At 41.4% G+C, this 144179-nt stretch overlaps 1 protein-coding gene across 1 annotated transcript; it reads left to right on the forward strand.

Moving 5' to 3' along the window:
* Positions 1-40957: 40957 nt before the first annotated feature.
* LOC115192350 (BMP/retinoic acid-inducible neural-specific protein 3) lies at positions 40958-120283 on the forward strand. Its single transcript, XM_029750746.1, has 9 exons — positions 40958-41509; positions 88946-89288; positions 97275-97465; positions 100816-101006; positions 113872-113977; positions 114343-114579; positions 116654-116876; positions 117796-118138; positions 118949-120283. The coding sequence occupies exons 2-9, from the start codon at positions 89077-89079 to the stop codon at positions 119735-119737; spliced, it is 2292 nt and encodes a 763-aa protein (XP_029606606.1). The 5' UTR covers positions 40958-41509; positions 88946-89076; the 3' UTR covers positions 119738-120283.
* The last annotated feature ends 23896 nt before the right edge of the window (positions 120284-144179 follow it).

Below are 144179 nucleotides of genomic sequence, written 5' to 3' on the forward strand. Positions count from 1 at the left end.
AGAAGGTTTTAACAAATTTACATGGCACAGTTGGTGTGCTTTTCTCCATTCTGGAGTGGCAACAAGATAGTTTTGTTCAGTGCACTGGCACACAACCGCATATGAACCTTGAAACTTGTCTTGAAAAGAGGAACCAACAATTGGCAGCAGAGCCAATAAAGGTGAAATAAATAAATAAAAGAGCAAGAACCTGGTCCCCTGGACTAAAGTGACGAGGCTCAGTTCGCCGATCAAATATGCCCATTCATCGTCTCCTGTGAAGATGACAGCTTCTCTTTAGCCATTTCACCAGCGGCATACTCACACACATAAGATAACAGAAACTGAGGGGGCTCGGGAGACTTCCAGTCATCCTGGAGAACAGATAGAAGTCCACGCACTTTATGTCCAAACAAGGTCATTTGGACTGAAACCGGTGCTCTCCTGTGAAACCTCCCTAGCGGCTAACAGTAACCAAGGCAACCCCTCCTCCATCTCCGTACAATAAGCGCTCAACAAAAACGTACGTGTTTGATGGAAACGTTCCACCGCTCCTTGACTTTGCAAGGGATAGGCCCTAGACAAATTGTGTTTAATATGGAGCTGTCGGAGAACCTGACCAAACCGATTAGAGGTGAAATTAGATCCTTGAGCACTCTGAATGACCTTAGTTTCTCTCACTGTTTGGAATCCCTGAGTCAACGCTTTTAGCACAGACTTAGTCGTGATAGACCGGAGAGGATAGGTAGCAGGAATCCTAATGGTCTGACATCACAGTGAACAGGTAACTACTACCCTTTTTTAGAACGAGGCAGAGGATCAACACAGTCAATAATCAGATACTCAAAAGGTTTGCAGAGAACAGGAATAGGAAACAGTGGTACCGGTTTAATAGCTTGATTAGGTTTACCAGTTAATTGACAGGTGTGACAAGTTGATGAACTCAGAAACATCCCCCTTTAACCTAGGCCAAAATAAATGTCTTAATATGCGATGGTAGGTTTTCCTCACACCAATATGCTCAGCAACGTCATTGTGGGAAGTTGTCAACACCAACTCACAAAGCTTAACTGGTACAACAACCTGACTAATTGCCTCCCCCGGAAAACAACTACCATGAGACCCACTTTCTCATCAGGACATCGTCTTGGAGAAAATAGCCACATCTACCAACTGTTCCACAGGCACAATTTGGTCACGCAACTCTTCTAATGTGGGGTCAGCCCGTTGCGCCTTGATTAGATCGGAGCGGCGTACAGATAACGGGACAACAGTGACAGATTTCTTTGTGGCATTCGTTAGCCAGTGCAGTGACCAGGTCACCACGGGTCATAGAACGCGTCACTGCACACGCAGAGAACAACTCTGGGAAACTCTGCGCACTCATCAGGAATCCCTACAAATGACGACTTAGCGGAAACCACTGGAGATGGAAACACGACAGGCCATACACGCTCACCAGCCAAGTTATTCCCAAGGATAACGTTGATACCCTGCATAGGCAACGATGGACGCACCCCCACCTTTCATCAGTCCACAATCCAACATCAGTTTATGCAATGGAACTGACAGAGTGGTCAAACCTATTACTCTGATTAGAACACTATTCCCTGAATCAGTCTCAGCAGAGAAGAGTAACAGACTCCAACACAAACGATTCAGAGGCACCTGTGTCTCTCAGGATCTTCACTGGCACTAGGTCCTTACTTCCTAACAGACACAAAACCCTCCGTAATGAAAGGTAAATAGTCTGGGTCAATATGGACTTTCACATGCCCCTGGGCATGAGACAATGTGTCAGGAGTGAACTGATGTGAAACAGGCGCAGCTAACGCCATAGGCTTAGATTTAATGTAAGCACACGTACTGAATTTACCCCTATCCCTGAGAACCGAACATTTGTTTTTCCAATGACCAGAACCTTGACAGTTGTGACACTCGTGACCAAAGTCAGTTTTACCACGGGAGTCAGGCTCAACCCTAGTTGAATGAAACTGCCTGTGAACCAGAGTATCTTGATGTACTATTGTAAAGGGGTTGTTCCACTGGATATAATAAGTTGAATGCACCAATTTGTAAGTCGCTCTGGATAAGAGCGTCTGCTAAATGACGTAAATGTAAATTATGGCCTACCCCGGCCAAACCCTAACCTGGACGACGCTGGGCCAATTATGCACCGCCCTATGGGACTCCCAATCACGGCGTGTGGTGATACAGCCTGGAATCGAACCAGGGTCTGTAGTGACGCCTTTAGCACTGAGATGCAATGCCTTAGATCGCTGCGACACTAGGCATATGTCGTGGGTGACTACTTCACAGGAGAGCTGTCTGTCTATTTGAGGTGGTCCGTATGTCTAGGTAATCCTGTCTAATGCTGCTTTTTTATGTATCATGTATTAAAACTACATAAATGTTTCTCTCCACTTTTTGGAGGACTGAGTTTTGAAATCAGTGAAATTCGAGTATGATTGCTAAGCAGATGGAGAAAACACCTGTCTCCAGATAACATCTTCAAACTAAGGGCAACGATGCCATCCGACAGGAGACGCATCCAACCATGAATGATGTATATGTGTAAGATAGTCTAGCTAGCTACATTTTCAAATATTACACATTCCTAATTTTGACAGAGAGCCATTTGCTTGGCTAGCTATAGCCTAATGTTAGTTCCTTTCCTGAGGATGGCTCACCCCTCACAATTTTGGGTGACTCCGCTAGCGGAACACCTGCTCCAATATCCAATGATGGGCTTTACAGCGAAAGCGAAACATTAGATTATGTCAGCAGAGTACCCAGCCAGAAATAATCAGAAACCCATTTTTCAAGCTAGCATATAATGTCACAAAAAACAAAACCACAGCTAAATGCAGCACTAACCTTTGATGATCTTCATCAGATGACACTCCTAGGACATTATGTTATACAACACATGCATGTTTTGTTCAATCAAGTTCATATTTATATGAAAAACCTTTTTTACATTAGCGTTCAGAACTAGCATACCCACCGCAAACTTCCTGTGAATTTACTAAATTACTCATGATAAATGTTCACAAAAAACAGCACTCCTTTATGCAATCGCTATGTCCGATTTTAAAATAGCTTTTCGGTGAAAGCACATTTTGCAATATTCTGAGTAGATAGCCCGGCCATCATGGCTAGCTATTTTGACACCCACCAAGTTTGGTACTCACCAAACTCAGAATTACTATAAGAAAAATTGGATTACCTTTGCTGTTCTTTGTCAGAAAGCACTCCCAGGACTTCTACTTCATCACCCAATGTTGTTTTGGTTCCAAATAATCCATAGTTATATCCAAATAGAGGCCTTTTGTTCGTGCGTTCAAGACACTATCCGAAGGGTAACGAAGGGTGACGCCCCCGGCGCGTATCGTGACAAAAAATTTCAAATATTCCATTACCGTACTTCGAAGCATGTCAAACGCTGTTTAAAATCAATTTTTATGCAATTTTTCTCGTAAAAAAGCGATAATATTCCGACCGGGAGTCGTTGTTTTCGTTCAAAGACTGAAAATGTAAACATGGAGTCGTCTCGTGCACGCGCGCACCAGTCTCATTGTTCTCAGATCGACCACTTACCAAATGCGCTACTGTTTTTCAGCCATGGGCTGCAAAGTCATCATTCAACGTTCTGGCGCCCTCTGAGAGCCTATGGGAGCCGTAGGAAGTGTCACGTTACAGCAGAGATCGTCAGTTTTGGATAGAGATGGCAAAGAAGGCCAAGAAATGGTCAGACAGGGTACTTCCTGTACAGAATCTTCTCAGGTTTTTGCCTGCCATTTGAGTTATGTTATACTCACAGACACCATTCAAAAAGTTTTAGAAACTTTGGAGTGTTTTCTATCCAAAGCTAATAATTATATGCATATTCTAGTTTCTGGGCAGGAGTAATAACCAAATTAAATCGGGTACGTTTTTTATCCGGCTGTGAAAATACTGCCCCCTATCCATAACAAGTTAACCTCCCTACGTCTACCTTTGACTCATTTCTCTCTGCCTCCTTCTTTCCACTCATCTCCTCTTTTAACCTCACCCTCTCACCGTCCCCCCCTACTCACAAGGCAGGCAATACGCTTGACCTCATCTTTACTAGATGCTTTTCTTCTACTGATCTCACTGCAACTCCCCTCCAAGTCTCCGACCACTGTATCCTTTTCCCTCTCGCTCTCTTCCAACACTATTCACTCTGCCCCTACTCAGATGGTATTGCGCCATCGTAACCTTTGCTCTCTCTCTCCTGCTACTCTCTCCTCTTCCATCCTATCATCTCTTCCCTCTGCTCAATCCTTCTCCAACCAATCTCCTGATTCTACCACCTCAACCCTCCTCTCCTCAATTTCTGCATCCTTTGACTCTCTATGTCCCCTATCCTCCCGGCCGGCTCGGTCCTCCCCTCCTGCTCCGTGGCTTGACGACTCATTGCGAGCTTACAGAACAGGGCTCCGGGCAGCCGAGCGGAAATGGAAGAAAACTAGCCTCCCTGCGGACCTGGCATCTTTTCACTCCCTCCTCTCCACATTTTCTTCCTCTGTTTCTGCTGCTAAAGCCACTTTCTACCACTCTAAATTCCAAGCATCTGCCTCTAACCCTAGGAAGCTCGTTGCCACCTTCTCCCTCCTGAATCCTCCTCCCCCTCCCCCCCTCCTCCCTCTCTGCGGATGACTTTGTCAACCATTTTGAAAAGAAGGTTGACGACATCCGATCCTCGTTTGTTAAGTCAAACAACACCGCTGGTCCTGCTCACATTGCCCTACCCTATGCTTTGACCTCCCCTTCTCCCCTCTCTCTCCAGATGAAATCTTACGATTTGTGACGGCTGGCCGCGCAACAACCTGCCCGCTTGACCCTATCCCCTTCTCTCTTCTCCAGACCATTTCCAGAGACCTTCTCCCTTACCTCACCTCGCTCATCGACTCATCCTTGACCGCTGGCTACGTCCCTTCCGTCTTCAAGAGAGCGAGAGTTGCACCCCTTCTCAAAAAACCTACACTTAATCCTCCGATGTCAACAACTACAGACCAGTATCCCTTCTTTCTTTTCTCTCCAAAACTCTTGAGCGTGCCGTCCTTGGCCAGCTCTCTTGCTATCTCTCTCAGAACGACCTTCTTGATCCAAATCAGTCAGGTTTCAAGACTGGTCATTCAACTGAGACTGCTCTTCTCTGTGTCACGGAGGCTCTCCGCACTGCTAAAGCTAACTCTCTCTCCTCTGCTCTCATCCTTCTAGACCTATCTGCTGCCTTTGATACTGTGAACCATCAGATCCTCCTCTCCACCATCTCCGAGTTGGGCATCTCAGACGTGGCTCACTCTTGGATTGCGTCCTACCTGACAGGTCGCTCCTACCAGGTGGCGTGGCGAGAATCCGTCTCCGCACCACGTGCTCTCACCACTGGTGTCCCCCAGGGCTCAGTTCTAGGCCCTCTCCTATTCTCGCTATACACCAAGTCACTTGGCTCTGTCATATCCTCACATGGTCTCTCCTGTCATTGCTACGCAGACGACACACAATAATCTTCTCCTTTCCCCCTTCTGATAACCAGGTGGCGAATCACATCTCTGGCAGACATATCAGTGTGGATTACGGATCACCACTTCAAGCTGAACCTCGGCAAGACGGAGCTGCTCTTACTCCCGGGGAAGGACTGCCCGTTCCATGATCTCGCCATCACGGTTGACAACTCCATTGTGTCCTCCGCCCAGGGTGCTAAGAGCCTTGGCGTGACCCTGGACAACACCCTGTCATTCTCCGCTAACATCAAGGCGGTGACCCGATCCTGTAGGTTCATGCTCTACAACATTCGCAGAGTATGACCCTGCCTCACACAGGAAGCGGTGCAGGTCCAAATCCAGGCAATTGTCTTCTCCCGTCTGGATTACTGCAACTCGCTGTTGGCGGGGCTCCCTGCCTGTGCCATTAAACCCCTACAACTCATCCAGAACGCCGCAGCCCGTCTGGTGTTCAACCTTCTCAAGTTCTCTCACGTCACCCCGCTCCTCCGCACACTCCACTGGCTTCCAGTTGAAGCTCGCATCCGCTACAAGACCATGGTGCTTGCCTACGGAGCTGTGAGGGGAACGGCACCTCCGTACCTTCAGGCTCTGATCAGTCCCTACACCCAAAGAAGGGTACTGCGTTTATCCACCTCTGGCCTGCTCGCCTCCCTACCTCTGCGGAAGCACAGTTCCCGCTCAGACCAGTCAAAACTGTTCACTGCTCTGGCACCCCAATGGTGGAACAAGCTCCCTCACTACGCCAGGACAGCGGAGTCAATCACCACCTTCCGGAGACACCTGAAACCCCACCTCTTTAAGGAATACCTGGGATAGGATTAAGTAATCCTTCTAACCTCCCCCCTACCCTTACCCCCCAAAAAATATATAGATGTACTATTGTAAAGTGGTTGTTCCACTGGATATCATAAGGTGAATGCACCAATTTGTAAGTCGCTCTGGATAAGAGCGTCTGCTAAATGACATAAATGTAATGTAATGTAAATGTTAGCTAGCTATCATTGAACCTGGTTGGTTAGCTACCTGCAGATGCATGCAGGGTAGTAATGTCATGAGTTGTGATTATGGTTCATTGTTTACCTAGCTAGCTTTTGTTAGCTGGCTGGCTCAATAGCTAACTTTACATGTGTGACCTTATTATTCATATCTCAGCCATTTGCTTAGCTACCAGTAGCCTAATATTAGCTAGCTAACATTGAACCTGGTTGGTTAGCTGCCTGCGGATTCATGCAGGGTAGTAACATCATGAGTTGGGTTTATTGTTTAGCTACTTGTCTTAACAAAAGACTCCACTATGCAAGTAACCATTTTGGGTGAATTCGTAAATTCATTCATTCTATTCCGTTTTCAGAGCACTCTCGTTTTAGTGTGCCAGACAGCGCAGAATAGTTGATGGATTTACGAATCCTCAACACCTGTTGAATATGGCCATTGAATATGGTTGCTGTTAGTAAACGTCAGTAAACTCATCGGCCAAAGCGTCTGGTGTGCGCTCTGAACACAAAATGCACTGAAGTTACGAACTGACAATCTGACAGCACAGTTGCAGTCAGCAACGCTCGGGATAACATAACAGCCTGACCAGCTCTGCTAGGGAGAGTAATGTTCAGTGAGCTGTTCTCTCTCTCTCTCTCACTTAGATGTCTGGAAGTAGCTAGCAAGTTAGCTTGGGTGCTTGACTGCTGTTTTTAGTACATTCAGATCAACCCTTAAATAGATGGGTGGGCTAAAGCTTAGGAGGGTGTGATTATGCTGAATGGGTGTAGAAAAAGAAGGGCTCTCCAATAATAGTACCAAAACATTCAAAGACTATTTTCTCAAAAGTGAGTTTACAAGTTTATCAACTTTCAAATAAAAATTACTTTTCCATTGTTCCTCAACTGTACAGTCGTGGCCAAAAGTTTTGAGAATGACACACATATTAATTTCCACAAAGTTTGCTGCTTCAGTGTCTTTAGATATTTTTGTCAGATGTTACTATGAAATACTGAAGTATAATTACAAGCATTTCATAAGTATCAAAGGCTTTTATTTACAATTACATGAGGTTGATGCAAAGAGTCAATATTTGCAGTGTTGACCCTTCTTTTTCAAGACCTCTGTAATCCGCCCTGGCATGCTGTCAAGTAATTTCTTGGTCACTTCATAACTGATGGCAGCCCATTCTTGCATAATCAATGCTTGGGGTTTGTCCAAATTTGTGTGTTTTTGTTTGTCCACCCGCCTCTTGGGGATTGACCACAAGTTCTTAATGGGATTAAGGTCTGGGGAGTGTCCTGGCCATGGACCCAAAATATCAATGTTTTGTTCCCCAAGCCACTTAGTAGTTGTCACGTCCTGACCAGTAAAGGGGTTATTTGTTATTGTAGTTTGGTCAGGACGTCGCAGGGGGTGTTTGTTTTATGTGGTTCGGGGTTTGTTGGTATATGTGTTTATGTAGAGGGGTGTTTGTTTAGAGTATTCTGGGGTTTTTGGTTATGTTCTATGTTTGTATTTTTATGCTCTATCTATGTTGTGTATTTCTTTGTGTTGGCCTGGTATGGCTCTCAATCAGGAACAGTTGTACATCGTTGTTGCTGATTGGGAGTCATACTTAGGTATCCCTGTTTTCACCTGTCCTTTGTGGGAAGTTGTTTTTGCACTGCTGTGTGTGTGTAACCTGCATTACCGTTTGTTTTCTTGTTTTGTTATTAAGTGTTCTCAATAAAAGTAAAAATGGGCACTCAACCCGCTGCACCTTGGTCCACTATATACGACGACCATTACAGTTGTCACTTTTTCCTTATGGCAAGGTGTTCCATCATGCTGGAAAAGGCATTGTTCGTCACCAAACTGTTCCTGGATGGTTGGGAGAAGTTGCTCTCAGAGGATGTGTTGGTACCATTCTTTATTCATGGCTGTGTTCTTAGGGAAAATTGTGAGTGAGCCCATTCCCTTGGCTGAGAAGCAACCCCACACATGAATGGTCTCAGGATGCTTTACTGTTGGCATAACACAGGATGGTAGTGCTCACCTTGTATTCTTCGGACAAGCTTTTTTCCCGATGCCCCAAACAATTGGAAAGGGGATTCATCAGGAAAATGACTTTACGCCAGTCCTCATCCAATCCCTGTACCTTTTGCAGAATATCACTCTGTCTCTGATGTTTTTCCTGGAGAGAAGTGGCTTCTTTGCTGCCCTTCTTGACACCAGGCCATCCTCCAAAAGTATTTGCCTCACTGTGCGTGCAGATGCACTCACACCTGCCTGATGCCATTCCTGAGCAAGCTCTGTACTGGTGGTGATTCGATCCCGCAGCTGAATCAACTTTAGGAGATGGTCCTGGTGCTTTCTGGACTTTCTTGGGCGCCCTGAAGCGTTCTTCACAACAATTGAACCGCTCTCCTTGAAGTTCTTGATGATCCAATAAATGGTTGATTTAGGTGCAATCTTACTGGCAGCAATATCCTTGCCTGTGAAGCCCTTTTTGTGCAAAGCAATGATGACGGCACGTGTTTCCTTGCAGGTAACCATGGTTGACAGAGGAAGAACAATGATTACAAGCACCACCCTCCTTTTGAAGTTTACAGTCTGTTATTCAAATGCAATCAGCATGACAGAGTTATCTCCAGCCTTGTCCTCATCAACACTCAGACCTGTGTTAACGAGAGAATCACTGACATTATGTCAGCTGGTCATTTTGTGGCAGGGCTGAAATGCAGTGGAAATGTTTTTGGGGGATTCAGTTCATTTGCATGGCAAAGAGGGACTTTGCAATTCATCGCAATTCATCTGATCACTCTTCATACCATTCTGGAGTATATGCAAATTGCCATCATACAAACTGAGGCAGCAGACTTTGTGAAAATTAATATTTGTGTCATTCTCAAAACTTTTGGCCATGACTGTAGTGTATGATATGCCATTTTGTAGCTCTGAGTCTCTACTTGTATCCAATGTAGAAAACACTATTTAAAATGTTGCTATATAAGACCGATTTGAGCCGGTCGGTCACCTATGTGCATTAAAGTTGTAAAAAGTTAAGTATTTGGTCCTAGCACGCAATGACAACAGGCTTATGGCTGTACACACAATATTTTGTGCCCAATAGAAATGAATGGTAAATAATGTATTGTGTCATTTTGGAGTTACTTTTATTGTAAATAAGAATATCATATGTTTCTAAACACTGTTACATTTATGTGGATGCTACCATGATTATGAATTGTGAATAATGATGAGTGAGAAAGTTACAGACACAGAAATATCATACCCCAAGACATGCTAACATATGGATTTTTTTAAAGATGGTCATACCAAGGATCATTTAGCTATTTGATTTAGAATTTTAGGTATTATTTTAATTATTGATGCAATATTGTATTTGGCCTTACTGCTATTAGCCCAAATAAATGCATGGAATAACAGATTCAGACATGGAAAAACCGATTAGTATATTGCCCAAGTTGTTCGGATGCTACAGACAGAAGTTAATAAACAACGTTTGCAAAAATAGATAAGATTCTGCAACCATGCAGGGGTAAATACTTGTCTATTTATGGAAAAATCACACTGATTAACTCTTTGGTGCTATCACAGTTTACTTACTTACTAATGGCGCTGCCTACTCCAGAAAACTCGTTAAATCACATGAGCAAAGAATATTTCATTTTATTGGAATGCTAAGCCAGACAAAATTTTACGTGCCAATTTATATAATGAATATGAGTCTGGGGGGCTGCAACTATTAAATATGAAAACCTTAAATCTCTCACTAAAAGCTTCACTCATACATAAGTTATACTTAAACCCAAAATGGTTCTCAAGTAGATTATTAAGAAAGGCTCATCCCTTGTTCAAAAATGGCCTTTTTGCCTTTATACAGATTACAACTTCTCATTTCCGACTAATTGAAAATTATATTTTGTTTAAGTATCACTCTTTCTTAAACAAGCCATACAAAGCTGGTTACAATATCAATTTTATCCTCCAGAAATATAGAACAAATATTACAACAAAAATTATGGTTAAACTCAAATATACTGATTAATAATAAAAAAAAATCTTTATGTATGTTTTTCTTTTTCTTGTATATTTATTCATGACACTATGAATAGAAACAGTGGAGTTATAGGACATATGCAGCTATGGAAAATATTTGGGAATATCTGCTCAATCCACATTTATAACCAACTGATTGCAGCATTACCACAAAAATGGAGGAGGCAAGTGGAAGAGGGAAACGTAGGGTTGTTTGTCTGCCATATATTGAAGTAACAAATTGGCTGAAAAGAATTGGTAAAAATAGAAAAATATACCAGTTTCATTTGAAAACAAAAATGTTGATAGCCACGCCATAAAGGTTGCAAAATAAATGGGAAGAGATGTTCAATGTACCGATTCCATGGAACATGGTTTATGAACTGATACAAAAAACAACACTTGATTCAACACTGAGTTTTTCTATTTAAATTACCACAAACAGAATGGTATATATATGGGGGATACAACAATCTCAGCTCCGTAGATGTTGCTGCAAAGAGACAGAATCACTGGATAATTTTTTCTGGTATTGCCCCTATGTAGCTTGCTTCTGGTCACAGGTTCAGAAATGGTTAAAAAAATCACAATATTGATTTAAAATTAACCTTACAAATAGCAGTGTTGGGTGATTTGGAAAGTCATGGTCAGTCAATAAATATATATTTTTTAAATATATCTAAAAAAACAACGCTGTACCTTGGATTGGGACGCAGCTCATTAAAAAAACTCATATCTTTATCTTAAAAGACAGAAGGGGGATTTTATTATGCTAATTAGATTTCCATGGGGTGCGGACATCAACTCTAGGGGGTTAACAACATTATAGACCGCTGCCAGCATGGATGTGCCTGCTGCCTGCAGACTCATACCTCACACTTACCGGAGACTGGAGAGAGGAGAGGAGAGATTGAGAAACAGAGAGAATGAAACAGAGAGAGAGAAAGAGAGAGAAGGACAGACAAATATGTCATATCAATAAAATATTTTGAATTTAATTTAAATTGGGGTAGGGGGGACAAGAGAGAAGATGAAATATAGAAAGGGAGAGAAAAAAGACCATAGATTTCTGTCCCTTCTTCTCCTCTCATCGCACTGCCCATTGGCTGAATGATGGCTCTCAATAAGTTATGTGATGCTAGAGTTATCACAGTGATTGATAGTGCCCCTGAGGAATCAATAGCATGCATACCTCAGAGAGGAGAATGCTTCATATCTCAGTGACAATAAATCAAATCAAAGTTTATTGGTCACATACACAGTTTAGTAGGTGTTATAGCAGTACATGCACAATGCTGATGTTTTTAGCTCCTAACAATGCAGTCAAATGTCAAGCAATTAAAATGTAAAGACAAAACAAAAGACAAGAAATCAAGAATGGTGGGAGGAATCCAATTAGCAACCCAAATAGCATTGTAACAGTATCAAAATGCAATGTATACATATGTACACAGAGGGAATTTACAGCAAATCAAATCAAATTTATTTATATAGCCCTTCTTACATTAGCTGATATCTCAAAGTGCTGTACAGAAACCAGCCTAAAACCCCAAACAGCAAGCAATGCAGGTGTAGAAGCACGGTGGCTAGGAAAAACTCCCTAGAAAGGCCAAAACCTAGGAAGAAACCTAGAGAGGAACCAGGCTATGAGGGGTGGCCAGTCCTCTTCTGGCTGTGCCGGGTGGAGATTATAACAGAACATGGCCAAGATGTTCAAATGTTCATAAATTACCAGCATGGTCAAATAATAATAATCACCGTAGTTGTGATTGTACCTTGTAAAATGATTCATCCCCCTTGGCGTTTTTCCTATTTTGTTGCATACAAACTGTAATTTAAATAGATTTTTATTTGGATTTCATGTAATGGACATACACAACATAGTTTAAATTGGTGAAGTGAAACGTAAAAAATACTTTGTTTCAAAGAATAAAAAACGGAAAAGCGGTGCGTGCATATATATTCACCCCCTTTGCTATGAAGTCCCTAAATAAGATCTGGTGCAACCAATTACCTTCAGAAGTCACATAATTAGTTAGATTGCACACAGGTGGACTTTATTTAAGTGTCACATGATCTGTCACATTATCTCAGTATATATATATATACCTGTTCTGAAAGGCCCCAGAGTCTGCAACACCACTAAGCAAGGGGCACTGCCAAGCAAACGGCACCATGAAGACTAAGGAGCTCTCCAAACAGTTCAGGGACAAAGTTGTGGAGAAGTACAGATCAGGGTTGAGTTCTAAAAAAATATCAGAAACTTTAAACATCCCACCGAGTACCATTAAATCCATTATTAAAAAATTGAAAAATATGGCACCACAACAAACCTGCCAAGAGAGGGAGTGGGAGACTCCCCAAATATATGGAAGAAGGTACTCTGGTCAGATAAGACTAAAATGTAGCTTTTTGTCCATCAAGGAAAACGTTATGTCTGGGGAAAACTCAACACCTCTCATCACCCAGAGACACCATCGACAGGAACTGGGAAACTGGTCAGAATTGAAGGAATGATGGATGGAGCTAAATACAGGAAAATTCATGAGGGAAAACCTGTTTCAGTCTTCCAGAGATTTGAGAATGGGACGGAGGTTCACCTTCCAGCAGGACAATGAAGCTAAGCATACTGCTAAAGCAACACTCGAGTGGTTTAAGGGGAAATATTTAAATGTCTTGGAATGGCCTACTCAAAGCACAAACCTCAATCCAATTGAGAATATGTGGTATGACTTAACTTCTCTAGGGTAGGGGGCAGTATTTTGATGTCCGGATGAAAGGTGTGCCCATAGTAAACTGCCTGCTACTCAGGCTCAGTAACTAGAATATGCATATAATTAGTAGATTTGGATAGAAAACACTCTGAAGTTTCTAAAACTGTTTGAGTGATGTCTGTGAGTATAACAGAACTCATATGGCAGGCAAAAACCTGAGAAAAATCCAACCAGGAAGTGTGGAAATCTGAGGTTGTAGTTTTTCAAGTGATTGCCTATACAGTATACAGTGACTTAGGATTCCTTTTGCACTTCCTAAACCTTCCACTAGATGTCAACAGTCTTTAGAAGCTTGTTTAATGTTTCTACTTTTACTGGGGCGAGAATAAGAGCTGACTCAACAAGTGGACTGCCTGAGGCCAATGAGTTGTTTACTGCACAGTTATGCAGGCGCTCCGTTCCTTCTTTTTCCTCTGTAATGAATACGCTATTGTCCGGTTGGAATATCTTTAGAATATTTATGATAAAAAGACTTTAAGGATTGATTGTAAACATCGTTTGACATGTTTCTACGAACGGTAATGAAACTTTTTGATTAGGGTTTTGCGCTCGCGCATTGTTCCTTTGGAATAGTGATCTGAACGTGCAAACAAAACTGAGGTATTTGGACATAAATATGGAGTTTATCGAACAAAATGAAAATTTCTTGTGGAAGTGGGAGTCCTGGGAGTGCATTCCGACGAAGATCAGCAAAGGTAAGTGAAGATTTATAATACTATTTCTGAGTTTTGTTGACTCCAGAACTTGGCGGGTAACTGTATAGCTTGCTTTGATGGCTGAGCTCTGTACTCAGAATATTGAACAATGTGCTTTCGCCGTAAAGCTATTTTGAAATCTGACACAGCAGTTGCATTAAGGAGAAGTGTATCTATAATTCTTTCAATAACTGTTGTAAATTTTATCAACGTTTATGATGAGTATTTTTGTAAATTGATGTGCTCATTCACCGGCGGTTTGGAGGCAAAACATTTTCTGAAAATCATGCGCCAATGTAAAATGGGATTTTTGGATATAAATATGAACTTTTTCGAACAAAACATTCATGTATTGTGTAACATTGAGTCCTGGGAGTGTCATCTGATGAAGATCGTCAAAGGTTAGGGATTCATTTTAGCTGTATTTCTGGTTTTTGTGACGCCTCTCCTTGCTTGGAAAATGGCTGTGTGGTTTTTCTTGTCTCAGCGCTGTCATAACATAATCTAATGTTATGCTACGCTAGCGTCCCACATACCCCAGAGAGGTTAAAGATTGCTGTACACCAGCGGAACCCATCCAACTTGAAGGAGCTGGAACAGTTTTGCCTTGAAGAATGGGCAAAAATCCCAGTGGCTAGATGTGCTAAGCTTATAGAGACATACCACAAGAGACTTGCAGCTGTAATTGCTGCATAAATAGTTATGCACACTCAGGTTTTCATTTTTTTAGTCTTATTTCTTGTTTGTTTAACTATAAAAAATATTTTGCATGTTGATAAAGGAATTTTATATCCTAATGCTATAAATTAACAATCAATAAGCCTTGACTAATCCCCAGGGTTTGTAAGACACTAGGTTCATAATTAGGCAAGGACTCAGCTTTCTGCAAAATGTCTGTTCAGTTTATTCAGAGAACGTTCTGAGGTCAAAATGACAAAGATGTTCATTTTAGCCTCTCTCTCCGCTACTTACACACATCCACACCCAAAAGTTGATAACCTATGCACACACATACGCACAGACAGTAGGTGAACAGTATCTCTTCCTTGACCTGCTACCACTGTTCCAGCACTGCCTGTTCCTTTCCCCATAGATCAGGAGAACCTTGAAGGCTCGTCCCGGTATCTCTAAATACACCCTCTCCCTTTCCAGCCTCTACTAGACCTTTATGAGACTAACATTCAGTACATGAACTATTAATTATCCATGCTCCATAACTACTAATTAATGATGGATTATTGATTAATTTACCCTCATTAGATAATTCTCTTATCACATCTTCAAAGTGGTCAGCATGTTGTGTACATCAAATGATACAAACCCCCCAAAAAATCTATTTCAATTCTAGGTTGTAAGGCAACAAAATAGGAAAAGTGCCAAGGGGGTGAATACTTTCACAAGCCGTTGAACACAAGATAAACTAAGATTGTACAGCAGTAGATATAATGTAGATATAATATAGAATAAGCTATGTCGGGGATACAGTATTTAAATACACAGTGACCAGTGTTTCAATGTCTCTATAACAAGGGACAGCAGCATAGGCTGTGAGTGCATGTGTGAGTGTGTGTCTATGATGCACCTGTACTGTCTCTGTCTGTCGGACGGTAGCCAAGTGAACAGTCCGTGGCTTGGGTGATTGAGGTCATTTATGATCTTCTTGATCATCCTTTGACACCGCGGCACTGGTGCATAGCCCTGGATTTCTAGCCCTACTATATTATTGTTGGATTGGATTTTAATAGCTAACATTTCAATGGACATGATGAATAGGTATGCCGATAGTGGACAGCCTTGTTTTATTCTTCTACGATGTAGCCATTATTTATTATATTTCTATACATAACTTTAATGGCCCATTCTATAAGAGATTCTCGTAAATGTAAATAGTTCACACATTTATATATAATTTCTAGTCATACTTTATCAAAAGCCTTTTCAACATCTGCTATGAATACCAGATCTGGTGTCTTAGATTTTTCAAAGTGTTCTATTGTTTCAAGTACTTATATTATCTCCAATATATCTTCCATGTAAATAATCTGTCTGATCAGGATGAATAATATCGTTAACTAGTTATGGATAGGGGGCAGTATTTTCACGGCCGGATAAAAAACGTACCCGATTTAATCTGGTTATTACTCCTGCCCAGAAACTAGAATATGCATATAATTATTAGCTTTGGATAGAAAACACTCCAAAGTTTCTAAAACTATTTGAATGGTGTCTGTGAGTATAACAGAACTCAAATGGCATGCAAAAACCTGAGAAGATTATGTACAGGAAGTACCCTGTCTGACCATTTCTTGGCCTTCTTTGTCATCTCTATCCAAAACAGAGGATCTCTGCTGTAACGTGACACTTTCTAAGGCTCCCATAGGCTCTCAGAAGGTGCCAGAACAATGAATGATGACTCTGCAGTCTCTGGCTGAAAAACAGTAGCGCATTTGGATAGTGGTCGATCTGAGAACAATGAGACGGGCGCGCGGTGCACGTGAAGAGGCCATTTTACATTTTCAGTCTTTGAACGAAAACAACGACTCGCGGTCGAAATATTCTCGCTATTTTACGAGAAAAATCGCATAAAAATTGATTTTAAACAGCGTTTGACATGCTTTGAAGTACGGTAATGGAATATTTTGAATTTCTTTGTCATGATACACGTCCGCTCGTCACCCTTCGTTACCCTTCGGATAGTGTCTTGAACGCACGAATAAAACGCCGCTATTTGGATATAACTATGGATTATTTGGAACCAAACCAACATTTGTTGTTGAAGTAGAAGTCCTGGGAGTCCATTCTGACAAAGAACAGCAAAGGTAATCCAATTTGTTTTAAAGTAAATCTGAGTTTGGTGAGAACCAAACTTGGTGGGTGTCAAAATAGCTAGCCCGTGATGGCCGGGCTATCTACTCAGAATATTGCAAAATGTGCTTTCACCGAAAAGCTATTTTAACCTCTCTAGGGTATGTGGGACGAAATCGTCCCACCTACTCAACAGCCAGTGGAATCCCGTGGCGCGTTGTTCAAATACCTTAGAAATGCTATTACTTCAATTTCTCAAACATATGACTATTTTACACCATTTTAAAGACAAGACTCTCGTTAATCTAACCACACTGTCCGATTTCAAAAAGGCTTTACAACGAAAGCAAAACATTAGATTATATCAGCAGAGTACCCAGCCAGAAATAATCAGACACCCATTTTTCAAGCTAGCATATAATGTCACATAAACCCAAACCACAGCTAAATGCAGCACTAACCTTTGATGATCTTCATCAGATGACACCCCAGGACATTATGTTAAACAATACATGCATGTTTTGTTCAATCAAGTTCATATTTATATCAAAAAACAGCTTTTTACATTAGCATGTGACGTTCAGAACTAGCATACCCCCCGCAAACTTCCGGCGAATTTACTAACAATTTACTAAATTACTCACGATAAACGTTCACAAAAAGCATAACAATTATTTTAAGAATTATAGATACATTACTCCTCTATGCACTCGATATGTCCGATTTTAAAATAGCTTTTCGGTGAAAGCACATTTTGCAATATTCTAAGTAGATAGCCCGGCATCACAGGGCTAGCTATTTAGACACCCACCAAATATATTTGGATTTGTTTAACACTTTTTGGTTACATGATTCCATAGGTGTTATTTCATAGCTTTTTTGTCTTCACTATTATTCTACAATGTAGAAAATAGTAAAAATAAAGAAAAACCCTTGAATGAGTAGGTATGTCCAAACTTTTGACTGCTACTGTACCCCAGCTGATGTGCCATCCAGCCCTGGAGTTTTCCCTGGCCTAATTGCTTTAATTTCATCAATAAGTGCTGTTAATTTTACACTATTATTAGGAAAACAATTCTTAGAGTTAACTTCAGTTAGTGGAAATGGAGGAGACTGAAAAGAGAACATATGCTTAAAGTATTTTTCTTCCACATATAATATGGTAAACCAAGGTACTGAGCTTAGTGATGAGCTTGGAGGGCACTATGGTGTTAAAAGCTAAGCTGTAGTCGATGAACAGCAGTCTCACATATGTGTTCCTCTTGTCCAGGTGGGATAGGGCGGTATTCAGTGCAACGGCGATTGCGTCGTCCATGGATTTGTTTGGGTGATATGCAAATTGTAGTGGATTGAGGGTGTTGGTATGGTGGAGGTGAACTACCCACAGTCTTTGACGTCCAACAAGCCATACAGGGTGATGCTTCTCAAACTGCACTGCTTCGTCTGATCAAGAGAGTCATATGAAAAATCAATCAGTCAAAGGGTTCAAAATACAGTACTTGGACGCATATAAAGTATTGAAGAGTTATGGAAAGGTGGTACAAATTGTCTGCCACGCAGAATCCATGTGAGAGATATGGGATCAGGGAGCCACTGCATGTCAATTTGTTTTAATAGAGGTTGAAGGAGATTTGTTATCCATGGCTGGCTGTAAGATTTTCACTATCGTTTGAATCATTTGCAGACTGTTAGTGTTTACAGGTCTGATTGAATGATTGATGACCTTGCCTGCCCACCCTGGTCCCTGCCTGAGAAGATCTCTCTTTCCTCTGTAATTGGTGAGATATGTCATGCAAAGCAAAGTCAATTAAATGATTGGGTGACAGGGTGGGTAATCTGCCAGCCAGCAAAAGCACATCCGGCCCACTAACTTGGTCACTCATTTGACCTTTTAATTATCTTTACTTCAAAACTTGCAGAGATAAACAAATATTTAACACACTGCTATCTTTCCTTTCAATTATCCACATATTGCATGATGCAGGTTCTCATCGTGCTAACTGATGATGATGATTAATGCCCCCTGAATTAAATAATTACCCTTCCAGCTCCCTGCCATTTGTTATTGTGTTTATTTTACCCTTTTTTAACCAGGGACTGAATATCACAGTGGTTCTCTAGTCTGTACATTTCCATGTGACGAGAAAGAAAGGGTAGAATGGATGGTAGAATAATACTCAAGGGGGAAATTCGTAATACCAGGAGAGTGCTAGCCTGAGGTTACTTTAATGATAGCAGTCCTTTTGCCTTTAAGTATCACAGTCCAATGAATAATTTTGTTCAAGAACGGATAACATTTGATGTTTTCTGAGCAATCAGTTGGAGAGTCTCCAAAGTAAAATGTAGCTGGTATTCAATGTCTCAGAAAAGGTTTTGAAAATGACTTGATTTTCTTCATACCAACAATGGAGGAACCCCTCATAAAGAATGTAATAAAGTAACTAGGTCAACATTTGGTTGGACATTTTATGAGCAAAATGACAGCTTTTCTTATACTTCAAGCTAACTAATTAGATTCAGCCAGACAAAAGTCTTATTTGCTCACAATGCTTCTGAAAACCACCCACCTGCTAGCCGCCACAGACTTTCATAGACAGCCAACAGCAAACGGTGGCAGTGTCAAAAGCCATGATGCCCATATTAATCATACCATTTTTGGAAGGCTGCGTAAACAAAATTAACCAAGCAGCTGAGCTGAGAGGGCCTAGCAAATGTCCGTCCCACTGACATCAAGGCATTAGCATGAAAATAAACAGAACTAGAGGGCAATATTCCCTCTCTGGCGCTCCATGGCTTTCTGAGGGCTGAGCATCTGGGTCTGTGTTAATTAACTTGGCATTAGCAACGTTTGGGTTTTGTTCAGTGCTGAGCTCACGGGGGTGTTTTAGAACTGTTAAATCAGGGCTGAGGAACATGGGAACGCTCGTGTCGGATTCAGGAAGAATTAGAGCCTGTGGAACCTCAGGAGAACCAGCCTATCCTGGAACTTCTCTGTAATTTAGTATGGCTGTCAATCAGAGATTCTAAAGGGCTCCTGAAGATGTCGCCTAGCCTCTATCAGGGAGAAAACAACAATGCCAGGGGTCGAGAGTACCTCTGGTGCAGTGCTTTCGCCTACTCTCTAAAGCTTTAAGAAAACAGGTGTCCAACTCATACAAGCTCCAAGTTCTGACGATTTGCTGATAAAACTGGGAGAGGTAGACAGAATGTTATTCAAAGATTAGCATTTCAGGCTACCAGTTATACAAGTTATTTCATATTCACAAAATAAGCATCGACAAAATAAGCATGCCTTCCTTTGAATAAGCTTTCACAGCCAAATTGCAAGTTGTTGATTTATCTCCAGAGACAATAGAGGATGAAAATACCAAGGAGTGTGATTGCAATTAGAGTTTCATTATTTGTGTCCTATTCACACTGTATTCACTTAAGATAACTGTTTTTAATCAAAACTCTGAATGGGGCATGTCTGTTAACCACAGATTGAAAGCACAGTAGTGAAAAGGGGAAAAAACAATCCCAGTAATCAGACATAAGTGTACATTAGTGCATAGGACAATGGTACCCATTTCTGTTCTCCCTTTTCAGCCTAAATACTAAGGCCTTCAAAGGTCCATCTTTTCACATAAACTGTTAAAAGGCATGTGGCTGGGTTATCAGAACCATCTTGTTTTTAATTCTTTCCATTTCAATGCAGAATCTTTAAACTACAACTTTCCATTGCAATAGTTGATAGGGAAGGTAGAAGCAGGCATTTCACCCAATGGGAAAGTTAACACCCCAAGATAGCTAGTCTTTAAATTAAAGATTGTAGTCACTTTGTCACCCAAGGTAGACTGTAGCGTAGCCGACACTTCTTCATCCAGTTCACTTCTTTGTCCTTCGAAAAAAATTCTGTGGAAGACCCAACACCAAACCCACCATTGCTGAGACAGCTTAAGTAGTGGTAGGTCTAATAAATAGAATGACGGTGCAGAGAAGCTACGTACATTTGTTATGTCTTCCACATGGCCAATCACTGAAGCCTACAGTCACAGATTACTGAGCTAAAGATATGTCTGAAACTGGCTGTAAATAACATTTTAAGGGGGAAATATATTTTGCTGAGTCATGCTGTTTTATCTCCAGTATGCTCCTCCCAACCCTGTCACAGAGCATTCTTTCTAGCCTGCCTGAATTTTCCCTGTCAGCTGGCGGCACATGGAACTGTCAGGCGTGGCCGTGAAAGAAACAAAGTGCCAGGGATAACGTGGGCCAGGTCAATTCACATGCCTTCACATGTCCCCTTCTCTTACTTCTTCAAACCAGAGCTTACTGTTGGTGAATGATATGTCCAAGACATGGTCCATGCATGACTCAAAACGTGTCCCCTTCTTGTCTGCTTCTTCAAACCAATGTGTAGGGAAGGTGAATCGGTGTAATACGGTGCATTCAGAAAGTATTCATACCCATTGACTTTTTCACAAGTTGCTACCTTACAGCCTTATTCTAAAATTGATTTTTCCTCATCAATACCACAAAATACCCCATAATGACAAGCAAAAACAGGTTTGTAGAAATTGTAGCAAATTTACAGAAAATAAAAACAGAAATATCTTATGTACATGAGTATTCAGACCCTTTGCTATGAGACTCGAAATTGACCTCAGGTGCATCATGTTTCCATTGATCATCCGTGAAATGTTTGTACAGCTTGATTGGAGTCCACCTGTGTTAAATTCAATTTATTGGATATTACTTGGAGAGGAACAGAACTGTATATATGGTTCCACAGTTGACAATGCATGTCAAAGCAAAAACCAAGCCATGAGGTCGAAGGGATTGTCCGTAGAGCTCCGAGATAGGATTGTGTCAAGAAACAGATCTGGGGAAGGGTACCAAAAAAGTTCTGCAGCGTTGAAGATCCCCTAGAACACAGTGGCCTATATCATTCATAAATGGAACCACCAAGACTCTTCCTAGAGCTGGCCTCCCGGTCAAACTGAGCAATCAGGGGAGAAGGGCCTTGGTCAGGGAGGTGACTAAGAACCTGATGGTTGTTATGATAGAGCTCTAGAGTTCCTCTGTGGAGATGGGAGAATCTTCCAAAAGGACAACCATCTCTGCAGCACTCCACCAATCAGAAGTTGATGGTAGAGTGGCCAGAGGGAAGCCAGTCCTTGGTACAATTGGTAAAAGGCACATGACAGTCCGCTTGGAGTTTGCCAAAAGGCACCTAAAGTCTCTCAGACCATGAGAAACAAGATTCTCTGGTCTGATGAAACCAAGATTGAACTCTTTGGCCTGAATGCCAAGCATCATGTCTGTAAAAAAAAAGAGTTTTTGCTTTGTCATTTTAGGGTATTGTGTGTAGATTGATGAGGGAAAAAAATATTTCATCCATTTAAGACTAAGGCTGTAACGTAAGAACATTTTGAAAAAGTTAAGGGGTCTGAATACTTTCCGAAATCACTCTATACTCATATGATGTAACCTTGCTGAGACCTGAAGATTAGCTCTCAGCTTAACTTTTACCTCCCAGCTAGCCTTGAGCTAACAGTCTTTAGGTGTGCAGGCAACCCAGAATTGAACCCTGATCAGTCACAAGTGCTTTCTGTTTGTATGGAACATATCCTTGAGATACAAACACCGTTCTGAAGAATGTCAAAACTAGCTTATTGAAGTGTGAAGCATTTTCCTTTGTTGCACTTCAATAACAGTAGTCTGCCTTTTTGGAATAGACTACAACAACATATGTTTGTTAGGTTGTGCCCATAGTTCCAAAAATTGATTTTATGTGCAACCCCGCTAAGACACAAGCTCTAACTGTACTATATGAGTGGTCGGTAGGCAGTCTTCACTTTCATCAGTGTGGTCGGTCAGCCTCAGCCTCCTAGTGCTATAGTAGCTTGTTGCTGCCTTCTACTTTATCTCCTGTATATCACTGATGATGGATTTGTAATGGCGGAGCTGGGCCTCTCTCGCACACAGCACTGCTTACAAATCTCCTGCCTATCTGCTCCGCTAGTATCAATGATGGCCCACCTTCCGAGCAGAAAAAGGTACAAAACATATAATGTTCCATTCCCACCTGGGTCTGTCCTTTAGCAGTGTGCCACACAGTGTTGACAGAAGGGTAGAGCTTGATAATATCTAGAAGATACATCCATTCATCTTCTAGGCTTTTGGCACAAATCCTCTCCACAAAACACATTAACAAGGAAAATATGAGAGAGCAAATACACTGTCAAACCTTCCAAATGCACCTGAAAAGATAACCAAAGTACTTTGAATTGTTCTTAATTTGTTTGAGTTTCTCAAATTAAGTAAATTCTCAACACACAAAAACTTCAATAAGCTTTGATAAGCCTCACAGAGGTGTGCTTATGAAATGCTAAATGAAAAGGGAGGACAATGCCATGAAAAGGAAAAGACATTATCGCTGTGAGATTCTGAATGTGATCTGTGCATACTGAGGGGTAGACAAAGCAGCTTACCTTTCTCATCCGCTCTGCAGTGGCTTATCAATCCTGCAATCCCCCTGAATTAGCAGACATACCGCTAAGCACCGAGTCTCCTCTACCATGAAGATTCCCTCAAACAAAGATCTTGATCACCGTTATTGTAAATAAGAATTTGTTCTTAACTGACTTGCCTAGTTAAATAAAATAAAAAATATTCATAATTAAAAAAAAATCACTTTCACCACCGTTGTTGTTTCAAATCAAACAGACAGTTATTAAGGCAGCAAGAAACTGTTTCTGGATATAAAGTTGATTTCTCTTCCCTGTTGTGGTCGTGATCTGGTTTGATAGATGTCGTAATAGGGAACTAGTTTGATGTTTATGGTCTAATAGTTAATGTAATGACAGTTTTGATGGGGACATTGGGGAACACAACTGCAATTTCACGATGAAGAATTGAAGAAAGGTTGTGTTTATTAGAGGCTAAAAAGTATTTTAACGTTAAATATAAGAATAGCAACAAAAATTAATGAAAATATCCCATGACACCTCAAATCCATAATGGTATACTTAAAGGTATTAAAGGGTACTTCCTGATTTTGGCCTCGTTTGGAAGATTGCTCATTAAGAAATGCTAGTGGCCATGACTGAAGCCAAGTGAAAGTTGTCTTGGGGGTGTGGAAGGTACTGTTCTTTGTCCCTCCTGAGTCACCGTAACAACAACATAGCCACTTCCTCAAATATTCACTTCCTTAGAATAGTCTGAATTGAGCTAAGAAAATCAAGAAATCTGTCATTAATTTAGATGTTTTTGCTGAGGTCTTAGTTGCACAATTTTACATCTAGCTAAGGTGTTTAGTGCAGTATTTCTCAAGTAAAACAATGTGAATGAAGAACTAATCAGTGCACTACAGACTTTCTATTAAGTCGGGAAAGTCTGGCTGCACACTCAGGACTGATTTCTGAGAACAATAACATGTCTACAACTTAATCATCTGCAAGCTGTCAAACTATCTTTAAAAAAGCACAAGATGCACATGGTTTATCAGTGCCCAAAGTCACTTGCTTGCTAGCTAAGTTCCAACTCTTTGTTTGTCAACGAAGTTAGCAAGTAGTAGCTAGATGGCACATTGAGCAGGAAGACCACAATCAGCAATAGTACGCAAGTATAAACACCATGGGACCACGCAGCCGTCATACTGCTCAGGAAGGAGACGCATTCTGTCTCCTAGAGATTAATGTACTTTGGTGCGAAAATCCCAGAACAACAGCAAAGGACCTTGTGAAGATGCTGGAGGAAACAGGTACGAAAGTATCTATATCCACAGTAAAACAAGTTCTATATCGACACAACTTGAAAGGCCGCTCAGCAAGGAAGAAACCACTGCTTCAAAACCACCATAAAAAAGCCAGACTACAGTTTGCAACTGCACATGAAGACAAAGATCGTACTATTTGGAGAAATGTCCTCTGGTCTGATGAAAGAAAAATAGAACTGTTTGGCCATAATGACCATCGTTATGTTTGGAGGAAAAAGGAGGAGGCTTGCAAGCCAAAGAACACCATCCCAACCGTGAAGCACGGGGGTGGCAGCATCATGTTGTGGGAGTGCATTGCTGCAGGAGGGACTGGTGCACTTCACAAAATAGGTGGCATCATGAGGAAGGACAGTTATGTGGATATATTGAAGCAACATCAAGACATCAGTCAGGAAGTTGAAGCTTGGTCACAAATGGGTCTTCCCAATGGACAATGAAAGCATACTTTCAAAGTTGTGGCAAAATGACTTAAGGACAACAAAGTCAAGGAGTGGCCATCTCATATCCTCAATCCTATAGAAAATTTGTGGGCAGAACTGAAAAAGCGTGTGCAGGCAAGGAGGCCTACAAACCTGACTCAGTTAAACCAGCTCTGCCAGGAGGAATGGGCCAAAATTTCCCCATCTTATTGTGGGAAACTTGTGGAAGGCTATGTGAAATGTTTGACCCAAGTTAAACAATTTAAAGGCAATGCTACCAAATGCTAATTGAGTGTATGTAAACTTCTGACCCAATGGAAATGTGATGGAATTGTTAAAAACTGAGTTCAAATGTATTTGGCTAAGGTGTATGTAAACTTCCGACTTCAACTGTATCTGGCAGTGTTTCATAGGGAACAATGTTACAAAACTGTTCGCGGGGGGACACAAGATATTCGCAAATGGGTTTTGAAATATTGATCATGTCTTGTTCAATTCCGTTCCAGGATTCTCTGTGGCTGTCATCTCATCTAGCAATGAGGTAGTGGTAATAATCCTTTGACCCTCTTCATGTTTATAGGAACAACTTGTTGCCTCTCTGGTAAAATCCATGGTGTGAGTTGTAAAATGTCCCAAAAACACAAAACATTTACTGTGGAGCTGCTTCCTCTAAGCACTACTGAAGTTATGTTATTAACTTGTAGAAAAAAAGAAGGAAGGGAGATGCTGCTAAGGTACACAATAGTAGGTTTTGGTAGGCAGAAGGTGCTCTTTGGTGAAAGGGGTAAATTTGTAACGGGGTGAGTGACTGGTTGCCGGGAAGTCAGGCGCCGGAGAGCAGAGATGGGTGATAACAGGAGAACGTTAATATACACCCTGGCCCAAAGGCACAGGCGAGGCAGCACAAAGCACAACCACCGTAACATGAACCGGATTAAACAAAACAAACAAACTTAGGTTTGAAACAAACCTAGCTCAAGCCAGCCTGTAGCGTAACACCCTACACAAAGAACAATTCCACACACAGACATGGGGGAAACAGAGGGTAATATACATTTAGTCTGATGAGGGAATGTGAACCAGGTGTGCGGGAAAACAAGCCAAAACAAAAGGTGGAGCGGCGATGGCTAGAAGACCGGTGACGTCGACCGCCGAACGCCATCCGAACAAGGAGAGAGACCGACTTCGGTGGAAGTCGTGACAAAATTGGTCATCACAAATAGAGGACCAATGCACTCTTCATATAATTAATGAAAAGGTCTTTATTTGTATGGCATGTTCAATGGAAACAAAGATTAAAAACTCTGACGGGTTTCAGCTGCATGGCCTTCGTCATGGAGTACTAAGATATGATAATACAATGTCCTCTTTTGAACAGCTTTTTCCAGTCAACCCTGGTTTGAAGAGGGAGTGGTTACAGAATTCATTGGACAACAACTAGTAAGCAAAACTATACGCATTAAAAAGTGAAATAATGTAGATATGTTATCAAAATGTAAAAATCTGGAAGCATCAGAACCCCTAGAAAGGAAGTTCCTTGAATATGAATATGACTGAGCTGGATACCACCAGTTAGAACTTGCTCCAGAGTCGAGGTATATCACAACTTTCTTAAAATACATGGGACTAAGAAGGTACAAGTATTCATTTTCAGAATCTCATTATCTGCTGAAGTTTTCCAACACATCATTCAGCAGGTGCTCCATGGAATCCTGGTAGTGAAAAACTTCAGTGATTGCATTCTTGTGTTTGGGACCTCAGCCAAAGCTCACAACCGTTCACTGGAAGCTATCTTCCAAAGGCTTCATGAGAACAACCTGACAATCGACAAAGACAAGTGTGAGTATCAAAAAACATCTTTGTAGATCTATGGCTAAAACTTATCTCAAGATGGCATCTCAGCAGACCCCAAGAAGCTTGAGGCAATAACCAACATGTCACTTCCTCAAAACCCGAGTGAAGTTCTCAGCCTCCTGGGAATGGCAAACTACAGTGTCCGCTTCATTCCGGACGTCTCCTCAATCACCCTACCGCTGCATGACCTCACAAAGAAAGACACAGAGTGGGCCTGGAAACAAACACACAACGAAGCACTTAAAATGTTCAAGGAACAAATGCTCAACAACCCAGTCATGAGTTACTTCCATCCAGACAGAGAAACAGACATCATTGGTGCAATCCTAGCACAGGAAAATAAGAAGACGAACACGACACACACTGTTGCGTATGCAAGCAGAGCATCTATCCCAGTCAAACAGATACTCCCAGACTGAACAAGACACACTGACAATAGTCTGGCACTGTGAAACGTGTATCTGTATATCTGTGGTGCTTAGTTCAACATGATCACAGATCAGAAGCCCTTAGAACTCATCTTTAACAACCCCAAGTCGAAGCCACCAGTCAGGATTGAGAGACGGGCTTTCAGGCTCCAACCCTACAAGTTTGAGGTGATTCACAAGTCAGGCAAGTCCAACCCAGCAGACTACATGTCTCGACATCCGCAAAGTCTTTGTTAATCGACCATCACGATGATGTGGACACTGAAATGTATGTGTGCTTCATCGCGAAGAAAGCAGTACCTAAAGCCATGACTCTTCAAGAACTGAAATCCGAGGTAACGAATGACCAGCTTCTGCAGCATCTGATCAGTCATTCACTGGCAACTGGAACAAGATCTACGAGAACTTCACATCTGAGAACAACCTGACAGTCAGTTCCTGAAGAGGGACTGGCAGCGCTCAAAGCATTCTACAATATCAGAGAGGAATTTACCACACTAAAGAAGACGAACTGACAATCAGCCACTGCAGATGTCTGAGCTATCACAAGGCCCATGGCAGAAAGTCTCTGTGGACTTTTGCGGACCTATCCATACCGGTAATTATCTCATAGTCATTCTGGATGAATACTAAAGATTCCCGTTTGCGGATATAACGTCAACCTCTGTAAGCAAAGTTATCCCCATCATGGACAAAGTGTTCTCTAATGTGGGAATACCAAAGGAAGTCAAAAGCGACAATGGTCCTCCCTTTTCAAGTCGAGTTCTCCGACTTCACACGCTACCTAGGTTTCCGCCATCGGAAAATCACACCTTACTGGCCCCAAGCCAACGCTGAAGTTGAAAAGTTCATGAGGACTGTGAGGAAAGCTGTTACAACTGTGACGTTCAAAGGCAAGCTGTGGAAGGAGGAGCTGCACAAAGTACTAAGGAACTACAGAGATACTCCTCACCACTCCACAAACCAGCCCTCAACTGACTTGCTCTATTGACGACCTCTGTCGATCAAACTACCTACCTTTGACTTACCTTCAAATGATGTCGAGCACCTCCGCACGGACCACTTCAAAAAATAAAAGATGAAAACCTAAGACAAAGGATAAATGCATCACAGTCAGAACTCTCTGTAGGAGACGTCGTCCTCATTCGTCAAAAGAAGACAGGTAAACTTGTGACTCCATTCAACCCAAGCCATACAAAGTCACCGCAGTGAAAGGCACAATGATCACTGTCCAGCGACACTGGCACATTGTCAAAAGGAACCAGTCATACTTTAAGCTTCTGAAACACTGCCCGGAAGTCACCTGCAGATGAAGAGGATGATTAAGAGGATGATGAGGAGGAATCTCAAATTGACCCTCAAGTTCATCACCCACCTCCTTGTCGTCCTGAAGACATCCCACTAGCAGCAAGAATATATTATCAAAGACAAAATGGAAGAGCTCCTCACAGGCTTATAGCTGATGTTAAAAATTAAAACCAATTAATTGAACTGCTGAGAAATAACATTTTACTTGAATACAGTAAAAATGTATATTTATGTTTGTTTAAAGTAACAGAAGAAAACAAATACTATAACACATGTTAAGCATTGTTGAATGAAAGTGTATTAATACATGCATAAAGAATGTTTGAAAAAAAACATGTTTATTTTCTAAAAGAAACGGAGGGATGTAATATAACACGACCCCTTTAAGAACGCCACATTCAGTATCCGCGAGTGAAAGTTAGAAACAGCCTTCAGTATTGCTCCCCCCAAAAATGTGCCCAATGACAAACAACATTACTGTTCAGATGAATATATAATAAAAATGTAAAGGAGTTAGATGCATAACCCAGTATTGCAATAGTTCAGAGGTGTGCATTTTCAAAATAGCTGAGAACTTTTTCCTTTTCCCAAAGGTGTGAATCAATGGATAAGCACACACCATAATCGAAAAAGGGGTAACGGAGGTGACTGCTTACATTTGAATACATTTATCTATACCCCACTACTAGATAGAAAAGAAAACATGGTAGGCGATAGAATTAATCTCTATGAGGCTTGGTGTGTTCCTCATATAACCTGTTTTAAATGTAGCAGAGATAACCGCCGGCCTGATAGTATTCTGCACCAGAGAACCAGAGAAATGGAGCTCAAAAGAAGGAGCTCTTAGTCGAAGCACCCCTGGATTCATTTTTCACCGGGCCCCATGGAATGGAGTTATCTGAATCAACAGTCCTCAACTGTTCGTGGAAGGATATTGAAGGAGGCCGAGGTCAAATTACATGGGGATTCAGGTGGCATTAGACTTCAGAGAGAGTTTCCAGACTCTGGGAGAGATGATCTTCAGGGCCTTTAGTACTCAGAAAGAGGCTGAAGAGATTGACAGCTGAGGCAATGGGAAGGATGAGAGAAAAAAATATTGAAAATCATAGGGTACATCATAGTTTGCTGCAGTCATAAAATTGCCAAAAATTGAACAATGTTGTATCTTTTTCCCAGTCCTTAAGGTTTTCTACAGCAAACATTAAGACAGAACAGGGAGCGCTGTTCCTGCAGCTGCACGACACTTGGCTGAGATGACTCTCTGCCGACTCTCTTCTGTCCCGACTATTCTGTTCTGTGATTGAGACTGTGGTTAAGGTGTGAATTAGTCACCCACCCACAGCCTGTGCCAGACCCAGACTGTTGAGTAGGAAACACACTGGGCTGTTCTGCCTCTGCCACCGCCACCCTGGTCCCTCAGAGGAGATCCATTTCAGGAACACCACTCATTAATATGCTAATGGCGCTCATTTCAGCTTGATGCTGAAATTAATGGAATTACAGTATTTAGTGGGTCAGAGATGAGAGAGGATGAGTGTCACATTTAAAATAGAGAGCACTTGATATTTTTGTTATTGTGCAAAGTAATTTTTACTAGGAAAATGCATGATTATGTGATTTTCATCTCTACAGTAACAGCACTGTGCAAGGGTAGACTTTTTCAGATTTCTTCGAATGTATTCTGGAAACGTATTTTCTCTCAAGTACATTGGAGTATATTGTATCCAGATCTAGCATATGGCAAGTAATACAGTCTGCAACAACATTGCACTTGGCTATTCTATCATTAGTTACCAGGTACATGCACAGATAGGGGTCTACCTGTGCTGAGCACAAGCTCATTTGCCCTCCCACTTACCAAGTGTCCTTTTGGGTGGTGGTATATTTTTTGTGTACAGTTTTTGTCGTTGTAGTACTGAAGCCACTGCCTGCAAGTCATCCTGATGTCAATTTCGCCACCCTCCACCACCACCCCGTCCGTTGGTGGCACCTGTTGGTCTGCCCTCTACGGAGATTGCTCACGTTACCCCCGGTATCCAAACATACATGGCTTGAGATGCGGTCGAGTGTGTGTGTGTAGCTAGCTGCCTAGTTTAAATATCAACAGTACTGCCACAGCAGCATAACATTTGATAAACACTTGATTTACATCATCAATATTCAGTCTGGTTGGCTGATACAGACAGCAAAGAGAGAGAGAGAGAGAGAAAGACAGAGAGGAGTGGCTGCATCAATGACCCTCCGACTCAACTCCATCCCTTCTTCAGTCGGGAGTTGCACATGCGTGTCACTGCAGCAGCAACACAGGTAGTCTAGACTCCAGCTAACCACCATATACTAAAATATCCACACAAGCCGCTAGCCTGCTAGCCATATATCATGAGTTAGAAGATTATGAATATTAAATTATGAAGTTATAATTTAAGAATTTAAGAGCATTGAAGATAAATCACAATCATTGGAGAAAGAAAATCTAACTCAAAGATCAGCTGATAGCCCACCCTCTTTTCCCGATGTAAATCATGTCTTTAAGAGGCGCTGTGATAAGGGCTTAGATTCAATCAGATCAACCGGTGATGGCATAGCAGATGTTTTGGCAGTGTCGGAGGTGGAACTGTGCTGGAGCAATCAAATCGGTGAGCAGCTGCTCTTGTCTTGAAGCCACACCCACCCCACTCACTTTAGAAGTACAGAACAAGAAAGTGTAGGCTATATAGAAATAATTAGGCTCAAATAGAAAAATCATTAAATGAAATAATGAGGATTTCTATCATCCTAATGGAGGTGTAGATTACATCTCACATTCCAGCGTTTGAACTTGGAAACAGCCTGCATGGGATTTCTGTTAAAGGGTAAATCCACCACTTTTCAACATAATTTTCATTATCTCCAGCACAATATCAGTGTCAACATGTGAAAAGGGCACATTTCTAAGTTTTGTAGAAAAATAATATGAAGTTAAAAAGTTCTACCCGATGACATCATGAAAAGTTAAAACATTTTAAAAACAGTGATTTTCAAACACTATGAGATTCACGATGATGTGGGGAGCAAGAAAATACACCCCCTTGGCTAGAACCCCGTTGCAGGTTTTGAAAATCACAGTTTTTACTTTTAAACTCCAGCAGTCAGAGAAATTGAGAGACGATTTTAAAACATTGATAAATACACTGCTGGAATCTGGGAAGCAGTGCGTTGTTTCCGGTCCATTTCCATCCCCACGCTACACGGATATGGTTTTTAGTCGTATACGCCAATTACACACCTGGCTTAAGGGATACTGCTGCACGATGGGAATTCCTTTTGTGGATAACTTTGCAGCTTTTACAGACCGACCAGGTCTATTTCTTCGGGACAATTTACATCTTAACAGGTATGGCTCCAGCATCCTCTCCACCAACATGTCTCTTACTCTTGCCTCATGTAGAGCCTTTGATACCTGACGTTGTGTATTTTCGGGGGTTGACTTTTGGGATTGTACGCTCCCCTATCAGACAATGTTTAATGCTCCTCTCCCAGTTTCATTAATTAGTCCCTCAATTGCAAATATGGAACAAACTACAGTTAACCCCTGTGCGACGGGACGGACATCCAGCGAAAAATCCTATCGCCATTAGCATAACAAAATGTAATAATTTTTTTTTTTTAATTTTTTTTCAAATTATATCATTTTATAGATTACACCTCTCCTGAATCGAACCACATTGTCCGATTTCAAAAAGGCTTTACAGCAAAAGCAAAACATTAGATTATGTTAGAGGAGTATATCGTAAAAGTAGCCACATAGCCATTTTCCAACCAACCACATGCATCACAAATAACCAAAAAACAGCTAAATGCAGCACTAACCTTTGACAATCTTCATCAGATGACACACCTAGGACATCATGTTACACAATACATGCATTCTTTTGTTCGATAAAGTTCATATTTATATATAAAAACAGCATTTTATATCGGTGCGTATCGTTGACTAACTATTTTCCCTCAAATGCATCCGATGAAACAGCGCTACAATTTACTAAATTACTATTCGAAAACATTTTTAAAATGTAATATTGTCATTCTAAGATTTATAGATGAATATCTCTTGAAAGCACCTGTAATGCCAGATTTAAAAATAACTTTACTGGGTAATCACACTTTGCGATACTCAGAACAATAGGCTAGCAATACTGGTCAGCGCCATCTTGGAACAATCGCATATCAAATCTAGTCTTGTATACTATTGTCAATAATCCCTTACCTTTGATTATCTTCATCCTTAGGCACTTCCAGGAATCCCAGGTCCACAACAAATGTATTTTCGTTCGAAAAAGTTCATCCTTTATGTTCCATTAGCTTGTTGTTGTTAGCGCGTTCTGAAGGCTGCACCAAAAGTTCTGACGTGCGCGGGGCTACTCTTTCAACAAAATGCATTTTTTTCTTATTTAGGTTCGTTCAAACATGTCAAACGTTGTATAACATAAATCTTTAGGGCGTTTTTCAACTAGAGCTCCAATAAGATTCGAGGGGGACGATTGCATTGTGTTTCAAAACGTTTCGAAAGGGGAGGGTAGCTAGGGGCGCCGGCGTCATAATGGTGATGGCCCTCTCCGTGTGACCACGTTCCACAGCATGTCATTCTATCAGTTTTCACAGTAGAAGGCTCAAATCACTTTGTAAAGACTGGGGACATCTAGTGGAAGCAATAGGAAGTGCTCAATGAACCATAGCTCACGGTGTGATTAATAGGCAACGTGATGAAGTTGAGTCCGCAATTCAGAATTCCACTTCCTGTTTCGATCTGTCTCGGGGTTTTGACTGCCATATGAGTTCTGTTATACTCACAGACACCATTCAAACAGTTGTAGAAACTTTAGGGTGTTTTCTATCCACAAGTATTAATTATATGCATATCCTAGCTTCTGAGTTTGAGTAGTAGGCTGTTTAAAATGGGCACAATTTTTTTTCAAAAATCGCTGTAGCGCCCCCTATCCTAGGGGAACGCCAAGAGGTTAAGCTGTAAAAGAGACCCCTGTAGTATCCTAAAATCAGACTCCAACTGCATTAAAGCTTGGTCCGCTGTTGGAGTAATAGAGTACATCACTGTGTCATCTACATATAAATGGAATTTACAATATCTGACATCATCACCAATGTTGTTTATATAAAGTGAGAACAATAGTGGGCCAATTATTGAACCCTGAGGGACCCCTTTAAGTAACTGTAAGGGGTCAGACTTGACCCCGTCAACCATGACGGCCTGAGTTCTATCTTGAAGATAGTAATACAATCATCGGCAGGCATCAGTGCCCAGTCCTATAGATGCCAGCTTACTTAAAAGGATAGCATGGTCTACAGTGTCAAAAGCTTTTGACAAATCTACAAACAACGCAGCACAGTGCTTTCTATTATCTAAGGCATTTGCAATATCATTTACAACAAGCATAGTGGCTGATGTGGTACTGTGTTTAGATCTAAAACCAGATTGATTGGTGCTAAGAATACTGTTAGCAGAAAGAAAAGATTGTAACTGTTTGTTGACTATAGATTCTAGGATCTTTGCCAGACAAGGGAGCCTAGAGATGGGTCGATAGTTATCCAAATCACTACCGTCACCTCCCTTATGTAATGGCAGAACAAAAGCTGCTTTCCACACCTTAGGGATATTTCCTGTGCTTAATGTTAGATTAAAAATGTGTGTCACTGAACCAGCAATGATAGGTGCAGCACACTTAAGTAAGTACGGGTCTAAATTGTCAGCGCCTAAGGATTTCTTAGTATCAATGGCACACAGGGCAGCTAGAACCTCTGCTTCGGTTATTTTCTGGAAATTAAAAACAGGGTTACCATTTTTTCAGAGTAACGGTTGAAAAGCAAGACGAAAAATCAACTAACTGGCCAGTACCACAATGGCCACTTTTCCTTTCAAACAAAAAACCAGCAGAGATTAAATGCTTATTAAAAGCATCACAAATATCATTTCTTTCACTTAGGATACAGGAGTCTGAGGTAATTTTCTTAGGAAGAGAAAGAGCAGAATTCCCCCGTTTCAGTGAATTAACAGTTTTCCAGAATTTTGCAGGATCTCCTGCAGAATGTCATAGCATTAAGAAAGTAATTTGATTTTGCCTTTTTGACAGCTGCAGTACATTTATTTCTCAATTGCCTAAAAAACAGCCAATCAGCTGGAGTACCTGTTTTCCTCGCCAAGGCCCAGGCCCTATTCTTTTGCAGGAAAAGACATGACAATTCAGGAGAGAACCAAGAACTGGTTTGGTTTCTTACTCTGTGATTCTTAAGCGGTGCATGTTTATCAGACATAGAGGTAACAATAGAAGAGAAAAAAGCAAGGGCTAAAACCGGGTCCAGAAAGCAGCAAGTGGATAAAAACTCAGTGATATAAGTCAAGGATAAAAGCTTGCTGTGAGAAATGTTTATAATTTCTCTTAGAGATTATACAGGGATCAGAGTGTTTCAGCCTGGTATCTCTAATACAAGCAATAGGGCAGTGGTCACTGAAATCATTTGCAAAAACCCCACTGGCTGTGTATTTATGGGGGGTATTTGTTATAATAATGTCTAGTAGAGTAGATTTTACTGGGTTCTTAAAGTTGGGACAGGTTGGTTTAGTTATCAGCTGAGTTAGATTTAGCTCAGTACAAATGTCTTTTAATTTATCGGATACTGGTGAAAGCCAATCCAGGTTAAAATCTCACAAAATCAGTAATTCAGAGTTTGCATAATTAGACAGTATATCAGATAATTTTCATAGAGTACAAGGAGGAGCTGAGGGGGGGGGGGGGGGGGGCGATATACCCCTCCTAGAGTTAAATGAGCATTGTTACCAAGTACCAAATTTAAAAGTAGACATTCATATTGCTTTGGGACAGAGGTTGATATGGACACAGAAACATTTAAGCAGCATTTTACATAAATCGCGATACCACCACCTCTACCCAGTCAAATAAACATCTGAATCAGGCACAGAATCACACAGCCACGATTCAGATACAATCAGTACGTCAACATTTGATTGTGAGACCAAAATTTCAATAAAGTCCAACTTTTGGATCAGGCTTCTAACATTCAAATGAATTATTCCAATGCCATTGCTACGGGAATTCATATCAGATGGAGTATCCAAGGTAGCACCTGAAGCTGCACTGGATGAGCAATAAACCATTTTCGAGCTATTGACAGAGCTCAATTGTATGGGGACGAGATTACTACTAACAATACCTCTCTGCATGTGAGTAGTATTCGCAATACGGTGATTGGACAATAATCTAGGAATTGCAGAAAGGTTGTTAAACTTGTTTTAAACGCTAAGAAAACAAATGTCATGTTTTTTTCTAGGTCTAAACTCTCAGTTAGAAACACTTTTGTAATCACTAGCTTGGATGGTACTCAAATCAAACAGGTCTCTGCATAAACATACTTAGGGGTATGGTTAGATGATAGGCTTTCTTTTAAAAAACATGTTACTGAATTGGGAAAAAAGGTCAAATTCAAGATAGGGTTCCTTTACAGAAACAGGGCTTGTCTGTCCTCCGTAAATAGAAAACAAATTGTGCAGGCTACTTTTATGCCTGTTTTAGATTATGGTGATATTATCTATATGCATGCATCGGCAAACACATTAAAACCACTGGATGCTATTTACCATTGTGCACTCAGGTTTATCATGGGTGATAGTTCAAAACTCATCACTGTATCCTATATCAACATGTGGGTTGGGCCTCTCTATCTGTGAGGCGAGAGCAACATGCTCTCTTGTTTATTTATAAAGCACTACTTTTAAAACTACCTCCATATATATCATCATTCATTTCCACTAATTTTAAAACCAGATCACAGATGTGGATTACATTAGAGACTCCTGCGGTCTCCACAGAGTTGGGTAGGACTGCCTTTAGTTCCTTTGCACCATATTTATGGAACAAACTGCAGATCCAACTTAAGTTAGACACTCTGGTGTCCCTTGCCCATTTTAAAAAATGTTATGGAGGATCAATATGATGTTGTCTGTGACTGTTTCTGTTGAATTGTGTCTTTGTTTTGTATGTTTGAAATGTTCTTGTCTGTATGCCTAAAACTGTACATGTCAACATGTTTACACAGGGCACAGCTGTAAAAGAGATCCAGGTCTCAGTCTGTTTTCCCTGTTAAAATAAAGATTAAAAAAAAATAATAATAATCCTACCCTGTGATATCACAGAGAAGCATTTTTAGGACCTTTCTTATCTTTTTAACCACAGATCATAGAAATGTGCTGTTCTCACATATGTAGGCACTGTTTTGGTGCTGTATATGATGAATATGAAGTTGAAAAGTGGCGGAATTCACTTTAATGCAACTCTGTGCAGCCAATGGCAATTTCCGCTTTAGGTATAATGCTGGAAGCCATTTGGGGATTTGAAAGCTCTAATGCAGTTCCACCTCAGACACCGTCAAAACAACCACTATGCGGAGGTCGGCTAAAGCGTATCTGATTAAATAGAGCCATAGCTTGCCTACAATTTGTGATGAATGTGTTATTGCTGAAATAAATAGGCCTATGCTCAAAAATGTTAACATTTTCACTTCAGAGGCATTTGATATGTTATGAATTTCGAGATATGTATATATTTTTTTAAGCTGGGGAATGGGGGGCTGCATCCTTGAAAGGTCTGGCACGGACCTGTTAGTAACCCTATACAAACCATGTAATAACTAAACAACACCCATGGACCAAGGTATTTTTCTGAGTGGTGTGTAGGCATGGATCTACATTGTGGAAATGGAAATCAAATTTGATTTGTCACATGCGCCCCAAATACAACAGGTGTAGACCTTAACATGAAATGCTTACTTACAAGGCCTTAACCAACAATGCAGTTTAACCTCACTAGGGGATGTGGGACGATAGCGTTCCACCTGGCCAACATCCAGTGAAATTGCAGAGCGCCAAATTCATAAAACAGAAATACTCATTATAAAAATTCATAAAACATACAAGTGTTATATATCGGTTTAAAGATTAACTTCTTGTTAATCCAACCACGGTGTCAGATTTCAAAAAGGCTTTACTGCGAAAGCATACCATGTGATTATCTGAGAACAGCGCCCAGCAGACAAATCATTACAGACAGTTACCAGCCAAGTTGAGGAGTTACACAAGTCAGAAATAGCAATAAAATGAATCACTTACCCTTTATGATCTTTATATGGTTGCTCTCACGAGACTCTAATTTACTCAATAAATGTTTGTTTTGTTCGATAAAGTCCCTCATTATATCCAAAAACCTTAGTTTTGTTCACGTGTTTTGTTCAGTAATCCACAGGCTCAAATGCAGTAACAACAGGCAGATGGAAAATCCAAATAGTATCCGTACAGTTCGTAGAAACATGTCAAACATGTTTATAATCAATCCTCAGGTTGTTTTTAGCCTAAATAATCAATAATATTTCAACCGGACAATAACGTTGTCAATATAAAAGGTAAACAAGAAAGGCGCACTCTCGGTCGTGCGCATGAAAAAGCTCTGGGACACTGCAGTGTCCACTCATTCAGAGAGGTCTTACTCCCTCATTTTTGGGCCTGAGTAGCAGGCAGTTTACTTTGGGCATGCTTTTCATCCGGAGGTGAAAATAGTGCCCCCTACCCTAGTGAAGTTAAGAAATAGAGCTAAGAAAATATTTACTAAATAAACTAAAGTAAAAAATGTAATATAAAGTAACATAATAAAATAACAATAACGAGGTTATATACAGGGGGTTCTGGCTAGGGCCGGTTTTGATTGATGAGTTAATTTCCAGGTGTACAAAAGGAGAACAGATGTTGATCAAATCAGTCAAAATAGAAGCATAGAAAAGTATAATTTGCCTTATCTAAGCAGGCTCTTATATTCTGTAAACACCAGCTGAGAGGCTTGTATGAAGTCGCAAAATCATCTGCTACAGTATCACACAGTGTCACAGAATAAAATAAAATAACAAAGTGTCTCAGTCCTTGGGCATCCTAATAAAATCAAAATCCAGTCTGGAGTCAGTTACTATAACAGATATGAGAACAATCCGTAACATTCAATATTAAGTCTAGTGACCATCAACCCGTAAACAAATGAATGCACTTATTTGTGTGTATCCCAAATAGAACACTGGAAATCATATCCCGACTACAATACCATATTAATAGTGTAAACATTACAATCATCATCATCTGTGGTTACTTCTGTGTATGCCTACAGCATGTGTGTTTCATTGATTTGTATTGTGTTTTCTGGGGGCCCCAGAGAGAGAAACTGTTGCCAAAGTAACAGCTAATGGAGCAAACAGATGAGTGCCAATTATGTCACATCTGCTCCTGCAACGCCCTCTACTGCTCATCCTGTGTCTCCTTGACCTGCCGCCACTCCCCCAGTACTCTCTCCCTCTCCCTCTCTCTGTGTGTGTGTGTGTGATTGTGTGGGCGGGAGTCAGAGCAGATCCCCCACCGACTGCAACCTGTTCCATAATCAAGACCTCTACAAATACTCAGTCCTGCCACTTCCACACTGCCAGATCGTAGTTTCTGCTCCATCAGTCTACGCTTCTAGCCGTTTGTTACTATTAGATCCTGTTGTGCCTGTTTTCCTTGCCTGACGCTGTTTTCCTCTCCGCTACAGTTCCGCCCGCTCTGACTCTGGTCCCTTTCTCCAGTTCCACGTCTCGTCATCCTGCTACTCTGTCCTGGATTCCCCACTCTACTACTCCCTTTGATTCCTCTCCGGACCTGCTTACCCTGTCCCAACCCCTCTCGCTCCAGCCTCAACCTCCGCACATGGTTTCCTGCAACCCACTCAAGCTTCCCCTGGCCTGCACCCCATCTGCCCCCTGTGTTTCAATAAATACCTTGGTTACTTCATCCCAGTCCCCTCGTCTGAGTCTGCTCTTGGGTTCCCCTGTTCCACTCCGCGTAACAAATAATCAGAGTAAAGAGTGCTTTATGTCGGAGTATTCTTGATAAGCAACTGTACCCCTGATGAAGTCTACTACAGAAATCCCTATGGAAATGATCCAAAGTTGAACGGTTATTCATTGAGGTTTTTAAATATGTTTTTCCTCACCGTGGACAGCTCCCACACTGGGGAAACAACACAAATAGAGCCTTATGGAAATTATAGCAAGTTGAAGAGTTATTCATTGAGGTTGATGGAAGTCAAAGATGGAGTCTACAAGTCACTGTAGTCATTGGAGTTACTCATTATTTAGAGGCAGTACAGCACCATGGACAGCTCCCATACCATATAACTGAGGAAACGTCTACGTGTTCCAATACACTACAAGCACACTTTCTTTCTTTATTGAAGACACCACAAAGCTGACCATATTGGGTGGAGATGGAGACCTTTATTATAATAATATAAGCCATTTAGTAGACGCTTTTATCCAAAGCGACTTAGTCATGCTTGCATTCATATTACATTTGGGTGGCCTTGGGAATCGAACCCACAACCCTGGCGGTGCAAGCGCCATGCTCTACCAACTGAGTGTTGGTATGTTAATTATTCCAACAAGGTTCATGTTGATTGTAGTTGGCACACTATTGCACACAAAGGACATAATATATATGGACCAAGGGATAGGATGCAGATGAGTTTAGGTTCTTAAACTCAGGTCTCTAAGCTTAGGTTAGAACCTTAATTTAGAGAGGATGCAGTTGCATATGATCACTGCTAACTGAAATGCTGATGCATGTGTGTTGATGTACTCCTTCATATTCACTGTTAAATGCCAGCATTCATTCATTGTCTGGAGTCTCAGTTGGTGCTGTTAGCTGCCTTTGCAGTGCTGTGATGCATGCCTTATGCACAGACATATGGGGGCTGAAGACAAGGGAGAAGAGAAGCAGGCACTGAACCGTCCTTAGCTCTCATCCCCTGCTCAGACAGACAGAGCTAAGTATGACACTAAGACAGGTATGAAGACTAAACTAATGGCTGTCTCACAGACAGTGTGCTTTAGCCTACAGTTAATTATTTTGGTGAGATACATTCGCTTATTCCTCAAATGTAGCCTATTTTATCTGCCCCTCTTGAAAGAGATTACATCAGTAAAATGAATAATAGATTTAAAACGTCATGAGAAAATAAAGACTTAAATATCCTCAGACAATAAATCTAGAAATCCATAGCTGTAGGCAATTTCACTGTGATAAGGGAGCCGCTGTCTCCAAAGCGCTTGTTACCATTCGCGCCACGTCAACGGTGACGGTCTTAAGTATATCCTCCTTTCGTGGCTATTACAGAGGGCTACTTGTGTTTTAAACATGTGACTGGGTGAGAAAGGGGGTAAAAGAGAGAGAGGAGAGCTAAAAAAGCCCGTGTCTGCTGTTTCACCTATTGAAATTTGGCTCTCCCACTCTCAGACGGCGCTGCGGAGTAGGCGAGTCAAGCAGAGCCCGGTGCTGGCGTGGACTTTATAAAATAATATTTAACCACTGGCCAGAGATACTTAAACATCCGGTGAAGCAATACCCAACTGCATTCCTCCGTAGTTGCCTTCCTGCCAGTCGCCCACTGGTGTTTCTAACCCGAGGCGCGCACGCATTCCCCCACCAAGCGGAATTGCGCCCGCTCTCCGTGGATACTTTAATTTAGTAATTATCCCCGGACAGGTCAAAACTCTGCTTCCAGGAAGGTTAAGGTATTCCCGGATAATCGTACCCCTTTATGAAAAGCTTTTTTCTACGGAACTTCCCCAGTGGGCCGGAGCGATAGGAAGCATTGCTAAGGCGCAGCGCAGTCCGACTTGTCGAATCGTTTTCCTTCTATTACTCATCGGATGTTGTGGAGTTTTGTGGGTCTCGTCCAATACACAACTCATTCACACCGATGAACGTTTTGGCAGTTCTATGGACATATTCGCCGATTCAGCAAGATAATGGGAGACGCTGAGTTGAACTTTGTCTGCTGTTCTGAATCGCGGTGAGTTGAGATATCCTTCTTTTATAAGACCTATTGTTAGTAAGCCTGGAAAGAGCTTAGTTTTTTGTTACGTAATGGTTTGCATTTTCCTAAAATTGCATGAACACTGTCACGCAATGTAGGGACAGATTGGTTAGACCTATAACTGAATGCCAGAGGTAGCCAAACCTTGAAAATAGCATGATGTTCTCTCTCTTACACACACACACACACACACACACACACACACACACACACACACACACACACACACACACACACACACACACACACACACACACACACACACACACACACAGTGCCACCTCTGCCTATAGCCAGACTACGTGCTGCACTTGGGCCCCGGTGGCGATAGTTGGCCACCCGCTAAAACATTCATAAAAAGAAACTTACCGTTGAGAGATAACATAGCAGAATACACAACGTGCCATTTCAAAAGTTTTTATCTTATGTCAGTCACTGACATAACGAGGTGGCTAGAGATGGTTCTACGCACACACGCGGACATACACAACATTGGTATGCACCTTTACATACATGCACACAGATTCCCCCCCTTCTCTTTTTCACTCCCTCCCTCCTTCCTCATTTTCCAATTGCCACCCTGGCACCAAGTCTATATCCCTGAGGGTGTATTGGCTTGCCTGCAGAGCAGAGCAAAGCAGAGCTGGGGATCAGATCTCTAACACTGATGTGGTGTGAGCAAGTCTGCCTAGTGCTAGCCAGTCAGTCCAGCCATCCATAAACAATTTTCCCTCTGATTTCATAATTATACACTTCACCCTCAAGCCTTTCAAAACCTGCCTTGATTCCCATGGCTTTGAAAGCAGGGAAAGAATGTCATGAAAGCCAAGCACCCTCAATCCACAAACACCACTGTAAATGTTGCTCCTAAATCAAAATAGAATAACTTGGCATTGATAAATTGAATGATCCCAGTAAAGCACAATGACATAACGTTATACATTTGTGCTACTCTTGAATGGGGGATATTGTGGTCATTGTGGATTTAGAGTATTTCGATTTATTGAAATGGTTTATATAGTCAATTTGATCCCTTTCAGATAATTATATTAAATACTGCATACCAAATACTTTATACTATTGCATATCTAGCTTGCACAAATCCTGACTTGACGTAACATAAATCAATGTTTGGTAAATATGCCAAAATAATAGACATTCACTCATCTGGCAGTTGTCAAACAGACAATGGTCGGCAAATCTTGTTTCAAAGAAACTAAATGTTGTATCTATGCCCGTGGAGAGACTATGAAAATGATGAGTGAACTTGGTTAATGCATGAGTCATATCTGAAGATATTGTAGAGATAGATCTATATGATGGAGATGTATTGATGTCTCTGGTTAAGGCTCCATTGGGTGAACTTATGTCAGCTTTGGTTTATCACTACAATTGGAGGGAGTCAGTACTGTCATAGTCTATGAGTCTCTCACATTAGCTGTTAGCGCAGAGAGCCCCAGAGTCAAAACATGGGAAGATGTTTAGCACTGAGTGCTAAAGCCTCTATGTACAGTATGTGACCTGCAAGGGAATGGACTCTATGAACCATGCCCCCTCTTTAGGACGTACCACGTTAATGTGTATGTGTGTGAGTGCGTATGAATGTGTTCATATAACTTCTCCATAAAATTGGTGCAGGCCCAGCTTCCTAAAGGTTCAATTTCTTGTTACTTTGTGGAGGCCTTGGGGTAATTTATCTCCAGAGACTGTATAAAGAGGGAGTCCATTGCCACGTCCAGACTTAAGAGCTGAATGCTGCATTCATGTCCTGTGGTGTATAGTGAGAGAGCTTGGTGGCCCAGCTGTACCCCGTCAACATTATATACAGTGCCTTGCAAAAGTATTCATCCCCCTTGGCGTTTTTCCTATTTTGTTGCATTACAACCTGTAATTTAAATGTATTTTTGGGAGGTATTTCATGTAATGGACATACACAAAATAGTCCAAATTGGTGAAGTGAAATTTAAAAAAATAACATGTTTGAAAAAAAAAAATACGGAAAAGTGGTGCGTGCATATGGTGTAACCACGCCAGCCCAGGACCTCAATATCCGGCTTCTTCACCTGGGGGATCGTCTGAGGCAGGGTACTGAGGAGTATTTCTGTCTGTAATAAAGCCCTTTTGTGCGGAAAAGCTCATTATGATTGGCTGGGCCTGACTCCCTAGTGGGTGGGCCTGGCTCCCAAGTGGTTGAGCCTATAACCTCCCAGGCCCACCTATGGCTGCACCCCTGTATAGCCATGTGAAATCCATAGATCAGGGCCTACTGAATTTAATTAAATTGGCTAATTTCCCTATGAACTGTAACTAAGTAAAAAAAAAAAAATTGTTGCATGTTCATGTTGGATATATGTTTTTGTTCAGTATAGCATTTGCAAAATCAACAGCTATTGTTTCAATTCAACCTCTGGTTCTTCTCAAATGTAATGATATTTAGTGATATTGATTTGTGTTTGGTTGTCAACATAACCAAATATCAACATTTGAAGGAGATGTTGCCTGTAATCCATGGCTTCTGGTTGGGATATACAGTTGAAGTCAGAAGTTTACATACACCTTAGCTAAATTCATTTAAACTCAGTTTCTTAATTCTTTACATTTAATCCTACTAAAAATTCCCTGTTTTAGGTCAGTTAGGATCACCACTTTATTTTAAGAATGTGAAATGTCAGAATAATAGTAGAGAGAATGATTTATTTCAGCTTCTATTTCTTTCATCACATTCCCAGTGGGTCAGAAGTTTACATACACTCAATTAGTATTTGGTAGCATTGCCTTTAACTTGGGTCAAATGTTTCAGGTAGCCTTCCACAAGCTTCCAACAATAAGTTGGGTGAATTTTGGCACATTCCTCCTGACAGAGCTGGTGTAACTGAGTCAGGTTTGTAGGCCTCCTTGCTCGCACATGCTTATTAAGTTCTGCCCACACATTTTCTATAGGATTGAGGTCAGGGCTTTGATGGCCACTCCAATACCTTGACTTTGTTGTCCTTAAGCCATTTTGCCACAACTTTGGAAGTATGCTTGGGGTCATTGTCCATTTGGAAGACACACTTGTGACCAAGCTTTAACTAGCTGACTGATGTCTTGAGATGTTGCTTCAAAAATATCCACATTTTCTCTCTTCATGATGCCATCTATTTTTTTGTAGTGCACCAATCCCTCCTGCAGCAAAGCACCCCAGGCAACATGATGCTGCCACTCCCGTGCTTCACAGTTGGGATGGTGTTCTTCGGATTGCAAGCCTCCCCCTTTTTCCTCCAAACATAACGATGGTCATTATAGCCAAACAGTTCTATTTTTGTTTCTTCAGACCAGAAGACATTTCTCCAAAAAGTACAATTTTTGTCCCCATGTGCAGTTGCAAACCGTAGTCTGGCTTTCATCTCTAGGACACAGAACGTGTCTCCTTCCTGAGTGGTATGACAGCTGTGTGGTCCCATGATGTTTATACTTGTGTACTATTGATTGTACAGATTAACGTTGTACCTTCAGGGGTTTGGAAATTGCTCTCAAGGATTAACTTCTTGGGGCTATGTGGGACGTTAGCGTGCCACCCGTGGCGCACCCTATCAACAGCAGGTGCATTTCAAGAGCGGCAAATTTGAAACCAAATAAATGTCAAAATTCAAGTTTTTCAAACATACAACTAACTTACAGCCTTTGAAAGATAAACATCTCCTTAATCTAACCACGTTTTCCGATTTCAAAAAGGTTTTACGGGGAAAGCATAAAGTTAGGTTATGTTAGGAGAGTACATTGACAATAGCTGTGTGTAGTGTATTGTCGATTCAAAGACAGGCGTCACCAAAACCATAAAATCAGCTACAATTATGCACTAACCTTTTACAATCTCCATCAGATGACACTCCTAGGACATTATGTTAGACAATGCATGCATTTTTAGTTCTATCAAGTTCATATTTATATCTAAAAACAGCGTTTTACTATGGCGTTGATGTTCAGGAAATCGTTTCCCTCCAATAACGGCAGTCAAGTCATGACAACAAAATAATTAATTAATATTAGAAAACATTGGTAAAATATTATATTGTCATTCAAAGAATTATAGATTTACATCTTTTGAACGCAATGGACTTGCCAGATTTAAAATTGACCTTACTGGGAAATCACACTTTGCAATAATCTGAGCACTGCGCCAGAAAAATACGCATTGCGATACAGACTAACCGCCATGTTGGAGAGATCTAAAATCGAAAATACTATGTAAATAATCCATTACCTTTGATTCTCTTCATCAGATGTCACTTCCAAAGAATCCCAGGTCCATAACGAATGTAGTTTTGTTCAAAAAAGCTCATCATTTATGTCCAAAAACCTCCGTGTTGTAGCACATGATCTAAGCCAGCCGGACTTCACTTCACATCACGAACGGAAAAAATATATTTACGTTCGTTCAAACATGTCAAACGTTGTATCGCATAAATCATTAGGGCCTTTTTTAACCAGAACATGAATAAAATTCAAGGCGGACCATTGGGTTCTCTTTTAAAACGTTTCGGAATGAGAGTACCCACCATCAACTCGGGCGCCAGGTGTCTAATGGGCCATCGCCGTTCCAAAGCTCTTCTTCAGTCAGATCTCACTGTAGAAGACTCAAAACACTTTGTAAAGGCTGGGGACATCTTGTGGAAGCAATAGGAAGTGCCAAAACATTCCTCACCCCCTTTGTTTTTCAATGGTATAGGCTTAAAGTCAATTCAACACATCAGGTATCCACTTCCTGTCAGAATCTGTCTCAGGGTTTTGCCTGCCAAATGAGTTCTGTTATACTCACAGACACCATTCAAACAGTTTTTGAAACTTTAGGGTGTTTTCTATCCATATATAATAAGTATATGCATATTGTTGTTACTGGGTAGGATTAGTAACCAGATTAAATCGGGTACATTTTTTTATCCAGCCGTGAAAATACTGCCCCCTATACCCTAACAGATTAACCAGACTTGTAGAGGGCTACAATTTTTTTTCTGAGGTCTTGGCTGATTTCTTTTGATTTTCCCATGATGTCAAGCAAAGAGGCACTGGGTGTGCAGGTAGGCCTTGAAATACATCCACATGTACACTTCCAATTGACTCACATGTTGTCAATTAGCCTATCACAAGCTTCTAAAGCCATGACATCATTTTCTGGAATTTTCCAAGCTGTTTAAAAGCACAGTCAACTTAGTGTATGTCAACTTCTGACCCACTGGAATTGTGATACAGTGAATTATAAGTGAAATAATCTGTCTGTAAACAATTGTTGTAAAAATTACCTGTCATGCACACAGTAGATGTCCTAACTGACTTGCTAAAACTTTAGTTTGTTAACAACGAATTTGTAGAGTTGTTGAAAAATGAGTTGTGGAGATGTACAGATCGGGGTACTAAAATCCAGGCTGCATCATATCCGGCTGTGATTGGGAGACCCATAGGGCAGCGCACAATTGGCCCAGCGTCGTCCGGGTTTGGCCGGGGTAGGCCGTCATTGTAAATAAGAATTTGGTCTTAACTGACTTGCCTAGTTAACTTCTTAGGGCTAGGGGGCAGTATTTTCATGGCCGGATAAAAAACATACCCGATTTAAACTGGTTACTACTCTTTTCCAGAAACGAGAATATGCATATAATTGGGAGATTTGGATAGAAAACACTCTAAAGTTTATAAAACTGTTTGAATGGTGTCTGTGAGTATAACAGAACTCATATGGCAGGCCAAAACCTGAGAAGATTCCATACAGGTAGTGCCCTCTCTGACCATTTCTTGTGCTTCTGTGGCATCTCTGTCGAAAATACAGCATCTCTGCTGTAACGTGACAATTTCTAAGGCTCCCATAGGCTCTCTGAAGGTGCCAGAAAGTGCAAATAAATTTATAACACTTTTGACGTGTTTTTCTGGATATTTTTGTTGTTATTCTGTCTCTCACTGTTCAAATAAACCTACCATTAAAATTATAGACTGATCCTTTCTTTATCAGTGGGTAAACGTACAAAATCAGCAGGGGATCAAATACTTTTTTCCCCCACTGTCGATAAGCGAGACTAAATACCCCACGAATGACCCAACTTAAAACATGTGCAACAAAAGACATACTAGACCAAACGAAAAGGGAAAAAGGGATCGGTGGCAGCTAGGAGACCGACGACCACCGAGCGCCGCCCGAACGGGGAGAGGAGCCACCTTCGGTAGAAGTTGTGACAGTACCCCCCCGACACCGGCCAAGAGGACCCGGATGGAGGCTGTGGAACTCACGCAGCAGTGATGGGTTCAAGATGTCCAGCACCTCTCCTCTGGACCGTACCCCTCCAAGTCCACGAGGTACTGCAGGCTCCTCACCCGACGCCTAGAGTCCAAGATGGAACGGACTGTGTACGCCGGGGCCCCCTCGATGTCCAGGGGGGGCGGAGGGACCTCTAGCACCTCAACGTCCTGCAGTGGACCAGCTACCACCGGCCTGAGGAGAGACACATGAAACGAGGGGTTAATACGGTAGTAAGAGGGAAGCTGTAACCTATAACACACCTCGTTTATTCTCCTCAGGACTTTAAATGGCCCCACAAACCACGGCCCCAGCTTCTGGCAGGGAAGGCGGAGGGGCAGGTTTCGGATTGAGAGCCAGACCCGGTCCCCTGGCGCGAACACGGGGGCCTCACTGCGGTGGCGGTCAGCGCTCTCCTTCTGGCAACCACCGGCCCGTTTCAGGGATTCCTGGACGGCTCTCCAGGTCTCCTTTGAGCGCTGCACCAATTCCTTCACCGCAGGAGCCTCGGTCTGGCTCTGATGACGAGGTACTCATAATGGCCAGATGTGGTACTAAACGCGGTCTTCCACTCATCTCCATCTCGGATACACACCAAGTTATACGGGCTACTGAGATCCAGTTTTGTGAAGAAGCGTGCTCCGTGAAATGACTCCACCGCCGTGGCGATGAGAGGTAGCGGGTAACTGAATCCCACTGTGATGGAATTTAGACCTCTATAGTCAATGCACAGACACAAATCTCTATCCTTTTTCTTCACAAAAAAGAAACTCGAGGAGACGGGTGACGTGGATGGCCGAATGTATCCCTGCCTCAGCGATTCAGTGACATATGTCTCCATAGCCACCGTCTTCTCCTGTGACAGGGGATACACGTGACTCCTGGGAAGTGCAGCGTTAACCTTTTTGGGCTACCCCCCCACTTCTCTCAATTTCCGCCTGAAGACATACCCAAATCTAACTGTCTGTAGCTCAGGCCCAGAAGCAAGGATATGCATTTTCTTGGTATCATTTGAAAGGAAACACTGAAGTTTGTGGAAATGTGAATTGAATGTAGGAGAATATAACACAATAGATCTGTTAGAAGAAAATACAAGGAAACAAACATACGTTTTCTGGTTTTTGTTATTGTTGCATCATCGTTCAACTGAACAGGAACAGCGAAACATTCAGATAGGATGCTGGGGATAATTTCTATGCAGAACAGAAGAGGTCAGCAGTATCTGAGAAAAGTTTCAGACACATATCTTCAGGAATGAGCGAGCTACATAACATTGAGCATGAAGTCACCCAGGTGTCCCACACAAATGTACCCAAGTGGCCGAATTGGTACGGTGATACATTTTGATGTAAAAAACTATATACAAAATACAAAAAATATATTCTAACACACCCCTCAAAAAAAAGTACAATTTTTTTATTTTTTATATTTAATTAAAAAAAAATATATATTAAATAACAAGGGTAACTATTTACAGACATTCAATGTACAATGTACAATATTGTGAGGACCCTCAGTCCTCTACACAATTGTGCTGCTGGTGCCATGGCCCGTAGCAGTCTCTTTCTGCTGTAAAGCATAGAGTTACTGAGCAGGTGGTACATGTGATGGGGCATTTCCTGTGACAAAGGGCACAGCGTCGCCTCCCCACCGTGCCCTTTTTGCCCTGAGGCACATTCATGTCTGCAGAGATGAATTTGGGCAGGTGAACACCACTGGTTGAAGGAGCAGAAGAGGTAGAGGGGTCAGAGGTAGAGGGGACAGAAGGTGCTGCAGTGGACTTGCTGTAGCCAGCAAGCTCCAGGATGAGCAGCTCTCGGAAGGCTAGCTGTGAGATGGGGGTCTTTCCACAGCTCTTGGCCATTTCCTTCTGGATGATGAAGGAATTAACCACAGCAATGTCAATGAAATGGTAGAAAAAAGTATTGTACCATTTCATGGTCTTGTGGAGAACATTATAGTAGCCTATCAGCGCATCTGACAGGTCTACACCCCCCATCCTCTTTTTATAGTCCTTGATAGTTGCAGGAATGGGGACATCCATGCCCCAGTAGCGCCCTTCACACGCCTGACGACGTGACCTCCACTGAAGGACTTGTGGATACTGGAGCACATGACCACCTCTCTGGTATCCATCCACTTCACAAAGAGTAGGCCATCTTGGCGAATCCATCGCATGCTACCCCGCTCAGCCCGCTTAGGCATGTCATTCTCCTTGGTTTTTGGAAAGCCCACTCTGTTGGGCCGAATGGTGCCACCAGCCCACATATCCAGCTTCTTCAGGGCTGTGAACAGGGTAGAGCTTGTGTAGAAATTGTCCACAAAAAGTTTGTAGCCCTTCCCCAGCAGTTAAAAATCGAATAATGCCATAACAGAATCATAGCTGAGTCCCTTACCGGTCGCAAAACTGCTCTTCCCCTCATAAACAAAAAAATTGCACGTGTATGCACACGCAGAATCAGCCAAAACAAACGGTTTGTTACGCATGTATTGTTTTAGGCTGATTCTGGCCTTTGAGGCTACCATCCTCTCATCGATGGAAAGATTCTGGGCGGGCTGAAAATAGGTCTTGCAGGCCTCAACCACACTGTGGTAGAGAGGTTTTATTTTGCAGAGCCAATTATACCCTGCTGTGCCTCGCTTCTTGTCGTTGTCCTCATCAACTTTAGAGTCACTGATGTGAAGCGCCCGTGAGATTGTCAGAAACCTTTTGCACGACATGACAGTGGAGGGGAAAGGCAGTTGATAGAGGGGAGCAGTTTTCCAGTAGTGTTTCAGGGTTTTCAGCTTCACTAGACCCATGTATATGACCATTGACAAATAACAAAAAATATCTGACATGGAAATGGGCTTCCATGCCTCTTTCTTGCCTGCTTGCTTCTTAGCACCATATTTGTTAGTGTTCAAGACAAGGGAATCAATAACTGAAGATGTAAAAAACAGTTGAAAAAGTTGCATGGGGCTGTAGTTGGAGGTCATGTCCAGCTGAGGTCCTGGTGGCCTTTTCGGTCTGAATATTGGAGGTGGTGGGCCCACATCCTCCTCAAGCACAGAGTGCCAATGACCCTCCTCCTCTCTGATTGCAGGTTTTTCTTTTCCCCACCTCCGCTTCTTTGTCACAGACTTCACACCTGGCCGGGCGGGGGTAGGTGTGGAGCCGGAGACAGCAGGGGTCCGGCTAGATGAACCAGCCCCTGTGGGGGATGGGCACCTTGGCAGTGGGGGCTCCCAGTCAGAATCGGAAGGACTGTGAAGACACAGACACACAGATTATATATAGAGTGGTGAACCCCATTTTTAGATAAAATACAAGTAAAACATACATACATGTAAAAAAATCAAATATATACAGACACACACTCATAATGTTTAGCCATGTGTACTTCACACATTTCATTAGTGATTTTATATATATATTTACGTTTTAGTTATTTAGCAGACGCTCTTATCCAGAGCGACTTACAGTAATGAATACATTCATTTCATTCATTTGATATTATTAATTTCAAACAACGGCATGAGAGGTACTCATCAGTCCAAAATTGCGTCCTCTCTATGCAAAAACATTTCCTCAAACTGGGAGTCCAAACTTGACTCACAATCCGACTCCACTTCAAGTAATTCTGTGTCACTATCACGATCAATTTCATCAATAATGTCGTGTAGATCTGTATACCTGGATTTTGCCTGTGATTTTCCAGATATACTCGCCATCGCTGAAAATGATAGACTCAATACTGCTACGCGCAAACAATGTGGCTCCTTCAGGTAGAAGTTTCAATGGCGAATGGCTGTGTTACACTCAACTTTCGTTCAAGAGCTTGTCTTCCCGGATATAACCATTAGATATTGCCGTTTACCTCAGCTCATTGGCTATCTACCAAGCTAGATTTCAAGACGATCAGTGGTCATTGGGCCAAAATACAGTCAATCAACAAAGCACTGGTCATATCATTGGCGCGCAATGAGGTCATTGTTTGGTGTGTTCAAATAAGTTCCTTTCGGTCAATACGTCCCGCAAAAAGAACAATCAAGTTTGTCTGTGTGACTAACAAACAGAGGATTGCAATGAAACCAACCATGACTGGATAAACGTGTGTTTAGCATGAGTAATTACATCGAATGCTTCGTCAAAAGTTGAAGGAGACAGAATTCATGACACTAGCCGTTTAGGAAATGTTTCGTGTTATGCTATAAAAATGGATTTTATAGAACAAATGACCATTTATTGTGAAGATTGGGCCTTTTGTATTGCCAAAAGAAGAAGATCTTCAAAGGTAAATGATTATTTTATTGCTATTTCTAACTTTAGTGAGGCTAATGCTGGGTTGGAAAATGCTAGTAATGCTTGTGTTTGCGGGACGCTGTCCTCAGATTATTATAATGTATGCTTTCGCCGCAAAGCCTTTTTGAAATCGGACACTGCGGCTGGATTAACAAGATGTTAAGCTTTTAAATTATGTAAGATACATGTATTTACAAGAATGTTTAATATTACGAATTGTGTATTTACAACTTTTTCTCTCTGCTATTTCACCGGATGTTAGGCAGGTGGGACGCAAGCGTGGAGGTTTATTGCACAATCACCTCGTCGGTGAGGTGGTAATTGAGTCACCCTCTTCTTACAGAAGGTGATAGCCAAATCGGCATATTCAGAGGGAATGCGCACAGTGGAGACTTGGTCCGGACTCTCCACCGTAGTCGCACCAATGGAAACTCCCACACATCTACCCGAGCACTCCTCTGACCACCCCTTAAGAGCCCCCTGTCTCCACGAAATGTTGGGATTGTGATAAGCTAACCAGGGAATCCCCAGCACCGCCGGAAACGCAGGGGAATCAATGAGGAAGAGGCTAATCCACTCCCCCCCCCCCCCTGCGTTACCATGACCAGTGGAACTGTGGCCTCTCTGACCAGCCCTGACCCAAGTGGTCGACTATCTAAGGCGTGCACATACATATGGCCGACAGGGAGCTCTGGATGAGCCTGGTGCTGACTCACCTGAGGTGTCCGAGTAGTGCTCTGCCTGCCCTCTCGACTCCCAGACGAGCTCCTCCAGCACCGGTCTGCAGTGTGTCTTCTCTGACCACAGCTGGTGCAGGAGGAGACTCCTCTTCCAGTCGTCCTAGCTGCAGCACCCCTTAGCTCCATGGGCGTCGGAGCAGGAGTGCTGGGAGGTGGAACGGACAGGGCCCGATCAGGACGCCCGCGAGCAGCCAGCAAGTTGTCCAACATGTCGATAAGTTGGTCCAGAGTGAGGGTGGTGTCCCGACACACTAGCTCCCTGCGGACATCCTCTCTAAGGCTACACCTATAATGGTCCATCAGGGCCCTGTCATTCCACCCCGCGCCAGCGGTCAGGGTCTGGAACTCCAGCGCGAAGTCCTGTGCACTTCTCGTCTCCTGCCTTAGATGAAATAGCCGTTCTCCCGCCGCTCTGCCCTCCGGTGGATGGTCGAACACAGCCCGGAAGCGGCGGGTGAACTCTGGGTAATTGTCCCTTGCAGAATCTGGACCCTCCCAGACCGCGTTGGCCCACTCCAGGGCTTTACCCGTAAGGCAGGAGACGAGGACGTTGATGCTGTCCTCTCCCGAGGGAGTCGGGTAGACGGTCGCCAGGTAAAGATCCAACTGGAGCAGGAACCCCTTACACCCGGCAGCCGTCCCATCGTATTCTCTTGGGAGCGCAAGCCTAATCCCTCTGGGTCTGGGAGCCGTCGGAGTTGGGGGTGGTGCAGGTTGGAGAGTAGCGGAAGGCGGGGTAGGGAGACCGCTCCTCTCCCATCTTTCCATTCTCGGCAACACTTGATCCATGGCCATCCCCAGACGGTGTAGTACGGCGGTATGTTGTAAGACACGCTCCTCCATGGATGGGTGGGGCGCGTCTGCTCCTGCTGACTCTATAATAAACGGTGCGTGATTCTGTCTCTGCTCTCTAGGAGTGGTGGGGAGGGGGAGAAGTCAGGCGCAGGAGACCAAAAGTGCACTTGCAGAGCGTGTTTATTCGAGAGTCCAAAAACACCATGAACAGGCATGAAACAAACCAGACAAAAATAGTCCACCCCCAAAAAGGGCCGGGACGCAGTCCAGAGAGACACGCCAGCCCACAATAGACAAAGAAAAAATAAACGCAACCCCAGGACCCACAACAAACAATCCCGCACGAACCCAACCTAGACAAGCGAGACTAAATACCCCACTAATGACCCAACTCAAAACAGGTGCAACAAAAGACAGACAAAACGAAACGAAAAGGGAAAAAGGGATCGGTGGCAGCTAGTAGACCGGCGACAACGACTGCCGAGTGCCGGCCGAACAGGGAGAGGAGCCACTTTCGGTAGAAGACGTGACACTGGTATGACTTACAGATTGCTGTAAACCATCAGGAACGTATTCAACTTGAAGGAGCTGGAGCAGTTTTGCCATGAAGAATGGGCAAAAATCTCAGTGACTAGATGTGCCAAGCTTTTAGAGACATACCTCAAGAGACTTGCAGCTGTAATTGCTGCAAAAGGTGGCTCTACAAAATATTGACTTTGTGGGGGGGTGAATAGTTATGCACGCTCAAGTTTTCAGTTTTTGTCCTATTTCTTGTTTGTTTCACAATAAAACAATATTTTGCATCTTCAAAGTGGTAGGCATGTTGTGCAAATCAAATGATACAAACCCCACAAAAATCTATTTTAATTCCAGGTTCTAAGGCAACAAAATAGGAAAAATGCCAAGGGGGTGAATACTTTCGCAAGCCACTGTAGACTACACGCATGCACGCACACACACACATCAATAACTGATGTGGATTTCTCAATGGCCTGTTCATCTGCTCCTACTTTGAGATATGTTCATAGATCAGATGAGTCATGTGAGATACCACCGTGTTCAAATGACTGTGACGCTTCAAGGGGGTGTCTTCCTTAAAGAATCCACATCGTGTTTAAGCCCTGCTGCTAACAAACACACAAATTAATTAAGAATCACGCGTGAAACACCGCTGAATCAATTTTATTACATGAAATATTCACAGTGGAGATAAAAAAAGGGAAGATGGAGACAGGAGAAGAAAGAGAGAATCGAAGAGACTTAAAGAGAGAGAGAGAGATACAGGAAGAGAAGGTGGACAAACAGGCAGCAGGCAGGCAGGTCTTGGCAGGAACATGGGGTTTTGTCAGGGTTGGGTAGGCTACTTTCTAAATGTAATCTGTTACAGTTACTAATTGTAATCAGTAACGTAACTTTTGGATTAACCAAACTCAGTAATGTAATCTGATTTATTTTTTAGATTACTCTTCTCTTAAGAGGCATCAGAAGACACATTTATATTACCAATTGAATAATATCTATTGCAGGATAAATCAATGCATAGCTGGCCATAAATGGATGTTGCATTTTACTTTATGGGTTGGTTATGTATAGGCTTCTTCTAACCCATTTGCTTTCTACTACTAAATCTGTCAGATTTTCAGTCATTCCATTTAATGTAATACCCATTGATCTTCAAGAATATAATTTGGAAATATCGATCAGCCAAATTGTTTTACATGAGCATATCCCAAAAACGAAGGACTTATTAGCCTACTCTGTTGTTTATGATTTTGTCATGGAGGACTGATTGGGCTCATTGCTTCAAGATGAAAAATAAATGCTGCTCTCATAGAATGTCATGCTTTGAGCCCTACCGAAAAGTGCTATTTGCATGTGAAAAATGTATGCCATGTGCTGCATTTGTTATAGGCATATTGTTTACGTTTTTGTTGGTGACACTTTGATATTTCAATAATTTGCAGCTGTTGAAGTCTATCAAAGTGGGCGAGTTTGAGCATGTGTCCGTTGAGCATGTGTCCGTTAGGCCTATTGAAACACTTTTTTATCAGCACGAATTAGATTGAGCACTAAAAGCCCCACTCATGCTCTTCTTAAATTAAACTTGCTTTTGACAGTATGGAGCACAATACAACAGATGAGTTTAGATGGGAGGAACTTCCTCAAACGTTTATGCCATTGGCACGAATCCGCACTATGCAACTGTTGCAAGAGCTCATTTTTCACTGGCTGTCCACTGGTTGAAAAAAAATATTGATAGGCAGCTTAAACTTCTTTAAATTCAACCATATATAGGGTTAAAATGCACATATACATTTGAACAGCCATTCACAACAACCAAAATCCATAAGGCCCAAATAGCTAAATGAGAGAGCAGCAGTGTGATTCACATCAATGCGCTATGTAGAGCAATCTGATCGTGGACTTCAGGAAACAGCAGGAAACAAGCATGTCGCTACACCTGCAATAAAATCTGCGAAATATGTGTATGTGACCAATAACATTTTATTTGATTTAGACAACAATATTAAGTGATATCTGTATCGTCGTAGGCTACACCACTGTTGTCGTCCTTACGTCCAAGCGTTTATTCTAGTTGGATAATCTTTGGATGTCGACAGCAGTCACACCATTGGAATACATACAGTAGTTTGTACTGTGCCTTTTTTCAATGCTGATTTGAATGTCATTGAGAAAACAATGTTGTCACAGTTTTTTCATAAACATCCTTTCTAAATTTAAAAGTGATCCTAGAAATAATCATTTTATTTGAAAGTATCTGTAATCTGAGTACAATATTTTTGCTGGAAACAGGTTACAGTTTTTTATCATCCGTTTACATGTCACGGATTACATAAATCGGTTACTCCCCAATCCTGGGCTTTGTGGTGTATACCCACGGCCCATTATTTTATTATAATGAGCAAACTGGTGGATCAGTGGCGTATTGGCCCTAACTCGTATCCGAGCCTGACGGAGAGAGAGGACAACAGAGAGAAAGGAAGACAATAGGAAAGATCGAGAAAATGTGAAGTGGGGAGAGAAAGGGGGAAAGAAGAGAGGATAGTAAAGGAGAGGAGAGCAGGACACAGAGAGATTGACTGATTAGGGCATTAAAACAAAGACGCCTCCAAGAATGCTTGGTAATTGAAAATATATGATTCCAGGCAATGATGGGACACGTACAGTCACAAACCTTACCTCAATAACTCAATAACACAAACAAAATCATATTAGAAACAGGTGAAAAAGACAGGTAGCATGTGTTCTTGTAAATGTTGTCATTTCTGTCCAATCCCCAAATATGTCAGATCGTCTCATTTTACATTTACAGTTGAAGTCGGAAGTTTATATACACTTTAGCCAACTACATTTAAACTCAGTTTTTCACAATTCCTGACATTTAATCCTAGTAAAAAATCCCTGTTTTAAGTCATTTAGGATCACCACTTTATTTTAAGAATGTGAAATGTCACGATCATAGTAGAGAACATGATTTATTTCTGCTTTTATTTCTTTCATCACATTCCCAGTGGCTCAGAAGTTTACATACACTCAATTAGTATTCGGTAGCATTGCCTTTAAATTGTTGAACTTGGGTCAAACGTTTAGGGTAGTCTTCCACAAGCTTCCCACAATGAGTCAGGTTTTTAGAACTCCTTGCTCGCACATGCTTTTTCAGTTCAGCCCACACATTTTCTATGGGATTGAGGTCAGGGCTTTGTGATGGCCACTCCAATACCTTGACTTTGTTGTCCTTAAGCCATTTTGCCACAACTTTGAAAGTATGCTTGGGGTCATTGTCCATTGGGAAGACCCATTTGCGACCAAGCTTCAACTTCCTGACTGATGTCTTGATGTTGCTTCAATATATCCACATAACTGTCCTTTCTCAGAATGCCATCTGTTTTGTGAAGTGCACCAGTCCCTCCTGCAGCAGAGCACCCCCACAACATGATGCTGCCACCCCCGTGCTTCACGGTTGGGATGGTGTATTCGGCTTGCAAGCCTCCCTCTTTTTCCTCCAAACACAACGATGGTCATTATGGCCAAACATTTCTATTTCTGTTTCATCAGACCAGAGGACATTTCTCCAAAAAGTACAATCTTTATCCCCATGTGCAGTTACAAACTGTAGTCTGGCTTTTTTATGGCGGTTTTGGAGCAGTGGTTTCTTCCTTGCTGAGCGGCCTTTCAGGTTATGTCAATATAAGACACATTTTACTGTGGATATAGATACTTTTGTACCTGTTTCCTCCAGCATCTTCACAAGGTCCTTTGCTGTTGTTCTGGGATTGATTTGCACTTTTCGCACCAAAGTACGTTCATCTCTAGGAGACAGAATGCTTCTCCTTCCTGAGTGGTATGACGGCTGCGTGGTTGCATGGTGTATATACTTGTGTACTATTGTTTGAACAGATGAACATGGTACCTTCAGGCATTTGGAAATTCCTCCCAAGGATGAACCAGACTTGTGAAGGTCTACAATCTTTTTGGCTGATTTCTTTTTATTTTCCCATGATGTCAAGCAAAGAGGCACTGCATTTGAAGGTAGGCCTTGAAATACATCCACATCTACACCTCCAATTGACTCAAATGATGTCAATAAGCCTATCAGAAGCTTCTAAAGCAATGACATCATTTTCTGGAATTTTCCAAGATGTTTAACCTGTTTGGGATAGGGGGCAGTATTGAGAATTTTGGAAAAAATATGTGCCCATTTTTAACTGCCTCCTACACCAACTCAGAAGCTAGAATATGCATATTATTGTTCAGGTTTGGATAGAAAACACTCTGAAAACACTCTTTCTAAAACTGTTTGAATGGTGTCTGTGAGTATAACAGAACTCCTATGGCAGGCAAAAACCTGACAAGGTTTCAAGCAGGAAGTACCCTGTCTGACAAGGAGTCGTGCGTCTTGCATCTGTTTATTGAAAAGTAAGGATCTTAGCTGTAACGTGACAATTCCCAGGGCTCCGATAGGCTCTCAGAGCCCGGGAAATAACTGAAGGTTGACGAGGGAGCCTCAGGCTGAAACACATTATCGGCTTTGGCAAGTGGCGGCTCAGAGGACCTTTGAATGAGGCGCGTGCACGATTCGCTCCTGAGGAGAAATTTAATTCGGCTGTTTAGGCTCAATGCATATTCCCGGTCGGAATATTATCACTTATCTACGAGATAAATGGCATAAAAATTGGTTTTAAACAGCGGTTGACATGCTTCGAAGTACGGTAATGGAATATTTAGACATTTTTGTCATGCCAATGCGCCATGCGCGACACCGTGATGAAGCATTCTGATAGTGTCTAGAACTCACGAACAAAACGTCGCTGTTTGGATATAACGATGGATTATTTGGGACCAAACCAACATTTGTTATTGAAGTAGAAGTCCTGGCAGTGTATTCTGACGAAGAACAAGCAAGGTAAGAACATTTTTCTTATAGGGAATGTGATTTTGGTGGAGGCTGACCTGGGTGGGTATCTAAATAGCTAGCCCTGTGACGCCGGGCTATGTACTTAGATTATTGCAAAATGTGCTTCATCCGAAAAGCTATTTTAAAATCGGACATATCGAGTGCATAGAGGAGTAATGTATCTATAATTCTTAAAATAATTGTTATGCTTTTTGTGAACGTTTATCGTGAGTAATTTAGCAAACTGTTAGTAAATTCCCCGGAAGTTTGCGGGGGTTATGCTTTTTCTGAACGTCACATGCTAATGTAAAAAGCTGTTTTTTGATATAAATATGAACTTGATTGAACAGACATGCATGTATTGTATAACACAATGTCCTAGGTGTGTCATCTGATGAAGATCATAAAAGGTTAGTGCTGCATTTAGCTGTGGTTTGGGTTTATGTGACATGATATGCTAGCTTGAAAAATGGGTGTCTGATTATTTCTGGCTGGGCACTCTGCTGACATAATCTAATGTTTTGCTTTCGTTGTAAAGCCTTTTTGAAATCGGACAGTGGGGTTAGATTAACGAGATCCTTGTCTTTAAATAGCTGTAAAATAGTCATATGTTTGAGAAATTGAAGTAATAGTATTTCTAACGATTCAAAAATCGCGCCACTGGATTTCAGTGGCTGTTACGTAGGTGGGACGAGTTCGTCCCACATGCGCCAGAGAGGTTAAAGGCACAGTCAACTTACTGTATGTCAACTTCTGACCCACTAGAATTGTGATACAGTGAAATAATCTATCTGTAAACAATTGTTGGAAAAATTACTTGTGTCATGCACAAAGTAGATGTCCTAACCGACTTGCCAAAACTATAGTTTGTTAACAAGAAATTTGTGGAGTGGTTGAAAAACGTGTTTTAATAACTCCAACCTAGGTGTATTTAAACTTCCAACTTCAACTTGACATTTTAGCCAATTAGCGGACTCTCTTATTCAGAGCAACTAGGGCATTGCTCAAGGACACATTGACAGATTTTACACCTAATCGGCTAAGGGATTCGAACCACACACACACACAGAAGTCCAAGTCTGTCGCCCGCCATCATACCAAGTACTGTAAAGGGAATACATATTAGCCCATTTTCATCTGTTATATTAACAGCTATTCACTCAGCAGAAATAATGCTTTTATTTGGGAGGAACCTTTTGGGCCTGCTTGTACCCGGCCACTGGCTCTCGTTTTCAGAAGAGGCCTGTGTGCTTTACTGAGATTTATAGACGCTTTTGCCCACTCTTCTCCCAGTGATATGCAACCAATTGAGCACTTACGAGCTGGATAGCCATAATTAAGATTGTAACCCTCGGTGTAAAATAGTAAATAATGGCTACTTCTCAGAAAGTATTAAACTGTCAAGAGTAGTAAAAGAAGGTTGTCCACTATTGGCATATCAATTAATTATGGCCATCAAAATGTTAGCTATTAAAATCAGATCCAACAATAATATCAAGGGCCTAGAAATCCAGGGCTTAAAAACAAAGGTGTCATTGCACACTGATGATTCATGTTTTCTCCTCTGGATTAAAACCAAATTATGATAAATGTATTATATTACATATTGGATTACAACAAATGAAACTTTTATATTACCTTGTAGTTTAACAATAAAATGGTCTGAAGGTGAAGTGGACATACTCTGTATTCATATCCCGAAAGAATTGATCTCACTACAATACATTTTAATAGAAAGTTAGCAAAAATAGATAAGATCTTGCTACCATGGAAGGAAAACACTTGTGGAAAAAATCCCCCCGATTAACTCTATAGTCATGCCCTAGTTTACCTATTTTCTTACGGCCTTGCCTACACCTAGCGACTTAAAAAAAAAGAAGATAGAAGCAAAAAATATTACATTTTATTTGGAACAGCAAGCCAGATCAAATTAAACGGGCCTATTTATATAATGAATATGAATTTGGAAGGCAGAAATGAGAAAATATTAAAACAGACCTCTCACTAAAGGCTTCCTTCATACAAAAGTTATTCTTAAATCTAAACTGGTTCTCTGGCAGATTAGTCAGAATATCTCATCCCATGTTTAAGAATGGCCTTTTTCCCTTTATTCCGGTTACAACCTCTGACTTTCGGTTATTTGTAAATTAAATAATCTCCAAAATAACATTTATTTTTTAAACTAGCTATACTGGTTGCAATTTCAGTTTAATCCACAAGAAAGGACAGAACAAATATTACAAAAAATGTTATGGTTAAACTAAAATATACTAATTGATTAAAAAAAAGTATGAAAAAAAAATTGTAAACGGTATCTTTGTAAATATCATCAATAGGACTGGTGGAATTATGTCACACATGCAGCTAAAAAATATTTGGAAATGTCTGCTCTACTCAACATTACCACATGAATGGAAGAGGCAAGTGGAAGGGGGAGAAAGGAAGGAACTTGTCAGTCGGCCCTGCGTTAAAGACCAGAATTGGTTAAAGAAAATTGAGAAATACAAAAGTATACCAGTTTCATTTAAGGACCAAAAAAATGGCGGCTGTGCCGTACAAATACATTTTCTATGTTCCGATTCCATGGCACATTACATTTACATTTACATTTTAGTCATTTAGTAGACGCTCTTATCCAGAGCGACTTACAGTAGTGAATGCATACATATCATACATTTTTTTCCCCGAACTGGTTTATGAACTGATACACAAAACAACGCTATAGTCAAAATGTAGGGATTTTCAATGTAAATTATTATTCAAAATTCTTGCAACCAATAGAATGTTATAATATAATAACACACTTAGCAAAGATGTTTATCTTCAATTTACAATATGTAGAGTCTATGAGAATATAAATGTTAAGAACTTTTATGAAACATCCCAGCACAGTTGAAAAATATATGGTAAATATAAATCAAAACTGGATGGTGTTCAGAGATAGACGGGAGGGGTTGTGTGGGGCAGAAGGATGGGACTGAAAACAAACAAAAGATAACTATTGTAAAATATGCTGTGTCTGTAAAATGTATAAGCTTGAAGTAGAAGCCTAAGTCCATTAGTGTACTCCAATTAGGTGAGAGGTGGTAGGGTTAAGCAAAAATAATGAAGGAAAATGTATAAAAAAAATGATATGCAGTACCAGTCAAAAGTTTGGACACACCTACTCATTCAAGGGTTTTTCTTTATTTTTACTATTTTCCACATTTGTATAATAATAGTGAAGACATCAAAATTAAATAACACATATAGAATCATTTAGTAACCAAAAAGTGTTAAACAAAACAAAATATACTTTAGTTTCTTCAAAGTAGCCACCCTTTGCCTTGATGACGGCTTTGCACACTCTTGGCATTCGCTCAACCAGTTTCATGAGGTGGTCAAGGTGTGCCTTGTTAATTTGTGGAATTTATATCCTTCTTAATGCGTTTGAGCCAATCAGTTGTGTTGTGACAAGGTAGGGTTGGTATACAGAAGGTAAAAGGTAAAAGACCAAGTCCATATTATGGCAAGAACTGCTCAAATAAGCAAAGAGAAACGACAGTCCATCATTACTTTAAGACATGAAGATTTTCCAATGTGAAAAATTTCAAGAACTTTGGAAATGTCTTCAAGTGCTGTCGCAAAAACCGCTATGATGAAACTGGCTCTCATGAGGACCGCCACAGGGAAGGAAGACCCAGTGTTACCTCTGCTGCAGAGGATAAGTTCATTAGAGTTACCAGCCTCAGAAATTGCAGCCCAAATAAATGCTTCACAAATCTCAACCTCAACTATTCAGAGGAGACTGCGTGAATCAGGCCTTAATAGTAGAAGATCTCTGCATGTGTGGTTCCCACCGTGTTATTTAATAGTTTTGATGTCTTCACTATTATTCTACAATGTAGAAAATAGTAAAAAAATAAAGAAAAACCATTGAAAGAGTAGGTGTGTCCAAACTTTTGACTGGTACTGTATTTCCCCACAAAATATAGAGGGGATTGGAAATTATGCAGACAATTACATTGATGGAAGCCACAATCTATCTGCAATTTTTAAAGGTGATCTACCCTCAAAAAAAATATCAAATGTATCCCATAACTGCCTATTCAAGTGGGCTTTTTATGTGGTTTTAAATGAATTTGGTGTTGTTTTTTATTCAACGTGGAAAGGAAAAGCGCTCTACCTCAATGAACCTTTCAGTAGAATACACACACACACTGAGTACACAAAACATTACGCTTTCCATGACATAGACTGACCAGGTGAATCCAGTTGAAAGCTATGATCCCTTATTGATGTCACTTGTTAAATCCACTTCAATCCTTGTAAATGAAGGGGAGGAGACAGATTAAAGAAGGATTTTTTAAGCCTTATTAAGATAATTGAAAGATGTATTGTTTGTGCCATTCAGAGGGTGAATGGGCAAGACAAAATATTTAAGTGCCTTTGAATGAGGTATGGTAGTAGGTGCCAGGCGCACTGGTTTCTGTGAAGAACTGCAACGCTGCTGGGTTTTTCAAACTCAACAGTTTCCCATGTGTATCAAGAATGGTCAACCACCCAAACGACTTCCAGACAACTTGACACAACTGTGGGAAGTATTGGAGTCAACATGGGCCAGCATCCCTGTGGGACGCTTTCAAACCTTGTAGAGTCCAAGCCCTGACACATTGAGGCTGTTCTGAGTGCAAAAGGGCTAAGTGGTGCATCTCAATATTAGGAAGGTGTTCCTAATGATTGGTATCTCATTTTATACACACACACACACACACAAACTTGGGCAAGTCTTTCGTCTGCCACCATATCAAGTACCTAAAAGGGAATACCTGTTAGCCTAGTTTTTACTTTTATATGTACGACTATTCACTCAGCAGAACTTATGCTCTTTATTTAGGAGGGACCTTTGGGCCTTCTTGTACCCGGCCACTGTCTCTCATTTTCAGAAGAGGCCTATGTGTGCTTTATTGAGATTTATAGAAGCTTTTGCCCGCTCTGCTCCCATCCTCCCAGTGATATGCAGGTAAATCAGAATGTACAAGTGAGAACTTTACGAGCTGAATAGCCATAATTAAGACTTTTTTTTTTTTTACCATTCCTTTCCCAGAATTGACTATTCAAGTGGGATTTTTGTGGTTTTACATCGATTTGGTGTTTTTTATTCAACGTGGAAAGGAAAAGTACTCTACTTCAATGAACCCTTCAGCAGAACATGGACTCTCTCACTCTCTCACATATAAACACACACTCCACTAATTGATTAGATCCAATTGAAATCTTTAAGCCCCCACACACTTCTGCATTATACCTCCGGTTGAGCCAATTAAAACCGATGCTCATTTCAAATTGATTTGGGACTTCAAGAACTGGGAAAAAGCATATTTTAACTGCACTCAGGTTTTTCCTTTTCCAGTGAATTGTGTCTAATGTTTCAAACAGAAAGATAAATCAGTCCTGTTATGTGTAACACACAAGCTAAAGCACTGACCAACATAATGTAACTTCACATGTTTGTTCAGTTCATGAATTATTCCTTCAAAGCAGTAAATAACAAGCTGTAGTCCATGTTAGCTTACATATGATAGCATCCACTAGCCTATGTGGTGCTCTGATTACATACTGTATTAGACCGCTGGCCAGGCAGTCATCTATCGTCCTCTAAAGCATCAGTCTATACTCAAACAGTCCATTACTCAAAGTGACAGCCATATTAGAAAGGATATTTCATTCTGTCTTCCACCACCTGACACTGTCTGCCACTGTTTCTAACACACCAACTGAATCTTTGCTTTTTAATATTAGTTTTGAAATTCTTTCAATGGGAAACCTTCTCTTTGATGCGCTCCGCACCCAGAACCATCTCATCCTATACGCTGCTCGTAGTAGTGATGCACGGGTTTATTCACCCACATTTACCCGCAATTGCCAATAGCCCATCCGCAACCGCCCAGAGACAGTGTAATGTTTTTTTTACACAATTTTTTACGTCAAATTTAGATATGTTTCTGCTTATAATTTCTGACATTTTGGTAGGCTATTTGTTAGTCAACTTATTTTGTAGTCTATAATTAGATACAAGCAGCTTCTCTTCTGTCATTACTTGTAGTCCTAGGCCTCTAGAAGGCTAAATAAACCCTTGTTCACCTGGATAATGTCATAAATCAATAGAATAAATGCTTCAATCTATATAGTTGACATTGGTAAACTTTTCTCTTTCAACTCTGCTTAAATTTTTTAATCATTTTGACCAGTTTTAAGGAAATTAGAAGCTGAGACTACCCAACATTTTTCTGATGAGATTTCAGTTCGGCTTGGATGCATATTTTATGTGGTCGTTAAAATACTATCAGCTTTTATGATGCTAATAAAGATAGAACTTTTTACAGTCCCTAACTGCGCATTCACATTCTCTCAAGATGCTAAAAGAAAGAAATCATGTTTCTCCACTCCTGTTCCCAAGTCAAAATGTACATTTGGTGTTTCATTTTATAGCAATTGTGGAGGAGTTAATATTATATTAGGCTATGTGTGAGAGGTTATAGTCAGTGTCCAGATTTCAGTTACTATTCCATTTAACCCATTTGAACTGTAAAGTTCCCTTGACGTGCCATATTTGAAGTTCTGTCTTGTGACTGTCAAATGTATATAGCCCCTCCCAATCACATAGCTGGCACTGTTATCATCCGCTTTTTACTACTTCACCAAATCAGAGTTTCTAAACCCAGAGACATTTTTTTTTTTTACTTGGCAAGTCAATTAAGAACAAATTATTATTTACAATGACGGCCTACCACGGCAAAACCCAGACAACGCTGGGCCAATTATGCACCACCCTATGGGACTCCCAATCACAGCTGGATGTGATGCAGCCTGGATTCGAACCAGGGACTGCAGTGATGCCTCTTGCACTGAGATGCTGTGCCACTTGCTGCGCCACTTGTGAGACTTCGAGGAACAATTGCAAAGCAGATCATGCAGACCAGGCTGGGGTTTGGGATTTGATAAGTCAATGAGAGAAATAAGAGATTCATACAAACTTGGTCTCTTTTCTGTTTTCATGATTAAGGCATCTCCAAAATGCAGGTGTTTCAGCCTAGCTCAGTGCTTTATGTGGTGGTGGGGCAGCCAGCGGAATGTGTAATTGTAATGTTCTCTAGTTGCGCCGTGATTGGCTCAGTGTTCTGTCACTCATGGGGACACTACGTCACCGCGAAATCTACAAGTAAAGCTAGAAAATTCAAGCCCCTTGGGTGCTGCCATAGAATTACATTAGTAATTGTGTGCCTATCCATGAAGGCTGAAGGTCATTGGCCACAGGTAATATGAGGTAAAATAACATATCTACAGTAGCTTTGATTGGACTTTCAAAATCTTAGTTAGCATGCTAGCAATCTACCGGCTCGATTCGGTCTTATGTAGCAACATTTGAAATTGTGTTTTTTACATTGGATAAAAATACAGACTCCGAGCTAAAAAATGGCATATCATTCACTACAGTTGAGGAACAATGGGAAAGTAATTTTGAAAGTTCATAAACTTGTAAACTCACTTGAGAAAATGGCCTTTGATTTTTTTTAATACTACTACTGGAGAGCCCTTCTTTGTCTACAACCATTCAGCGTTGTTCACAGTGTCCCGTCCGTGGGACGGTTGAGCTAACGTAGGCTAGTGCGATTAGCATGAGGTTGTAAGTAACAAAAAAAATCCCAGGACATAGACATGTCTGATATTGGCAGAAAGCTTACATTCTTGTTAATCTAACTGCACTGTCCAATTTACAGTAGCTATTAAAGTGAAATAATACCATGCTATTGTTTAAGGAGAGTGTACAATTTTGAACATGAAAAGTTATTAATAAACAAATTAGGCACATTTGGGCAGTCTTGATTCAAAATTTTGAACAAAAATACAATGGTTCATTGGATCAGTCTAAAACTTTGCACATACACGGCTGCCATCTAGTGGCCAAAATCTAAATTTCACCTGGCCTGGAATAATACGTTATGGCCTTTCTCTTGCATTTCAAAGATGATGGTACAAAAAACATACAAAAGAACGGTTGGTCTTTCTTTGTGTTATCTTTTACCAGATCTATTGTGTTATATTCTCCTACATTCCTTTCAATTTCCACAAACTTCAAAGTGTTTCCTTTCAAATGGTACCAAGAATATGCATATCCTTGCTTCAGGGCTTGAGCTACAGGCAGTTAGATTTGGGTATGTCATTTTAGGCGAAAATTGAAAACAAGGGGCCGATCCTTAAGCTTTATCCCCACCCATCTCTTTAAGGGTTGATCTGAGCATTCTGTACTAACAGCAGTCAATCACCCAAGCTACCTTGCTAGCTACATCCAGAAACAAATGAGAGAACAGCTCACTGAACATTACTCTCCCTAGCAGAGCTGGTTAGGCTGTTATGTTATCCAGAGCGTTAGTGACTACAACTGTGCTGTCAGATTGTCAGTTCGCAGAGCATTCAGAGTGGACACTGGCCGAGGAGTAGGGTTGATCCGAACATTCTGACCTCACAACGGCAGTCAAGCACCCAAGCTTACTGGCAAACATTGGCTAGCGTGCTAGTTACTTCCAGACACAAATGACAGAACACCCCACTCTGACAATTTTACTCGCTCTAGCAGAGGTGGTTAGGCTGTTTTCATGTTATCCAGAGCGTTGGTGACTAACTGTGCCGCTGGCAACAATTTCATTACGCTAGCTAGCTAGGTGAACAATAATCCCAACTCATGACGTTACTACCCTGCATGAATCTGCAGGTAGCTAACCAACCAGGTTCAATGTTAGCTAGCTAACATTAGGCTAAACTAGTCAACCAAATGGCTCTGCAATACGAATAATAAGATCACACACGTAACATTAGCTAGCATGCCAGCCAGCTAACATTAGCTAGCTAACAATACACTTTAACTTGAAATGAAACCACTTTCTGTCAATTAGAAACGCGTAATATCTGAAAATATAGCTAGCTAGACTATCTTACCCGTATACATCATGGATGGACATGTCTCCTGTCGGATGCCATGGTTTCCCTTAGTTTGAAGATGTAATCCGGAGAAAGGTGTTTTCTCCATCTCCTTAGCTATCAAACTCGAATTCCACTGATTTCAAAACTCGGTCCTCCAGAAAGTGGAGAGCGTCACTTATGCAATTTTACTACGGAATACATTATTTTTACAAGCCGCGTTAGAAAGGATTACCTGGACATAATGACCAGCTCAAATAGACAGAAGTGTGCTATATGGCAGACCAATCCAAACTCATCCCTTGGCATGTCCAGCCCACTCATTATCTCAGCCAATCATGGCTAGCGGGAAGGTTGCTCACTTTTTCTGTGGCTAAATCAACTTGGCTTGTAATTTTTATAATTTTATTCATATTTACACATGAAAGTTCACATATTCGAGAAGGCATTTCTGCCAACAAACGCATTTTGATAAAAAATTTAGTTTACGTTCAAACGGCTCTCCTGTGAATTAGTGACCCGCAACAGATGCGCCTAATTTCCTGAAACGGGTCACACATATATTATACCTATTGGGGTCCTAAAAATCCAAATCAAATAGCTAAATGATCCATAGTATGACCATAGTGCATATATAATAAATTACTGTGTTCGTTTAATGAAAATATTTGCCTCTTTTGGGCCTTGAAATGTCTGGTCAAAGATATTTACATACACAGCCCTGAATGGCTGATAAGATGGTGTAGAGCCCACCCCCTTCTACTATTATAATCAGATCACATTGTGGCATCATGATGTCGGCCAAATGTTCCATCCCACCTGAACAGGCCGAAATTCCAGGATAGTTTTTCAAACTGCTCTTTCACAAAAATGGCATTATCTTTTTCACCATTTCTGAGTGTTATTTCATCCTCATAGTGTGGAAATATCATTAAACAAACAGCAACATCAGGTTCTTAGCTGCCAAATGGGGGACACTAAAACGTTTTTCCCGCGAGGTGGGGTGCCCCCCCCAACCAAATTTCGCCCACACCTCTTACTATTCCTTTGCATAACATAGGAGCTTTTCTTTGGGTGTTGATGTGTAAGACATCCGAATAGGCGAGGAGCTGTGTATCTGCAGAAATATTATTATTTCACAAAGGCTTTGCGTCCCCCCGGTGCCTGTATGAAAGCTATTGTTGACAGTCATACCCGTAGGAGGGGCAATACTGTATGTGGGTTAATTAGGGCCAAAAACCTTTTTTAGTCAGCACCCAAGGGGAGATTGTAAAGTTTATCACTTCGTGCTTCCACACTTTGAAGATGCTTTTGGGGATGGCTCGCAGACAAGTTTCAAAGTGGACCAGTTACCTCCTCTCTCCCTCCTTCCCTCACTCCCTCTGCCTTCAAGTGTATTCAAAGCTGGGAGATATCACGAAGTGAGAGCCATCCCTACATTAGCATAGTTGCAGTGCCAGCGAAGGGAAGGCGCATCATCTTTATGGCTCCGGTGTCCTAATGGGTATAGTGGCTGAACAGATGTTCTGAGAAACACTACTCTCTCTTCTCTCTCTCACTCACTCACTTACTCTCCCCCCGATCCCTCTCTCTCTCCTCTGAATGGGACTGGTGGAATGCTTTAGACAGATTAGGTTGGGGAGTTCCCAAACCTCATCAAGCATACAACAGTACAGTATCTTCTCTGAGCCGAGAGGGAGTGTGAAGAGACTGTCTAAACACTGCGGTTGGTCTGACACTGTAGGTTAAACAGTCTCTGGATGTAAGTGTCAGTCAACAAGACGGGTGCATTCGAGACAGACCTTAGATCTTTAGAAGTAGCTGTAGTAGTAGTTGCATAGTAATGTCACACTTAGGGCTGGGCGATATATCAAATTAATTATTTTCATTCGATTGTATGTTTTAACACAATATTCCAAATGCCTGTATTGCAAGAATCAAGGTTTATTTTATTTTTAGTTTATGGCCGCTTGTTCTCATGTTGTCTTTTGGTCTCATCTCCTTCGCTCCTTTTGCTGTGACTGTTCACGCTCCCATTTAGACTCACACACCAAGTTCCTCCTCCTGCCACTCAGAATAACAAAAATTAAATATCTCTTCTTTCAACTCACTATTTGCATTTGAGGTTTGGTCCAACAGCTCATATGGACACCAAACACACATTGAGATGTTATTTTACTGTAATAGAGGAGAACCTACATTGTGTGAAGAGCAGACCCTACTAAAACGGGAGTATCAATTAACATTGATTCTGGAAAATGAATGATCAGTTTCTGTTGCGCGCAGCATTGCAGTATCATGTACCGCTAGCAGCATTTTAGCCACAGACTGTTATACTAGCTGTATTGTCTGTTTGTTAAATGTCCAATGACCATAAAACAACTATTATATAAGGATTTGGTAACTCATTCTCGTTCTGAGAAATAAGTTGGTCCACTTGATATAAGCATCTGAACAAAGTGGACAGGCTAGCATGCTGTTCAAACCATTGGAGACGGACAGAAGGGTGTGTTCATAGCAATTCTACTTTTATACCTAGGTCTATAACAGGTGACTGTAAAGACTCTAGAGCGTGCATAAAGGAAATATATAAAACATGAGCTCTTTGAGAAATTTTCTGTGAGAACGGAGTAGAGATTACGTGAATGAATGGCAATATTAATAATCAATATGATTATTTAGCATGGATTTAGGGCAATCCTCTGTGGGACATGTAAATGGGTCACAGAGCTATAGAACCAACCATCCCTGGCCCCTTTTCAAGGCTTACAGCACTAGCTACTAGTACACTCCGCTGCATGAACAATGATAATGAAGACAATAGCAGTTTATTATAGTTCAACTATAGTCTAATAATGTTGTCCTGTTGTGTCTAAAACTGAACAGAATAAAACCTAATCAAACTCAAAACATAAAAAAATGTAATATGATTTTATATTCAAATCTGTACTTCTGTGCTGATTGCTGGTCAATTCAGTCAGTAACTAAGGCTGGGTGATATGACCTAAAAATCATATAAAAAAGGTTTCCAATGAATGGGCGATTCACGATATACTGTATATGGACTTTTTAAATGTTTTCTCTAAATCAGCTTTGTTATCCTAGAGCAAAACAACTGGCATGTTCATGAGAGTCTCACCTTTCCATAGAGGGGTCATATTAGTGTGAAGCCCAAAGTGTTCGGATGCTACAGACAGAAGTTGGCAGATTGGCAGTACCGTGTTCGTGAGAGTCTAGTCTTTCCAAAGAGTGGTCATATTAGTTGGCCATATTGTAGGCTAAACCATTCGGATACTACAGACGTTTTCATGAGAAAGACGATTTTCAGGATGTCTCATGGTCTGACAAACACCGCTGTAGCTCGGCCACCTTCCACCGCAGATGCGGTTGGCCGCTATTGGCGGATGCGGTGGATTGAGAGGCAGCCCATGCAAAATAACATATCTCTAGATTAAACAGACTGATTTTGATGGAAATGTTTGTATTATGCTAATTTGATTTTGGACACACCTACTCGTTGAATGAGTAGGTGTGTCCAAGCTTTTGTCTGTGACTCGTTTCAGGAAACTAGGTGTGTGTCACGTGTCACTACTTCACAGGAGAGCTATTTGAACAAACTTTAAAAAAGTTTTTGGGCAGAAATGCCTTCTGGAACATGTGAACTTTCAGGTGCCTTAATAACAAACGTTATGTCATCTGTAAATACTAATACAATTGTTAAATTACGAGCCTAGTTGGTTTAGCCATGGAAAAAGACAGCAATCTTCTCGCCATCCATGATTGGCTGAGATAATGAGTGGGCTGGATATGCTGAGAGATGAGTTCGGATCGGTCTGCCAGGTAGCACACTTCTGTCTATAACATGAGTGTCACGGATGTCTAAAGGATCGGACCAAAGTGCAGCATGGTTGTAGTTCCACATATTTATTATTTACGTGAAATGTTGCAAATACACAAATAACTTGAATAACAAAACAACAAACCGTGACGCAGAGAGAAATAAACACTACTCAAAAGATAACCCACAAACACAAGTGGAAAAAAACCCTACTTAAATATGATCTCCAATTAGAGACAACGAGGACCGGCTGCCTCTAATTGGAGATCATCCCAAAAACCCCAACATAGAAATAGAAACCTAGAATAACCACATAGAAATAGATAACATAGAAAACCACCCAAAAACACCACCTGTCACTCCCTGACCTACTCTACTATAGAAAATTATATCTTACAAGGGTCAGGACGTGACAATGAGCTGGTCAGTATGTGTGGGTAATCATTTCTAACACAGCTTTTTTGAAAGATATTGTAGCGGAGTTAGTGTTCGTCATATTTCATTGAGAAAACGGACACTATACAATACAAAACAATAAACAGACAACCAAAACAGTCCTGTCACGTTAAACACAGTAACACGAACAGAAACAATTACCCACAAAACCCCAACGGAAAAACATGCACTTATGTGTGACTCCCAATCAACAGCAACGAACTTCAGCTGTGCCTGATTTGGGAGCCACACACGGCCCAAAACAAAGAAATACAAACACATAGAAACAGAACATAGAACGCTCACCCAATGTAACACCCTGGCCTAACCAAAATAAAGAACAAAAACCCCTCTCTATGGCCAGGGCGTTACAGATATCACATAGTAGAGCTGCATAAGTGTTGCCCTCCACTTTCTGGAGGACCAAATTTTTCAATCAGTGGATTTAGAGCATTATAGCTAAGGAGATGGAGAAAATTCTGGTGTTTGATTGAAAATATGCAGACAGATTTGAAAAGAAAATGCACGCAAGGCTGTTGTATAAAACAGCTGTCTCCGGACTACTGTTACATCTTCAAACTAAGGGCAAGCATGGCATCCATGACAGAGAGGGAGATGCGTCCATCCATGTATACGGGTAAGATAGTCTAGCTAGCAAAATCTTTAGATTTTACACATTTCTAATTTTGTCAAAGTTGTTTTCATTTCAAGTTAAAGTTTACTATTAGCTAGCTAGCTAGCTAACGTTAGCTTGCTGGCTCGCTAGCTAACGTTATGTGTATGATCTGTGTGGTAATATTATTCATATCTCATTTGCATTGCTAGTTATAGGCAAATGTTAGCTAGCTAAGATTGAACCTGGTTGGTTAGCTACCTGCAGATTCATGCAGGGTAGTAACATTATGAGTTGGGATTATGGTTCATTGTTTACCTAGCTAGCTACATGTCTAAACAAAAGACTCCACTATGCAAGTAACCATTTCAAAAGAATGTTCATGATGTTACTACGACAACTGTCGATAGACGTAGGTGGTAAATTCACTCTGGCTATCTACTCTGATTTCAAAGCACTCTTGTCTGAGTGTCCCAGAGTGCAGAATAACTGACCAATTTACAAACGCTCAACACCCGTTGAATATGACCGGTGTCAGTAAACATTAGCAAAAAAGCGTAATTAAATTGTTGCCAGCAGCACAGTTTCTGTCACCAACACTCCGGATAACATAAAAACAGCCTAACAAGCTCTGCTAGGCTGAGTAAAATGCTCAGAGTGAGCAATTCTCTCATTTGTGTTTGGAAATACTTGGCAAACTAGCCAACGTTAGCCAGTTAGCTTGGGTGCTTGACTGCAGTTGTTAGTTCAGAATGGTCGGATCAACCCTACTCCTCGGCCAGAGTATCCAGTGTGGGCTCTGAACGCTCCGAGAGAGAAACGCTCTGAATTTATAAACGTACAATCTGACATCTTTATGAATGCCCAGAGCACACTCTGGCATTCCAGATTAAATTTACGAACACACTTGTAGTATAAACCAGTCTTTAGCCTTGAAATCTTTGTTATTTAGTACATGGCCTCATATGTGAATCCTTAAAGAGATGGGTGGGGTTAAAGCTTAAGAGGGTGTGAAGATGCTGAATGGGTGTAGACAAAGCGCTCTCCAGTAGGTGTACCAAAACATTCAAGGGCCATTTTCTCAAAAGTGAGATTACACGTTTATCAACATTCAAAGCAGAATTACTTTTCCATTGTTCCTCAACTGTAGTGTATGATATACCCTTTTCTAACTCTGAGTCTCTACTTTTAGCCAATGTAAAAAAATGTTTTGCTACATAAGACCGAATCGAGCCAGTCGGTCACACATCATTTACATTATATCCCAAAAGTTGGATTTCGTAAGATAATACATCTGATATTAAGCACCAAGCTCTGTTGACGGAGCAGTGCAACTTTCTTGTAGAAACTTTTGAGAATTTTACATCATCGATTTCAAGTTGTTTTTGCAAATAACTAAATAAGCCTGACACGAGCTGAATTAAATGTAAAAGGCTTTGACAATAAATAAAAAATCTTGCTCAGTGTTCTATTGACATTTCACAGATAATCTGGTTTGTGTGCGAAGTCTTCGAAAAAGAACAGGAACTGTGCATTTACATGCCATATCTCAAAATCGAAATCTATCTTACCTCTGTTTTATGTCCTCCGGATTTCAGAAGAGAGATGACGAGTTCAATGATAAGCCTGTCAGGTAGACTTAATTCTCGCACAGCATCCAGTCTAGCTGACGCAATGCTATTTTCCAGATTTTTAACCACTTTTCTTCCCTGGCCGTTGATTTGGTTGCCCTAATTTTTACCATCCTACAAGGGTTAATAACTACAATAAGTTTTGAATGGATTATGGTAGAGACATGAGGTTGGACCATTGGATTATCTACACAATTAACATATTATTTTACCCATTGGTCAAAAGATGCGTTTTCGATTGGACACCCTAATCATTTGCATTATTTTCACCCAGAGCACTTCACACATACATTGCCTAACATACATACACCTCATCTCTGGCCTTTGTGCGGTGGATACAAACAGCCCTGGGTTAATAGCTGGCCCACGTTGTGTACTGTATAATAATATTTGAGTGGAGCCACCAGAGCCTTTGTTCTCTCTCTTACGGCTGGTAATAATTAACCTGCCTTTCACTCCCCAGCCACAGCCACGGCCTCGGCCTCGGCTACGACAATCCTTGTGTTGTTTCTATATATATGGTGGTGTTCCAGGTCACCTACATTGCAGTCACGCTGTGCAGAGCAGTAGATTGCTATTCTGATGTTGTTCCTGAGATAAATACTTCTCCAGGCATTATGACATCCCAAACAGGGAGTATTCTTGCAATAGACCTAGTATCTACATAATGTAAAGAATGTGAACAACAATCTCACTTCCTATTGTATGCGGAACGAGGGAGAGCTCAGTTTGTTGTTTTGAAAGTCTCTGAAAAAGTGTTTTATTGAAAAAGTTTGGTAACTAGCTACCTTTTGAGTTTGGATCCTGCAACATGGTTGGCATCAGTTGCTGGGACCACTGCCATATGTCCAGGGATCCTGCTGACTAAGGCTCTGATGAGCTGCTTGCCATAGCAGATAGCCTAGCTGCCACTGTAAGCTGCCTATCAAGCTGGCGGGGTTTCCTTGAGGGCTTGAACGCAGCTTGTCCCGGGCTTGTGACTGTCTATATCCCTGCTGTTTGTTGCTGTTTCCATCTTCCTTGCTACTTGCCCTATCTGGAACTGTGAGGAGTAACAGCATAGCTTACATTTTTACCATGACAAAGACCATGGTAAAGGACAGTGGTGTCCCTCTATCATAGTTGAAGGATCTTTTAAATAAACAAAGATAGTTCTACAAGCAGTTGTTACAACAACAACAAGTACATAGCTTCAAGTGTTGTGTCCAAATACTGGTAGAGTCATCTAATAAAATAGTAGATTACTTGACCAGAGAGGTCCAGGACCTAAAGAACATTTTGCAGTTCTCCCAGGGTCAACTCGATTGAGTTTCAACAGGAAAATGGCAAGAGGACAGCAATCTGTAAGTCACTGAGGGAGGACATAAGTTCTGTTTGTGAATCCATGATAACAATGACAGAGAAATCAGACTCAAGGGACAATTAATGCTGAAAAACATTGTTTTGGACAGAATTGAAAAATCTCCACATGAAACCTGGACGGAATTTAAGGACAAAGTGAGGGAAATGATCTTGGAGAAACTGAAGATGGACCACAGGAAGATTGAGGTGGAGCACTCCCACAGGATTGGAAAACCCACCCCCGGCCCAGGTGACAGGCCCAGGCCGATCGTGCTCAGGTTCAAGGACAAGGTAGCTGTTCTGGAAAGAGCCAAGAACTTGAGAGGAACGAGGACTATCCTGAAGTTGTGCACCTGAAGAGAAAATATCTTACCCCAGCCGTGAAAGCTGCCAGAGTGCTTGGGGACATGGCTTACATCCACTATGACAGGCTCATTACCCACCCTGCCTCCCAAAAGCCTGGAAGGGATGAGAGAGGAAAGCCTATGAGTTCAAAGCTTCAACCCCCGCCGCGTACACACACACACACCAACTGATTAATGGACTGCTGAATGTTTTTTTTCCCCTCATGCTTTGTTTGTTCTTTTCCGTATGTGACCGACCAACTTGATTCGGTCTGATGTAGAAACATTTGAAATTTTGTTTTTTACATTGGATAAAAGCAGAGAATGAGAACTACAAAATATCATACACTGCATTTGAGGAACAATGGAAAGTAATTCTGCTTTGAAAGTTGATAGTTTAAAGTAACCTTTGTCTACACCCATTCAGCATTGTTCACACCCTCTACGCCAACCCCACCAATCTCTTTAAGGATTCACATGTGAGGTCATGTTTATTTTATATATATTTTTATTTCACCTTTATTTAACCAGGTAGGCTAGTTGAGAACAAGTTCTCATTTACAACTGCGACCTGGCGGTCAGCTGATTTGGTCAGCTCGTTAGGCTGTTTTGTGCTAAACAGTGAGTAGTGTAGTAAAGATTAAGACTAAAAGTGGTAGCCTAAAATAAGGAAAAATTTCAGGTAAACAAAGTATCCAGATAAAAATATGTTATAAATATTAGATAATGCTTACCCAGACACACTTGTCTAAATTGATGGGTCATGTGAAAAAATTCTACAACCTCCAGCCACATCTTACTAAGTGGATGGTTCTCTAAAGAAGGTGTAAATGGTATAGTGAAATGATTACTTGCATAGTACCAATATCAAAGACAGAGTGTCAATATGAAGAAAATAATATACAGTATGTACAAGAGCATACAATCAGGGGTAAAGTGGCTGAGCAGCAGGATAAATACAATTTAAAAATAGCAGCAACGTATGGCGTGTGTGTGTGTGTGTGTGTGTGTGTGTGTGTGTGTGTGTGTGTGTGTGTGTGTGTGTGTGTGTGTGTGTGTTAGGAGAGAGTCATTTGAATAGAGGCACTGCAGATAGTGCTGATGACTGGAAACTCACCCCCAGTGATGAACTAGTCCGTCCGAACCACGCATAAACAAGATAATCTATAATCAGAGAGCCTGTTTCTGTCCTGCCCTTGACTTTGGTGCAGGGCATGTGACGTCCATAGCCTTTTCGTCGCAAAACTCCCTGATCTTCTCAAAGATATTTGTCTAGCTGTGTCCAGTCCAGGTGGTGCTTGTACAGAAAGACCATCTTTGGGAGAAAGGATGTCAGCGTTGCGCAGCAACTGAAATCTGGTTCCGAGTGAGTCCAAACGCTCCTTGGCGACAACAACACCAGGCTCCAGAGCATCGAAGTTGTAAAACAGGAAATACCCCAAAAATTGTGAGATCAATAAAAGTAGTGCCACTCATGTTGGAGGTAAATTAAATAATCAAAATGTGTTGTTTATGCTTTACATACCAAGTTCTGTCATCGATTCCTTGTAGAGATGCCACACCGCTGCTTTTCACATATGGGATGGTAGCAGCTTTCCAACAAGTGTTTGGGTGGTGTCCTCGTTGGGTGGTGTCCCCATTGCATTATCCTTTACGTAGTTGTTGATGAAGTTCACAACTCGCTGCAAGTCCTCATGCTTCAGGTGTAACCTGTGCCAGCTTGGGCCAGCTCTCTTTTTGACTGGAGGCATAAGGCGTGTTGTACTGATGCTGAAAGACAAATTCCAGATACAAATATTTTGGCATTATTATACAATAGATAGCCGTCAGATACACCTGGCTAACTTGATGGGTCATGTAATCATCTGGCGAAGTGGAGTCTTTTGTTTAGACATGCTAGCTAAACAACAAACCATAATCCTAATGCATAAAGTACTAGCAATACAAACCGATTGTCATAGCTAGCTAAAGTTAACCAAATAGGTTCAATGTTAGGTAGTTAGCTAGCTAATATTAGGCTATAACTGGAAATGCGAAATTGCATTCTGAGAACATTACTACACACAGATCATAAACGTAATGTTAGCTAGCGGGCCAGCCATCTAACATCATCTAGCTAGCTAATAGTAACCTTTTAACTTGTAATGAAAACAACTTTCTGACAAAATTAGAAATGTATAATATATGAAAATGTAGCTAGACACTTACCCGTATACATGGATGAACGCTTCACGTCAGACTGCAATCCCTTTCATTAAATAAGACGTCCTGTTGTTTCCGTTTTGTTTGTACAGCTTGCTTGGCCCACTGACCGTGTACAATGCCATAAGAATCATCTTAAGCTTTAGCCCCGACCCAAACTCTGACCATTTTGCTCACCCTAGCAGAGTTGATTAGGATGTTTTCATGTTATCCAGAGCATTGGTGACTGTAACTGTTCTCCTGGCAACAATTTAATTATGCTTTTTTGCCAACATTTACTGATACCGGCCATATTCAACCGGTGTTGAACGTTTGTAAATTCATCAGTTATTCTGCACTCTGGCACACTCAGACGAGAGTGCTCTGAAACAGTTGTTGCAGTGACATTCTATTGAAATGGATACTTGCATAGTGGAGTCTTTTAAGTTTTACTACGCAATATACATATATATATATATTTTTTTAAAGCCGCGTTGGACAGGATTACCTACACATACTGACCAGCTCAAATAGACAGAAGCGTGCTATATGGCAGACCAATTGAAACTCAGCATCTCCAGCCCACACATTCTCAGTCAATCTTGGCTAGTAGGAAGGTTGTTGCCTTTTCTGTGGTTTAACCAACTAGGCTCGTAATTGAACAATTTTAATCATATTTACAGATGGCATACAAGTTTGTTATTAAGGCACATGAAAGTGTATATGTTCGAAAAGACATATCTGCCAAAAACAGATTTAGATTTTTTTTTAAAGTTTACATTCAAACGGCTCTGCTGTGAAGTAGTGACCCACGACATACCATACTCCTAGTTTCCTGAAAAGGGTCACATTATGTCTATCTCTGAAAAGCTACCCAGGAAAGGGCTGAAAATAGCCCATATTAATATATGTAACATCAGAAAACATTCATATATTATTAGCCATCACTTAGATAATTCCTTTGACGATACAGCAATAGCAATACAAGGATATAACATCTATAGAAGAGACATGAACGCTTAAATGGGAGGTGTTGCTACAGTGTATATTTACAGTATCGGTCAAAAGTTTGGACGCCTACTCATTAACTTTTTCTTAATGTGTACTATTTTCTACATTGTAGAATAATAGTGAAGACATTAAAACTATGAAGTAACACATATGGATTCATGTAGTAACCCAACAAATCAAAATATATTTGAGATTCTTCAAAGTAGCCACACTTTGCCTTGACGCTTTGCCCACTCTTGGCAGTCTAATTCATGTTAATATAAAAAGAAAACATCCTCAAACTTGCACACTTTTGATAGACTTAAATGGGTAATCTGTAGTTGCTACATCCATTTTTGGATTTATAAATTATATATATATTTCCATTGATTCTTGAAGAATATGATATAATAAATGCCTCATGAGCTTAGTTCAACTGTCACACTCCACGAGAACCCAAAATATAAGGATTGTCAGTCCATGCATCCATAGCTCTGTCTATTAATCTGAGAGTAGTTACGTTTCTCCAAGGCCATCCCTCAGCTTTTTGCCAAAACAGAGGCGGGGCGACCGTTATTATTTTGTCTGTGGATTTGCCCTTTAAACAGCTGCATATTATCGAGATATCAAAGTGTCACCAACAAAAAGGTATACAATAGTCCTATAGCAAATGCAGCATATGGCATTCATTTTACACATGTAAATAGCACTTTTCAGGTGTGCTCAAAGCATGCCATTCCGTGATGAACTTGAACCCATGAGCCCAATCAGTTACCCATGACAACAGTGTAGTGCTGGCTAATAAGTCCTTCGTTTTGGGGTCATGCTCAGGTAAAACAATTTGGCTAATCTATATTTCCATATTTCCAAATCCTATTCTTAATTCGCAAAGTGGGCAAATTTAGGCAGGAAATGCCAACAGCGAACAGCGAGCCATCGTATTCATGCATAAAACAAATTAAATAATGAAAGAAAGGCATTGTAAGTTTCAATTATTTAAAGTTAGTGTGGGAGAGGTGGATCTTTTTTTTGTCGTTCAATGATGACAAACCTTCTGGCATTGACGACTTAGATGGAAAGCTACTGAGGATGGTAGATGACTCTATGGCCACTTCTATCTGTCATATATTTAATCTGAGTCCAGAAGAAGGTGTTTGTCCTCAGGCCTGGAGGGAAGCCAAAGTCATGCTGCTACCCAAGAGTGGTAGAGCGGCCTTTACTGGTTCTAACAGCAGACCTTGCCAGCTCTTGGTAAGCTGTTGGGAAAAATTGTGTTTGACCAAATACAATGCTATTTCTCTGTAAACAAATTAACAGACTTTCAGCATGCTTATAGAGAAGGGCACTGAACATGTACTGCACTGACATAAAGGACTGATGATTGGTTGAAATAAATTGATGATTGTGGGAGCTGTACTGTTATATTTCAGTGCAGCCTTTGAACTTACATCTTTTGGCTTTTCAACCTCTGCCATATTGTGGATTCAGAGCTATCTATCTAATAGAACTCAGAGAGGTTTTCTTTCATGGAAGCCTATCTAATGTTAAACATATAGGGTGTGGTGTGCCGGAGGGCAGCTCTCTAGGCCCTCTACTCTTTTTTATTTTTACCAATGAACTGCCACTAGCATTAAACAAAAAATGTGTGTCCATGTATGCAGATGATTCAACCATATGTAGTTGAAGTTGGAAGTTTACATACACTTAGGTTGGAGTCATTAAAGCTCGTTTTTCAACCACTCCACACATTTATTTTTAACAAACATTAATTTTAGCAAGTCGGTTAGGACATCTACTTTGTGCATGACACAATACATTTTTCCAACAATTGTTTACAGACAGATTATTTCACTTATAATTCACTGTATCACAATTCCAGTGGGTCAGAAGTTTACATACACTAAGTTGACTGTGCCTTTAAACAGCTTGGAAAATTCCAGACAATGATGTCATGGCTTTAAAGCTTCTGATAGGCTAATTGACATCATTTGAGTCAATTGGAGGTGTACCTGCGGATGTATTTCAAGGCCAACCTTCAAACTCAGTGCCTCTTTACTTGACATCATGGGAAAATCAAAAGAAATCAGCCAAGACCTCCACAAGTCTGGTTCAACATTGGGAGCAATTTCCAAATGCCTGAAGGTGGGACCATGCACCATGGGACCATGCAGCCGTCATATCGCTCAGGAAGGAGCCACGTTCTGTCTTCTAGTGATGAACGTACTTTGGTGCGAAAAGTACAAATCAATCCCAGAACAACATCAACGGACCTTGTGAAGATGCTGGAGGAAACGGGTACACAAGTATCTATATCCACAATAAATCGAGTCCTATATCGACATAACCTGAAATGCCGCTCAGCAAGGAAGAAGCTACTGCTCCAAAACCGCCATACAAAAGCCAGACTACGGTTTGCAACTGCACATGGGGACAAAGATTGTATTTTTTGGAGAAATGTCCTCTTGTCTGATGAAACAAAAATAGAATTGTTTGGCCATAATGACCATTGCTATGTTTGGAGGAAAAAGGGGGATGGCTTGCAAGCTGAAGAACACCATCCCAACCGTGAAGCACGGGAGGTGGCAGCATCATGTTGCACTTCACAAAATAGATGGCATCATGAGGTAGGAAAATTATGTGGATATATTGAAGCAACATCTCAAGACATCAGTCAGGAAGTTAAAGCTTGGTTGCAAATGGGTCTTCCAAATGAACAATGACCCCAAGCATACTTCCAAAGTTGTGGCAAGACAACAAAGTCAAGGACAACAAAGTCAAGGTATTGGAGTGGCCATCACAAAGCCCTGACCTCAATTCTATAGAAAATGTGTGGGCAGAACTGAAAGCGTGTGCGAGCAAGGAGGCCTACAATCCTGACTCAGTTACACCAGCTCTGTCAGGCAGAATGGGCCAAAATTCACCCAACTTATTGTGGGAAGCTTGTTGAAGGCTACCTGAAACGTTTGACCCAAGTTAAACAATTTAAAGGCAATGCTACCAAATACTAATTGAGTTTATATAAACTTCTGACCCACTGGGAATGTGATGAAAGAAATAAAAGCTGAAAAATCATTCTTTCTACTATTATTCTGGCATTTCACGTTCTTAAATAAAGTGGTGAACCTAACTGAACTAAGACAGGGAATTTTTGCTTGGATTAAATGTCAGGAATTGTGACAAACTGAGTTTAAATGTATTTGGCTAAAGTGTATGTAAACTTCCGACTTCAACTGTACGTGTCAGCAAACACAGCTAATGAAGTCACTGAAACCCTTGACAAGGAGTTGCAGTCAGTTTTGGCTTGTAATAAACTGGTCTCTACAACTAAGAGCATTGTATTTGGTACAAATCATTCCATAAGCTCTTGACCTCAGCTGAATCTGGTAATGAATGGTGTGGCTGCTGAAGTTGAGACTCAGTTACTTGATGTTACCTTAGATTGTAAACTGTCATGGTCAAAGCATTTAGATTCTATGGGTATAAAGATTAGGAGAGGTCTGTCCATGATGAAGAAATGCTCTGCTTTTTTTTGGCACCACATTCAAAAAAAGCAAGTACTGCAGGCTCTAGTTTTGTTTTATCATGATTATTGTCCAGTCATGTGGTCAAGTGCTGCAAAGAAGGACCTAGTTAAGCTGCCTCTGGCCCAGAACAAAGTGGCACGTCTTGCTCCTCATTGTAATCAGAGGGCTAATACAGTATGAATACTATGCATGCCAGTCTCTCTTGGCTAAGAGTTGTGGAGAGACTGACCACTTCACTTATTTTTTAAAGAAACCTTAATGTGTTGAAAATTCCAAATTGTTTGCATAGTCAACTTACACACAGCTCTGACAAACACAAATACCTCACCAGACATGCCACCAGGGGTCTTTTCACAGTCCTCAAATCCAGAACAAATTCTAAAAGAGCGTGCAATATTATATAGAGCCATTATTGCATGGAACTCCTTTCCATCTCATATTGCTCAAATGAACAAACCTGGTATAAAAAAAACAGATAAAGAAACACCTCATGGCACAACGCATCTCCCCTATTTGACCTAGATATTGTGTGCCTTCGGAAAGTATTCAGACCACTTGACTTTTTCCACATTTTGTTACATTACAGATTTATTCTGAAATGGATTTAAAAAAGAAATAATCTCACACAATATCCCATAATGACAAAGCAAAAAAAAATGTTTTTACATTTTTGCAAATGTATTAAAAATAAAAAACGGAAATACCTTATTTACATAAGTATTCAGACCCTTTGCTCTGAGACTCGAAATTGAGCTCAGGTGCATCCTGTTTCCATTGATCATCCTTGAGATGTTTCCAAAACTTGATTGGAGTCCATCTGTGGTAAATTTAATTGATTGGACATGATTTGGAAAGGCACACACCTGTCTATATAAGGTCCCACAGTTGACAGTGCAAAGGCGTTATCATGTGCTCCACTAAGGCAGTTATTTATCTTATAACTTGTCCTTCAAATAAAAATTATGTGGGTAAAACAAAGTGCAAATTAAAACTACGAATCTCTGAGCGTCATAGCACCATTAAGTGCAAAAACTCGACTTACCCAGTTGCGGCTCACTTTGTGCAAGCAAACCACTCGATTTCGTCCCTACATTATATCGGCATCAAACATGTCACCCTCTCTAGGAGAGGGGGTGACCTCGACAATTTGTTTAATTTAAAGACCCTCGCTCCCTTCGGTCTCAACGTAGACTTTGATCTGAAGCCATTCTTGTGATTTTGCTGTTGTAAATGTTTGTTGGCCTATGTAGCCAAATTGTATCTATGATCGTATGCTATCCTTTAACCTCTATGGGTTAGGTGGGACGCTTGCGTCCCATCTACTCAACAGCCAGTGTAATCCCGTGGCGCGATATTCAAATACCTTAGAAATGCTATTACTTCAATTTCTCAAACATATGACTATTTTACACCATTTTAAAGACAAGACTCTCGTTAATCTAACCACACTGTACTCACCAAACGCAGAATTACTATTAGAAAAATTGGATTATCTTTGCTGTTCTTCGTCAGAATGCACTCCCAGGACTTCTACTTTAATAACAAATGTTGGTTTGGTTCCAAATAATCCATAGTTATATCCAAATAGCGGCGTTTTGTTCGTGCGTTCAAGACACTATCCGAAGGGTAACGCGCCCGACGCGTTTCGTGACAAAAAAATTCAAAATATTCCATTACCGTACTTCGAAGCATGTCAAACGCTGTTTAAAATCTATTTTTATGTGATTTTTCTTGTAAAAAAGCGATAATATTCCGACCGGGAGTCGTTGTTTTCGTTCAAAGAGAGAGAAAGTAAACATGGTGTCGGCTCGTGCACGCGCCTCCAGTCTCATTGTCCTCAGATCGACCACTATCCAAATGCGCTACTGTTTTTCAGCCATGGCCTGCAAAGTCACCATTCATTGTTCTGGCGCCTTCTGAGAGCCTATGGGAGCGTTAGAAAATGTCACGTTATGCCAGAGATCCCCTGTTTTGGTTAGAGATGATCAAGAAGGCCAAGAAATAGTCAGAGAGAGCGCTTCCTGTTTGGAATCTTCTCAGGTTTTGGCCTGCCAAATGAGTTCTGTTATACTCACAGACACCATTCAAACAGTTTTAGAAACTTTAGGGTGTTTTCTATCCAAATCAAACAATTATATGCATATTCTACTGGGCAGGAGTAGTAACCAGATTAAATCGGGTACGTTTTTTATCCGGCCGTGCAAATACTGCCCCCTATCCCCAACAGGTTAATGTGTTTGGTATGTTATTTTTATATCTGAGAATTAACCAATGATACCCTGCCATGATTACAGACACCTGTGTGTGTCCTGTGACACTATAAACTAGTCACCCGGTAGTGTTTGTCATTATACCCTGATGAAGACAGCTTGTCTGTCGAAACGTTGGTTATTGGGTTATTCATTTATTTCATTGGAGCTCCTAGAGTGTGCAGCTCCTCCTTTAATTTTTCATGTTTTCTATTCCGCTAGCAGCACCTCGCCTAACTAGGTGTTTATTTCTTTCGCCTCTAGAGCAAAAACCAAGCCATGAGGTCGAAGGAATTGTATGTTGAGCTCCGAGACAGGATTGTGTCAAGGCACAGATCTGGGAAGGGTACCAAAAAATTTCTGCAGCATTAAAGTCCCCAAGAACACAGTGGCCAACATAATTTTAAATGGAAGAAATTTGGAACCACCAAGACTCTTCCTGGAGCTGGCCGCCCAGCCAAACTGAGCAATCGGGGAAGAAGTGCCTTGGTCAGGGAGGTTACCAAGAACCCAATGGTCACTCTGACAGACCTCCAGAATTCCTCTGTTGAGATGTGAGAACCTTCCAGAAGGACAAACATCTCTGCAGCACTCCACCAAACAGGCCTTAATGTTAGAGTGGCCAGACAGAAGCCACTCCTCAGTAAAAGGCACATGACAGCCCGCTTGGAGATTGCCAAAAGGAACCTAAAGGACTCTCAGACCATAAGAAACAAGATTCTCTGGTCTGATTAAAACAAGATTGAACTCTTTGGCCTGAATGCCAAGCATCACGTCTGGAGGAAACCTGGCAACATCCCTACGGTAAAGCATGGTGGTGGCAGCATCATGCTGTTGAGATGTTTTTCAGCCGCAGGGACTGGGAGACTAGGCAGAATTGAGGGAAAGATGAGTGGAGCAAAGAAGAGAGAGATCCTTGATGAAAACCTGCTCCAGATCGCTCAGGACCTTAGACTGGGGGCGATGGTTCACCTTCCAACAGGACAATGACCCTAAGCACGCAGCCAAAACAATGCAGGAGTGGCTTCGGGACAAGTCTCTGAATGTCCTTGAGTGGCCCGGCTAGAGCCCGGACTTGAACCCGATCAAACATCTCTGGAGAGACCTGAAAATAGCTGTCCAGCGACACTCCCCATCCAACCTGAGAGCTTGAGAGGATCACCAAGCTTGTAGCGTCATGCACCAAGCTTGTACCGTCATACCCACAAACAGACAAGGCTGTAATCGCTGCCAAAGGTGCTTCAACAAGATAAAGGGTCTGAATACTTATGTAAATGTAATATTTACGTTTTATTGCAAAACATTTTAAAACCTGTTTTTGCTTTGTCATTATGGGGTATTGTGTGTAAATTGATGAGGAAAAAAAATCTATTTAGTCCATTTTAGAATAAGACTAACGTAACAAAGTGGAAAAAGTGAAGGGGTCTGAATACTTTCCGACTGCACTGTAAATGAAAATATCAATGAAAATATTGTATTTCTACTGGTAAATGTGTGCTTATCACATGAGGCTGTTGGCACCTGAATTGGGGAGTACAGGCTCATGTTAAAAGCTGGAGCGGAATATTGGAATGGTATCAAATACATCAAACACATTGGTTCCATGTGTTTGACATTCCATTCACTCCTTCCCAGCCATTATTATGAGCAGTCCTCCCCTCAGCAGCTTTCACTGGTGCTTATAGTATTTTCTTTTGCAACTGTGGTATAAGCAGGATAAACAGCTTTTACAAACGCAACAAAATAAACTTTGCTGTTATTCTGGCTGCAGAGGTAGTGACTGTGTAGCCATAGTTAGTTGGTTAGCTAGCAGCAAGGAATGGATAAGAATGTTGCCACTGAGCATGGCAATGGAACATAAAGAACGAGCAACTGGGTCGTGTCCATAAATATGGAACTAATCGAACGTACGATTAGTTCTCTAGCAACCAAAAGATGAGAAAGTATGAATTTGCTTATAAAAATGTAAATATTCATGTAAAAAAAGTATTTATACCGCTAAATGTTTACTTTCATATTGTTTATTTGGCCACGGTGGTATAAGTGGTATAAATGCCTCCATTCTGTATGTTACCTTGGAAAAATGAATTCCACAAAGGGACTCGGCTCTGCCTCATCCTGCGCCGTCGTCCATTATTTCCAAGGTAATGTACAGAAAGTCAGCGTTTATCCCTTATGTATTATGTCATGTTTTGTGTGGACCCCATGAAGAGAAGCTGCTGCTTTTGCAACAGCAAATGGGTATCCTAATAAAATACAAAACTAATACCAAAATATGATATTTATTGCAGCTCAAGGATGGCATTTTAACCATGTTTGAAAATGTAATGTTTATGTTTGCATATGCAAGCACAGATGTGATCCAGTAATGTCCTTGTAAAGTGGTAATGGTGTGTACCTGATATGATTCAGACAGATAATAATCTGGTTAGTTGGGTCTGTGTTGTCTGTTAATGTGATTATAGAGCTGGTGTTGTCTGAATCTGTGGACAGATAAATGTTTACATACTGGACTTTCACATTGAGCAGGTAGAGAGAATAGAGATGATGATGATGATGAGTGAGAGAGAAAGTCAGCTAGAAAGAGAGAGAGACTAAATAGTTTTCCTTCCTGAATCAGTGTTTGTTTGGCCCCACTGCCTGTTGGATGATAAAATAAAGCGTCTTTAAACATGACCCCTGTACTCTTTTCTTATATTAACAGGTTAGACAGTCCCCTCACTGCGAGCAAAGGTCAATTTTTCACAATATTTACAAAAAGCCATGTAAACCCTACGTGCTGCAGGGGGTCCAATTGACTTGGTAGAAATAGTGTTGCTGTTGCATGAATATTGTAAAAGCTGAAAGGCTAACTCACTGTTTAACATTAACAACAGCTACAAGAACAAAGTTAAAAGGGAATTTCTGAGGATAGCAATGGCAGTGTTGTTTCATAGCTCCCCTACCTCCCTCGCTACGTGGAACACCACTGTGCTAAAATGAACTGCGCTCCATTGTTGGCTCCCTGCTGTGTACTTACTCAGACCCCCCCCCCCCGCCCCTAACACACATGCATACGGACATGCACATACACATCTCATCAATATGTATGGCCATACACAGATGTCTGCACTGAGGAATTAAATGTCATGCAGCAAAATCGGAGCTTTTGAAACTGGTGTGATCACATTGTGAACCAGATAAAGCCTGTGTTTGCATCGGTGAGGGATATTCACTTTTCTGCGACTAACACCCAGTCTGCAATTCATTATAGTCATACACACGTGCGCGCACACACCTTCTCTCACACTTCTCTCTTTTTCTCACTCTCCTCTCTTTCTAGCTCTCTTTTTCTCCATCTTTCACTCTTTCTCCCAGTCTCTCTCTCTCTCTCTTTCTCTTTCCATACTGCTCTTTCTCTCATCTCCAAGCACCTGTTCCCATGTCCACCCCCCACCCCCTGGTGTCTTGTGCTATTGTTTGAGAATAATGATTTCTGAAACACTCCCACACACATGGTCACATGGCTGAGTTCACTTGACAGATTGTCATCAGAATACAGTAATGGGACTTAATAAAAAAACAAGCATCTGGTTTGGTCACGGCTGCAGGGAGAGATTGACAACTCTTAGGAGGAAGATGGGAGGCTTGGACTAGAGATGGAACAGCAGGCTAGTCTTAAAACAGATGTCTAGTGACTTGCTCCATAAGAGCTAAAAAGATCAGATTTTTTTTGTTACTTGTCAGTATGAGATCTCTAAAATTATGAAGGTGCTTGATGATTATAAGAGCATGCATTTCTCAAGTGACAATGATGTCTCTCACTCCCAGGTTATCCGGGGGAGGTGAGGGAATGCAGATTCACCTGTCATCCCAGAGGAGGTGTAAGCTCACGTGTGGGAATCCCTTCCACTGCTGATCCCTTCCCTCTTTCCCTCCCTCCCTCCCTCCCTCAACCTCTGATGGCTCTATGGGGCTTTCTGATCCTGCACTGCTGGGTCTGGTTCTGGCTCTTGACCGGGGCCCCTGCATTGGCCAGCCTGCCCCACGACCGCCCTGGGGGGCCCCTGGACTGGCTGCTGTCCGACAAGGGCCCCTTCCACCACTCCCAGGAATATACAGACTTCGTCGAGAGGAACCGGCAGGGCTTCTCCACGCGCTACAAGATATACAGGTGAGTCTCATAGCAGGGTTTATACATAGGGGTTTACAGGTAAAGGGGTGAGTCTCATAGCAGGGTTTATACGTAGGGGGTTAACAGGTAAAGGGGTGAGTCTCATAGCAGAGTTCTCTTCAGTGATATACAGGAGAGTCAGACCACAGGTAGTCTAGATGAGGTGTTGGGAGAATCAATAGTTAAATCAAATTGTATCAGTTGCATATTTGGCAGGTGTTATTGAAGGAGTAGTGAAATGCTTGTGTTCCTAGCTCCAACAATGCAGTAATATCTAACAATACACCACAATAAACACACATCTAAAAAGTAAAATAATGGAATTAAGAAATTTAGAAATATTGTACCATCACACATATAATATATATTATATGTGTGTGTGATGGTACAGTATGTATAGACACTATGTACAGTATATGGATAGAATGTAGTATATCTGAATAATACTATATGTACAGCAATAGTTAATAGGATAGGTCTTGACTAGAATGCAGTATATACAATGCATTCAGAAAGGATTCCGACCCCTTGACTTTATCCACATTTTGTTAAGTTACAGCTTTATTCTAAAATTGATTACATTGTTTTTTTCCCCTCCTCAATCTACACACAATACCCCATAATGACAAAGCAGAAACTGGTTTATAGAAATGTTTGCACATTTATTAAAAATAAAAAACTGATATCACATTCACATAAGTATTCAGACCATTTACTCAGTACTTTGTTGAAGCACCTTTGTTAGCGATTACAGCCTTGAGTGTTCTTGGGTATGACGCTACAAGCTTGGCACACCTGTATTTGGGGAGTTTCTCCCAATCATCTCAAGCTCTGTCAGGTTGGATGGAGAGCGTTGCTGCTCAGCTATTTTCAGGTCTCTCCAGAGATGTTAGATCGGGTTCAAGTCCGGCTATGGCTGGGCCACTCAAGAACATTCAGAGACTTTTCCCGAAGCCACTCCTGCGTTGTCTTGACTGTATGCTTAGGGTCGTTGTCCTGTTGGAAGGTGAACCTTTGCCCCAGTTTGGGGTCCTGAGCACTCTGGAGCAAGGTTTTCATCAAGGATCTCTCTGTACTTTGCTCTGTTCATCTTTCCCTCGAGCCTTATTAGTCTCCCAGTCCCTGCCGCTGAAAAACATCCCCAAAGCATGATGTTGCCACCATGCTTCACCGTAGTGATGGTGCCAGCTTTCCCTGCAGACATGACACTTTGCATTTAGGCCAAATAGTTCAAACTTGGTTTCATCAGACCAGAGAATCTTGAGTCCTTTAGGTACCTTTTGGCAAACTTGAAGTGGGCTGTCATATGCCTTTTACTGAGGAATGGCTTCTGTCTGGCCATTCTACCGTAAAGGCCTGATTGGTGGAGTGCTGCAGAGATGGTTGTCCTTCTAGAAGGTTCTCCCATCTCCACAGAGGAACTCTGGAGCTCTGTCAGAGTGAACAACGGCTTCTTGGTCACCTAACTTACCAAGGCCCTTCTCACCCGATTGCTCAGTTTGGCCAGGCACCCAGCTCTAGGAAGAGTCTTGGTTGTTCCAAACTTCTTCCATGTTCTTGGGGACCTTCAATGCTGCAGAAATGTTTTTGTACCCTTCCCCAGATCTGTGCCTCGGCACAATCCTGTCTTGGAGATCTGTGGACAATTCCTTCGACCTCATGGCTTGGTTTTTGCTCTGACATGCACTGTCAACTTTGGGACCTTATATAGACAGGTGTGTGCCTTTCCAAATCATGTCCAATCAATTGAATTTACCACAGGTGGACTCTAATCAAATTGTAGAAACATCGCAAGGATAATCAATGAAAACAGAGGCTACTTAGGAAAATAAGGTATTTCTGTTTTTATTTTGCAAAAATTATCAAAACATATTTTCACTACGTCATTATCTGGTATTGTGTGTGGATTGATGAGGATATTTTTTTTTATTTAATCCATTTTAGAATAAGGCTGTAACTTAACAAAATGTGGAAAAAGAGAAGGGTTCTGAATACTTTCTGTATGCACTGTAGATATGAAGTGGGTAAAACAGTATATAAACATTATTAGTAACCAGTGCTCCTTGACTATAGGGCAGAAGACTAAGGTGCATGGTAGAGTAACCGGGTAGTAGCCGGCTAGTGACAGTGACTAAAGTTCAGAGCGGGATACTGGGCGGAGGCTGGCTAGTATTGACTATTTTACAGTCTGATGGGCTTGAGATAGAAGCTGTTTTTCAGTCTCTCAGCCCCAGCTTTGATGCATCTGTACCGACCTCGCCTTCTGGTTGGTAGCGGGGTTAACAGGGCGTGGCTTTGGTGGTTGAGGTCCTCGATGATCTTCTTGGCCTTCCTGTAACAACGGGTGCTGTAGATGTCCTGGAGGGCAGGCAGTGTGCCCCCGGTGATGTGTTGGGCAGACCGCACCACCCTCTGGAGAGCCCTGTGGTTGCGGACGGTGCAGTTGCCCTAGCAGGCGCTGGTACAGCCCGACATGATGCTCTGAATGATGCATCTGGAAAAGTTTGTGGGTCTTTGGGGCCAAGCCGAATTTCTTCAACCTCCTGAAGTTGAAAAGGTGCTGTTGCGCCTTGGGGCCCCTATGTTGAGGATCAGCGTAGTGGAGGTGTTGTTGTCTACCTTCACAACCTGGGAGCGGCCCATCAGGAAGTCCAGGACCCAGTTGCACAGGGCAGCGTTCAGACCCAGGGCCGGGCTTAGTGATGAGCTTGGAGGGTACTATGGTTGAAGGCTGAGCTGTAGTCAATGAAATGCATTCTTACATATTCCTCTTGTCCAGATGGGTTGGGGCAGTGTGCAGTGTGATGGCGATTGCATCATCCATGGATCTATTGGGGCAGTATGCAAATTGCAATGGGTATAGTGTGTCGGGTAAAGTTTAGGTGATATGATCCCTCACTAGCCTCTCAAAGCACTTCATGATGACAGAAGTGAGTGCTATGGGGCAATAGTAATTTAGTTCAGTTACCTACGCTTTTTTGTTTGAGTACAGGAACAATGATGGACATCTTGAAGTAAGTGGGGGCAAAAGACTGGGATAGGGAGAAATGGAATATGTCCTTAAACATTCCAGCTAACTGGTCTGCGCATGCTCTGAGGATTCGGCTAGGGATCAAGTCTGGGCCGGCAGCCTTGCGAGAGTTAACACGCTTAAATGTCTCTCACATCGGCCACGGAGAACGACAACTCACATTCAACGGGAGCATTGTTTTCCTTGACGCGGGCAAATAAAGGGTGTTTCTCTTGTCTGGGAGCAAATTGAATTTGTTTCTGTGGCGTGGCTGATTTTCCCTTTATAATCCGTGATTGTCTGGAGTCCCTGCCACATACGTCTTGTCTGAGCCGTTGAATTGCGACTCCACTTTCTCTCTGTACTGAAGTTTTGCCTGTTTGCTTGCCTTACGAAGTGCATAATTGGACTGTTTGTACTCAAGCATATTCCCAGTCACCTTGCCGTGGTTCGCGCTTTCAGTTTTCCACGAATGCTGCCATCTATCCACGGTTTTTGGTTTGGATAGGTTTCAATCGTCACAGTCAGTGTATACATCAATGTTATTCCCAGAGGCAACCCGAAACATATCCCAGTCCGCGTGATCAAAACAATCTTGAAGCATGGATTCCGATTTGTCAGACCAGCGTTGAACAGTCCTTACCATGGGTTCTTTCTGTTTGAGTTTCTGCCTATAGGAAGGGAGGAGCAGATTGGAGGCGTGATCTGATTTGCCTAAGGGAGGGCGGAGGAGGGCATAGATGGACAGAGTGGACCACAAGGGCCATATGCATATTCTGAAATACATCAAAGCCAGATGAATGTTTTATCCACTTAAGCATGTTCAGTCTCATGTGGGGTTTAAAGGTGTGAAGTAAATACCACTGAAAGGAAGGCCTTGAACACTTATGTGGAAAGTCCTCACCTCACCCCTTTTATAATGATCTAGTGGAAACATTATTCACTTCACCTCATTTGACTTCATTGCAGTTCCTTCAGTTCAATAAAGGCCCTTGGAGAGGAGTGAAGAACTTTCATTTCTCTAGCAAGTAAACTAGAATGACAAAATGGCATCTACTTGTGTAGCTATTGTGGAAATGTTTTTAAGTGGATCAAGGTTATTGCAAGCAATAAGGTTATTATATGCATAATCTGAAATCTGATCAGGTAAAATATGTTGATTACTTAAGTGTAGGGGAAATAACTGATGATTTGTCACGCTAAACACAATTTGATATATTGGCTTGTTATATCAAATTAGTGGCAATTATGCCATAAATACCATTCATCATGGCTTGGAAGGGTATTGAACATGCACCGGGAAACTGCAGATGGGACTCTGAAATATGTGGATTTGTGTTGGGTGTTTTATGGGCTATGGTGATCGGCTTCCCGCGTTGAAGTTTTTTAAATATATTTCTCCTCTGGCTAGTGCGGCCCAACCTAGCTCTGTGGCCTGAGCTTCATGGGTGGTAAGATTAATAGTCTTATCATGTGGCCAAGTGATTAGTAGGATCTTAATACTTATTACTCTGCATTATCAGACAGTCCCCTGAGAGGCTACTGTCAACCTCAAGGTTGTGTTTGAGGCACGCTAAATTACAACCGGCCCATGTTTAACGGGGGGAATTTCCTGTAATTCTACAGCCTAACCTGTAGAATTACAGGAAATGAGCATTAAAACTGCAACATTTCCTCTCTGCCAAAAAGAGGAGTGTGAACATTTTGGGATCGCATGGGATGCAAGGTGGGGGTTTGTTGCTATGCCGTTAAGTGACAATATCCATTCGGACCATTGCCACCTAGGAGATTTTGTGTGACCGGACCTTCTCAAATAGTACTTGACTAGACTACCCCTGCCGTGTAGACATTGCTTTGCCTACTTTGCCAGACAACTTTTGGTTTTATTGTGGAATTGTGTGGTGGCCATTTTGTATTAAAGTGCATGCAGGTGGTACTAATTGCCTCTGTCTCTGTTAATATGATAAGTTATGTGGCATGCTGACAAGCATACATCCAATATGTCCATCCTGTTGCCAATTCCCAGCGATTGCAGCATAGCCAAACAGTCCACCACACTGTTTGTTGGTTTTCAAATGACCTCTCATATTTGACAATATATTCCCTGGCCCATAACACATAATTTCACAGCAAAAGAGACTTGAGGAGATGGAAAGTGACAATATTATTTTCCTGCCCAGTTCTGCTCCTGCAGAGTTTTGGATCTCTGGTAAATTCTCATAATCCTCACTGACAGAGAGAAGATTAATTACCACAACTGGGTACTTCTAGTTACAGTGGCGGCGTGTTGCTATGCTGCAGTAATGAAATCGCACCATCTCCTCCTGATTGAATTTGAAATAATTTTAATGAGTCCTATAACAGGTAAATGAAGGCTGTTTTCCTGTTTGGGGAATCACTCAGTGATTTAGCGAGTGAAACAGTGTTTCCCTCAGTCAACATGAGTAGAGACAGGGTTCCGCTGCACCACCTGTCCTAGGCATCCATTGCCAAGTGACAGTTGCCATAGACAACATTGTGTAGGCTACCGTAAGGCTACCCTTACACCAGGGTGTAGGCAACCGTAGGCTATGCGTGTGTATCTCTTGTGTTTTTGAGATATTGCATTTGAATAACATAAGTGGGTGTGTTGGCGCCAAATTGCATAGAGAAGGTCACAGAGTGAATGACATATTTAGTTAAGGCTGCAATGCGTCAAATTTTAAACTGTCTTTTGGAAACCTGAAAAAGACCTTGGTTTTTGATTTCATACCCATACACTCTTACAAAAAGGGTTCTTTGGCTGTCCCCATAGGAGAACCCTTTTTGGTTTCAGGTAGAATCCTCTGTGGAAAGGGTTCTTCATGGAACCCAAAAGGGTTATACCTGGAACCAAAAAGGGTTATTCAAAGGGTTCTCCTATGGGAACAGTTGAAGAACCATTTTAGGTTCTAGATAGCACCTTTTTTGCATAAGGGTGTTAGTGAGGCGGCTCAGTGCATATGTGTTGCTTTGAAATGAAAACCAAGGTAGATGCAGTATGCAGGCCAAGATACAGTATCCCAGTTCTCAGAAATCTCAGCTCTCATAATCTCCACTCCCAGAAATAGTCCAGCAATGAGATGTGTGAAAATGAATTAACGGTATCGCAAATGAAACCAAGGTAGCTACGTACAGTACAATGATGAGAGAAAGATATAAATAATAACTGCATGGTCTAGTATAAGGAAAGACGGCAGAACGCCGAAAACTGCACCATGGTGAAATCCATTTCATCTCACTTCCCGGTGGACATGCCATTAGGCCTATGGGGGGTTTAAGATAAGACAAGCCCAGCTTATCACAGTCAACGATAACTGCAGAAACGAGCGACAGAGGGGATTTGAGGCTACACTTTCCTTACCTGTTCCTTCGCTCCCTCTCTTTTCTCAGTCCTCTCTCTCCCCTCTCTTGTTCCTCTCTTGCTCCTTACGTGCGATACCTTTGAACTGGCAAGTTCAGCTCTAACATAGGAAAGCAAGTTAGAATTGGTGAGGAATACGATAGTACCCCAGTTGAAGAGGAATTTATATGTATGGAGTGAAAAGAGGTCAGGATTAATGGTTATGCTAGGTGTAACTGACTGACAAATTACTCAAGGGCAATGTCTAAAATTAGAAGTATATGATTGTGCATACTGTATGTTTCATGTATGTATTTCAGAAAGCTTTTCTATAAATGGACACATGCAAATTTACATTATACAAAGTAAATGTATTGCTACATTACTGACTATACAAGAGCAGCTTGAAATTATTTGACATAATGCCACATTGCCCCATAAGACCGTATAGAAGCAGGTTGCACTCAGTGTTTTTACCATGATTGAATCCATCAAACATCTGGGTGTGATGCTTTCCCTCATTACTCTTGCTTTAATGTGATATATCTTCCATCAAAAGGCCATCCTCCCTCCATCCATCACCTACAGCCCAGGATGGCCAACCTATTTTGATTATAGCAGACAAGCCTCCACTTCACACCGCAGTGCATCATTTAGTGCTAACCCGTACCTGTGAGAGTAGTTAGGGAGTGTGTGTATGTGTGTATTTTTGTGTGTGCGTGTGGTGGAGGAGGAGAGAGAAATACATTGAAGTATAGCAATTCGAGACAGAGGGATGGACAGAAGAGGGAAAAACAACTGGCAATAAGGCCTATGCTTTCCTACATGACATAGCTTCTACTGTAGCCTCCAGCTAACTGACACAGCGCATGTTCATTTCAACCTGACTCACAGAAATATTATCTGAACCTGTCAGAGCCAATTAAAATACAAGACACTATGATTATTTAAACACAGCAGATGAACGCAAACAAAGGCATAACGGCACACGAAGCTCCCATCTTTAAGGTTGCTTTCAGAATAATTTAGAATAATTTAGGAATGTTTGTCAATGTAAACAGAGGAGGATGTCACATGTACAGACGAATATTTAATGAGAAATATTTTGTTCAGCCGGCTTTCAGAACTTTACAGCCGCCTCCAGCATTTCCTTTGCGGCACTTTTCTTTCTTCCCTCATTATGAGTTGTATTGAGTGTTAGAGATGGACCGATGTCTATGGGTTTCACTGTCACTACACATTTCTGTCATGATGTGGTTATTAAGGAGAGCACCTGTCAGCTGCTCGCTTTGAGAGCAGTCTCCTCCCCAGCTACATTCATCTTCCAAATGGTACCTGCTTTGGAATCTCTCTCTATTCTCTCTCTCTCTCGCTCTCTTTTGCTCTCTCCTATCTCTCCCCCCATCTCTCTGTCAGAACTTAAAGCTAATGATGCAGTGAGGCGAGGCAATGTGGTTGATGGCTGCCCCCGTAGATTCACCTCTCCCCTACCCTTCTGCCAGACAGACAGGACAGACTGACAGAAAATCATTAATACCATCACGTAATTAGTGAGTCTTATTTACCAAACAGCATCTTCAATGGTGTCTTATCCTCCCTGTCGTCTCCTTTCCAGGGAGTTTGGGAGGTGGAAGGTGAACAACCTGGCTGTGGAGAGGAGAGACTTCCTGGAGTCGCCGTTACCCCTGACGCCAGAGTTCATCCGTAACATCCGTCTACTGGGTCGGAGACCCACCACCCAGCTTATCACTGACAACCTGATCAGGAAGTATGGGACTCACTTTCTGCTGTCGGCCACACTGGGAGGTAAACAAACCACTGTGGGAATGCTGGGAATTCTGTGGGAATGCAGGAGGAGGTATAACTGTAGAAGTTGACCCCTATCAACTGATACAGGGTCATATTTTTTCATCCCCCTAATGGTTAGGATAGGGGGTATGGTAATGGGATAATCTTTGTGTATTCTGTGAGTAAATTCCCAGTACCACAAAAATTCTGATGTTTAACGGATCTGTATCTAGATCAATTCCACTGACGGCAGGACATCTACAATATTGGTACAGCAGCCTATATGAATTCAGAAGACCTTTCAAGAATGTGTTATCTACATAAATAAAGCCCATTTAAAAACGTCAATACATGTACACTATAACCCTCAGCGACACTGCATTGTTGTGTTTTGATAGACATGTGGACAACGCCGTGAGGGTGGTTGCTCTTTACAGGAGAACAGCTTATTTCAGCTACAAAGCAATGGGGATGTCGGGGCAGCCAAGGGAATGGGTTTCCTGTTGGAAAGCAACACTTGTCGATTACCTCAGCCGGGCTCCTGGAAAGGTCGTAGTTATGAGTGGCTCCGTAAAATGCCCACACACACAAACACATACACTGCTGTGCTGGCTGATGCGATGTAACCTCCATGCTCTGGCACACAACCAATTCAGAGTAGTATGAGGAGAGGAAGATGAGGAGCTAGTGCTTGGCCATGAGCCAGAGATGTGCTGCTGGCTGCTGACTGGGGTTATAAATTGATTGCCTGTCCGTGTTCTGGAACATGGGATATTAAGGGCACCTTTCTGCAGCGGAGGAACAAGAACACATAATACGGATTACACCCTGCCTTATCTCTGAATCTGAATGTATATTTAAGCAATAAGGCCAGAGGGGGTGTGGTATATTTAAGTAATAAGGCACAAAGGGGTGTGGTGTATATGGCCAATATACCACAGCTAAGGGCTGTTCTTAAGAATGACGAAACACAGAGTGCCTGGATACAGCCCTTAGCCGTGGTATATTGGCTATATACCACAAACCTCCGAGGGACCTTATTGCTATTTTAAACTGGTTACCAACGTAATTAGAAAAGTAAAAATAAACATTTTGTCATACCCGTTGCATTCAGGGCTTGAACCACCCAGTTTATAATTTGCTACTATTCCACAGCATTGTTGAATACTGGTTTCTGATTTGCTAGAAGGGCACTCTAGAGTGGGCATTAAAACCAGATACTGTATATGTAACAGTTAGAAAATATATAGGACACCTGTCACGTGTGCTCCCTCTCCGACCTCTAGGTCACCAGGCTACTCGTTATGGCGCACACCTGTCACCATCGTTACGCGCACCTGCGGTTCATTAGACTCACCTGGACTCCATCACTTCCCTGATTACCTTCCCTATATGTCACTCCCTTTGGTTCCTTCCCCAGGCGTCATTGTTTCTGTGTCAGTTATGTACGTTGTTCGTGTTTCTGATTATGTTGTGTTTATTTATTAACCCTGAACTTGCTTCCCGACTCTCAGCGCACATCGTTACAACACCTCTGAAGTAGTTCCAACAATGGGAGCCTTTTTATCTTTCTTCAGCACTACACCATGCAGACCATACTTGCTACAAAGTTACAAAATGCTAACAACCACACAAACTGAAAATAGATACATTGTCAATGCAGGTCCAACAAGGAAAAACTTAGCAAGATAGCAATAATTTGTTTCCGCAGAGACTTATGGTGTGTTTGTAAATTTCCACCAGTGTGTTCTGGGTTGTTTTTTAATTCCGAGTGTTGTCAGATTGTCTGTTCGTAAATCCAGAGCGTTTCGCTCTCGGAGCGTTCAGAGCACACACTGACCCTCTGGCTGGGGTGAAGGGTTGATCCGAGCGTTCTGACCTCGCAACGGCAGTCAAACACCCAAGCTAACTGGCTAAAGTTGGCAAGCTCGCTAGCTACTTACAGACACAAATGCGAGAACACCTCACTCTGATCATTTTACTTACCCTAGCATAGCTGATTTGGATGTTTTCATTTGATCTAGAGCCTATGTGACTTGAACTGTGGTGCTGGCAACAATTTTATGAAATGTTTTTTTCCGACATTTATTTACACTGGTCATATTCAACTAGGGTTGCGTGCTAGTAAATTACTTTTTTATTCTGCGCTCTGGCACACAGACGAGAGTGCTCTGAAAACAGAGTAGATGGCCATAGTGAATTTACGAACGCACTGTTATTATTTTGCAGCAGCATCTGATGACTTAACGTGGCGAGTGATGAACCTATATTTCCCCGGACCTTCAATGTTGCAGTCATGACGCAAGTGGATCTATGCTATCAAATCCTCTCGTGTCTCTAGTTTGACCAGCTGTTTTCAGCACATGGTATTGTTGAATTGGGTTGTTAAACAACTTTTCTATTCCACGCGAAATCGCACATCATCAGCTCGTTGTTATGGATGTATCTAAATAAATGCCAGTAGAAAACAGCTTAAACTAACGCAAATGCTGCTACTTTGCTGTTATTGTGGCTGCATTGTTTGTTAGCCATAGGCATTGTTTAACGTGACTGTGTTAGCCATAGTTAGCTAGCAAGCAATGGAAAACAACATTGCCAACCAGCATGGCAATAGAATTTAAAAAAAATACCAACTGGGCAACAGACTAACAAGCAGGTTTTGTGGGAGGATGAAAAAATATGAATTTATATAAATGAAAACATGGCATTTCTATTCTATACCAGTAAATATTTGCTTTAGTATTTTTTCTTTGACTGTGGTATAAGCGGGATAAATGCCTACACTGTAAATTACCTTGGAACGAATGAAGTCCGCAGAGGGACTCCGCTTGTGCATCGGCCATCCCACTGAGTTTCCAAGGTAATGTACAGCTCGGGAGCATTTGTGATGTGAAGCAGGGTGTTCTTAGCCGTGGTACAGTATATTGTCTATGTATCACAAACCTTGAGGTGCCTTATTGCTATTATTAACTGGTTACCAACATAAAAAGAACAGGAAACAAGTGTTTTTGAGTCATACTTGTGGTATATTGTCTGATCTACACACTGCTGAAATGTTGTTTCTCCCAATCAACATCCAGGACCCAAACATCCTGGTTTATAATTGTTCATATACTACCAAATAGCACCTGGTTAATAGTCATAATCACTGGCAGTGAATAATACATTGATATTACATTTTATTGCCATTACTACTAACAGTGAGCAGCTGTTGGTTATGTAGTTCAGACTGTCTAAATAACATCAGCTGACATTTGTATAGACTGTTTCAACCATGTTAGCCAGCAAACTTTTTCCCAACTGTTGAAACAGAGCCTGTTTAAACACCGTCAGCAAACATTGTCCCAACGCTGTCTTTTTGTTTGCAGGGGAAGAGGCCTTAGCGATATTTGTGGACAAGAGGAAGCTGAGTAAGAAGGCAGAGGTGAGCGACTACTCTGGCAACTCGTCCAGTGTTACTCTGGAGGCTCTGCACCAGTTGGCTGCCTCCTACTTCATCGACAGAGAGAGCACTTTGCGCAAGCTGCACCACATCCAGATAGCATCCACAGCCATCAAGGTAAACCTACAAGTTGCACTACGTCCAGATAGCATCAGACATATACACACAAACATATAGTACACACCCTGACCTTCGGACAGACTCATAACTGCAATCAGACTTGTTCAAGTGGAGCAACACAGTTTTTTGTCTGACTAGAGATCCTGGAATGTCCCTTGTAAGAAGTGTCAGCTTCAGGTTGTGAAAAGACAGGAAGTTTCAAAGTTTATTCGCCATGTGCACAAGATCCATGTGTAAAACAGTACAGTGGAATTCTTACCTTGAGAGCTATTTCCCAACAATGCAGTAATATGCAGTAATTATAATAATATAGATAATAAATACATCGAAAATAATATATATATTAAACAAATCAAAAACACATATGGGTTGAAAAACACGAGAATGTGGGTGTACACTGAGTATTAGAAACATTAGGAAAACCTTCCTAATATTGAGTTGCACCCCCCCTTTTTTCCCTCAAGGTGTTGAAAGCATTCCACAGGGATGCTGGCCCCTGTTGACTCCAATGCTTCCCACAGTTGTCAAGTTGGCTAGATGTCATTTGGGTGGTGGACCATTCTTGATACAGACGGGAAAATGTTGAGCGTGAAAAACCCAGCAGCGTTGCAGTTCTTTACTCAAACCAGTACGCCTGGCACCTACTTCCATACCTAGTTCAAAGGCACAGTTTTTGTCAAATGCCACACCTACACAATCCATGTCAACTATCTCAAGACTTAAACATCCTTCTTTAACCTGTCTCTTCCCCTTCATCTACACTGATTGAAGTGGATTTAACAAGTAACATCAATCAGGGATCAAAGCTTTCACCTGCATTTACCTGGTAAGAAAGTGTCATGGAAAGAACAGATGTTCTTAATGTTTTGTATACTCAGTGTATACAGGTCAGTACCTTAGTGCAGTGGTTGAGATATGTTTATACAGTGGGGGGAAAAAAGTATTTGATCCCCTGCTGATTTTGTACGTTTGCCCACTTACAAAGAAATGATCAGTCTATCATTTTAATGGTAGGTTTATATGAACAGTGAGAGACAGAATAACAACAAAAAAATCCAGAAAAACCATGTAAAAAATGTTATAATATGATTTCCATTTAAATGAGGGAAATAAGTATTTGACCCCTCTGCAAAACATGACTTAGTACTTGGTGGCAAAACCCTTGTTGGCAATCACAGAGGTCAGATGTTTCTTGTAGTTGGCCACCAGGTTTGCACACATTTCAGGAGGGATTTTGTCCCACTCCTCTTTGCAGATCTTCTCCAAGTCATTAAGGTTTCGAGGCTGACGTTTGGCAACTCGAACCTTCAGCTCCCTCCACAGATTTTCTATGGGATTAAGGTCTGGAGACTGGCTAGACCACTCCAGGATCTTAATGTGCTTCTTGAGCTACTCCTTTGTTGCCTTGGCCGTGTGTTTTGGGTCATTGTCATGCTGGAATACCCATCCACGACCCATTTTCAATGCCCTGGCTGAGAGAAGGAGGTTCTCACCCAAGATTTGACAGTACATGGCCCCGTCAAATGATGCGGTGAAGTTGTCCTGTCCCCTTAGCAGAAAAACACCCCCAAAGCATAATGTTTCCACCTCCATGTTTGACGGTGGAGATGGTGTTCTTGGGGTCATAGGCAGCATTCCTCCTCCTCCAAACACGGCGAGTTGAGTTGATGCCAAAGAGCTCCATTTTCGTCTCATCTAACCATAACACTTTCACCAGTTGTCCTCTGAATCATTCAGATGTTCATTGGCAAACTTCAGACGGGCATGTATATGTATTCTTGTGCAGGGGGACCTTGCGGGCGCTGCAGGATTTCAGTCCTTCACGGCGTAGTGTGTCACCAATTGTTTTCTTGGTGACAATGGTCCCAGCTGCCTTGAGATCATTGACAAGATCCTCCCATGTAGTTCTGGGCTGATTCCTCACCGTTCTCATGATCATTGCAACCCCACGAGGTGAGATCTAGCATGGAGCCCCAGGCCGAGGGATATTGATAGTTCTTTTGTGTTTCTTCCATTTGCGAATAATCACACCAAATGTTGTCACCTTCTCACCAAGCTGCTTGGCGATGGTCTTGTAGCCCATTCCAGCCTTGTGTAGGTCTACAATCTTGTCCCTGACATCCTTGGAGAGCTCTTTGGTCTTGGCCATGGTGGAGAGATTGGAATCTGATTGATTGATTGCTTCTGTGGACATGTGTCTTTTTTACAGGTAACAAGCTGCGGTTAGGAGCACTCCCTTTACGAGTGTGCTCCTAATCTCAGCTCGTTACCTGTATAAAAGACACCTGGGAGCCAGAAATCTTTCTGATTGAGAGGGGGTCAAATACTTATTTCCCTCATTAAAATGCAAATCAATTTATAACATTTTTTACATGCATTTTTCTGGATATTTTTGTTGTTATTCTGTCTCTCACTGTTCAAATAAACCTACCATTAAAATTATAGACTGATCCTTTTTTTATCAGTGGGCAAACGTACAAAATCAGCAGGGGATCAAATACTTTTTTCCCCCACTGTACATAAAAAGTGACTGGTAGTAGGATATACATGTAAACAGGGCTGAAAAGTGACTGGTAACAGGAATTTATCAGTACTTATGGTAATATACTACTGGTAATATATACCAGTACCAGTACCAGTCAGTTTGGACGCCTACTCATTCAATGGTTTTCCTTTATTTTTACAATTGTCTACATCGTAGAATAATAGTGAAGACATCAAAACTATGAAATAACACATGGAATCATATATTGACCAAAAAAGTGTTAAAGTAGCCACCCTTTGCCTTGATGACAGCTTTAAACACTTGGCATTCTCTCAACCAGCTTCACCTGGAATGCTTTTCCAACAGTCTTGAAGGAGTTCCCACATATGCTGAGCACTTGTTGGCTGCTTTTCCTTCACTCTGCGGTCCAACTCATCCCAAACCATCTCAATTGGGTTGAGGTCGGGTGATTGTAGAGGCCAGGTCATCTGATGCAGCACTCCATCACTCTCCTTCTTGGTCAAATAGCCCTTAAACAGCCTGGAGATTAGTTGGGTCATTGTCCTGTTGAAAAACAAATGATAGTCCCACTAAGCGCAAACCAGATGGGATGGCGTATCGCTGCAGAATGCTGTGGTAGCCATGCTGGTTAAGTGTGCCTTGAATTCTAAATAAATCACAGACTGTGTCACCAGCAAAGCACCCAAACACCATCACACCTCCTCCTCCATACTTCACGGTGGGAACCACACATGCGGAGATCATCCGTTCACCTCACTCTGCGTCTCACAAAGACACGGAGGTTGGAACCAAAAATTGCAAATCTGGACTCATCAGACCAAAGGACCAATTTTCACCGGACTAATGCCCATTGCTTGTGTTTCTTGGCCCAAGCAAGTCTCTTCTTCGTATTGGTGTCTTTTAGTTGTGGTTTCTTTGCAGAAATTCTACCATTAAGGCCTGATTCACGCAGTCTCTTCTGAGCAGTTGATGTTGTGATGTGTCTGTTACTTGAACTCTGTGAAGCATTTACTTGGGCTGCGATTTCTGAGGCTGCTAAGTCTGTGGGAGAAGGAGAGCAGTTGTTAGCCATTAAACAGCCTTATGGCCAGGGGATAGAAGCTGTTTAGGAGCCTTGATGCGCCAGTACCGCCTGCTAGACGGGAGCATGGGGAACAGTCCATATCTCGGGTGACTGGAGTCTTTGGCAATTTTCCGGGCCTTTCTCAGATACAGCCTGGCATGTACATCCTGGATGGCTAGAAGCTTGCAGAATCTTGATCAGTAGGTGATGTATTTCCAGAGCCAGGTGTTGAACTCTTCTGAACTGAGTAGCTGATGAGATTAATGTTGTGACATGCATGCCATACCAGTAGGTAACTGAAAAGGTGTTCTGTTGCTACCTTGCTTTCCAATCAAGGTACATGAATAGACATGTGAAAGATATTCAGCAACAATAGAAAAAACACACAAAAAACAAAACCTGATATGGAGGTATATATGTGCCGAAACATGTTGGATGTGAATGAAGAAAGTGATATAAATACCTCTAAATTTATAGGAAGGATTTTGTTAGGCTGAACTATAGTGCGTAGGTATTTACAGGGCATTCGGAAAGTATACTTGACTTTTTCCACATTTTGTTACAAAGCAAAAACAGGTTTTTAGAAATTTGGGCAAATGTATAAAAAAAAATTACAACGGAAATATAAAATTGTATTTGTCACATGCGCCGAATATAACAGGTGTAGGTAGACCTTACCGTGAAATGCTTATTTACGAGCCTTTAACCAACAGTGCAGTTCAAGAAATAGTTAAGAAAATATATACTATATGAACTAAACCAAAAAATTTAAATAAATACTAACACAATAACGAGGCTATATACAGGGGGTACCGGTACTGAGTCAATGTGCGTGGGTACAGGTTGGTCACGGTAAATAGTACATGTAGGTAGAGGTAAAGTGACTATGCATCGATAGTAAACAGTGAGTATCAGCAGTGTAAAAATGGGGGGGGGGTCAATGTACAGTAAATAGTCTGGGTGGCCATTTGAGTAATTGTTAAACAGTCTTACGACTTGGTGGTAGAGCCTTTTTGACCTAGACTTGGCGCGCTGGTACCGCTTGCCATGCGGTAGCAGAGAGAACAGTCTATGACTTGGTGTCTTTGACACATTTTTGGGCCTTCCTCTGACAGTATATATGTCCTGGATGGCAGGAAGCTTGGCTCCAGTGATGTACTGGGCCGTACACACTACCCTCTGTAGCGCCTTACGGTTGGATGCCACCAGACGGGGATGCAACCGGTCAGGATGCTCTCGATTGTGCAGCTGTAGAACTTTTTGAGGATCTGGGGACCCATGCCAAATCTTTTCAATCTCATAAGGGGGAAAATGTGTTGTCGTGCCATCTTCACTACTGTTTTGGTGTGTTTGGAACATGTTAGTTTGTTGGTGATGTGGACACCAAGGAACTTGAAACTCTTAACTCGCTTCACAACAGCTCCGTTGATGTTAATGGGGGCCTGTTCGGCCCTCCTTTTCCTGTAGCCCACGATCAGCTCCTTTGTCTTGCTCACGTTGACGAAGAGGTTGTTGTCCTGGCACCACACTGCCAGGTCTCTGATCTCTTCCCTGTAGGCTGTGTCATCGTTGTCGGTGATCAGGCCTACTACTGTAGTGTCGTTAGCAAACTTAATGATGATGATGGAGTCGTGATTGGCCACGCTGTCGTGAGTGAACATGGAGTACAAGCACGCACGTGAGGGCCCCTGTGTGGAGGATAAGCGTAGCAGATGTGTTGTTGCCTACCCTTACCACCTGGGGTGGCCCTTCAGGAAGTCCAGGATCCAGTTGCAGAGGGAGGTATTTAGACCCAGGGTCCTTAGTGAGGAGTTTTGTGGGCACTATGGTGTTGAACGCTGAGCTGTAGTCAATGAACAGCATTCTCACATTGGTGTACCTTTTGTGTCCAGGTGGTAAAGGGCAGTGTGGAGTGCGATTGAGATTGCGTCATCTGTGGATCTGTTGGGGCGGTATGCAAATTGGAGTGGGTCTAGGGTTTCCGGGATGATGGTGTTGTTGTGAGCCATGACCAGATTTTCAAAGCACTTCATGGCTGCAGTCATTCAGGCTGGTTAACTACGCTTTTTTGGGCGCAGGGACTATGGTGGTCTGCTTGAAACATGTTGGTATGACAAACTCCGTCAGGAAGAGGTTGAAAATGTCTGTGAAGACACTTGCCAGTTGGTCCGCGCATGCTTGGAGTACACGTCCTGGTAATCTGTCTGGCACCGCGTCCCTGTGAATGTTGACCTGTTTAAAGGTCTTGTTGAAATCGGCTACAGAGAGCGTGACCACTCAGTTGTCCAGAACAGCTGGTGCTCTCATGCATGCTTCAGTCTTGCTTGCCTCGAAGCACGCATAAAAGGCATTTAGCTCGTCTGGTAAGCTTGCGTCACTGGGCTGCTCACGGCTGGGTTTCCTTTTGTAGTCCGTAATAGTTTGCAAGCCCTGCCACCTCCGACGAGGATCAGAGCCGGTGTAGTAGGATTCGGTATTGATGCTTTGCCTTTTTAATGGTTCGTCTGAGGGCAGCGGGATTTCTTATTAGCATCCGGATTAGTGTCCCGCTCCTTGAACCTGGTGCGGATGTTGCCTGTAATCCATGGCTTCTGGTTGGGATATACAGTTGAAGTCGGAAGTTTACATACACTTTAGCCAAATACATTTAAAGTCCCTGTCTTAGGTCAGTTAGGATCACCACTTTATTTTAAGAATGTGAAATGTCCAGAATAATAGTAGAGTGATTTATTTCAGCTTTTATTTCTTTCATCACATTCCCAGTGGGTCAGAAGTTTAAATACACTCAATTAGTATGTGGTAGCTTTGCTTTTAAATTGTTTAACTTGGGTCAAAAGCTTCGGGTAGCCTTCCACAAGCTTCCAACAATAAGTTGGGTGAATTTTCCATTTTCCAATTTTCTATTCCTCCTGACAGATCTGGTGTAACTGAGTCAGGTTTGTAGGCTTCCTTGCTCACACGTTTTTTCAGTTCTGTCCACAAATTTTCAATAGGATTGAGGTCAGGGCTTTGTGATGGCCACTCCAATACCTTGACTTTGTTGTCCTTAAGCCATTTTGCCACAACTTTGGAAGTATGCTTGGGGTCATTGTCCATTTGGAAGATCCATTTGCGACCAAGCTTTAACTTCCTGACTGATGTCTTGAGATGTTGCTTCAATATATCCACATCATTGTCCTCCCTCATTATGCCATCTATTGTATGAAGTGCACCAGTCCCTCCTGCAGCAAAGCACCCCCACAACATGATGCTGCCAGCCCCATGCTTCACGTTGGGATGGTGTTCTTCGGCTTGCAAGCCCTTTTTCCTCCAAATATAACAATGGTCATTATGGCCCAACAGTTCTATTTTTGTTTCATCAGACCAGAGGACATTTCTACAAAAAGTACAATCTTTGTCCCCATGTGCAGTTGCAAACCGCAGTCAGTCTTTTTTATGACGGTTTTAGAGCAGTGGCTTCTTCCTTGGTGAGCGGCCTTTCAGGTTATGTCGATATAGGGCCTGTTTTACTGTGGATATTGATACTTTTGTTCCGGTTTACTCCAGCATATTCACAAGGTAATTTGCTGTTTTTCTGGGATTGATTTGCACTTTTCACACCAAAGTACGTTTATCTCTAGGAGACCGCGTCTCCTTCCTGAGCGGTATGACAGCTGCGTGGTCCCATGGTGTTTACACTTGCGTACTATTGTTTGTACAGATGAACGTGGTACCTTCAGGGGTTTGGAAATTGCTCCCAAGGATGAACCACACTTGTGGAGGTCTACAAATATTTTTCTGAAATCTTGGCTGATTTCTTTTGATTGTCCCATAATGTCAAGCAGAGGCACTGCATTTGAAGGTAGGCCTTGAAATACATCCACAGGTACACCTCCAATTGACTCAAATGATGTCAATTAGCCTTTCAGAAACTTCTAAAGTCATGACATCATTTTCTGGAATTTTCCAAACAGTTTAAAAGCACAGTCAACTTAGTGTATGTAAACTTCTGACCCACTGGAATTGTGATACAGTGAAATAATCTGTCTGTAAACAATTGTTGGAAAAATTACTTGTCATGCACACAGTAGATGTCCTAACTGACTTGCTAAAACTATAGTTTGTTAACAAGAAATTTGTAGAGTTGTTGAAAAACAAGTTTTAATGACTCCAACATAAGTGTATGTTAACTTCCGACTTCAACTGTATTCACCCCATTTCCTATGAAGCCCTGAAATAAGATCTGGTGCAACCAATTACCTTCCGAAGTCACATAATTAGTTAGATTGCACACATGTGGACATTATTTTGAGTGTCACATGATCTCAGTATATATACACCTGTTCTGAAAGGCCCCAGAGTCTGCAACACCACTTAAGGCACAGTCAACTTAGTGTATGTAAACTTCTGACCCACTGGAATTGTGATACAGTGAATTATAAGTGAAATAATCTGTCTGTAAACAATTGTTGGAAAAATGACTTGTCATGCACAAAGTAGATGTTCTAACCGACTTGCCAAAACTATAGTTTGTTAACAAGAAATTTGTGGACTGGTTGAAAAACGAGTTGACGAGTAATGACTCCAACCTAAGTGTATGTAAACTTCTGACTTCAACTGTATACGTATGCTTACTGTGGGGACGACGTCGTTGATGCAATTATTGATAAAGCTGGTGACTGAGGTGGTATACTCCTCAATGCCATTGCATGAATCCTGGAACATATTCCAGTCTGTGCTAGCAAAACTGGCCTGTAGCGTAGCATCCCCGTCATCTGACCACTTCCATATTGAGTTAGTCACTGACAATTCATGCGTTAATTTTAGCTTGGAATCAGGAGGATAGAATTATGGTCAGATTTTCCAAATGGAGGGCGAGGGAGAGCTTTGGAGGTGTCTCTGTGTGTGGAGTAGAGGCGGTCTAGAGTTTATTTCCCTCTGGTTGCACGTGACAGAAATTCGGTGAAACTGATTTAAGTTTGCCTGCATTAAAGTCCCTGGCCACTAGGAGCATCGCTTGTGGATTAGCATTTTCTTGTTTGCTTATGGCTTTGTACAGCTTGTTGATTGCGGTCTTAGTGCCAGCATCGGTTTGTGGTGGTAAATAGACGGCTACAAAAAATATATATGAAAACTTTCCAGGTTGATGGTGTGTCTACAGTTTTTCATGAAGTACTCTACCTCAGGCGAGCAATACCTTGAGACTTCTTTAATATTTGACATCGCGCCCCAGCAGTTATTGACAAATAGACACACCCCAATCCCAGACATAGCTTACCGGACATAGCTGTTCTGTCCTGCCGATGCACGGAAAACCCAGCCAAATGTATATTATGTGTCGTCGTTCAGCCACGACTCTGTGTAACGTAAGATATTGCAGTTTTTAATGCAGTTTTTAATGTCCCGTTGGTAGGATAGTCTCTAACGGAGATCATCCAGTTTATTTTTCAGTGATTGCAGGTTGGCCAATAGAATGGATGGTAGAGGAAGTTTACACACTAGCCAATGAATTCTAACAAGGCACCCCAATCTCCGCCCCTGTATTTTCGTCTTCACGTGAATGACGGCAATTTGGGCCTGGTCTCGGACAAACAGTATATCCTTCGCATTGGACTCATGAAAGAAAAAAAATCTTTGTGGAGTTCGAGGTGAGTAATCGCTGTATTGATATCCAGAAGCTCTTTTCAGTCATAAGAGACATCAGCAGCAACATTATGTACAAAATAAGTTGCAAACAATGCGGGAAAAAAATAGCAGAGTTGGTTTGGAGCCCGTAAATTGAAAGCCATCCCCTCCGGTGCCATTGTACTGATTTACATAAGTATTCAGACCCTTTACTCAGTACTTTATTGAAGCACCTTTGGCAGAGTTTACAGCCTCGAGTCTTCTTGGGTATGTATTTGGGGAGTTTCTCCCATTCTTTTCTGCAGATCCTTTCAAGCTCTGTCAGGTTGGATGGGGAGCGTCACTGCACAGCTATTTTCTGGTCTCCAAGAAATGTTCAGGTACAAGTCCTCTAGATGGGTTACTCAAGGACATTCAGAGACTTGTCCTGAAGCCACTCCTGCGTTGTCTTGGCTGTGTGCTTAGGGTTGTAGTCCTGTTGGAAGGTGAACCTTTGCCGTAGTCTTATGTTCTGAGTGCTCTGGGGCAGGTTTTTATCAAGGATCTTTCTGTACTTTGCTCGGTTCATCTTTCCCTTGATACTGACTAGTCTCCCAGTCTCTGCTGCTGAAAAACATCCCCACAACATGCTGCCGCCACCACCATGCTTCACCGTAGGGATGGTGATATGTTTCTTCCAGACGTGATGCTTGGCATTCAGGCTAAAGAGTTGAATCTTGGTTTCATCAGACCAGAGAATCTTGCTTCTCATGGTCTGAGAGTATTTTACGTGGCTTTTGGCAAACTCCAAGCAGGCTGTCATGTGCCTTTTACTGAGGAGTGGCTTCCGTCTGGCCACTCTACCATAAAGGCCTGATTTGGTGGAGTGCTGCAGAGATGGTTGTCCTTCTGGAAGGTTCTCCCATCTCCACAGAGAAACTGTGGAGCTCTGTCAGTGACCAATGGTTTCTTGGGCATATCTCTGACCAAGGCCCTTCTCCCCCGATTGCTCAGTTTGGCAAGGTGGCCAGCTCTAGGAAGAGTCTTGGTGGATCCAAACTTCTTCCATTTAAGAATGATGGAGGCCACTGTGTTCTTGGGGACCTTAAATTCTGCAGATTTTTTTTGGTACCCTTCTCCAGATCTGTGCCTCGATACAACCAATTTCGAGTGTCATAGCAAAGGGTCTGAATACTTATGTAAATAGGGTATCTTTTATTTTTTATGAATTTGCTAACTTTTCAAAAAATCTGTTTTTGCTTTTTTGTTATTGGATATTGTGTGCAGATTGATGAGGGGGAAAAAGCATATTGTACACATTTTAGAATAAGGCTGTAACGTAACAATGTGGAAAAGGGAAGTGGTCTGAATACTTTCCGAATGCACTGTATATTCATTTATTTTGAAATGTTTCTTACCCTACACCCGAAAATGTGCATACACCTTTTGAAAATAGGAAAGAAAAACCTTCCCTATCCTTCATGTTGCTATATAGTGACAGTCACAGCTGTTTCTGACAGAGCAAACTATGAATAACTACTATCAAAGCGCTCTACTACCTCAACCATAGAGCTTGTTGGGAGGTCAGACATGTTGTATCACAGCAGAGGTAGTCACTCCTCATATAACAAGACGCGCTGCTTTGTCTGTTCTGTTGGGAGTAACTTTAGTAGTGTGTATGTATGTGTGAGCGCTGGCTTTCATTTTTCAAAGGCAGAGATTAGTTCAGAGTGTCAGGTGAGAGCAAAGAGGCAGAGAGGTTGAGCAGAGGGAATGATTGACAATTTCCCTGACTAAATCAATGGTGATATCCCCACCTGACCCAGACCATGGTTGGCAGTGTGTCTGCAGAATGATGAACAATGAGAAAACGTTTCTCGGCAGTGGCACTCTCACAACACCGTGAGGATTCATATTTATTTCCACTCAGAACAGTATTGCATTATGTTCCCATTATGGCAGCATTGAATTTTTTATGTTTCCGCCCTGCTACTCAATCGATTGCTGTCTTTTTTGTCACAGGTGCACTGTATCCCAGCAGTCTTAAAGCTACAATCTGTACCTTTCATTTTCAGTCTAAAGTCCTGCCCCTGCACTTGCCAGTAAGTCTTGGGCAATTGTAAAGGTGCTTGCCACATCATTTAAATAACTACCTTTTCTCATCTTTTCCTCATCTTTGCTTCATCAAGCTACTGTATCATAGGTCTATCTATCTCCTTACCCTCTAGTGGTCATGAAGAAAAGCAGAAGCAGAGAAAGAGAAAAATAAGCTCAACAGACTACTGGAACACAGCCCCTCTCTGTGCTACATGTGAAACCCCCTTCAGCAGCAACACAGAGATACAGCTCGAAAATAATGTGCATTAAGCATCTAGTAATATACCAGAATGTATCTGCAATAAAAAAGCAGCTGCTATCCATAGAGTAAATGGATTGCCGTGCTCATCAGTCAACATTATGCCATATGGGCTATCATATATGTCATTTCAAGTAATGCTCTTAACAGATTAAATATTCAAGTGTCCCAAAACGTTGTTCCTCATTTCCACAGTCTTATCAGCAGTAAAATCCCATATGAAGGAAATTTGTGATTTACAATGTGCTGTAAATAATAATGGCAAAATCATTCCACTCAGATTCTCCACTTTCTCTGATTAGCATATTCTATTCATTTTCCTAGGCACCCAGGTTTTGCTGGGTTCAAGGTTTGATTTAATAGCTCCAGAAGTTTCCCTGTATATAGTGTTATCATCAGGTCTCTCTCTAGTTTTTCTCTCTGTCAGCACTCTGGGATTGTGTTTGATTGTGTAACTGATGGACTGACCCTTGTTTTCTCGCCACATCCATCTGTCTCTCTGCCACCAACTGTTCTGTGACAGGCCAAACCTGGTCATGTGTCTGGGCTGACAACGCTGTCCCTCTCCTACAAAGGGAGAAAAATGGCAATCAGTTAGGTGCTCCCCACCATGTAACCTCAAACAGAAAGAGAAAAGATATCTCATGTTGCAAATGAGGGAGAAAGGATGATCAGGTCTGGCAGATATGGTTTGCCATGAAAAGGTCAGGAGAGATGTCTCAGTCAATACGACAGAAAAGACCTGCCATGGCTGAGTTGTTAGAGGCCCTCCATCAACACCACTCTGATGTTTCTCTTTTCTTTGAGTGGGAGAGAATAAGAACAGCAACGCTGCCATTTTCTCTGTGGGTGCATAAGAATGCATGTAATGAAGGAATGCATGTAATCAATTCAGTGTTGTCTGTGGGTGGAAGGAAGGAGAAGGAGAGAAGAAGGCGTACTGTAAATGTGCTCTACCACTGTGCAAGTTCGGTGTCTCTCTGCTCGCTGTGATTCAGTATCTACTCAGAGCTGTGGGTCATGGTTATTAAGGGGCCTGTGTAATGTGTGTAATAGGGGCTTGGCTATAGGGGCACAGGAAGAAGGGGCACAGGAAGCAGTAAACCATGGCTGAACACTCATCTCACCAGGGAACTCACATTCTCATCACTTCATTGCATTTTCCCAGCAGAGAGCAACCTCTCTCAGAAGTGTTTCCTTTGTCACATACAGTAGTAGTTTTTTTTTTCTTCATATTTTTAGTTTGATATTTCATTTGGGCATACTGATGTAATAGTACGGCAAAGCATACAAATGTTGCTGTGATGTTATAAGGAATGTGTATTAAAAGCTTTGTATGTTTGTTGTTGCCTAGGTAACGGAGACCCGGACAGGCCCTCTCGGATGCAGTAACTATGACAACCTTGATTCTGTCAGCTCTGTTCTGGTTCAGAGTCCGGAAAACAAAGTCCACTTGCAAGGTCTGTATATATCTTTTTGATTTCGTATTCCTAGAATGCAAATCCTGTACACCATTGTCATACTCCACACCAGTGCTTTGGAATCAACCACAAAAAAGCAAAAAAATAAAATGAAATATGGTTTATAGCACATCCTATCACAAATTCCCTTACAATAGCATCTTCAAAGAGATCCACACATCCCATTACAACGATTGTATAGAGTAAAATACAGTTATTGGTATGCTCTTACATTGTTTGTCTACCAAGGCTAACAACTACACTTGCACTGCCTTGCAATTCACTCACTATAGATCACAAATTGTTGTCCTCTTATACAGTACACCTTAATGGTGGTTTTAAATCCTGGCTGTGTTGTTTTACAGGCCTACAGGTTATCTTGCCAGACTACCTGCGGGACAGTTTTGTCCAGGCTGCTCTCAGCTACATCGCCTGTAACGTGGAAGGGGGCTTCATCTGTAAGGACAATGACTGCTGGTGCAAGTGTGACCCCAAGTTCCCAGAATGCAACTGTCCCTACATGGACATCCAAGCCATGGAGGACAGCCTGCAGAGGATCACTGAGACATGGGGGACACTTTACAAGGAGTTTGAGGACTCAGGTGAGGATAAACGTTTTGGATCCTCTTTGATCTTTAGATGCTGAAACTATTAAACTTTTAATTTGATATATGAAGTGTCCAGTGCAAATCAGTTGTCATGCAGCATTTACGAAATGTCTTCAGCTAGCTTAGCTCTAAACTTAGTCATTGTGCATGCAGTTGATTGTCCACATATGAATTTATAAACTATGTGAGCTGACTAAAAGTGTTTTATCATATGTCACGCAATTAAAGGTGGAGGGCCGTTCCTTAGTGTGTACCCCAGACATTATGATTTACGGTGTAAACCGTAATGAGTCACAGTGAAACCTGGGGGACTTGGCACACAGTCTGTACAGCAAATCACAACCTGATAGGATTGGATAAAAAAAAAACATATTCTTTCATAGGTAGTTTACAATATGTCTCGAGCAGATGAATCATCCATGAAACACATTTATTACCATTCCAGCATTTTCACATCAGTGTAGTAACAACTTATGAATGAGAGCACCTAGCATAATGTTGGGATATTATTGCCTTTCTAGGTCACCCTGTAGTGGCCACTATTTCTGGTGAATTCAGAATGGATGGGCCTTTTTTCTTTTCAAGTATTTTTGGTGTGTAAAATATCTATAAGTGCAATTACTTTCAAAGATGATGTTTTAAGAGCAGGGAGGAGAGGAGAGTGCAGGCGAGTGCCAGGAATAAAGAGTTTCTCAGGTGTGGTTGTAATCGTGTCCTTCGGTAAAGGATATCAAAGACGTTTCAACATTCAGCGGAATGGGATGCCAGCAGGAAGAAAATAAACATGGAACATCGCAGTACTGGAACCAATGACATTGTTCTCCTTTAGCTTTGAGGAATGTGGCAACATGCATGAAATTATCTTATGCTCTTTCTTTTCAAACATACAGAAAACATTTTTACAAAAGGTTTCTTTGGCCATCCCCATAGGAGAACCCTATTTGGATCCTATTAGCCACTGGGCACACACTGGTTGAATCAACTTTGTTTCCATGTCATTTCAATTAAATTACGTAGATCCAAAGTGGAATAGACGTTGACGTCTGTGCCTAGTGGGTAACCTTTTTTGACGGCCTATTTTGTTTCAATCAAAGCATATATACTGCCTAATGGCGCACGCTGTAGAGTTTTCGCCACATGAAGGGGAAGAAATGTGACTCCTCAGCTTCAGAATAGAAATGACTGAGGAGGTGTTTTTGGTGTAACATATTATACTGTAGGTGTCTATGCTACAGTATGCTATCATATTCGGTCCTGCTAGGCTATGTAAAATACTAATTCATCATTGTGTGATCTTGCGAGACATTGATTCAGCTTTTATCTAACTTTAGGCTACTAAATGAACACTTTGTGAGAAGTGATAATAATCATAAGTGATGAGAAGGACTATTAGGCGTAGGCAACAGATCTTGATTAAGGTTACTTTAAGCAATTTGAGCGCCTTTGAATCATGGTGCTGAAAGGACAGCACCATAACCAAGTGGTCGTTCTGGGTTCCATTGTGCAGGAGGGGGTCTGTGGAGTTTTATGAACATCAGGGCAGACATGCTGTGATAAGGTTCATGTAGTGGATGAGTTTGTCTGCATACGCAATTGAGGTGATGCGTTTCTGTAAGCTAAGCACATGGACAGTAGGGCGAGTTCAAGTGAGTTGTACATAAGCCCCAAGTCCATAACACAATGTTTTGAGGACAAATGTTTTAGCAACCCTCTGACCGTTGGACCTCTGCACACACGCCTACAGTTATTCATCATTTGCGCCACCTCCAGAGAGAGAGTACAGGGAAGAAACCACAGTTTTCCTACCTGTAGGCTGCTATAGCCTACATATCTATTTAGTTTGTCATTCTTTTGTTTTAATGGAATTTTTGTGGTGTTACATATGATTTATTTAGAATTGACCAGAAAACGTTTTTACGTTTCCAACTCCATGTGTTCTCAAATTGAAAAGTGATGGAGCACGGTTCCCCCACGCTACGGCAGCACTAGATCCCTGTTCACCTGGCCATATTCATGGAAAGTTAATTTCAAAACAATCACCTTTTAATTTTCACTCTCTTTCTGCCAGATGAGTTCAAGACCTTCCTGACGAGGCTACCGCAGAACTTCTTCCTGAATGTGACGACGATCCAACACCTGTGGTCGTTGGATGGCGTGTTCCAGTGGCGCTACGAGCAGCTGGAGAACAGCATGAGAGTGCTCTTCAGACGAGCCCAGAGAGTGGTGTTCAAGCTATTCAGCCTCAGCAAGAGGTGTCAGAGGCAGCCTCACATCCGTCTACCCAGAGAACAGTGAGAGTCCCACTCTGCTCCCACATTACACCTCTTACCACTGAGCCCCAATTACACTTTAATCACCCATCCAGGAAGCTGATAGCAATCCTCTCCATCTCCCCCTGTGTGAGTGGGAGAAAAAGGAAGCAAGCCAAGCAGTGTTTATCTACGTTATTACTGCCGCTGTGAGGAAAATGTAAAGCACTATACTTATTTTGTAACTATAGACTGTGGAGAGAGGGAGTGGAATGTTTGTCATTTTGACTGGGAGGCTCCCCTACATCCCTTTAGTTCGCAGTGCTTCACACAGACGAGAGATGCGTGATTGATATAACTTCCAGGGGCCAGTTCCACTGCTGACAATTATGAAGGAATAATCTGCAGGGAGACGGCGGCTCAGTTTTATACAGCGAGTAATAATACGACTTCAGAATTGGTTTAAACTACACTTTGGCTGTGTTCAGACAGGCAGCCCAATTTTGATATTTGTTCCACTAATTGATCTTTTGACCAATCAGATCAGCTCTGAAAAAAATCTGATGTGATTGGTCAAAAGACCAATTAGTGAAAAAAATATAATGATTGGGCTAGTTGTGCGATCACAGCCTTTGTGCTCAAACTTTGACCATTTGTCCAAATTATGCAGTTTTACTTTCTGCATGTCTATTTCACAGATGAAGCAATATGTTTGTCTCTTTGTAAAGATTTTTTACAATACTACAAAAATTTTTTTTGCAGAATGCATTAATGGTATATGTTTGTTTTAAATGAACTCAAACATGCATTATTATTTCCTAGTAAGAGTAACTGTTACTAAGTACAATTGCACAGGTGTTTTTTTATACAATAAACCAATTCAATTCACATTCATTTTCATTCATCTACTGTATTGCCATCCTATGTTATATTCCATTGTGTCTCTCTGTCTCCGTCCCAGGCCCCAGTCGTACTGGCTGAGCCACTTCCAGTCTCTCCTCTACTGTTCTGAGAACAACCAGCTGGGTTCGTTCTCTGAAGAGCTCCACAGCTGTACCTGCAGCTACGAGCACAGCCCTTGCCAGCTGTCCCCACCATGTGCCATCGGAGAGGGCCCCGCCTGCGCAGCCTGCGCCCTAGACAACCACACCCGCTGTGGAAGCTGCAACCCTGGATACAGCCTAACCCAGGGGGTCTGCAGACCCATGGTGGCTGACTCTACAGAGAACTACCTGGGCTTTGAGACAGACCTACAGGACCTGGAGCTGAGATACCTGCTACAGAGGGCTGACCGTAGGCTGGAGGTAAATACAGTGCCTTCAGAAAGTATTTATACCCCTTATTCCACATTTTGTTTTGTTACAGCCTGAATTTATTAAATTAATGTTTCGCGCACATCTACACACAATACCCCATAATGACAAAGAGAAACATGTAAATATTTTTTTTTGCAAATGTATTGAAAATGAAATACAGAAATATCTAATTTACATAAGTATTCACACCTCTGAGTCAATACTTTGTAGAAGCACCTTTGGGAGTGATTACAGCTGTGAGTCTTTCTGGGTAAGTCTCTAAGAGCTTTCCACACAGAATTTGCCCATTATTGTTTTCAACATTCTTCAAGCTCTGTCAAATTAGTTGTTGTTTATTGCTAGACAACCATTTTCAGGTCTTGTCATAGACTTTCAAGTAGAGTTAACTCAAAACTATAACTCGGCCACTCAGGAAAATTCACTGTCTTCTTGGTAAGCAACTCCATTGTAGATTTGGCCTTGCGTTTTAGCTTATTGTCCTGCTGAAAGGTACATTTGTATTCCAGTGTCTGGTGGAAAGAAGACTGAACCAGGTTTTCCTCTAGGATTTTTCCTGTGTTTAGCTCCATTCTGTTTATTTTTTATCCTGAAAAACTCCCCAGTCCTTAACGATTACAAGCAAACTTAACACTTTGTATTCAGGACATAAAGTAAATTGCTTTGTCAAATATTTTTCAGTATTACTTTAGTGCCTTATTGCATACAGGATGCATGTTTTGTAATATTCCGTACAATCTTGAGAAAGGAGATAGGACAATATGTCTAACAACTTAAACAACCGTGAATATGTCCTTCCAGGTCCACGCCATCTTCATCAGTAATGACATGCGTCTGAACAGCTGGTTCGACCCGTCCTGGAGGAAGAGGATGCTGCTGACTCTGAAGAGCAACAAGTACAAGTCCAACCTGGTCCACATGCTGCTGGGCGTGTCTCTCCAGATCTGCCTGACCAAGAACAGCACCCTGGAGCCCGTCCTCACCCTCTACATCAACCCCTTTGGAGGCAGCCACTCTGAGAGCTGGTACATTCCCGTCAGTGAGAACAGCTTCCCAGACTGGACAGCCACCAAACTGGACCTGCCCCTGGAGTGCTTTAACTGGACCCTGACGCTGGGCAACAAGTGGAAGACCTTCTTCGAGACTATCCACATCTACCTGCGGAGCCGGATAAAGACGCAAGGCGGTGGAGGCCCGGCAGGGGCAGTGAATGACAGCCTCTACTATGAGCCATTAGAAATGCTGGACTCTTCTCGGAATCTGGGCTACATGAAGATCAACAGCATCCAGGTGTTTGGCTACAGTATGCACTTTGACCCAGAAGCGATCCGCGACCTGATCCTGCAGCTGGACTACCCGCACACCCAGGGTTCCCAGGACACGGCCCTGCTGCAGCTGCTGGAGATCAGGGACCGGGTCAACCGTCTGTCCCCTCCAGGTCAGCAGAGACTGGACCTGTTCTCCTGTCTGCTCAGACACCGGCTCAAACTGACCGCCAGTGAGGTGGTCCGCATACATGCCTCACTTCAGGCCTTCAGCAACCGCCTGCCCAACTCTCTGGATTACGAGACAACCAAGCTGTGTAGTTAACAGTTACTAGTGGACGACTGGGGGACATTAAAGATAAACGGCTACAAGGGGAACTATTGGACAGCTGAATGGTGTACTGGTACAGTATTTTGGCTTTCAGTGGTTTGTTGATTCTCTGGATTACAAGACTGTAAAACTATGTACTAAACAGAGCAGTTGGATGAGAAGGACAACTGAATAGTGTTTGGCTTTCATTTGTGTGGCGACTCAATGACTTGGGAGGTGCTGATAGCCGTTGCTTTTTGGTCGAAAGAAGTCACACGCAAACTCTGACATCTGTAAACAAAAGCAGATCTAGAAATTGATATATTTAACACTCTCTCCACATCCATTTGGCCATCTTGTTTAAATTCAACCCTTCTCATTTATACAGTATATACTGAAGCCAACTGGAGGAACTTTTTAAGAAACATGGTACAGTCTGTTTGTTTGTAACTCTTTTATATGTTATTTTGCTTATGTGACCGTGCACTTTCCATAACGACCAGAATACAGTGGTGTCAGTCAGTTTTGTAGATGACTTATTAAAACATAATGGATTAACAACTGGGGATATTTTTTGTCAAACTTACTTAGAGCCGATGAACAGCTGTTATCACATCTCATTGTAAGACATTCAACACATTAATCGCAGGAATTGAAACCACTTAAACTGAGTGAATGAAATTAAACATGATAGAGGAGTTTGATCAAATCATCAGGAATCTCTATTACTCTCATTTAATGTGGTTCATGTTTGGCTTGTGATCAAGCTTCTTTATCCTAATTGATTAGTAGACTTTGTTAAAGGAACAATTGAAGCCCTAATTATTTTACAAAAAACTATAGTTTTGTACAGTGAATGTCCGCACACACACGAACACACATACTACAGATGCTGAAAGAAGTGAACAAAGCTGAGTTTGTCGTAAGACTGGTTTCATTTGGGTCATGGCTAGAAACACACAGGGTGAATTTAATTTATTTACCTTAAACAGATTGAATTGGAGCAGATCAGTAGACACTCTAACTGCCCTCTAGAACCAGGGGTCACAGGTCTACTTTACTGGGCCACAGATCCATACCTGCAGTATTAAATGTCAGGACTATAAGGTGTCAGATCTCATTTACTAACATGGCCTGTGTCTCATGGCTTGTCTGTCCAGGGGAGCAGATCTGGGAGAGGTCACACACCTATGAAGATCAATGGCTGTAACCTCCATTTGTCTGCTCCTCTTATCAAATCCTTCTCATGTCATAAGATAAACTCCAAGGAGGGTAACACGGATGAACATGGATTGATGCTGAGGTGTGTGCTGGATGTATAACTGAATTTCAGGGTGTCCTTTGGATGCAGGAGTGTCAGAACATGGCCACTGTGAAGAGATGAAAAAGTAAGGTCCTGATTGTCTTTTTGGTCTTTATAATATAATTATTTCCCCTGAAAATCATCAGTACGCTTTACCCACCTACTCCTGGTTAACACGTCCCATTAGAAGTGAAACAGAGAACAGACAAACTTTACATCCCATCATCTCACATCAACCCGCCAACAAATTAAACCTTTTATTAAAGGAAAGACGGAGGAAAATAAATTCTGACTGCCCATTTATTCTTCCTGAGGTAAAAATGAAAAGATTACCAGGTAGGTGACTATAATTATGATGTTAAACAGCCCTCTGCTCGTTCTGCAATTACCAGGCTCAGTTCTATAGCCCATCCTGGTGAGGCTGGCCATAATTCATTATTGTGAGCTTGTAAATTGTTTTTATCCGTACTGTGGAGTCCCGCCATGTCCCTTATGAGACACTGAGTGGGCAGAGGAGAGACAAGGCTTTGATGAAGGAAGGTCTGACCTTTACTGAGATGTCAATCAAAAGTGTCAGATATAATAACTTAGCTCATGTACTGTATGACTGTCCTGTTGCAACTAGATTGCATACTTTTATGCTTTTACTGTTCATAACGCAGTTCTTTTTCTAAACTGAACATGCCTTAATAAGACATGGCTGCCCATAGAAGAGAGACATTTAATTATTCTGAAATAGGTCATTATGATGTTATGATAAATGTAAAAGAAAGACGTGTTACCCCTGTCACAGACACAATCATAACATTTCCTACACCGACCAATTTTCTTGCACTCCACATTATACCATGTTGGAAACGCATTCACACATTCAATTATACATTCAAGTAATTTAGCATAGTTGAAGTTCTTATGGAAGATCAAATAATGTAATAATGACGTGAATGGTACTGCTTGGTCTCTTAAATTGAACATATTTTAGTATTTATTTGAATTAGTCCATGTAATTATGATGGTGCCACATCATCCACATCCCCATTATGAGGCAAAATGCATTTTGCATCATCATGATGATGTGGCCAGAGACACTTAGCTTCTTGAAAGTCCAATATCTTGAAAACTTGACTGCTGACATGCAAAACATTTTGGGACTGTATCAACAGTGGACAAAAGAAAAACATATTAAAACCATTGTACTGTGACACAGGAAGTAAGATCCCAGGTTTCTCTTTGAAAAATAAATTCCCCTCGTGGGGACCTTGCAGTTAACTGGGAACAGCAAACACAAGAAGAGGCAAAAGGTAACCGTCACCGGCCGATAAATCAATAGTCTGCTTCATTACCTGGGAGAACAAAAGGCTCTGCAAAGAGATCGATAAATCTTCTGAGGAGGCTCCTCTGGCATTTCGTCCCCCTTCCGATCCCCCTTCCCGCCACCTGTCCCCCAGACTAGACGAGACTAGATCAGCACCCATTACTGAGATGGCAGTTTCCGCCCGGCACGGTTTGTATAATCACAAATCAATCCTGACTTTTAGTTCCAACGATGATGCATTGTAAAATGACATTAGTTCAGGTGTCTGGCTAGCAAACGCCATTGCTTATCCACTCAGGCTGTGAACACAAACCCTCAACCGTGAGGAGAACATCAAATTACATAACTCAGGGATTCTTGAAAGTTGGGATAATAATTTTCCAGCAGGTAAACGTTTTTATAGTTGAACATTTTGTTGCATTTCTTACCATTATTTGAGAAAAAAAATATGAATTAGGGGATTTCTAGAAGGAGAAAGATTTGTTTTTGGAATGTTCTAATAATGTTCAACATTATTAATTTCCATGGCGGCTCTGTGAAATGTCTGGAGCAAAGGATCACAATTTCAAACTCTCCCCCCAAAAAATGTCAATTCTAAAAACGGGCAAGAATGAATATGAACTTAAACAAGGATATTATGTAGCATCTTGCAGTAGCCCTTTCTGACTTAAAGGAATATTTCTCTCAAAACTGTGATTCCTAAACAAATTGTGGTTTGTGGTTACTCTGTCAGATTTGTCTAAACTCCTGAATTAATCAAGATTGAGCAGGGTCAGATACAGCATAAGCACCACTTCTCCATGTCCAGAGCTTTTGTGAATTTTCTGAAAATAGCACCTCTATGTAGACCTAGCCCCACCCACATCCGTTCCACGCATGGAAAGGGGTTGGAGGCAAAGGAAAAATAAATAAATGCTACTAAAAAAACAATATGCATTTCACAAACACTATAAGATTCTATAATCCTTTATCCTGTTTCAACTGTTGCCATGCACCTGCAATAAGATTGCTCAGATGTGCGAGTGCCTTTTGAATTTTCTCATTACATGTAGTGCAACAAGACCACTCATTGTCTGTAAAGTTCTCTACTTTTGATAGATTTAAACAAACAATGTTGAAATCACCATTGTCACATGCATAAACTGTCAACTCCATCTCCCTGACAGATTAAGATAGGATTAGAATTTTGATTAGGTTTTAGTCATAAAGCAACTGAGGAAAAACTAAATTGCAACTGTTTATATCACTTGAATGAAGAAAAACATAATATTCAATTCTGACTGATTTTTGTCAACCATCAACTCCGAGTGCTGTAAGATCTAACAGAATTGTTGTTTTTATTGGGAATTTTCAAATAAATCATTTTCTATTTAGAGGCAAAATATGTCTGTTTTGAGTATTTGTTGTCAACTCCGTCAGTGGCTTGTCAACAGTAGTGGAGCGGTTCAAGAGCTTCAAGTTCCTCGGTGTCCAGATCACTAAGGAATTATCATGGTCCACACACACCGACAGTCGTGAAGAAGGCACGTCAATGCCTCTTCCCCCTCAGGAGGCTGAAAAGATTTGTCATGTGCCTTCAGATTCTAAAATATTTCTACAGCTGCATCGAGAGCATCTTCAGCTTCTACCCCCAAGCTATAAGACTGATGAATAGTTAACCAATGGCTACCCGCATTGACCCCTTTTGCACTAATTCTTTTGACTCATTACATACGCTGCTGCTACTGTTTATCTGTCCTGATGCTTAGACACTTTATCCCCACTTACAGTGCCTTCAGAAAGCATTAATGCCCCATGACTTGTTCCACATTTTGTTGTGTTACAGCCTGAATTAAAAATATATTACATTTATTTTCTCTCACCCACACAATATCCAATAAGGACAATTTTACTAATTGATCGAAAATTAAATACAGAAATATCTAATTTACATAAGTATTCAAACCACTGAGACAATACATGTTAGAATCACGTTTGGCAGTCATTCTGGGTAATTCTCTAAGAGCTTTGCACACCTGAATTGTATAATATTTGCATATTTATTATAAAACAAGTTCGTTGTTGATCATTGCTAGACAGCTATTTCCAAGTCTTGCCATAGATTTTCAAGCCAATGTAAGTCAAAACTGTAACTAGACCTCTCAGGAACATTCAATGTCATCTTTGCAAGCAAATCCAGTGTATATTTGGCCTTCGGGTTTTAGGTTGTTGTCCTGTTGAAAGGCGAATTTGTCTCCCAGTGTCTGTTGGAAAGCAGACTGAACTAGGATTTTCCCTGTGCTTAGCTCTATTCCGTTTCCTTTTATAAAAAAAAAACTCCCCAGTCCTTGCCGATGACAAGCATTGCCATAACATGATGCAGCCACCACCATGTTTGAAAATATGGAGAGTGGGATTCAGTAATGTGCTGTTTTGGATTTGCCCCAAACATAACACTTTTTATTCAGGACATGAAGTTAATTTCTTTGCCACATCTTTTGCAGTTTTACTTTAGTGCCTTATTGCAAACAGAATTCATGTTTTGGATTATTTTTATTCTGTACAGTCTTCCTTCTTTTCACTCTCATTTAGGTTAGTATTGTGGAGTAACTACAATGTTGTTGATCCATCCTTCGGTTTCTCCTATCACAGCCATTAAACTCTGTAACTATTTTAAAGTCACCATTGGCCTCATGGTGAAATCCCTGAGCTGTTTCCTCCAACTGGACACCTGTATCTTTGCAGTGACTGGGTGTATTGATACACCTTCCAAAGTGTTATTAATAACTTCCCCATGCTCAAAGGGATATTCAATATCTGCTTATTTTTTGTACCCATCTATCGATAGGTGCCATTCTTTGTGAGACATTGGAAAACCTCCCTGGTCTTTGTAGTTGAATCTGTGTTTGAATTTTAGTGCTCGACTGAGGGACCTTACGTCATAGAAAAATCATGTTAAACGCTATTATTGCTCACAAAGTGAGTCCATGCAGATTATTATGTGACTTATTTAGGAGATTTCTACTACTGAAATTATTTAGGCTTGCCATAACAAAGGGGTTGAATACTTATTGACTCAAGACATTTAATATTTTCATTTTTAATACATTTGTAAAAAATACCTAAAAACATAATTCCATTTTGACATTATGGTGTATTGTGTGTAGGCCAGTGACACAAAGTCTCAAATGTATCCATTTTAAATTCAGGCTGGAACACAACAAAATATGGAAAACGTCAATTGGTGTGAATACTTTCTGAACACACTGTATATCTACCTCAATTACCTCGTACCCCTGCACATCGTCTCGGTACTGGTAACCGTGTATATAGCCAAGTTATCGTTACTTATTTTGTATTTATTCGTCATGTAATAATTTTTAGAATCTTTTTTTCTCTCTGCATTCTTGGGAAGGGCGCGTAAGTAAGCCTTTTACTGTTAGTCTACACCCGTTGTTTACAAAGCATGTGACAAATTCAATTTGATTTAGAGTTGAACTGCGTCATTGATGGCTAACCGTCTTAAAATAGATTTTTTTGTAAATAATATTTGAATCACTGTTCTGCAACATATGCTTCAACTATTTAAGTATTGCTGTGCTAGATCTAAAGGATAATGTTTGATTTATACATTTTGTTCTATGTTCTGAATCTAAAAAAACATGCCAAAATGCTAACAAAATTAGCCCTGGAGCATTATATTGCATTATATAAGTTATAAATAATCAATTAAGGCCTTTAAACACTTAATGTACAAATGAAATCCCTATAATGTTGTCCTTACACGGTATGACGTGATTAATCCAATGTGAAAAAGTTTAATTTGGGCTATGGTGGGAAAATAGTTTTTCTAATCAGGTAACATGGTTTTAAAAACTCCAGGAAAAACTCCTGGCCTTGGGGAGAATGAAAACCTTGTCAAACTGCAGCAACATTGTACTTGTTCATATTAATTATATTTTAATGAAGGACTAAGGGGTTTCCTATACACAGACACAGAGACGCTAATGTTTAGGTGTATAGGCTGCTATATTTATGTAAGAGCTTTTGCTTGTATCTGTCGGGAGTGATGTGTTATAACGCTTGCTAAATAAATACTGGAGGAAAGTGGAGAGCACACCTTGAGCTTTTTGTGTTGTGCCTGACCTGCATGACCTGCGATTTCTGTGAATCTGATTGGTCAAGACACGCAAAGAGACTGCAGCAACACTCCAATGTGAAAGACAGAGAAATTGTGCACAAGTTCACAAATCATGAGGCAAATTAGAAAAAAACAGCACTTTGCCCCTCTTTTTAACAATTTACTTCAATATTTTTTATTAAACTAAATAAAAAGTGGTGTGGCGCTGCAACATCTGATTGAAAAATGTTGTGGCAAATGCTGCCTCACAACACTTTTTCCAGTTGTCCTGCTAACAGAGTTGACATAAATCCAGTTAGTTGCATTTTATGAAATGTAAGAATTAGGTTGTTCCTTTGCATGGTCTGATAGCTGGTACTTTGGTCTATCAAAATATATATTTCAAATGTTGTCAATATTAAGAATAATATTTATGAAAAAAATAGCTTGTTCCGTCTTTCAAGAATTCCTGAGCTATTGGTAACTTCCAAAAAATGGAAACACATGATTAAATGAGGAATACAATGTCTATTGAAAGCAGGTGCTTCCACACAGGTATGGTTCCTGAATTAATTAAGAAATTAACATCCCATCATGCATAGGGTCATGTATAAAAATGCTTGTCAGGCCATTTGGCCATTATTTTGGGTACCATAGCTATGCCCCCATAGGATGACAATGCCCCAATCCACAGGGCACAAGTGGTCACTGAATGGTTTGATGAGCATGAAAACGATGTAAACCATATGGCACGGCCATCTAAGTCACCAGAGATGGCCGTGGCATTTCAATACTTATGGGAGATTCCGGAGCAGCGCCTAAAACATCGTTTTCCACTACTATTAACCAAAACACCAAATTATGGAATTTCTAGGCATTCCTCCAATAGAGTTCCAGACACTTGTAAAATCTATTCCAAGGTGCATTGAAGCTGTTCCGACTCGTGGTGGCCAAACACCCTATTAACACACTTTATGTTGGTGTTTCCTTTATTTTGGCAGTTACCTCTACATAGCTTGACAATGCTGTGAGAAAAATAAAACTCCAACTAGAATATAAAGTTTCGGACAAGAGAAGTATTGAGTATTTCTGATTCGAGAATATGATAATCATAATAACTTCTAAGTGAGAAGTTCAAAAAATATCCCTTCGTAGTTTCTGCCTGTGGGGGGAAAGTGTCTTGGGACGCAGAGCAAAGTGCCCTTCAAAATCAAACCTCAGTGAGGGGGAGAGCAGCATGGGGTCAGTAATGCAGATAAAAGGATGACTTTGACACCTCTAACGCTTTCATCACTAGAAAATAATTACACCACTACTTTGTCAAGATCGGTGTGGAAGGACTTTGACTGGCCTGCACAGAGTCCTGACCTCAAGCCCATCGAACACCTTTGGGATGAATTGGAATGCCAGCTGCGAGACAGGCCTAATTGCCCAACATCAGTGCACGACCTCACTAATGCTCTTGTTGTTGAATGAGGACCGCCACTGGAAAGGAAGACCCAGAGTTACCTCTGTTGTAGAGGATAAGTTCATTAGAGTTAACTACACCCCAGATTGCAGCCCAAATAAATGCTTCACAGAGTACAAGCAACAGAAACATTTCACCATCAATTATTCAGAGGAGACTGCATGAATCAGGCCTTCATGGTCAAAATGCTGCAAAGAAATCATTACTAAAGGACACCAATAAGAAGAAGAGACTTGGTTAGGCCAAGAAACAAGAGCAATGGACATTAGACCGGGAGAAATGTGTCCTTTGGTCTGAAAATCTGAGATTTCTGGTTCCAACCGCCGTGTCTTTGTGAGACGCAGAGCAGGTGAACGGATAATCTCCGCATGTGTGGTTCCCACCGTGAAGCATTGAGGAGGAGATGTGATGGTGGTGGGGGTGCTTTGCTGGTGACACTGTCAGGGATTTTTGGGGGATTTAAAGCGCACTTAACCAGCATGGATACCACAGCATTCTGCAGCAATACGCCATCCCATCTGGTTTGCACTTAGTGGGACTATCATCTGTTTTTCAACAGGACATTGACCCAAAACACACCTCCAGGCTGTGTTAGGGCTATTTGACCAAGAAGAAGAGTGATGGTGCTGCATCAGATGACCTGGCCTCCACAATCACCCGACCTGAGTTGGACTGCAGAGTGAAGTAAAACAAGTGCTCAGCATATGTGGGAACTCCTTCAAGACTGTTGGAAAAGCATTCCTCATGAAACTTGCCTAGTTAAATAAATGTTAAATAAAAATAAATAAATAAAAAGCTGGTTGAGAGAATGCCAAGAGGGTGCAAAGCTGTCATCAAGGCAAAGGCTTGATACTTTTGGTCACAACATGATTCCATATGTGTTAATTAATAGTTTTGATGTCTTCACTATTATTTTACAATATAGAAAATAGTAAAAATATAGAAAAACCCTTGAATGAGTAGGTGTGTCCAAACTGTTGACTGGTGCTGTTTATTTCCTGAGTTTTTCATATCTCCTAGTTTTAGGACAGACACTTCAAAAACATTTTAACTGTACTTTGTGCCAATTATAAGTTTGCTATTAAATGTGTTTCTATGGGCTTTAGTAGTAAAGGCCAAAATCTATATTTTATCCAAAAACAATTTAATATATTTTTGTTATACCTAAAGGAGTCCTAAAATTCAAAATCAAATAGCTAAATGATCCATATTATAACCATCTTAAAACAATATTCGATATGTCAGCTTAGTTTCCCCCCTCCCCCAACGTCTTAGACTCTAAAGAAGTAAAAGAACATGCAGAAATGTCATGAAGCAAACAAGCAGAGGCATTCCTACAGGAGGATAAACACCTGTTCAGAGGCAGGCTGTTAGGTGTGCCTGGCTGTAACCAAGAGTCACTGGAACCGCATTAGCATTCTATTCCTAGAGCGCACCCAGCAAACTGCTTTATAAATGAACAAAGTTAGGGAAGAGAGAGAAAAGGAAGAAAGTGAGAAAGAGAGAGTGCTCCAAGCTGCTATTTAACTGTGACTCCTGCATTTCAAAAAAAGGTTAAGGGAATATGCTTGTCCATGTACAGTACCTTTCCTCAGTTCATTAGAATGCATTACAATGCATTCTATATATTGTATATAGAAGTTGTTTGATATTGAAAGCAGTTTATGGATAATGGTGTAAGGGGTGCATACTGGCGGCAGAGAAGTCAGGCGCAGGAGAGCAAAAACTGTGTTTCCAATGGCGCAGTTTAATAACAAAAACCAACCGGAAAACAGAACAATCAAATAATGGGTACATAACCCGACACACCAGGACAGCCATGCACAAGCACTTACAATAAACAATCACCAACAAGGACATGAGGGGGAACAGAGGCTTAAATACACAATGTGTAATTGATGGGATTGGAACCAGGTGTGATGGAAGACAAGACAAAACCAAAAGAAAATGAAAAGAGGATCAGCAATGGCTAGAAGGTCGGTGACTTCGACCGCCGAACGCTGCCCGAACAAGGAGAGGGACCAACTTCGTCGGAAGTCGTGACAAATGGGCTTAAAGGTCTAGTTCACCAAAAATTACAAAATGACTCAAATGTTTCCTTACATAAAAAGCAGAGTATAGATGATAGGATAATTTAATATGAAGCTGTAACTCTTTCTGGTTAGTTGAGTGTTTGCGATGCAGACAGAAACAAAGCCAACCTAATAAGCCCAGGCCTACCGAGAGCCATTTTATGCAATACATATTACAAAAGAATTGCTTTGGGGATCTTCAGGCCAGATTTTCAATGCACCTCTAATTAGACAATCCTTTGCTGCGGCATGTACTCATAAGGGGATAGTGTCTGGTGACAGGTCTGGACTAAGTCATTTATGAACTGTTTGGATTCCCAGCACATTTTACAAATATTCTCAGTCAACAGAGACTGCCTCAGATAATGAGTCGAGGCTGGTCGGTGCAAACAGGCCTCTCAACTGTCACCGTAGATGTTTGTACAACAAACAAATGCTTTGTTATTCAGTCCGATGTATAATTTACCTGGTATCTCCAGTATTTTCTCAATTATTTGAAGTAAGGAAGGACACCTGTATCTTGTAGTGACTAGGTGTATTGATGCACCATCCTAACTGTAATTAATAACTTCACCATGCTCAAAGGGATATTACTGATTTATTTATTTTAACCCATCTACCAATAGAGAGACGAGGTCGTCATTCAAAAATTATGTTAAACACTATTATCGCACACAGAGTGAGTTCATGCAACTTATGTGACTTGTTAAGCAAATGTTTACTGCTGAACTTGTTTAGGCTTGCCATAATAAAAGGGTTGAATTCTTATAGAGTCAAGACATTTCATCTTTTAATTTTTGTTCATTTGTAAAAGTGTGTCCAAACATAATTCCACTTTGACATTATGGGGTACTGTGTGTTGACCAGTGACATACAATCTCAATTTAATCCATTTTAAAATCCGGCTGTAACCCAACAAAATGTAGAAAAAGTCAAGGAGTGTGAATACTTTCTGAAGTCACTGTATACAGTGCCATGCAGTCTACATTAATTAACAAGTGATAGTGTCAACCAATATATCACAACCGCAGGTGAGATTGAACTTCTCGGTGAAACTGGAGGCCGCATAATTCAAATACATAATTATAAATATTATGGATTTTAAACATTTAGGTACATATAAGTGTCTTATATTGGCTGAAAGCTTACATTCTTGTTAATCTAACTGCACTGTCCGATTTACAGTAGCTATTACAGTGAAAATATGCCATGCGATTGTTTGAGGACGGCGCCCCAGATCAAAATATTTCTCCACCAGCACAGATTTCATACATTCACATATAATGATTAAATATTCCCTTACTTTTTGAAAATCTTCCTCTGATTTGTCATCCAAAGGGCCCCAGCTATAACAGGTGCAGTCGTGGCCAAAAGTTTTGAGAATGACACAAATATTAATTTTCACAAAGTCTGCTGCCTCAGTGTCTTTAGATATTTTTGTCAGATGTTACTATGGGATACTGAAGTATAATTACAATAATGTCATAAGTGTCAAAGGTTTTTATTGACAATTACAGGAAGTTGATGCAAAGAGTCAATATTTGCAGTGTTGACCCTTCTTTTTCAAGACCTCTGCAATCCGCCCTGGCATGCTGTCAATTCTGGGCCACATCCTGACTGATGGCAGCCCATTCTTGCATAATCAATGCTTGGAGTTTGTCAGAATATGTGGGTTTTTGCTTGTCCACCCGCCTCTTGAGGATTGACCACAAGTTTTCAATGGGCTTAAGTTCTGGGGAGCTTCCTGGCCATGGATCCAAAATATCGATGTTTTGTTCCCCGAGCCACTTAGTTATCACTTTTGCCTTATGGCAAGGTGCTCCATCATGCTGAAAAGGCATTGTTCGTCAACAAACTGTTCCTGGATGGTTGGGAGAAGTTGCTCTTGGAGGATGTGTTGGTACCATTCTTTTTTCTTGTCCGTGTTCTTAGGCAAAATTGTGAGTGAGCCCACTCCCTTGGCTGAGAAGCAACCCCACACATGAATGGTCTCAGGATGCTTTACTGTTGGCATGTCTTCTCCGGACAAGCTTTTTTCCAGATGCCCCAAACAATCGGAAAGGGGATTCATCAGAGAAAATGACTTTACCCCAGTCCTCAGCAGTCCAATCCCTGTACCTTTTACATAATATCAGTCTGTCCCTGATGTTTTTCCTGGAGAGAAGTGGCTTCTTTGCTGCCCTTCTTGCCACCAGGCCATCCTCCAAAAGTCTTCACCTCACTGTGCGTGCAGATGCACTCACACCTGCCTGCTGCCTTTCCTGAGCAAGCTCTGTACTGGTGGTGCCCCGATCCTGCAGCTGAATCAACTTTAGGAGACGGTCCTGTGCTTGCTGGACTTTCTTGGGCGCCCTGAAGCCTTCACAACAATTGAACCGCTCTCCTTGAAGTTCTTGATGATCCAATAAATGGTTGATTTAGGTGCAATCTTACTGGCAGCAATATCCTTGCCTGTGAAGCCCTTTTTATGCAAAGCAATGATGACGGCACATGTTTCCTTGTAGGTAACCATGGTTTACAGAGTAAGAACAATGATTCCAAGCACCACCTTCCTTTTGAAGCTTCCAGTCTGTTATTTGAACTCAATCAGCATGACAGAGTGATCTCCAGACTTGTCCTCGTCAACACTCACATCTGTATTAACGAGAGAATCACTGACATTATGTCAGCTGGTCCTTTTGTGGCAGGGCTGAAATGCAGTGGAAATGTTTTTGGGGGATTCAGTTCATTTGCATGGCAAAGAGGGACCTTGCAATGAATTGCAATTCATCTGATCCCTCGTCATAACATTCTGGAGTATATGCAAATTGCTATCATAAAAACTGAGGCAGCAGACTTTGTGAAAATTAATATTTGTGTCATTCTCAAAACTTTTGGCCATAACTGCAGTGTCATTTTGTTAGATAAAATCCTTCTTTATATCCCAAAAAGTCTGTTTAGTTGGTGCCATCGATTTGACCAATCCACTCGTTCAACTTGCAGAGAAAGGAATCCGAAAATCTACCCCTAAACTTTGTTTCAACAAGTCAAAATATGTTTAGATTTACTCCTCAGATACCCTAAAATTCAATCAAACTATAATATATATTTCGGAAAGAAGTATGTTCAATAGGAAACCGATTTTAGCAGGTTCATAATTTCTTCATGGCGCGCAAACAGGGATTTCCAGGACTGTGTCCTTATACAAAAACTGTTATTTCTTATTCGTTTTTGAAGTTACAAGCCTGAAACTTGAACATAGACTTCTGACACCCTGTGGAAGCCATCGGAATTGCATCCAGGGAGCTAATTTACAATATGACCTTTCTCTTGCATTTCTAAGAGGATGGTCTCTCTCCCCCCAAAAAATTCTGGTTAGTTTGTCTTTGGATTTTCTCCTACCATTTCTATTGTGTTATATTCTCCTACATTATCTTAACATTTTTATAAACTTCAAAGTGGTTTCTTTCCAATGGTACCAATTACATGCATATCCTGGCTTCAGGGCCTGAGCTAGAGGCAGTTTACATCATTCAGGCAGAAATTGAGAAAAAAGGGGCCAAGCCCTAAGTTAAAAGCACATATTGTTCTGATGATGTTTAAAGTTATTTTTGATTGCATTTGCATTAATGTCAGAGTTGTTAGAGAGACTATAGAGCCCTGAGTTCAAGGCCATTAGCGACCTGATGATCATTAGAAAGTTGGGTACTACTAACAAATGCATAAAAGGAGATTACCATGATTCAATTGTCGCATAGAATTTTACTGAGGTCATGACACATGACTGCCGGTGTGGCGGTAATACAGTCACCGCAACAGGCCTGTTCGATGCATGTGGCAAGGATTAAAGTCTATAACAGATTATAAATGAAGACCCAGATGTGAACTGCCTAACGATGCCTTCCCTACCAGACGAAATTACAGTGCCTTGCGAAAGTATTCACCCACCTTAGCATTTTTCCTATTTTGTTGCCTTACAACCTGGAATTAAAATAGATTATTGTGGGGTTTATATCATTTGATTTACACAACATGCCTACCACTTTGAAGATGAAAAATACGTTTTATTGTGAAACAAACAAGAAATAAGACCAAAAAAAAGAAATCTTGAGCGTGCGTAAATATTCACCCCCCAAAGTCAATACTTTGTAGAGAAACCTTTTGCAGACATTTCAGCTGCAAGTCTCTTGGGTTATGTCTCTAGAAGCTTGGCACATCCAGCCACTGGGATTTTTGCCCATTCTTCAAGGCAAAACTGCTCCTGCTCCTTCAAGTTGGATGAGTTCCGCTGGTGTACAGCAATCTTTAAGTCATACCACAGAATCTCAATTGGATTGAGGTCTGGGCTTTGACTAGGCCATTCAATACATTTAAATGTTTCCCCTTTAACCGCTCGAGTTTTGCTTTAGCAGTATGCTTAGGGTCATTGTCCTGCTGGAATGTGAACCTCCAGCATTCTCAAATCTCTGGAAGACTGAAACAGGTTTCCCTCAAGAATTTCCCTGTATTTAGCGCCATCCACTTGGTCTTCATGGTGTCACATGCTTGATGGTGCCCCTTGCTTAGTGGTGTTGCGGACTCTGGGGCCTTTCAGAACAGGTGCATATATTTTTTATTTTACCTTTATTTAACTAGGCAAGTCAGTTAATTAAGAACAAATTATTATTTTCAATGACGGCCTAGGAACCTTGTTCAGGGGCAGAATGACAGATTTTTACCTTGTCAGCTCAGGGATTTGATCTTGCGACATTTCGGTTATGCCTTGTTCAGTGGCAGAATGACAGATTTTTACCTTGTCAGCTCAGGGATTCGATCTTGCAACATTTCGGTTACTAGTTCAACGCTCTAAAAACTAGGCTACCTGCCAGCCCATATATACTGAGATCATGTGACAGATCATGTGACACTTAAATTGCACACAGGTGGACTTTAATTAATTAATGAAGTGACTTCTGAAGGTAATTGGTTGCACCAGATCTTATTAAGGGGCTTCATAGCAAAGGGGGTGAATACATATGCATACATCACTTTTTTGTGTTTCATTTTTACATTTTTTTTCATTTCACTTCACCAATTTGGACTATTTTGTGTGGGTGGTGAGGGTAGGCACAACACCTCTGCCACGCTAACCCTCAACATGGGGCCCCCTAGGGGTCTGTGCTTAGTCCCCTGCTGTACTCGCTGTTTACCCATGACTGTGTGGCCACGCACAAGTCCAACTCCATCATCAAGTTTGCTGACGACACGACGGTGGAAGGCCTGATCGCAGACGGCGATGAGACTGCATACAGGGAGGAGGCCAGGGACCTGGCAGTGTGGTGCCAGGAGAACAATCTCTCCCTCAACATCAGCAAGACCCAGGAGTTGATAGTGGACTACAGGAAACAGGGGGGATGCACACCTCCATTCACATCAATGGGGCCGCATTGGAGAGGGTCAAGAGCTGCAAGTTTCTCAGTGTTCACCTCACAGAGGACTTAACATCGTCCTCTCACACCAGCACAATCATGAAGACGGCGCCAGTAGGGCTGGGATTTGCCAAGGACCTCACGATAGGATATTATCATGATACTTAGGTGCCGGTATGATATGTATTGTGATTCTCGCGATTCTAATTTTATTGCGATTCGATACTGCAATTTTATTGCGATTTGATGTTCCAAAAATATTGCTCACTCTACACTCATTGGCCAGTTTATTAGATACGAAAATTGTTTGCTCCTACTATATTAAGCAGGCAGATAGGCATCGAGGCATTCAATAACTGTTCAATTCAACGTTAGAATGTGCAAAATGAGTGATCAAAGCGGCTTTGAGTGGGGTATGATTGTCGGTGCCGGTTCCAGGATCTCAGAAATGGCTGGCCTCCGGGGTGTGACAAACAAAAACATCCAGTCAGCGGCAGTCCTGTGGGCGAAAGAGCTTGTTGATGGGAGAGATCGAAAGAGAATGGCAAGAATCATGCAAGCTAACAGGCGGGCCACAAACAGGCAAATAACCGTGCAGTACAACAGTGGTATGCAGAACAGCATCTCAAAATGCACAACTCATCAGTCCTTGTCACAAATGGGCTATTGCAGTAGATGACCACACTGGATTCCACTCCTATCAGGTAAAAACAAGAAGAAACGGCTCCAGTGGGCACAAAATCACCAACACTGGACAATTGATGCATGAAAAAAGATTGCCTTGCCCGACGAATCCAGGTTCCTTTTGTCTCATGCTGATGGCAGTCAGGATTTAGCATGAGCAGCATGAGTCCATAGCCCCATCCTGCCTGGTGTCAACAGTACAAGCTGGTGGCTTTGGTGTAATGTTGTGGGGAATGTTTTCTGGCACACGTCAGGTCCCTTGATACCAATTGAGCAATGTTTCTATGCCCCAAAGAATTCAGGCTGTTCAGGAGGCAAAGGGGATCCTACCCAGTACTAGATGAATGTACTTAATAAACTGGTTACTGAGTGTACTGTAGGAAAGATTTTGTTGTGTGTAGTTTTCTTACATGTGAACCTGCAAATTAGATTTTTTTTTGACATTATTGATTTTCACGTGATTTTGCAATTCCAAAATATAGCTGTATTCCCTGGCCTGTCTCATACAGGTACCCCCACCACACTCACCCCCAAGCTTTCACTCACCCCCAAGCTTTCGCTCACCTCCAGCACACACACTGTTGGGGCAAGTGACTTTGAACTTACAATTGCTAGCCCCAAGTTGTTTTTTGTGCTACGTGACTCCTACATGCTTTGTTTTTTTATTTATTTATCCATTATTTTACCAGGTAAGATGACTGAGAACACATTCTCATTTCCAGCAACAACCTGGGGAATAGTTACAGGGGATGAATGAGCCAATTGTAAACTGGGGATTATTAGGTGACCATGATGGTTTGAGGGCCAGATTGGGAATTTAGCCAGACACCAGGGTTAACAACCCTACTCTTAGGATAAGTGCCATGGGATCTTTAATGACCTCAGCGAGTCAGGACACCTGTTTAACATCCCATCCGAAAGACAGCACCCTACACAAGGCATTGTCCCCAATCACTGCCCTGGGATATTTTTTTTTGTCCAGAAGAAAGAGTGCCTCCTACTGGCCCTCCAACACCACTTCCAGCAGCATCTGGTCTCCCATCCAGGGACTGACCAGGACCAACCCTGCTTAGTTTCAGAAGCAAGCCAGCAGTGGTATGCAGGGTGGTATGCTGCTGTTGACTACAAACTAGTTTGTTTACCCAACCGTGTGACGTTTGTTTGTTCCCAGACTCTGGACTCTGACTCTCTATTGGTTACACGGACTCTTGGCCACCCATCATATTCAAGCCACCTCTCGTCGGCTTTGTATTCATGTTACCTGATGAAATTGCTGTACAAGATGATCGTGTTGCCATCTAATGCACATTCAAATGTCATAAATCAACACTGCACAGCTCTCCTTGTCCTCTGCATTGACCTGATTGTAATACTACTGATGATATCTGGAAATGTCAGCGGTGGAAAAAGTACCCAACTGTCATACTTAGAAAATTACTCAAGTAAAAGTAAAAGTCACCCAGTAAAATACTACTTGAGTAGAAGTAAAAAATATTTGGTTTAAAACATGCAAAAGTATCAAAAGAACATGTAATTGCTCAAATATCAAAAGTAAAAGTAAACGTGTAAATAATTTCAAATTCCTTACATTAAGCAAACCAGATGGCACCATTTAAAAAAAAATGTATTTATAGAAAGCTAGGGGCACACTCCAACACTCAGACATCATTTACAAACAAAGCTTGTGTGTTTAGTGAGTCCCTCAGATCTGAAGCAGTAGGGATGACCAGGGATGTTCGGTTGATAAGTGCATGAATTTGACTATTTTCCTGTCCTGCTAAGATTTCAAAATATAACGTGTACTTTTGGGTGTCAAGGAAAATGTATGGAGTAAAAAGTACAATATTTTCTTAAAGAATGTAGTGAATTTAAAGTAAAAGTAGACAAAAATATATATAGTAAAGTACAGATACCCCAAAAAACTACTTAAGTAGTACTTTCAAGTATTTTTACTTAAGTACTTTACACCACAGGGAAATGTGCATGTACATCCTGGCCCATCTACTGTTGCTAGCCCCAATTCTGACTTATGCTCTGATATATACTTCACTGATTTCTGGTCTTAAAAGCAATTTTTTTCTGCACGTTAACACTAGAAACGTATTACCTAAAATGTATCAATTGAAAGTGTGAGTTCACAGCTCCAATCCAGATGTGTTGGTCATTACTGAGATGTAGTTAAGAAAGAGTGTTTTGAACACTGATGTTAACCTTTATGGTTATAACCTTTCTTGGCAAGACAGATATTCCAAAGGTGGTGGAGTGGCAATCTTTACCAAGGAACACGTTCAGTGCTCGGTTGTCTCCATCAAGTCTGTCCCCAAACAATTTGATTTGCTTGTTTTAAGCATTAAACTTCAAATAGCTCTTTGCTGACTGTTGTTGGGTGTCTTTGTCCAACATCAGCACCGGCCTGTACCCTAAATGCCCTAAGCTCACTCCTGGCCCCTTACACTAAGTCAGAATTTTTCCTGCTAGGTCACCTAAACTGGGACATGCTTAAACCACCTGACCAAGTCCTAAAGAAATGGGAGTCCCTAAATCTTTCTCAGATTATTACAAATCCCACAAGGTATGACTCCAAACACCCAGAAAAGGCTACTCTCATTGATGTTATCCTCACAAATAATCCCGATAGGTATCAGTCTGGTGTTTTCTGTAATGACCTTAGTGATCACTGTTTAACAGCCTGTGTTCGTAATGGCTGCTCAGTGAAACGGCCTGTCCTGGTTTCTCATTGACGCTAGCTAAAAAACTTGAATGAGCAAGCCTTCCTTCATGACCTGGCCTCTGTAAATTGATATAGAATCAGCTTGATCCCCTCTGTCGAAGACACTTGGACCTTCTTTTTTTATATTTTCAGTGGTATTGTTAACAGATATGCCCCCATAAAGAAAATGAGAATCAAAAAAAGGTTCAGTCCCTGGTTCGACTGTGATCTGGCAGAGTTACTCCACTTCAAGAATTCCATTTGGCAAAAGGCTTGGAACACGCATACTCATGCTGACTAGATCTCGTTCAGGCAAATGAGAATTAAGTGCACTCAGGCTATCCGGAAGTACAAAGTGGTTACTTTAAGGAGCAGTTCTCTCTCTGTGGGAGAGTTCTGGAAAACAGTTGAAGACATGGAGAATAAACCCTCCTCCTCACAGCTGCCATGTCCCTTAATGTTGATGATGTGGTTATTTCTGACAAGGAGCACATGGCTGAGCTCTTTACTCACCACTTCATTAAGTCAGGATTCCTATTTGACAACAAAGCTTTCTTAGTGTCCAACACGCTTTCTCTGCCCTTAACCTTGGTCTGAACACCTCCAAATCAAAGGTCATGTGGTTCGGTAAGAAGAATGCCCCTCTCCCCACCAGTGTGATTACTACCTCTGAGGGTTTAGAGCTTGATATAGTCACCTCATACAAGTACTTGGAAGTATGGCTAGATGGTAAACTGTCCTTCTCTCAGCACATATCAAAGCTGCAGGTTAAGGTTAAATCTAGACTTGAGTTCCTCTATCGTAATTGCTCCTCTTTCACCCCAGCTGCCAAACTAACCCTGATTCAGATGACCATCCTACCCATGCTAGATTACAGAGACGTAATGTATAGATCGGCAGGTAAAGGGGCTCTCGAGCAGCTAGATCTTCTTTACCATTTGGCCATCAGATTTGCCACCAATGCTCATTATAGGACACATCACTGCACTCTATACTCCTCTGTAAACTGGTCATCTCTGTATACCGGTCGCAAGACCGACTGGATGCTTCTTCTTTATAAAACCCACTTAGGCCTAACTCCCCCCTATCTGAGATACCTACTGCAGCCCTCATCCGCCACATAGAACACCATTTCTGCCAGTCACATTCTGTTAAAGGTCCCCAAAGCACACACATCCCTGGGCCACTCCTCTTTTCAGTTCACTGCAGCTAGCGACTGGAACGAGCTGCAACAAATACTCAAACTGGACAGTTTTATTTCCATCTCTTCATTCAAAGACTCAATCATGGATACTTTTACTGACTGTTGTGGCTGCTTCGCGTGATGTATTGTTGTCTCTACCTTCTTGCCCTTTGTGCTGTTGTTTGTGGCCAATAATGTTTGTACCATGTTTTGTGCTGCTACCATGTTGTGCTAATGCCATGTTGTGTTGCTACCATGTTGTTGTCAGGTTGTGTTGCTACCATGCTCTGTTGTCATGTGTTGCTGCCATGCTATGTTGTTGTCTTAGGTCTGTCATTATGTAGTGTTGAAGTGTGTTTTGTTCTATATTTTTATTGATTTTTTTATTTTTAATCCCAGCCCTGTCCCCGCAGCAGGCCTTTTGCCTTTTGGTAGGCCGTCATTGTAAATAAGAATATGTTCTTAACTGACTTTCCTAGTTAAATAAAGGTTAAATAATTTTTTTAAAAGTAAAGTATGATTTTCACATGGTGTTGTTTTACATGTAATTTACATTTGACATTAATTTAAAAGTTCCAAAATCTGAAAGTGAGATTTTCACCTGTGAACATTTTTAACATGTGAAACTGCATATTAGATTCTCACGTTAATATGTGAAACTGCAAATTTCACATGTTAAACTGCAATTCACATGTGAGGTGAAAAAATGCTATTCTCCTCACATGTGAAAATGTGGTGATAATTTGAAATCTACATTTAATTCAAGATGTGGTTTCACATGTGAAATTTAAGCTCCACATTTGAAACAGCTATTTCACATCATATTGCAAATACAATTTTGGCATGTGAAACTACAAAATTGGCATGTGTATTTTTGTAACGGTAGACCTGGATGAATGATGATTGCACATTGTATTCAGTTCCAAATTGGACCATCGAGCCCTCAGCACCACTCATATGAAGTGGACTGGTGCGGATTGGCCATCTGGCAAATACCACATGGGCCAGACCATCTTTTAGTTTGGTAGTCTTAAACAAATCTACTTTGAAACAAAAGTATACATGTCACATACTTGGTTATGTGCTTAAAAAAAGAAGGCACCTGCCATGTCAGATATAAAGTTGAAATGTATTCAATTTTGAGTTTGCTTCCCAATATTACAGAAGACTGTAATATAACAAAACTGTTTCACATAGAAAGACAGGATTTTCTGCAGTTTTTCCTTTACATTTTGAAATGTAATTATGAAATTATTAAAATGTTTAATAATATTCCACTCATGAGGCCACTAGGTCATTTGACTGCAGGAGATGGTTTTAATTAGGGAAAGGGGGATTCGGAGGAACACATACGACAGGCACTTACATGCAATAACCTACATTTATTCAGTGATTTTCTCTGATAAATGTGTTTTTATTCAAACAAAGAGAGTTAAAGTGGTAAGATGTATCTCTAGTGGTGTTTTTACAATTTGTATTTGTTTTAAATGAAACATGAGCTGGTTAAAAAGAGCTGGTTAAAAAACGAGGAAGACCATGTTTCGCCGGTCACTGGAAAAATTAAGGTTGTGAAACGCTGTACTATACACTCTTATTATTAGTGGTGACTCGATGAACCCCTGGAGTTCCTCAAGGAAACATTGCTAGTCAATAACCACATTTCCATCCATGCATTTCATGCGGATGAATTACCTGATGCATGAAGAAAGTTATGACCGGGCTGATGGAAACATGAAATGTCAATACAATTTTATAAATTATGTAAGAAATGGTGGTGAAAACGTCTTTATGTGCAAATATTAATATAATAACCTTTATATGAAGTAAATTTGGAGTCACCCGATTATATGTTGTGTGGTCCTCCTACTATGACTTGGTTAAGCATGTAGTTTATTAGGCTACAGATTGAATAAATTATGATGACCTTCACAGTGTGGTGAATGTGCAAGGTGATGAGCTTGACGGTCCTTTCCAATAAATGTTGAGGGTCTTATTCTGGTGAAATTATGATCAAGGCAGAGTATGTGAGAGGAGAGGAGTGGAGCTGGAGCAGAACGTGCCCAATTTGACTGGAGCGCGGAGCGAGATTCGCAAAGGTTGGAGCGTCGGCCTTCTCACCCCTCCAATTTCACTCCAGTACCGCTCCATTACTGCTCACTTCACGAGCTCAGGGCATGACCAGCCCAAATGTATTTGTAGTCTACTTGTGTGCTGCTATAGCCCCTTGTTTTAGCTACTGTCATGGAGTTCGCTAAATATTTTCATATAGAAACTGATAAAACACACAGGTGCAAAATCAAGGTGACTTAAAAAGATGAGGAGTACCAAGAGCAAGAGAGGGAGTGATGTAACATCCACAACCAAATAATCATTGTGGAATCTGAAAAGACATGTATCCCGTAAGGATGAGGGTGTACATATTACTTGCACATTCTGACAGAAAGGAATGATGTGGGTAGTTAGCTAAATGTGTCATTGTAGCAAAGTATTTATAACCCCAGGGGGTGCACTACATGGAACAACAGATAGTCCCCCTCAGAAAATCTAAAGGAAGTTTGTTTAGGTAGTAGAGCAAAAAGGAGAACACCATTGTGTTCATGAGGGTCTCCCCTTTCCATAGAGTGGTCGTAATAGTTTGTCAGACCATGAGACATCCAGAAAATCTGTCTTCTCACGAAAAATGTCAGTAGCGTCCAAACGATTTGGCTACAAACACTGTTGTAGCTCGGCTAACTTCCACCGCAGATGTGGAAGGCCGCCTTAGTCGGACGTGGTGGATTGTCTCACAGGCCACGCAAAAAAACTGATAACTCTTTCTTAAATTGGCAGATTTTGATGGGATTTTTTAAATTATGTTACTTAGATTGATGCACCGGTGCGTCAATGGACTCTTAAGGATTAAAAGTTATATAATCTATACAATAGGCTATAATTTATAATTCCCCAATAGGCCTGACATACACTGAACAAAAACATAAACACACCATGCAACAATTTCAAAGATTTTGCTGAGTTACAGTTCATAAAAGGAAATCAGTTGAAATAAATTCATTAGGCCCTACCTAATCTATTGATTTTACATGACTAGACATGGGTGGGCATAAGTCTACTCACTTGGGAGCCAGGCCCACCCACTGGGGAGCAAGGCCCAGCCAATCAGAATTCGTTTTTTCCCTACAAAAAGGCGTTATTAAAGACAGAAAACCTCCTCAGCACATGATACATCTGTGGCATTGTGTTGTGTGAAAAAACTGCACATTTTAGTTTCCTTTTATTGTACCCAGCACAAGGTGCACCTGTGTATATGATCATGCTGTTTAATCACCTTCTTGATATGCCACGCCTGTCAGGTGGATGGATTATGTTGGCTAAGGAGAAATGCTTATTAACAGGGATATAAACACATTTGTGCACAACATTTGAAAGAAATAAGCTTTTTGTGCATCCCTGCCCTGGCAAGAGTGCCCTGAAGGGTGTTTAGCATGCCCAGTGGTTCTGCAAGTCCAGAGACGGTTTTCTCCGCTGCTGGCCTGCTCTCCAAGCATCATCGCATGAGTCTGAAGCCAGACTCTGGCCAATTTCGTGTTTCTAAAAATGAATTCAAAGGCGCTGAGCCTAATAGGTCATTTTTCGATTTATTTGTATTTAATTCTAAGTAAGTCAGAGCCTATATACACAATTTATTGATTATAAAGTTTTAATACAAGGAAATGTTGTTTAAATGCTAAGCTCTTAATGTCCCTGCTTGTCACAGGGGTCATGGAATGGAGACCAAGACGCAGCATGGATAGTGCTCATTTTCAATACTTTAATGAAGACACTTGACAAAATAACAAAACGACCAACACAGTCCCGTCAGGTACACTTAGACTAAACAGAAAACAACTACCCACCAACCCCAAAGAAAAACAGGCTGCCTAAGTATGGCTTCCAATCAGAGGCAACGAAAGACACCTGCCTCTGATTGGAAACCATACCCGGCCAAACATGGAAAAACAACACATAGAAATAGAAACTAGAACACTCCCACATAGAAAAAAAAACCCCACACAAAACAACCCCCTGCCACGCACTGACCATTTTACTATGGCAAATGACCTCTTTACCTGGTCAGGACGTGACACTGCCAGCCTAGTGTGTCACACACACAAATGCTTCACAATGTATTTCTTTGTAGGCTATTGCCTTGAAATAATTGAAATAATAGGCTAAAAATATAGTCACCTTTTCATGTTG

The sequence above is a fragment of the Salmo trutta genome, chromosome 4 (genome assembly GCF_901001165.1).
Source record: "Salmo trutta chromosome 4, fSalTru1.1, whole genome shotgun sequence".
In the NCBI taxonomy this organism is placed as follows: domain Eukaryota; kingdom Metazoa; phylum Chordata; class Actinopteri; order Salmoniformes; family Salmonidae; genus Salmo; species Salmo trutta.

What these genes read in the sequence shown, in the direction of transcription:
- LOC115192350 (XM_029750746.1), top strand. Translation starts at nt 89,077, where the DNA reads ATGGCTCTATGGGGCTTTCTGATCCTGCACTGCTGGGTCTGGTTCTGG. An exon ending in ATCCGTCTACCCAGAGAACA is followed by an intron (nt 116,877 to 117,795) that starts GTGAGAGTCCCA and finishes TCTCCGTCCCAG; the next exon opens with GCCCCAGTCGTACTGGCTGA. An exon ending in GGGCTGACCGTAGGCTGGAG is followed by an intron (nt 118,139 to 118,948) that starts GTAAATACAGTG and finishes ATGTCCTTCCAG; the next exon opens with GTCCACGCCATCTTCATCAG.